The 140,268-nt window shown below is 46.2% G+C and overlaps 7 protein-coding genes and 1 long non-coding RNA gene across 15 annotated transcripts; 4 read left to right on the forward strand and 4 right to left on the reverse strand.

The window, feature by feature from the left end:
• Positions 1–14,464: 14,464 nt before the first annotated feature.
• CDC42 (cell division cycle 42) lies at positions 14,465–43,166 on the reverse strand. 2 transcript variants are annotated; one of them, XM_021533754.3, is made up of 6 exons: positions 43,074–43,166; positions 28,429–28,570; positions 24,044–24,116; positions 20,709–20,818; positions 20,415–20,612; positions 14,465–14,776 (listed from the first exon to the last, which is right to left on the reverse strand). In XM_021533754.3, the coding sequence occupies exons 2-6, from the start codon at positions 28,531–28,533 to the stop codon at positions 14,687–14,689; spliced, it is 576 nt and encodes a 191-aa protein (XP_021389429.1). In that variant the 5' UTR covers positions 28,534–28,570; positions 43,074–43,166; the 3' UTR covers positions 14,465–14,686. The 2 variants fall into 2 exon arrangements, with proteins under 2 accessions (XP_021389429.1, XP_021389430.1); XM_021533755.3 differs by lacking the exon at positions 14,465–14,776 and adding an exon at positions 16,055–16,248.
• A 2,922-nt stretch (positions 43,167–46,088) lies between these two features.
• On the reverse strand, positions 46,089–50,891 carry C24H1orf50 (chromosome 24 C1orf50 homolog). The gene is made up of 4 exons (XM_031506638.2): positions 50,712–50,891; positions 49,729–49,815; positions 47,313–47,444; positions 46,089–46,665 (listed from the first exon to the last, which is right to left on the reverse strand). Exons 1-4 carry the CDS (start codon positions 50,856–50,858, stop codon positions 46,483–46,485), a joined length of 549 nt encoding a protein of 182 aa, XP_031362498.2. The 5' UTR covers positions 50,859–50,891; the 3' UTR covers positions 46,089–46,482.
• A 153-nt stretch (positions 50,892–51,044) lies between these two features.
• P3H1 (prolyl 3-hydroxylase 1) lies at positions 51,045–58,904 on the forward strand. Of its 2 annotated transcripts, XM_021533751.3 has the most exons (15): positions 51,045–51,536; positions 51,926–52,078; positions 52,241–52,430; positions 52,906–53,037; positions 54,849–54,988; positions 55,688–55,777; positions 55,888–55,940; positions 56,304–56,425; positions 56,602–56,729; positions 56,835–56,930; positions 57,045–57,195; positions 57,664–57,781; positions 57,970–58,045; positions 58,211–58,351; positions 58,429–58,904. In XM_021533751.3, the coding sequence occupies exons 1-15, from the start codon at positions 51,048–51,050 to the stop codon at positions 58,546–58,548; spliced, it is 2,199 nt and encodes a 732-aa protein (XP_021389426.1). In that variant the 5' UTR covers positions 51,045–51,047; the 3' UTR covers positions 58,549–58,904. The 2 variants fall into 2 exon arrangements, with proteins under 2 accessions (XP_021389426.1, XP_077644342.1); XM_077788216.1 differs by lacking the exon at positions 55,688–55,777.
• A 1,305-nt stretch (positions 58,905–60,209) lies between these two features.
• On the forward strand, positions 60,210–63,941 carry CLDN19 (claudin 19). Its single transcript, XM_021533806.2, has 4 exons — positions 60,210–60,429; positions 61,336–61,500; positions 61,733–61,820; positions 62,260–63,941. The coding sequence occupies exons 1-4, from the start codon at positions 60,210–60,212 to the stop codon at positions 62,414–62,416; spliced, it is 630 nt and encodes a 209-aa protein (XP_021389481.1). The 3' UTR covers positions 62,417–63,941.
• Positions 63,942–67,810: 3,869 nt separating this feature from the next.
• On the forward strand, positions 67,811–71,436 carry LOC144247448 (claudin-16-like). The gene is made up of 5 exons (XM_077788236.1): positions 67,811–67,844; positions 69,353–69,474; positions 69,843–69,945; positions 70,881–71,045; positions 71,185–71,436. The coding sequence occupies exons 1-5, from the start codon at positions 67,832–67,834 to the stop codon at positions 71,409–71,411; spliced, it is 630 nt and encodes a 209-aa protein (XP_077644362.1). The 5' UTR covers positions 67,811–67,831; the 3' UTR covers positions 71,412–71,436.
• A 2,775-nt stretch (positions 71,437–74,211) lies between these two features.
• YBX1 (Y-box binding protein 1) lies at positions 74,212–83,568 on the reverse strand. Of its 3 annotated transcripts, none has more exons than XM_021533748.3 (8): positions 83,249–83,568; positions 82,863–82,926; positions 79,487–79,520; positions 77,354–77,443; positions 76,840–77,142; positions 76,407–76,486; positions 76,039–76,316; positions 74,212–74,583 (listed from the first exon to the last, which is right to left on the reverse strand). In XM_021533748.3, the coding sequence occupies exons 1-7, from the start codon at positions 83,403–83,405 to the stop codon at positions 76,070–76,072; spliced, it is 975 nt and encodes a 324-aa protein (XP_021389423.1). In that variant the 5' UTR covers positions 83,406–83,568; the 3' UTR covers positions 74,212–74,583; positions 76,039–76,069. The 3 variants fall into 3 exon arrangements, with proteins under 3 accessions (XP_021389423.1, XP_021389422.1, XP_021389424.1); XM_021533747.3 differs by having other exon boundaries at positions 74,212–74,588; XM_021533749.3 differs by having other exon boundaries at positions 74,212–74,588; positions 76,039–76,304; positions 83,249–83,567.
• Positions 83,569–86,975: 3,407 nt separating this feature from the next.
• Positions 86,976–96,320, reverse strand: PPIH (peptidylprolyl isomerase H). 4 transcript variants are annotated; one of them, XM_021533743.3, is made up of 10 exons: positions 96,096–96,314; positions 95,690–95,754; positions 95,062–95,085; positions 94,527–94,571; positions 94,074–94,116; positions 92,532–92,624; positions 90,929–91,016; positions 90,031–90,071; positions 88,758–88,846; positions 86,976–87,132 (listed from the first exon to the last, which is right to left on the reverse strand). In XM_021533743.3, the coding sequence occupies exons 1-9, from the start codon at positions 96,159–96,161 to the stop codon at positions 88,778–88,780; spliced, it is 534 nt and encodes a 177-aa protein (XP_021389418.2). In that variant the 5' UTR covers positions 96,162–96,314; the 3' UTR covers positions 86,976–87,132; positions 88,758–88,777. The 4 variants fall into 4 exon arrangements, with proteins under 4 accessions (XP_021389418.2, XP_021389420.2, XP_021389419.2 ...); XM_021533744.3 differs by lacking the exon at positions 86,976–87,132 and adding an exon at positions 87,139–87,496 and having other exon boundaries at positions 96,096–96,320; XM_021533745.3 differs by lacking the exon at positions 94,527–94,571 and having other exon boundaries at positions 96,096–96,315.
• On the forward strand, positions 96,213–97,918 carry LOC110472237 (uncharacterized). Its single transcript, XR_002465705.2, has 3 exons — positions 96,213–96,241; positions 97,051–97,156; positions 97,647–97,918. It is a non-coding gene; the product is annotated as an uncharacterized LOC110472237 (long non-coding RNA).
• The last annotated feature ends 42,350 nt before the right edge of the window (positions 97,919–140,268 follow it).

The following is a 140,268-nucleotide window of genomic DNA, read 5'->3' on the forward strand; positions in this document are numbered from 1 at the left end:
AGGGTCTAGAGCACATGTCCTGTGAGGAGCAGCTGAGGGATCTGGCAGGGCTCGAGAGGCTCTTCTTGCTCTCTACAACTCCCTGACAGGAAGGTGTAGCCAGATGGAGGGTCAGGCTTTGCTCCCAGCAACCAGCCCAGGGAGGTGGTGGAGTCACTGTCCCTGGAGGTGTTTAAGGCACTCACTGCCATGGTCCAGTTGACATGATGGTGTTCATAGGTTGGACTCAATGATCTTGGAGGTCTAACTGATTCTGTGGTTCAGTGTCTTTTCAGTGTATTCCAGTGTGCCCAATGGCTGCTGCCATATCCCCAAGGTCTTATTCTCAGCAGGGTGGACAGGAGAATGAAGGAAGCCATAAGTACAAAACATGGTTGGAGATTGTCTATACAAATGACACAGCAATGGCAGCTTCTTTTGGGAATGTTGTGCAGGCAGCTGAACTCCTAGGACATCTACCCTTCAGATTCCCACCCTTCCCATGCAAGGTCTTCAAAGACAAGGAAAAACCCAGGGACACAGAGGAATAAATCTCTAACAGAGTCTGCTCCAAACTCCAGGCCAGCTGGGACTGACCCAGCACACCATGGTAGTAGTGGTGCAACAGAGCAGACTAACCCAGCATTGCCACAGTTGCAGACAGAATGATTCCCTTGGAATTAGGGCCCTGCTGCAACCACTGCTAGGGCTCATGAAAGCTTAGAAAAAACAATGTTTCCATTTTGTCTTGGTTCCTCAGATGCCAGCTCTCCCCAAAATAGAGGAGAACCTCCCAGCCAGAGATACCAATATGCAGCCAACCAGCCAGCTGGGTGTCAACCTCTGGTGTTGGCTGTGTTGGGAGTGTCTAGTCCTTCAAGCTATGACAGCCCCTCCAATGACTAAAATGATCCTTGTTGTCAATGCAGTGACATCAGGACAGATTCCTTCTGCCCATACCCATGCCTTACAACCAGTCCTCAGGAGGGAAATACACAAGTAGCCAGAGCTGGCAAGCTCAGCAAGCAGGTTCAGGGGCTTTTTGGATGGGACAGTGTCAAAAGACTGACAGACCCAGCTGCATACTAGAGCTGTTTCCCTGAGCTGTTCCCAGGAATGGAAATACAACACAGACCTTCCTAAATCAGCACCCTGGTCCCAAGACATGCCTATGGGTCACTGGAGTCAGCAGTAGCTCCTCCAGTGTCACTTGCTTTCATGCTCCCCCCTTATTCACCCTCATTTTCCAAGATTCCAGGACCCAGTGTTGGTCTTTGACCAATCCTGCAGCTTTGCATCAGTGATGCATATATCCAGGCTCCCACAAGGGAGCCTAGGTCTCCCCAGCTTTCTGGGTGTGCCTTGGGGACTGGTGCTGAGACACAAGGGGGTCCTGCAATGAACATACAGCACATGGAGTCTCCCCTACAGCTCCAGCTGTGGCAGGACCTGCAGGGTGCACCATGCTTTCCAGCACTTCCTAGATTGCTTTTCCAGCAGTTCCTAACTCCACCCAAGACAGTAATAAAAGGCATCTGGCACATTGTCCTGGTTTAACCCCAGCCTGCAGCCAAACCCCTCGCAGCCACTCGCTCACTCCCCCACCAGTGGTATTGGGGAGAGAATTTGAAGGGTAAAAGCTGGAGTACTCATGGGTTGAGATAAAGACAGTTCAACAGGGAAACTGAAAGTTACACACACAAGCAAAGAAAAACAGAATTAATTTCCTTATCTCCACCTCCAACACAACCACCACCTTGGCATTACTGCATTAGCAATGAACCTCTAAGTACACGAACAAGTACTTCCACAGATTTAAAGATGGGAAAGGGCACTGGACATCATCCTTGGCTATAATGGCATTGTAGGTGGCTCAAAATGTTTTCAGCAGCAGCCATCACCCTGGAACTTCCATCACCAGAGATGGTCAGTGCTCCATCCTCTTCTGACCCTAAAACTCTGCCTTAGAGGCAGTGTCCTGAGTCTCTGTGCTTTGGGAAGGGAGGCCACAGCCTCTGCTAACCCTCAGTAACACAGCAGGGGTGTCTGCCATTTCCTGCTCTCTTCATCATGTTGGCCCCTCACAGGACAGGAGCAGCAGGCTGACAGTGTGTTGTGAGAAGTTTTAAATATCACAACAGTAAATTGCACCTTTTGCAGATCTGGAGCCCCCTATGCAAACTTGGTTATCTTTACAACCAAAGCTGCAATCTTCTTGAGAATGAGATCGGGTCTGTTAGACCAGGATAATTGTTTTCTAACCTAAACTGTTGTAGGAGGGAAGAAAAGGCAGAGATCCATGATTATCCATTGTCTGGGTGGGTTTGTTAGAAACAGTTTGACAGATTAACCCATGTTTGAGCTAGGCTGAAGCCAAGGCAAGATGAAACTAGAGGAGAGCAGAGTAAGGGGAAGACAGTTGAATGAGGGTAAGTTGAGCCAGGAATCAAACTGCAGAGGCAAAGCCTGCACCATGCAGTGGGCAGGAACCCCAGGAAGGACCAGGGCAAAATGGCTTTAAACAGAAAGACAGTAGGTTTAGGTAAGGCATTAGCAAGAAATTCTTCCCCATGAGGGGGGTGAGGCCCTGGCACAGGCTGCCCAGAGAAGCTGTGGCTGGTCCTATCCCTGGAAATGCTCAAGGCTGGGTTGGACAGGGACTAGAACAACCTGGCCTAGTGGAAGGTGTCCCTGCCCATGGCAGGGGAATGGAACAAGATGAGCTTTAAGGCCCCTTCCAGGCCAAATTAGTCTGGATTACTGTGAAAAAGTAGATGCCCATAACATATCTGAACATACACCTCAGTCAGACCAGGTCAGCCAGGCAAACCATGCCCTATTCTGTCTCTGTACAGGGCTGAGGGACAGGACAGGCTTGATCACAACACAAGGTCAAAGCTCATACTTCTAAAGGCCTATCAAGCAACCTAATCTCATCTTCAAAATAAAACTGCTCTCTAATCATGGCAGCTGAGATCCAGCCAGATACCACAGCCAGGTTTTCAAAGGTATTTCAGTTCCTCATCGTACAGATTAAAGTCTGGAGGGATTTTCAGAGGCACCTTAGTACATGCATCCATCAAGTTCCTGAATTATTAAGGCATCTCAAAAGCCTCCTGCTCTGCTGCAGCAACAGCCATGTCCCCACACATTCCCTGGCCAGGATCTGTAACTGGTAGCAGCTCTTACATTTCCCTTAAAACCTTGGCAGACTCCAGCTTCATCACTCTCGGCAAACAGAAGATGCTCCCATTCTTTTGCTGAATAACAAAGGAAAAGTCCCAGCCTGGAAACTCAAGTGGCACCTTCTGTTCACACAAGAAACATAAAAGGCCCAGGAGCCAAAGCTGGAGAGAGGAACTGGTCTGCTGGCAGTGTACTCCCTCAGACAGGTTGTCCCGTCCAACTTACAGCACTTTCTTTGACCAAAGAGGCCAAACCAACCCACATTCACCAGGGCTAAACAGGGGACAGACTGAAGATAGAGATAGCACTGAAGAGATATCTACAGAGATAGACATGGTGTCTGGGAAGTATTCTACCCACCCTGGACCATGGAACACCCTAAGCAGGAAGGCATCCAAAAGGTTCAGCCCCTGCAAAGGACATCTCCAACAATCCCACCCTGTGCCTGAAAGCATTGTTCAAACACTCCTGGAGCTCTGGCGGCCTTGGGGCCATGACCATTCCCTGGCAAGCCTCTTCAATGCCCCACGACCCTCTGGGGAAAGAATCTTTTCCTAACATCCAGCCTTAACCTCCCCTGACAGAGCTTCATGCCATTCCTTCAGGACTTATTACTGGTCACCAGAAAGCAGAAATGCTCCTCCACTGCCCCTTGTGAGGAAGCTGCAGACTGCAAAAAGGTCTTGGATTGGGGTACCCAAGGGGGACTGTGCCCATAAGCACTCAAAGGGTCCACAGTGTCAGGGCAGTCACTGAGGATATGCTTGCTTAGCAGCCAGGGAGATTCAGGGAAACCTCAACTGCTCAGTATAGTCAATGGAACAAACTATCCCACTAAACCCCCAAGCCTCTGTCCTCTTCCTCCTGGTCCTCTGTTAACCAGGGCTGGGTTCATCCGGAGAAAGCCAAAACCAACACCAGCAGCAATGGGAGTACAGCTGGATGCGGCTTGCTCGGCCAATGCTGCAGCTCTGGAACAGCTGTAAACAGCTCAGCAGTTAGTGCACACTCCAGTATTGATGTTACACAAAGGAGCTGGAAATGTAAATGATTGCACTGGACTCACAGCTGGCGGCTGCTGGTGCAGACGGCACCAGCGAAAAGAAATCCAACTCCTCCTCTTGGCACTGGAGCCAAGGACCGGGCTGGCCAGGAACAAGCAAAGCCTTTACATGTTTGCCATCTAGTGGGCTGGGAACAACCTGACGTGGGCTGTCCTGAGACAGCCAGAACTCACCTCTGCCTGGGGCATGGCGATGTCCCCGTTCAACCCCCTGATGCTCTGTGGTACAGACAAAACAGTGCAGTGGACCAGCACCTTGCCAAACATCCTGCCAATGAAAGCCCAACTCTGGGAGAACATGGCTGGGGACAGCACCCATCAGAGCAAGGTGGCTGTGCTTATGTGGTGAGAGTCCAAAAATCCACCGCAGGCAGCCAACACCACAAGCAGAGTGGGAGTGTGGATCTGCTGAAGGACAGGAAGGCTCTGCAAAGGTATCAGGACAGGCTGGACTGATGAGCTGAGGTCAACAGCACAAGGCCAAGTGCCAGGTTCTGAACTCGGGTCACACCAAACCCAGGCAGTGCTCCAGGCATGCGGAAAAGTCTGGAAAGCTGCTGGGCAGAAAAGGACCTTGGGGTGCTGAACGCGAGCCAGTGTGTGCTCAGGTGGGCAAGAGGTCAATGGCAAAGCAGGACCAGGGTAGTGATTGTTCCTCTGTGCTGGGCACTGGTGAGGGCCCGCCTCAGATCCTGGGGTCAGTCTGGGCTCCTCATGATAGGAAAAACATTGAGAGGCTGGAGCATTTCCAGAGAAGGGAATGGAGCTGGGAAAGGGTGTGGGACACCAGGAGCAGCTGAGGGAGCTGGAGGGCCTCAGCCTGGAGGAAAGGAGCTCAGGGGTGGCACATGACAGGAAAATGGAAAACTACCAACCCAAATGCTGGATTTGATCACAGGTAAAGCCCCATGACCAGAGGAGGGGACCCCATGATGAGGTTGTCTGCACAGGCCCCAGCGATGTACATGCCGAGCAGCAGTGAGAAATTCCAGATTACTTCCTGCAGCCAACTCCATCTCCACCTGTTCGCCCACTGCACAAGTGACAAATTCTCATGTTATCCAAACACATCCCAAATCAGTGATCAGTAAATCAAACAAGGAAAGAAGAAAATGCTGTGCAGAACATTTTCAGGTTTATTTTAAACAGGCTTTAGCTATCAGCTAGCACCTTTTTGTTTGCCATAGGAGACTTATGTTTCTTCAGTTTTCCCTTTTTCTTTTCATCAAGAGAAGTAAAAAATGGTCTGCACCTCACAGCATCCCTAGAGCTTGAGTACCACCACCAGAATCTGTGCAGAAGCCCAGATTTATCTGCCCAAGGTAAAACATACAGCCAGCCAGCCTCACTAGGGCTCATTTATTTGTCCTGAAATCCAAAAACAAACCCCAGCCCTGAAAATACCATGCCTATACCACTACCTACCTGGTTTACTGCTGCAGCTCTGCTCCTGGTGTGGAAGATGAGCTGGGAAATGCAGCTTCATGGAAAAGGCTTTTTCCTTGTGCTTCAGAGGCAGATCCCTGGAAAGCTGCAAGTTACTGGTGCACACTTCTGTGAGCTGAGCTGAACGGACGCAACATAGGACAAGACTGTCCCATCTACAGTAAACCCCAACTGCTAGTAAAGGGTCCCATGTCACACCAGTTGTGCTCACAAATCTCTCATTCGCTCTACAGGAGCCACTGAGCTCCAGTTCCTGTCACATAGCAATACTGGAAAACTGAGCAGACCTTATCTTCCACCAGGATCCAAACCCAGTCAGTCATGGCTGAATCAACATTCATTACCGCACCCTTTGCTGGCTCAAGAGACTCCAGCTCTGAAGTAAGGGCTAAATGCCTCCAGGGATCTGGACAGGCTGCCCCATTCCTGGAAGTGTTCAAGGCCAGGTTGGACAAGAGAAACCTGGTCTAGTGGAAGGTATTCCTGTCCATGCCAGAGGACTGGAACTAAATTATCTTTAATGTTTCTTCAAACTTAATTTTAGTATTCTATGATCTGCCGTAACAACCCCCTCAGTTCCTGAGTATCCCCTGCCATGAACAGTGACTTCACCAGCCACCTACATATCCCAGCACTGTCACCACTAGGAATGAAGCCAGAGATACTGTGCTCCAGAGTGGGCTGTCAACATCTCTTTAAGCCACATGTTGGATAAAAGCAGAGAACAATCACACAGCCCCGTCACAGCCACCCCAGCCTGTCACTCTGTTCTCCTGCCTCTGTCTGCTCTGCTTTCCAGAAAACAAAGTGGCTTCTCCTCTGCAGCAGAACTGCTCAGACATGGCCAGATCTCAGAGCTCACCAGGCTCACAGGAACCAAGCCTCTTGGCTGCCAGAATGATGCCTCAGCAGTTTCTGAAAGTTACGCCCAGTTCAGATTCTCCACAAGAGAAGAAGCTAGAGCAGGTTTCCAGTACAAGCCTTTTTCATGTTGTAAGTTCCCACATATATCCAAGCATCTTCCATGGACTCAGCACAGTCCTGCACCTCCACAGCACACACACTGGAAGGAAGGAGTTGGTTGCATTGCCAGGCCATGGCCGAGGAGGCTGGAACATTCCTTGAGGTCCAAAGCAGTCACTTACCTTGCCTGGAAGACATCAGGTCTCAACTCTTGCAAGCTTCCAATCATTTGAGTTTTGCCCCCACTAGCCTCAGCTGCATTTAAAGGAAATTGCTTCTCACCTATGCTGACCCTGGGATATAAGGAAGGTACACAGCCCAGAATGGCACAGGCAGGTGACAGACAGCCAACAACTCAGAAACCATCAAGGTTTCAAGCCCACATCGCTACAAGCTCTGGGAAGTGTTGCAGCATTGTGCTGGCATCTCCAGTTCCCCTTGGATAGCCAACAGTGAAAGGTAGGAGGGAAGAGATTTGAGAAGCACAAGATCCAAGCCAGGACTAGCTATAGGTAAGGAGCACAGGGCTTTTCGAAGGTTCCCATCTGATGGGAAGAAGAATACCACCAAACCAGCAGAGAACTATGAAGGAGGGGGCAAGAGACCCATGGGCTTCACTACTGCCACAGCATCTAGCAAGAGAACCTCTGCTCCAATCTGATCCTCCCAAAACACTCAGGAAGGGCCAAGAGGTGTGTTTCTCCTGGGGTAAGCTCCCTCCAGCTCTAACTATGTAGTTGGGAGCAAAGGGAGGTTGTCACAGCTATGCATGGGACAGCAGCCTAGACCTAGGTCCTATACTAAATTCAAGGAAGATGTATGCAGCACTGCTTCTGACACCCCCATCCTTCCAGAGCTGGGTGTTGGATTAAGTAACCAACCTTTCCACTCTGTGGAAAGAAATCCTCTCTCCTCCCCATGCAATTACAGCTAGACTTTGGCGAGCACCATCACGCCAAAATAAGTGACGTTAACCTATACCGTATATGTCCAACTCGGGATAAGATTTCCAGGGACTGTACAGACAGGACCAGTACATCACTTGTACTATGGGTTTTAGGCTTCTCCCTCACACACTGAAAACACCATCCACACAACCACTTCAGGCTGAGAGTTGCAGCACAAAGAGGCACAGGGGGGTGAGCAGATGCACATACACTTCCCATGTGTGCAGGCAGTCACCCCAGGCTGCCCTACACAACCCTCAGCAGGATTCTGATTTCTTCAAAACCAAGGAAGAGCTGGAAATTCAAAACCAACAGAAGTATTTTCACATATACATGAAGACTAAAGGCCAGGAACTCAGTATATATCTACTTTCGTTTTATGTAGTTTATTCCAGCATGAATACTGAGGGCAAGAGATTAAAGGTGATGGCAAATCTGTGCTTCAGAGCTCAAGCCCATTACTCACCAGAGTCCATGAAGATGGCTCCCGTAGAGACTTTAGTCTTCATTTTCCTGCTTCATTTCCCCACCTTGGAACATGACGCCAACTCCCATGCAGGAACCAACTTGTATGATCCTTACAGTCGATTGGTTTAGCACCTCATCAGGCTTTATTAGCATCACTGCAGGTCCCAGGAGGCCCGGAGGGCTGCTTGAGTGGAGCCTACCACGTCCCACATCCCACCCTGCGGGCTCCGCTCCAAGGATCACTCAACTCCGGAAGGTCCCATTGGCTGCGGAGGCTCTCATGAGCATGTGACGTCAGGAACACGGGCCAAATTCCAGTATCAGCCCTTCTGTCGCAAACCACCAGAGGGCAACTGGAAACGCACCACAGGCACACAAGGTGAAATGTTCCACTGCTGAGCGCTCCCCTCACCCAGCTACTGCACCACAGGAACTGAAAAGAGCCCAGCACACACACTGCCCTCCAGGGGCCAGGAGCTGCCCCTCCACCCATGCCTCAGGGAAGCCCTCTGCCAAGTGCCAGGCACCTGACAGAACACAAGGCCTGTGTCTAGCTTGGGTCCATGTTCAGCTGGTCCTTAACTCATATGGCTCACCCTGACAATTCAAGCCAAAACCTCCATGGCATAAGTTAGTAAATTTACTAACTTCCAGGGACTACTGCATTAGGGGGTGATCAAATAAATATACCCCCTTGCTTACTCTGACCCTCTTCCAAAGCTGAGCAGTAGGCAGAGGGTAGCAGCATCAGGATGGGTCTAACAAAATAGAGACAGAAATCTAGATGCAGATCAGGATTTCCCCTGTCCCTCATCCAAGTTCCTCCACCTCTTCTACAGTCAATTTATTTTGCATTCAGGCTTTTTTCCTAAGCCCATGATAAACTGTAATTTCATCTCACCTCACTGTAGTGAGGAATTGGTCAATCAGCATCAGCTTCCAGAGGAACAAGAGGGAGGAGCCCTGGACTTGCCAGTGTATTTGTGGCAGAACAGCAGGATCTCTAGCTATGATAACCTTGTTGTTGAGCTCCAGCCTGCACCAATGCTGCCAGGTTCTTGTGCAATCCTGGACAAGTCATTTAGGGCAGAAGTTCACAGAGAGCTCCAGCCAATTCCCAGATCATAGTTGCTTTTTTCCCAGGCTCGATTTCAGGAATTGATTCAGCCCATGAAAGGGACAGATCACCAATGGGACCAAGGTAACAAAACTAGTAGAAATCCATGAGTGCATTTCAGTAGCTAGAACTTGTTTATTTATAGTTTAATCAGTTCAGGATTATTCTTTGCAATTTTTGAAGCAGTAATTTCCTCTGTCATGCTCAATCTTTTTAAAGAGCAACAAAACTGATGAATGTTGTTCAGAGGATGCAGAGTGTGGGCAGCCAGGGGAAGCAAAGTAAGACACCTTCCAAGCACAGCACCCCAGAACTACCCCATGGAAAAGAGTTGGACAGGGAGAGAGAGAAGAGGCTGGTTAACACAAGATAAGGCAGCAGGAAGGCTAGGTCAGGTCAGTGCTGACAATGCTCTTGCAAGTACCACACAGAGTCTGGTTTTAAAAAGAAGCAGTTTCTGCCATCTACAAATCAAGACCTAGATGGTGGCCAAGTACCAGAGGACACTGCTATCTCTTGGGAACATGACAAAATCATTGGTCTGTTTTTAGCTGTGTGCAGCAGCAAGCAGCAGAGGCAGCAGGAGCAGATCCACCAAGCAAAACCAACCCAACAGCAACACAAAGAATTTGGGAGCCATTCAAACTCCCTCCCTGATGACCCAAATTCCATTCTCTACTAAAGGGAAATATCCACTTACATTTCACCTAGTGCCAATCTCACTAGAACACTCCAAACACACTCTAGGATATGAAATGGAGCACATAAAGGACAGAAAATTCAGGAGATTTGTATATCAATCCAATGTAACACTAAAGCAGCTCCATAGCTGCATTCTGTCAAATCTCCTTTTTGAGAACCTCTTGGGACAGGAAGGGCAGACACACATAATCAAGGCAGTGACAGTGAAACACAACAGGAACCATCTTAGGTCAGAGGAAGTAACACAATCCTCAGAAAGCCCTTCAAGGCCACAGTCAACAGCTAACTGGGGGTGTATGACAGGTTTGTGTAATGCCATGAAACCAATTGCTCAGAAGCCTGGGTGACTCAGTTGTGTTAAGGAAGATGTCATTGCTCCTGAAAGTTCTTCTCTCAGAGGTCCTATCAAATGTGCCCATCTCTCCTTACTTGATACTTTCCCCATACTTAATCCCCACACTGTGTATAATGCCCAGCAGATTACTGGGAAGGAGAGAGAGGAGATGAGTGAAGAACACAGCTGACCAAAGAAGCTGCCTTCTGGGAAAGTTGCAGAGCTCAGCCTGCCTCACTGATCTCCCAAACACTTCAGTAAAGATGACCCTCACTGCATCTGATGTTCAACACTGCCATTTATTCCATGGCGTAACAGTTTTCCATTGTCCCACAGGGAAACAAGCAAGAGAGAGCAAGAATCCAACATGACAGTAGAGCACAGGAAAGCTTGGAGAGAAAAAACAGCCACCAGTTTAATACAAACTTAGCACCAGTCAGCATTATAGCAGCCATGCAGAGCCTATGTCTGCACCAGGAGGCACAGAAACAGCAGGATTAGCTGAATCATCTTATGTACAGTGGAAAATTTCCACATACCATCTAAATCTGCAAGGGAGGGACTAAGCTTAGGGTATACTTAAAATTATCTTCTGCTCAGGAAAGCAAATGCTGCCCTGGAGCACTCTTCCCACCAGTAATCAACCTTGGAGTCCAGTGTCTTGGTTTGGATTTCAGGTACAAGTATGTCCCCTACAAGAGGCAAGGTTTTTCTCCGCATTAACTACTTCTGTATTTAGTGCTCGATTTCCTTATGTAAATTCCATTGACAACAGCACAGTGGGAAAACAAACTGATTCATGCTGTTTGTCACCACAGCACACAGGAGTTTACCTGATATAGCTGTAGTGGTCACACTGCGGGCATGCTCCCACCTACTCCCTAAACCTCTACAGCAGATGTGCTCTCCTACCTCCTACCTTGCACTCTTTTTGGTATCAACTTGACCCTGAAAAACAGGTTCCACTAGTTCATCAGGAAAATATTGTGTAAGATGTCACATTGCCATGCAGTCAATGTAACTGTCTCCCTGTACAGGAGCTGATGGAACTGATGTGAAGGATGTGTGAGAACATAGAGCCCAGACAGGGAAAAGAGATGATTCCTGCTTGAGAGACAACAACCAGCTAATCAAGTACCACTTGCTTTGAGTGGATAACAGAAGGAAGAAGCTGATTAATATTAGGAACTAGTGGTTCACAGTAAGAGCCAACCAAAACCCTCAAATCACAAATTTAATCCTTGTGCAGGAAGAAGTGGCTGTTTAGTAAAAGACTTGCATGAATAACCCAAAAAATTTAATAAGAAATTGCAGTGTCCCAGCTAATAAAACACAAAGCTGCTCTTCAGCCTCCATGCAGCCCTCAGCCCAAGCTTAATAAAATTCTCAGGCATCTTCCCTCCAGAGATGTTTGGCCCTTTACACAGGACTGCATTAGCACATGTAAGGCCAAGCTGTACAGGGCTTGGAGCTACCAAGTCAAGTGGAAAGTGTACCTGCCCACGGCAGAGGTGGAATGAGATGGGCTTTCAGGTCCCTTCCAACCCAAATCAGTCTGGGATTCTGGGATTTTATGTAGCAGCTGGTTAAGCAGCCAGTCGAAACCTCATGTCCTATTTGTATACATGAGCTGCTGCAGGTACCTCAGTAGCCCTCACAGGTGAGAGCACAACAGCCATTAGCCACAAGTACATCTGCAGTAGTAAATCCTCTGTCAGTAACATGAGGAAATCCCAGCTCACACTACAGACTGGTTTGCCATACTAGGATGAAAAAAGTGCCACATATTCCTACCTGCCTCCAAGCCCTGTGCTCTCAAACCCACTAGCTGAAAGTGGCAGTTACAGAAGGGGAAGCAAGTGGTGGATTTGCCTGCTTTTGACAGTTTTTCATGCTTTCATACAGGTAGGCAGTCACCACAGAGCTCATTTGAGAACCTGGCAAGAGAGAGCACATCCCACACACCTAGCCTCAGATAAACCTCTCCACCACACTCCAGAAAAAAACAGACATAGTGTGAAACAGCATGAGAGCTGTTTGAGCTTGTCTAACCAGTCACAAGCCTGGGACAACTATATCCTAGCAGATGCAGGGAGCTATCAGAATTCTGCAAAGCTAGTGCAATACTAGGAAGAAGGAAACAGCACCACTCCTTGAAAAGTATGATTTCCATCATCTAGCATCTCCTGGATTCCCTCCAGAGCCAAGTTTAACCTTGTGGCCTTGATTCGACAGAACAGACTTTATTGCTTGGCCAAAAGGACTGGCATAGATCATTGCCATGAAGACATATGCAGAGGGACTACTTAAGGACATATCCAAGACAGAAAAGGCTAGACAGGGTAACCCAGAAGAAGTCATAGGGCTTCTCCCTCCACTCCAAAGGCAGTTTCCTGCAGGCAATCCCTTGGTCTTGCTGGCTTTAGACATAGGAATTAGGATTAGCTGTAACAAGGTGAAGAAGCTGTAAGAACAGCCACCAATACATACCAGCATAACCTTCTCCAAGAAGCCCAGGGTTCCAGCCAAACCTCCCCATAGAAGGCAGCAATTAAAACTGAATTGCAAAGTTGAACAGCACCACTAATCACTATGAAAAGTGAAAAAAACACACATTTTACATAAGATTTGGGATTAAAATCAGCTTCTTAAAAGAAAAGTGAGGTTCTTTCTAATGTGTTTTAATAATAAATACAAGTTATTATCAACAGTGTAAGACTTCACTATTCTTCTCGAGCATGAACAAAAAGGTGCGATGAAGTGTGTGCAGTTTTGGGATAGGTATGACATTGTTTGTCCCTTTAGGCTTTCTGCCATCTGCCCATGAGCACGGAACAACAGGAAATTTCTTGACAGAAGAGGTTCAGGAACCCAATAAGCCCCAAAAGCCAGCTTTTACTATTTGGGAGTACACTGAATATTTATTTGTTTAAGAACTACCAAACCCTCTTCTTCATATGGGTCTGACAGCAAAGATGCTGCATCAAAGACTAGAGCGATTTCGACAGGACTGAGGCCAGAAGCCAACTGACAAGGATTAAACATTAAGGAAAGATTTGAGTTAGCTCACAAGGAAGAGAAGGGTCTCACAAGGGATAAAAGCCATATTTACAAGTCCTTCACACTCAGGAGAAAAGCAAAGAAAATAACTACCCTCAGGCAGGCTTGTGAAGATACTTTTAATACATCTGAAAAGAATGCATATACAAAGAACTTAGACATGAAAAAGCATTGGTTCAACACTAATGAGTCTACAAGAAATTGAAATTGTGGAAGATGGAGAAGATTCCCTAAATCTTAAATTTTTTTGAATTTGCAAACCAAAATACATTTTTTGTAAAATCCTTATGATACTGCAGATGGTCTGTGTAGAGACACTGCACATGATCCTCAGGGGTGGAGCCACTCTTACTGGTTCAAGGTTACTCATAAGCATAATGCACAAAAAGGGGTTCCCTCAACTGGTCCCCATATGGTGTCACACCAAACACCAGAAGCCCCTCCCTAAACTTCTTTTCAACTGACACGGGTCTATCTTTCCACCTCTCCCCAAAGGATGCCAAGCCATTCAGCAAGAGATGCACCATCAGAGCCAGCTCCCAAACCCATTGTAGCATATCCCAGGTCCCTTCAGGGTGTCCAAGCAGCAGTGTATGTGCTGGTCATTGTGAGCATTTCTCTAATAATTAAGGATTGGCAGAAGATAGATTCATTAAAAGCCAACTGACCCAGCTAGGCGTGTTTCCAAAGGCGTGGTTATTTCTTCAACACGAGCCAAAGGATTATGATGGCAAAGATTAAGGAAGAGACCGGCAAGTTAGTCTCAAGTCTGATGGTGCATCCAGAGAAATCATCCTTCTGTTCCTAAGGCTTTGTGACTTAGAGGATGGGGTATAAATTTATTACCTGCACAGTTAAAAAGCCAGGGGAAAAAGATACAAGGCAACTTCAGAGAAGGTGTATTTTCTACAATCCTTCTTAGAGGAGCACTAGGTTGGGATATTTTGCTTTCCCGACTAAAGTCTGCTCATACCCAGACTGCTGGCTGGCTGCAGAACAACCCTACAAGGTCTAAAAACGAGAACCAAGTCTTACCACACCAGCGTAAGGGGCAAGACTTCAGTTAAACAGCCTAAAATTAGTCTGTTACAGAAAAAGTCATTGAGCATGCCTTGATGTTAAACAAAAAAAAATTAGGAACAAAAAAAAAAAAATTAAAAAAAAACTAGTAATGATCAGTGTCTCCTGATAATACATAATTACTCAAAATGAACTAGTTTAAGTGAATTGAGGGGACACTGGGGAATAAACACTAACATTCTCATCTCACACAGGGATCATGTGGGGGGAGATGGGAGTGCAGGGCATTCGTCATTATTGCAAAAACAAATTTTAAAAATTTCTATCTTTAGTTTGATTTTAACATTGCTTTTAGTATGACATCAAACACCAGCTTTGCAGAAGGGGCTGTGGAGGGACGTTCATAGCAGCACACACCTGCGAGTCTTCTTCGGCTCCGGGGGCTCCAGGGCAGCCAATATCGCTTCGTCAAATACATTCTTTAGGCCTTTCTGAAAAGGGGCAAAGAGAGAAAGGGGCAGTCTCATTTTTGAGTTTTCACACAAACAAAACCCCAGAAAACCAAGTGGTAGCCACATCCCTCTAAGAACACATGGAGATTTGCCATCCCCAAAGCCTGCCTGCCTGCCCAGTGAGGCTCTGTACCACTGCTCTCAGCAGCTTCTGAGCAGAGCATCTCATTTTCAGAACAAGAAGCCTAATCCTCAGAGAGCAGACCAGTGTGCTTCACGAGTAGAAAAATGTCCATCAAAATAATTTCCTTAAGGCAACTTTTATGAGTAACCAGCTACTCATACTTCACATGCTAATGACAAAGTAGAAGGTGCTGCATTCAGATGAAAGAATACAACCTGGACCATGCCTGCGACAACACACACCACTGTGTCAGTGGAGGAGAGACAAGGTAACTATGCAATTATAATCTTGCCCAGTACATGCTCTGGCTGGGCATCCAGCCCTAAACACCCCAGTGTTAGAAGCAGCCAGGCAGAGCCCAGAATCTACCATAGTAGCAGAGAAGTCAAGCTGGGAGTACAGAGGGGTACCATACACTCTGTTAAGGATTAAACTGGAGCCAGGAAATGCAACTTGAATAAAGTTTCATCAGTCATTTATACAAACAACTGCAATTTTTAATTTCAAAATTTAAAGACAAGCTACAATTGATGTTTTTTTCCTTAAAACAATTAAAATCAGAAGCATGAAAGTAAGCAGCAGCTTTACATCTTACAGTAACAGGCTTTAAGGATCTATTATTGAAATGAAGAGCTCTATCATGTTAGTGAAAGCAAAAATTTTAACAGTTCATAAAGCAGTAGCAAGTACATCAATATTTCCTTCCCCCCAGGGACTGACAGATACTCCACTATAGCACAGACAGTCAAAGCAACAGCAAATATCTCACTGCACACAGGAGAACCAGAAAACCCTTCACTTTACAGCATAATTTCCAGATCACCAGTTCAGGTACTTTTGTCATGCAAATACAGTTAAGAGTCACAAGTAGAAATGGAAAACACATATATTGTTTCTTCCAGTTGGATTCAGGAAGATCAAACATCATCTCTTATTTTTGGTCGTTCTTTAAATAACAATGTAACCAGATCTTTTCCCCAACAGCCTGAATTATAAAGCTAGCCACACCTGGCAACCCAAGCAGCAGGGAGTTAAGCGAGTCCAGTTCATGTTCCACAGTCACAAAGTTTTACTAAAGATCTCAAGTACTGTTTTCAGTCCAAGATCTAATACAGAGGTTGCTCTAAGATGGTAAGCAGGCACCACAGCTTTCAATCAAGGTGATTTGATTCATTTTTAACCGGGTTTCTACAGTAGTGGGACAGAGGAAGCAGCAGCAATAGGGGAAGAAGAAAGTTTAGAATATACAGCACTTCCTTTTGGGCTGAGTTTCCGGAGGCTCGAGGGCAGCTAGGATAGCCTCATCAAACACATTCTTCAGACCTCTCTACAAGACAGAGGGGAGGAGAAAAAACAGCAGCCAGGTTAGAGGATTAGAGAAAAACAAGCAGATACAAAGAGCATTCAGGAGCAGGCTGAATTCACAGAGGCAGTAAACAGATTTACTTTGCAAAAAAACAAAGTAGATCCCAGGAGAAAATCTCATTAAATAACCCAAAAGTCAGTGACAGAGACAGACAGAACATGTGACAGGCCAAGTTAGACAAAATTAACATTCAGAAGGGCAGAAGCACAAACACGGCAAGAATATAGGGGAGGGGGCCACACAAATGGTGATGGTTTTCACTCCACTGCTGCACTACACTGAGGGAGTTTACAGGGGAACAAATCAAGCACACAACAGCTTGTCCCAGCAGGGGGACCTAAAAGGTCAGTTAAACCTTTTGTCATCACCTACTGTAGATAAGGGAACACCTCAGCTGCATAGACAATTGCTCCCAACTCCCCAGATCCAGAGCAAAGGGCTCCAAACAACTCCTCTGCTTTGTGAATTCAGCCCCTGAATAACTGAAGGTCTCCAAATGGCTGGGACATACATTCTGGGATGGAATCAGGACCACTCTGGTAAGCCATCATCACTGGCAGTCATTCTCAGTCTTTAGAAGTGATGCAATACCTCACCAGCGCTACTCTGACACTGGGAGCCAGCATGGAAATGGTGCATTTCAGTTATTCAGTTTAGTTGCCAAAGCAAGTGTAACCACAGAAAGACAGGAACAGCGTTATGAATGCAACAACTGGGATCCATCACCAGAAAAGCAGTCACAGAGCTGCAGGACCCTGCAGGGGTTACATCAAAGCATGGAGTATGCACTGTATTTACTGTAAGCATAACAGGAATAGTGCAGGGCGTTACCACTCCCACCCAACTCTGCTAAGTTACACACCACATCAGAAGTGAAACCTGGCTCAGTTTAGGCTAACTGGACTCGCCTAAATCTACTGTCATGAGTGCACCTTTCAAAAATTCAAGAGAACTGCTATATGACAGCTGAAGGCAACCAGAAAAGCTTCAATTACATCCTGTAAACTGCAATCTGTGCAAAACTTAAGACTTCTTTTAAGATCACTCAAATGCAACTGGTTTCTCCCTTACAGGTTATACTGGTATATCCCTTTTACAAGAACTTTAATTTTGTTTTACAGAAGCACATACATGGGAGACCTCTAAGGCAGTGCCATCTGGAAGCATTTAAGACCATCACATAGCATGCAATATTATACTTGAAAGAATAATCATGTAAGGAAACTACCATGTACATTCTGTACATCCTCCCCAGCAATTTTTCTTTAAGTAAGTTGCAACTCAGGCTCACAAAAGAGCTAAAGAATTCAGACAAATAACGCCTCTGAAGTCTAAATAGTAATTAGATTTAATTTCTCTGTGAGAATAAAGCTGTAGCATAAAATCAATTATGTACTGTTAGACAGATGAAGAACACAGGCAGGGCAAGAGTTAATAAAACAATTTTACTTAAATTCTCCTATTCAGGGACTACTCTTATTTTTGTATTGCCTGCAACAAATTTGTTCAGCAGTGCAGAATTTGGAATTTTTTTTGAAGGACCTAGCAAAAAAGGGAAAAGGATTTAAAAAAAGGACTGGGACAAAACTGTTGTGAAAATGGACCGGGGTTAAAAACCTGAATGACCAAGAGTAACAACATGAAGGGAAGAAACTGTGTTCAATACCACAGGCACACAGGCCTGTTAAAATCATGACTTTTGTGTTACACTAGAAACAGGCTGAGATTGGGTTTCCTCTGTTTATGGACAGCTTAAGGCACTTTATATATCTGTGCCAAAACTGGTTAACCCACCACCAGGAGGAAAAAGAATTCAAATTCAGCATTCTCTCTGGTGTTAAGTACTAGGATTGGGCTTCAGAAAGTCCAGACACATGTACCCAAGAGTAACAGAACTAACAATCGCTGTTGTTGCAATCTGTCAGTCACCCTCTCCTAAACAGCCTTACCTACTTGTCACTGTGACACTGGGCCATTTTGTAAAGAAAAACTGGAGACAGACACTGAAAATGCCTTCATCACAAAAAGGGATTCCACAATCTGAGGAAAGGGGGATAGAACTTGCTCTCCAATGGAGCAGTTATCCAAACTTGGGGAGAAGATTATCTTTACAGAAGAAACTCAAAAACTCAGCCTCTCATGACTCATACAGTACAAAAACAAATAATGCCAGCTCCATGAGTCTATGAGTATTTTCTATAGTGGTGTCAAACTAATTTATAGATTAGTTGGGAAGAAAAAAAAAACACCCTGGACTGCTGACGTGAACTGCACAGACAGCACCCAAGGCAAAGAGAGACTAAATACCTAATTGAGTCTCACTTCAGCTGAAATCAGCTACTATAGCATTGCCTTGCAGGTAGGAAAATAACCCTCCAGGCCAGTGAAGCAGCTGCCTTCTGTGTTCAGCAAGCCGCCAGTGAGATCACTGCAGGAGCTCCACACAGCCCTCTGCAGATCAGTTACACTGCTGTTCACCAGCTACTGATGACAGACCCAGGAAAAAAGTGTTTTGTGAGTCAACAACAAATGAAGGGAGAAGAATGGAGCAGATGCAAACCGACTAGTTGTCCACGTGAGAAGGCTTCTGAATCCCAGGTCACTCCTGACTCCTAAAACCATCACTTGGTACACAAGCACTAACGCTCTGCAAGAAAACTCAGGCTGAGCTTCCAAGTGCACAAAGTTGTTCACTACAACAGAATATAGCTTAGTCTCTCTGGAAATAGAAAGACTGGATAAACACTGACATTTTTTGTCATATCAACTCTTGCTCTGGTAATTCCAAGTGATTCCATGCAATTTGAGCAGACACAAGCTCAAGTCCAAAGCTACAGAGGAAAGGGTCTCAGAAGGCAATACAGGACAAAGGCCCTGGCAGGTATTTACCAACTAGCAGGCTCTACAAACTAGCTAGCGGCAGCATTCAGGCTGTGACAGACACTATCTAAAACAGTACTCTGGTGTTGAACAGATCCAAGAAAAACTACAGCTCAAGCATAAACAGCTCTCAGCTTGCCTGTGGGCAGTTAGGAAGCATGGCCAAGACCACCTTTTGATCAGGGATTCCCAGAATGAACAGCAGCATGCCTCACCACACCACCTCCAGTGCCAGTGTCCTAAACAACTCCAGCAAAGCCACTTCCTTCAGAGACACCCAGGCAAATCTTTGTTACAAAAAAGCCTGAGGATTTTAAATGGAAGAGTAAACATGCAATCTGGAAAAAAGGGGCAAGATAAGTAGAACTTCAGGATTTGTGCAGTTTGGTAATCGTTTTGTGCTCAAGGAGATGAATGCACAACCTAACTGGAAAGAGTGAGGGGCTTGATACTGTGCACCCCTGGTTCCATGCACATCACAGAAGAACAAATTCTTTACAGACCAGTATTAAGGAAGTTGTTCAAAGTGTTATAGTCAATTCTGCAAGAGTAAGAACCTAGGATTAAGCTCCCAGAACATCCAAGGTCAAGGCAATAGGTCAGCTAGCCAGAAAATGGCTCCCACTCTAGTGTTCCTAACTGAAAAGGAAAAAACAGTTGAGTTTCTTGCTCTTAAATCAGCTACTTTAGTTGGCTTTCGACTCACATTCATAAGTTATAAACATCATGTAAGAACTATTTGACTGTTACTTTCTGTTTTAATAGAACTTCTATCTGAAGCAAGGACACAGGAAACAGCTCACCACCAGCTGCACAAGAAGAGAAGGCAGCTCTCAACTATGAAGGTTTCCAGTCTTCAAAGTACCAGCATTAACTTTAATGAGAGGCATTTTTTTTCCTTTGCCTGCTTGTTTCAGCAGTGAGGTGCACTCTGTGTCCCAACCCAATTAATGTCCATAATGTACCTTCTAAGTTTTCAACAGTTATTTTTCTCCAGCACAGAAGCAAACACACTAAAGCACATCCTCCTCCATCACCCACATTAGGCCTAAACCACACAGGCTGATTTTCCTTGTACCACTGCCAACTCTCTGTGCCTTAGAACAGCATGACAAAGAGAAAGCTACACTGTAAATAGCAGAAACAGATCTTACACCCCTTCACATCCACACTGAGTTGTTTCTCCCGGAACTGAAAAAAAAGTATGGAATAAAAGCAAGCAAAAATGGTCAAAGACCAACCCTTACCTGCGTAAGTGCAGAGCATTCCACGTATTTTACAGCCTTCAGGTCCCGGGCCAGCTTTTCAGCAGTCTCTGGAGTTATGGGCTTCTGCTTGTTCTTGGCAAGTTTCTCAATTGTTGAAGGATCATCTCTTAAATCAATCTGGGTCCCAACAAGCAGAAAAGGAGTCTTTGGACAGTGGTGAGTAATTTCAGGTACCCACTAAAGACAGAAGAGACACAGCATTTGTTACTTAACCACCTAAGATAACTCCTGACATACTTCAGCAGCTCTGTTTTCATGCAGAGTTCAACCAACCTTTTCTTTCACATTTTCAAATGAAGAAGGAGAGACCACTGAAAAACAGACCAGAAATACATCTGTCTGTGGATAGCTGAGGGGCCGTAATCTATCATAGTCTTCCTGACCTAGAGAGGAGGAAATTAACACTGTATTAGACCCAGACAACAAAATCCTGCCCTTTACAGGAAGTCAGAATGCACATTTCATCACAATAACATGGCTGTGATCAATCCTAACTCTTAAGCAAAGAGCCAAGCATACCGTGAACTCAAACATTTGTAAAAATCTACGTTTCAAATCCAGAATTCATTCAGTTGCTACGTAACAGTGAGCTGCTCAAAGTTACAGGAAAGCTGCGAAGCCTCCAATACATTTTGAAATAAAACACCCTTGGACTGCATAACCTTCTGTTCAGTTATAAAGGAAAGTTGTACAACGTCGATCCTGTTATAGATTAGGTCCTCTAGTCCATCCATTGTAACTATTATGCCATCAAATTTCATTACCCTACAAAAAAACCCCACCTCTTTGGAGGGGAGAAAAAAAATAGTTTTGATCATAAGAATGTTCTGACTTATGCTGGCAGCACTCAGTGAAGTGTCTCCAGGCATAAGGAGGAGAATGTTGTTGGTACGCGTGACTGTGACCAGGCCACCCAGCAGTATTACCCTAAAACCTCACCAAAGTCCCAGCATGGGCTGTGCTTTGGAAGAAGCCAACCTCCTCCTTTTGAGTCCCTTTGGGCACACAGTCCCCACAAGGCACCATTAGCACTGATCCATCAGCCTGACTGTCCAATTTCATTCTTAAACTTCCTCCTGCCCGATTCAGCAGCACTGCTTTTAGAAACTCTATTTGGCACTGAAGCTGCTGCACTTACCAGCAATGAAATTTGAAACTCTTATTTAAAATGTCTCAGATTCCAACTAATGCTGTCTCACTCATCATACAGGACAAAGACCTACAAGATCTTGAAGGAACTGACACAAAAGCTGGGACACCTCAATGGAGAAGACCTACAGTTTGAAGATGGAAATCTAGACAGCCCATCCTGTCTACTGTGCTTGGCTGGACACAGAAGAGTGAGCACTGACCAGAATCATAGTCTCAGAATAGTGTAGGGTTGAAAGAACCTTGAAGATCACCTCATTCCAACCCCCTGCTATGGGCAGGGACACGTTCCACTAGATCAGGTTTCTCCAAGCCCCAGCCAACATGACCTTGGACACTTCTAGGGATGCAAGGACAGCCACAGCTACTCTGGGCAACCTGTGCCATGGCCTGCCCATCCTCACAGGAAAGAATTTCTTCCTAGCATCTAATCTGAATCTAAAATATCTTGTTGCAATTAACAGACTACTCCAAAAGTCTGTCTTTCAAGAACACGCTTAAAACAAAGACTTGGGTTTTAATCTGAGAACTAGCAATAGGGGTTTCATACATCGCTAAATTTTTTCACTTGTGCTGGCTGCTATTTAGAAAAAGCATGCAATCATTAAGAACTAATACTTTCCCCTCAGCAGTCCAGCTCTGGAAAGAAAGCCTTTACATTTACAAGTGCACAGCATCACCCATATGCATTAAAGTAATTTGGTAACGTCTCAAAATTACTAGCTGGATCACTGCTCATGTTGATAACAGAAAATGTGCGTAACTACACACACAACACTTCTCAGAAGTCTGAACCCTCAGCTGGAAAACAGGCAGAGAAAGACCCAACACATCCCACACAGGGACGTTGCAAATGCTACAACTGCCACAGGACCACCAAGATCCCTACAGCACACCACACAATGTGTGGTCAGGAAGGAGTCTCTCTTTTCCACCTAACTCTTCATCCATGAACTAGGGAGCTTACAATAACAGGAACACAAATCACACTTGGGAGGAGAACATGGAGAGCTAAGCAAAGCCATTCTGAAGAATACATTCAGTACAGACAGCTCAAGGTACAGATGCAGTGCCAGCTGCAGGCTGAGCTCTGGGTGTCTGGGAGCCCCAGAAGAGCTGGCACTGACCCTCTGCTCAACGAAGGGCCCAGGGACCCATGGCACAGAAATACAATAGGAGCCAAGGACTCAGCTGTATGGATATGACAGCCTGGTTAGAGAGCGAAAAAACTAGGTAAGTTCTCCCAGAATCAGCTTGTGAGACTTTATAGAGTTAAACAATGATAGCTTATTATTATAAACCACCTGCAGGTGTTTTCCTACTCTCCGTTTTCCTCAAAGATTGTTTATAAGAAAGGCATTTTGTTAATTAGCCAATCATGTGAAAGCAATCTATCTAGACTGATCTGGTCGGTCTGTATTGGAACAATGAATAAGAAGAGAAAATTCGAAGTAAAGCAGCTATGCTGTGCAAACCAGCCTTCTGGTGAGTCTGTGTCATTTCTTACTCAACAGCATCACAGCTGGAAGCCCCCAGACTTTCAAACACATGCTGTGAGGGATATAAAAACCCACAATTTGCTTTGTTCAGGATCTCTTCCCAGAGGCACTAGCTCAGGCTGTTATTTTGGTTTTTCGCCACAAATAAATTTTAAGGCTCTGGATGCCTGAGACATCTATGGGAAACCTGGGGCCAAGGCAGTAAGGAGACCTTATCTGACTGTGAAGTGTGGTGCATATTGAGAATCAAGCGAGGCACCACCACTACTGGGTCACTGAAGTTGCCACTATGAACAGGCTTCAGTCCCAGCTCAAGTGGTGAAGTGTGACCAGATGGCTAAAAAGGAAAGTTTCTTTAACAGCTATAGGGTTTAACTGGGAACCTAAGATTGTTTCATTGATCAAATTAGATCCTAATTATGCATGTAAGAATATGCTAGAAACAGATGAAATTATATCAAGACAATTTTAGATGAAAGCTTATGAACTAAGCTCTTTAGAAGAGCTCTTTTGAAGAAGAGTTGCTGCCACACCACTTCAGTATTATTAGGCAGTAGGAACCGAGTATCCAGCAGCTGAACCAGTTTCTACCATTTCTTGGTAACTTTTCACACATGAAAAGCAATGTTTAACTGTTTCATCACCACACATTTCTCCACCCTAAAACTGAGATGCAGCTTAAACAAGAGGCCAGCAGATTTTTTAATTTTTAAAAGCAAGCAGTGAGAGGGCTTATCAAATCCACTCCATTACTTCATCCACATTAAGGATGCAGAGACTTACACACATTTAAAAGGTTCTAATATTAGTCATTCTGTCTTGACAGAATCAAGAGAGATTTTCCTTTTCTATTAAAAAAAAAATCTCAACAAAAAAACCCCAACTGTATGTCTTCATGTTCAACATCACCTCAGGTAAGTCTTGGTCAAATACAAATGACACAAACACTTGGTTTCTCACCTGCAGTATCAAAGAGGCCAAGGGTGTAAGGCTCTCCTCCAATCATCACTGTTACAGCATAGTTATCAAAAACCTGGCAAGAAAAGAAACACATGTTTAAAGGAGACATGACTAAGCCATATCTCAAATCATCATCCTACCCACCTTGCCAGAGTACCTCTGATTTGAACAAGAGACACCTCTACAGGAAAACAAAACCATCAGGCTTACAGTGCTATTAGCACTAATACCATTAACATATGGAATAGGGATACTCCAGCTGTTTCCATGACATACTCAAGCAGAGGCATATAATGTACACCACTGAATAACACATGGTAAAAACCACTGAGCAAAACACCTACAACAGTGTTTGCTTGTTACTGCAACAAGGTTTCCCGCACTGCCACGGAAATTTCAAACTTCAACCTTAGTCTGACACAGTAAACACATCCTCAGAAGGATAGAACAAGTAAAGTCAGCCCTGCCCTTCAAGGGCACACAGTGATGGAGCTGCATCTCACAGTACTTAAATCCTCTGAAGTCCATATTGTTGAATATCTAGGGAACTCTATTATAGGGTCCATCCTTTCAAGAGGGATTTATCCTCCATCTTCAAAGGAAGCAGTATCTGGTAAAAAAATCAGTCTGTGTCAAATTCAATCTAAAAGGAGAGTCTGGCTCCAGATACCAAATTCTACTGCCTCTGCAACAGCGCCTGGCACAACAGTACTGCCTTCCAGGACGTCACACAGATTAAAACCAGCACTACCCAGTGTTGCACACACTAAGTGGTTTACAGTACAACTGAGCACAAGCACCTACCCAAAAGCTCAACTCCAGCACCCACCCAGTCAGGAGAGCACTGTTTGAGGTCAGCATCCTTCATTCCAATAATGATGTTATCTTCAGAACCACAACAAACAGTATTGCAGAAACTACCTTTTGCAAAAGATCCTCCCTGCTACAAAAAACAAACCAACAAAACAAAACAAAACAAAAAAAAAAAAAAAAAAAAAAACAAAAACACCTGGCCCCACAAGTTGCTGCATGGTCACTTGGGGCCAGTCAGGATCTCCAAAGAATGATGGGGAAATTCTGCTTCCTCACAGAACTGCAGCCTGAGCAGCCCTCAAAGCTGAAGTAAACCCCAACAGGAAAGAGGTCAGCAGCCACCTCAAAGACTTTTCATGGAAGTGAGCAGGGAGGGATGTGGAAAACCATGCATCAGGTGTTAATATAGTACGACTTAGGTCCTTGAAAAAAAAAAAAAAGCAACAAAATTTGAGGTAAGAGCAGTGAGACTGTACTTCAAAGCTATACTCCCCAGAGTTCAGATGTCTCCTTCCCACGTGACTGCCCTGGTTAAAGACAGACCTAACAATACTCTAATTTTTCAGCTTTTCACAACTTACAATGACTGAGAAAGCAACTACAGCTACTGCACACTGCATATCCCCAGACCATTATCCAGAAGCAGAAATCCACTTCCCACACTATTTTGAATTAGCACATTCAAGATTTTAAAGCACTGCAAGAAACATTACCACTCCTCCCCACTACCTGCAACCCAATCCATCACACACTGCATTGGGTTTGCCTTACTGAGCATTTGTCTAGCTCCAAATGGAAAGTATTCACAGGGCACATTCACTATCCCATGACTGTACTGCTTCAAGACCTCAAAAGACAGATCAGGATGAGGACTCCTCTATTCCTAGGAGCATAACAAGGAACCAGAATGATGAAGGTTAGAGCATTTCCTCTTCCACATGTCAGAAGATGGTCAGCAGCTCAATCACCCAGCAATATTCCCCCCATTTTTGCTCAGCTACCACCTGTAGCTGCCCTTTCAGGGCAATTAGCATGTCTCCTTTCATATCTTTTTGTTGTTGTTGATGTTTTTAAAGCTCCCTATCTTTAAAATTGGATTTTTTTTATTTCAATATTTTTGTCAAGGTACAGCTTCTATTGAAATGTTTGGGGTAGAGCCCTAAGAAGGACAGGGTTATGATGCTGGTCTTCATAGAAACCAGGCAACTATAGTTCCACAGTACAATTCATAGACAACTTCATCCTCAGTTGTGCCAAAATGGCTAAAAACCAGAGCCCAAAGCAGTTCTTGCCAATGCCAGACAGCCCATTGCAGCAACTGGCATAAGCTCTCATGGGACAGGACTCACACTTGAGCTGTCACAATCCAAACGTTGCTAGTGCCTTTCCAAAGACATGCCCCTCACTGCCTTGATTTCTGAGAATAGCAACAACATCAAAAACAGACAAGTAACAAACTATGTGCAGTACCACCATGAAACCCATCTTCCACTGGGAAATATCCTCCATGAAGAGAAAGGACTGCAAAACACAGAGTCAACTAAACAGAACTATCTGTCAGTCTGAAATGCTGTGCTTTCCATCCATAGTGTGGCCAGGACACTGCAGAAGAACAAAAGTATCCGTTCTCTCTGTCTATTTATTACTAGAAACATTAGCTGGAATATCAGAGGTTACATACCAGTTTCCAGAGTCTGAAGTATGCCTCTAGGCTGTTCACAGAATTAGGAACGGGCCTCTGATATCTCCAGAACAGTGAGTTCCTCAAGCAATGAAGTTCAGAGGTAAATAACATTTTGGAAACATGAGGCAGATTTAAAATAGATTTAAAATATACAAAAGCCTTAGCACACTTTGAACACACTTCATTGGCAATTAACTTTTTATCAAGTTTTTCACATTCCTTGCTAGCAGAGATTTACAGCTAGTACTACTGTGTGCAGAACAGAAGATCAACTTGAAGGCTTTCAAAACATACATTTTAAGATTATAAAATTTTTCAGCTTAATCACTTCCCTTAAGGGATAAGTATAGAAACACCCACTGCTGAACTCACTGATCAATTACATTTTGCCTTGGTTATATAGAACAGCTTAAATAGGACAAGCAGCCTTTCACAGGTTCAGCACAGAATATGGCTGTCCTACAAGCATCACATCAGTATACCTGACACCACTGAAAAACTTAAGGACGGCAAAACTGTTTCAAATGCCACTTCTCTACCAATCCATAACAGAGCCTGGAGAGAGAGAGCCTGAGAGAGGTTGATCCTGGGTCTCCATGCTTACCGCACAATCCACAAGGTCCCAGTAGTGGCCACTGCCTCTACCATGAACAGTACAAGGTTTGGGAGTCCTTCCACCTTTAGCTCCTGATCTACAGCTAAAGACAAACATTTTTATTTTGTGGAAGTTTGTCCTACCCAGGACAAACCTTGTATTTGGCAAGTTGAAAAATTCTGGATAGCATACAAAGCCGATATCTCAAAAAGACATGATGATGTTCACTGCAACTTCTTCCCCACAAAGAGAAGACATTTTTGTAAAGTTCTAATCCAAAAGAACTATCAGGCAGAGCTACCTGGCATCTCAGAGGAGCTACCTGGTCTTCTGAGTTACTTTGTAACACAGAGAATATTACCAATCCCTTCACTGGCAGATGCATTTCCACATCCAAATTTGTTTGAGATACATAGATAAACTCTACAACTTGCATTTTAATAGAAGATGGCCTTTTCGGTCAATAACAGAGAAAATTAGTAAAAAGAGCATCTAGCTCTCAGTCTCTTGCAGCAACTTCACTGAAAACCGACCCACCTCAGTGGCAGTACACTGATCTTGCATATGCAATATTAAGTAGAAAAGCACTTTTCTAACAGGAAGACCATGCACATGCCTCACAGGCAGTCATACTGCTCTCAACTTGAACTTTGAATAAGTTAAGGGTTTCAGTATTTCAAAAAACTGAGCCTGTGAAACTCAAAACAGTTACTTCAACGTAGTTAAAGACTATGCATACATTTGGAAATACAAAAGAATGTGACTGCATCCAAACACACTCCTCATACTTAGCTGAAGTTAATCAATCACCCTCCATAGTGAGGATGAGAAAAATGAGTGAGAAAAATGAGCCTCAGAAAATGTTAACTTAGTCACGGACTATTCTAGCAACACAAAACACTCCCTTCCCTAAAAACAAAGATGCAGCAGGAAGTGAGAGCACAATTGGAAGAGCAGGTGTTCCTAATGCCTGCTCTCCACTGGTCTGCAGTTATTCGCACTGCTTCTCTCACTCACAGAATCCATCCACAAAGAAAACGCAGATTCTGCACAGCAGTCAAGTAGCAAGAACTGACCATAAACAGGTGAACTGACTAGCACTACCAGGTGACATGGAAGGCAACAGCAGAGAATCAGACTGACTCTCACTTTTCCATGAGTATTGGTCAGTCTCCAAGAGGCTGTAAGAACAAACATTAGGGCATGCATGCCATAAAGGTTAGTTCAGAAGGGAACTCATGCTACCCCACTCCATCATGCCCAAAGAACAACTTGATCCATTCTCACACTTACCGTTGGTACGTATTCCGACGGGAATTTATTTGTTGTATAAGAAATTAAGAGACAGGTTTTACCAACAGCACCATCACCCACTACTACACACTTGATCGTCTGCATTGCTGTAATCTATTAGAATATCAACTCCAAAGAGAACCTAGAAGAAAAAAAAAAGATACATATATTTAGATATTTCCCACATGCACTAGGTAGCAATTCGCATCACCTTTGACAGTAGCCCAAACTACTAACAGCACATTTGAGATATGAAACATGACATTCCTAAATGAGCTGGTAGATCCTTTGCCTCCACCACATACACAAAGCTACTCACATTCATAAGCGGAAAAAATTTTGCCTAGTTACCTAAAGGTGGGCAAAAACACCCATTGGTTTTTCCAGACTCAATTTTTTATGCATGGAAGCATCTAGCCTCAGATGCACTGGAAGCTGAAGTGTAAGCTCTGGTCTTGAGAGCTGCTCAGGAACACACCTGCCTTCTATAGAGTTCTCTCTGGAGAGCAGCTCAGCGTGAAACACACCAGAAGTGCTTATGGAATAAAAATCAACATTTACAGACAGAAATAAACATGACTATTTTTTTCTTTCCCTGCCTTTTTTAAGACCTAAGCACTGTTTTACATTTTTCCGGTTAAGAGTTGCTAGTTAACACACACCTTTATGCGCACTGTGAAGTGTTAAAAGCACTGAGGGCTCAGCACGGCATTCAGATCCCAAGGGGATGGGATTACTCTTCAGACATCACAAAATCCAAACACACCCAGCTACTCCAACACTGTTTCAGCAAAAACTAACGTGAACTAAACCAGTTTGCATCACCAATATCGCCTCCAAACAGCTAGCTATCTCCAGTGTTGCTCAGCTGTCTTTCATTAGAGGTGTACCAGGCATCTGGTCATGCTTTCACATAAACGTGTGAAATCCTGACCCCAGGAAATCAGTAGCAAAGCTCTCACTGACTGACAGCATAATATCATCCAAAACACTTATTTACAGCAAAAAAGACTTGCTGCAAAGTATTTGTAAAGTCCTGATGGGGGGCAGGAGGTATTGCAAGCAGCAAATTTGCCATCACAGGAACAGCAAAGCTTTAGCAAGCAAGGATGCTGCCGTGGCTCTCAGGTCTGGGTAACTGCAAGTCAGAGTAACTGTATTCAAAAATCCAATCAATTCCTCCTTAACTATGCATTTGGTCACTTCCTGGGGATTTCACTTCTTACAGTAATGTAAATAAAGTACAGTGCAAATCCAGATTTTTGAGGCTTTAGTCACAGCCAGCAATATGATCTGATACTGTATCACACCATCATGCCTGCAAGGAAAGGAAATTGCTAGGAACTCATGAGAAACATACAATCCCCCACTCTTCAGATGTCACAAGGTTGTTCTAGGATTTCAAGAAAGACAGCTACCTTCATAATAATCCTCAAAAGTTCCTAAGAACAGTACCTGTAGGGGAATACTAGCCTACTAGCCACAGACATTCCCACAAGACCTGGACAAAACCACAAGCAGTTTTAGGAAATGGCAGCAAAGATTCTCAGGGCAGGCCATCAGCCGAACCTGATACACCAGGCACTCACATTGCCATCCTCATCTATAATTCTTCTTTCAGCAAGCACAGAGATAATAAATTATGTGCGTAAGCATCAGGTGTTGCCACCAGTCCTCTATTTGGTGATCCATTTCAATATCAACAGAATCTATTCATTTATGCAGATCTCAGTTTCCCAGCTGACATCCAGAAGGATGCACTGTGCAGATGTATCAACAAGGCCCTTCATTAATAAAACAAAAACCTCTGCAATTTGGCCCTGAAGCAAACACATATTTACTCAGAAGGAAAAAGTAACTATTTACATTTCAAAAGACATCTTCTGTGTTCAGGCCAGTTCAACTGTTTACATCCAAGTACTATTATTCAATATTGCCTCAGTTGTGAAGGGCTCCCACAGCTCTGCCTTGCCATGCCGTCGGCACTGACTGATCTCAGAGAAAGCCCCACTTCACAACAAAAAAATAAAAAAGGCAACCAGGCAGAAAGCAGGCAGTGGAACAGCACAGCTCAGGCCCATATTAAGAAAGTGTTCATGCTCAGAACAAAGGTGAAAAGGGGTGAGCCACTCATTAAGGTGATTTCAAAAGGAAAACATGCTAAAAGTCAGAATGAATCCAAGTTCATTCCAGCTAATCCCAGCCACAGCCACTAGTATGCCCCACTCACATAGGCAACACAATTCTACCATCTTTCTTTTTACCATCCACCTTTCAGTTTAGGCAAAGCCCAAAGCATTCAGCTCTAGCACTGCTCAGTGTAGGTAAGATGCTGCCTCCAAGAATTCGTCTCAGAGTTACTAAATGAAGTACAAAGCAAATCTCCAAACTGGGTTTCCCAGCCACTTCTCATGTTTTTCCAATTTCCACTCAAGTTTGTTACACAGCCCAGTCAGTCCCTGGAACCTGTGCTCCAGCTGTCCTTGCTCACCTCGGGGCTGGCACAAGTGGAGGAACATCCCTCCCATGTAACAGCACTTACAGTCAAACCTTTAGAGAAGCACTCTTTCCACACAGCTCTTCCCTTGGCAGACCAGAACACCTCCATGCTGTAATCCTCCCTTCCTGTTCTACCTGTAATTAGCAGGTTACACATCTGCTTCAGATCACCTTCTTTCCACAGCCCAGAAAGCACACCAGAGATAAAATCCTGGCTCTGAAGCATTCCCTGTGCTCACTACAACAGACCAATCCATTATTCTCCATAAACCCAGATTTTGTATATTACCAAAAAAACTCACACCTTTGTAAAAAGAAAAAACATAGGTCTAGTATTACTCTTTAAAGCTTATTACTCCAGAGAGCACCAAGGAGGCCACAGTACTAGAAAGCATCTAAGGTCACAGAGTGTGCCGCAAGCCTTCACTTCTTCCCTGTCCTTGGACACAGCCAAGTCCCCATGCTGACACTGGGCAAGAAGCTGTTGTTCTCTGGCAAGGGCTCAGGTCAGAGACTGGGGCTTACACAGCACCAGCTGCACACATCTCATTATGCCTGCCACAGCTCCGACTCCAGCAGTGAGCTATCAGCCCTATGCACACAGTTTTCTCTTGCAGAGAACACCAAATCAAGAGCATCTACAGGAGTACTGCTCATTCATTCTCTCTGCACCTCCAATTCCATCCTGAAGTGAAGCATTGGTGTGGTGCAGATCAACAACTCAAACAGCACACCACTGCACTCTGGGTGAGACAGCACACACTATCTTTTTCTACCAGTGACCTCATCCTTTCAGTTTTCCGGCAGTGGGAACAAAACAAAGAGCAAATAACCCAAGGCCTTGCACTGGAGCCTAAATCAGAATTTGAATGGCACAACAGGGTTCTGGAAAAGCCCAGGCAGGGTTGTTTTCTTTCTTTTTTTTTTTTTTTTACTCTTTTCTAAAACATAAAACTACCATGAAAACAATTGAACTGGATCACTGGAAATTCTCTATGAAACAAGCAAGTACCACTGCTCTCACACAAGTTGTTCAATTCTGGTTGCCCCCCACCACAATTAGACACTTCAAAATTACACATTAAAAGAAACAAAAATTGGAGCACATATCTTAGGTAAAGAGATCCCCCCATTTTTTTTTTAAATGGATGCATAACTTTACGTTTAAATACTGAAGATGGTGTAAGTTTTAAATAGAGTGTTCAGCACAGGCCTCCAAAGTCTTAGCAGCAGCAAAGTGGAGTTGTTGAATAAATTATTTTCCTTGGATTAGTAGACCTTCTAGATTAGCCGGATGAGCTAATTTTTGCACTTGTAAGAAGTCTACAGATCACAGCTGAAAACAAGCTAATTTCTAAGGAGCTTAGATTCACTATTCTGCGACCTCCTCTTCCATAGGAATAGCTTTAAGGATACCTACATCCTTGACTTGTGGTTTAAAAGTAATTTAATCCAATTTGAGATTAACCACAGAATAACTCATCCTCAGAGTGCAACGACAAGGGAAATAGAAACAAAGAAGTTACAGAGGCTTTGGTCTTGCTTCCCCTCAGAAGTCACCACCTAATAAAAGGGAGTCTGTGTGTACAACACCCAGCAGAGAGACCACTCCAAGCAGTTTTAAATATCTGTAGGAATTGAAAGAGACTGGAAACCACTGAAGTCATCCCAGCCTGAGGGCAATGAGTAGATTTTGAGCCATGTAACTGTGCCATCTGGCCAAGCCCAGACAGGAGAGCTGGGACTGGGACTGCAATGCAGGTCAATATGACTTAGTTCTGTTCAAGGAGTTCTGAAGACTTCTTAAAAACATAAATAAAAATCACAAAAACAAAAAAAAAAAAAAACAGAGCATTGCACTGATTTGATCCCTCAAGCCTCTCTGCAGTGTAACCAAAACCTAGAGCAATTCAATAAAGTACATGTTAACTAATGATATTTGCAGTATTCACTGGATTTTAACCTGCTCAGCATGTGATCACAACAGCAGGATTTCAGAGAACTCAATGCTCTCCTAGAGAACTGGGATCTCGCATCTGGAAACTGTGGATTACACAGCCATGCAAACTGTCAAATTCAGAGGCCCATTTTAGGAAAATTTTGCTTAAAAGCTCAATTTCACTTTTGTGGAAGACAGCTGATCTGCATTTAGGATTAATTCCATAAGTGTTAACAGAGATGCGAGTAATACGACAAACAAGGAACTGAAGTCTCCAGCAGGACATTCCAGAGCTTTGTAAACCTTCCTGGTGCAAAGGAAATTCAAGAGTGATGCAATTTGGTCACACAGGCCTGTTCAAGCACCAAGACACTGACCAATCACAAGAGGCTGAAGAAATCCACAGTACCTCTGGCAGGTTCCCACTGACTAAGCACAAGCCATACCATCCCAAACACACTTGCACTTCCTGTGCAACGTCTGACTTTCCCATCCTAAAGGCAAGGCAAGCATATGAAATATGGTGGTACTACAGGAGCAATTGGCTTTCACAAACTTTCTGTAACTTAAGAGTAGCTCCAATCTGTTCCAGTACCCATGTGCACTATTAACTGGAGAATTAAAGTGAAATTTTGCGGGGTTTTCTACACAATCAGTGTTCCCTACCACACCCAGAGTTAAGAATCTGCACAATCTCACCTCCACTATTGCTTCATATGTATTCTGAAGGAGAAATCACAAGCCTTCAAGTTTGTTAAAATTTCCCTAACTTTTAAGCTACTGAAGTTTTTTTTCAGGTTAAAATGTGCACATTCTCTCAGCCAAACGAAACTGTGGCCTCAGATCTGTATGCATGTCCTGAACTCGCTTCCTGCCTCAGCAGCACCACCACTTCCCTCTATCAGGCAGACTGAAACTGCTGCCATTTCATCACTAGGATTGGCTCACTGGAAGGTACTGCCAACCAAGAACCAATTTGTTGGCTCTATGGGATACACCATTAGAATAAGAGTAGAACCTTAACCAGTCCATCACAGCTTCCAGATCCTGTTTGAGCACCTGCTCCTCATTCCAAGAAAACAAGCAGCCATTTCTGAAAACTAACTTTTTTTTTTTTCCCATCCAATAGTATTTTACAGTTAACAGTTTATTCATCCAACTCAAAGCACTCAGGAGTCCACGCTGACAGGAACAATATTCACAGGATTTTATTCATGAGCTCTTGTAACTACTTTTGCTCTTCCATGGTAGTTTTATTTCATATCCTATAAAACCACACAGTTCTAAATAAAGTCCTGCTTTGTACTTGATAATTGCTTCCCAAATTAATCCAATCCATTTCAAGGTCCTTACCCGCAGCCACCTCTTCTAGCCCTACTACAAACTAACATTTTTGCTTTTCCAAGTGACAAATATCTCCAGTCACAGGGGCATCAAGGAGAGGTACTTGGCTGCTACAACCCCAGCAACCTGATTTGCCTCACCAGATACCTACCAGCATAACATGGAGGAGGTATTCTATGCCTGTATTACAAACACTACATGACAAAGCTCAACACATACAACACACTGTTTCTCTGCAGAGATCCCAAGCCACTAACGAAGGGACCACATGAGCTCAGCTGCCAACCACAAAGGGAGAAGACCTTGGACCTCTTGGTACAGTCACAAACCTGTGATGCAAAACACAAACAGAAGCCACTCTCTGATTAAGAGTTAACTACAGAAGGATGAACTGGCACAGAAAGCAAAACAGTATCACCATGGCCAGAATTCTCCTCTGCACATCTGCAGCAACAATCTACAGACACAATGAAAATCCTCCAGCCCAAAGCCCACCTTCCAGCTTGCTAGGAATCATCTTCTTCATGAAGATCTCACCCCAGAACTAAACACATCTGCCACTTCTACACTAGTAAGGTGATAAATGACACATAAAATAATATATTAGGTTGTAAACTACCTGGTACCCAAGCTCAACTGCCCATCCTGGCCAGAGCTTAGGCTGCTGCAGACACTTAATCTCTATACACAAACACACTTGTTCCCAGAGGTTCCAAGCCAAGCTTATTGCCTGGGTCTTTAGTTTCTTAGGTGAGGCTTAAACTGGCTGTTGCACTACAACCAGCACAGTATTGGAGTTCCACTCCTCTAGAGCAAGGCAAATCATGAAATTCAAGCTAAAACCTGCAAAAGCACAAGGGATGGACTTGAGACACAATATTGTACTCCATCAGTTCAGGATCTTGAAAAGGCTATCCTGCTTTAAGCATTGTTTTGGGGTTAACTGTCACTAACAGATCAGACACGATCCTTTCAATAGTACCAGGTCTCCTTGCAGAGTACAAATTCTGTCTCCAAAAACCAGTGTTGCTGTTTTACTTTATAAGTGTGTCTAATTATGAGACAGAGCCACAAAAGTTCAGTTGCACTAGAAGCTTTGTCAAGATAAACACAAGAATTCAGGTAAAGACCTGGATCTGCAGTGGGTGGGTTTTTATCTGAGGTTGAAGAGACTGACAGTAGCAGAGCATAATGCTAGGTTCTATCCCACATGCCTGCTCACATCAACAGTCTCAAGCTAGTGTTGGATGTCACCATGAGAAATTTGTGGGTAGGTACACAAAAACAAGCAGTGGGAAGAACCACAAGATCACCATCACCAATAGAGCTGGATCAATATCATGACAGCCCTGATTTATCTCACAGGTTCCTGTTGTTCTTGAAACCCACAAAGTTTGCTATCATCATGGGAATCCTTGCTGGGAGGTAAAGCATGTGTCTGAGGTCCTCAAGCATCCCTTAATTTGCCACTCAACAGAACCTGTATACCCCAGCACCTCTGCAGGTTTGAAGTCCCATTTCTGGACAAATAACTATGAATTGCCAAAGAAGCAGTAAGAGATCTCTTCTCAAAATGCAACTATCATAGAGCTATCACAGAACAGAACAGAATATGCTGAGCTGGAATGGACCCCACTGTTTGAGGTCAACTGATATTTTCAATACTTAATGCAATTTTCTTTTCCTAATTCTGTAAGATTTGAGAGCTACTTTGCACACCTTCCTAAAGACTCCTCACAATCACCTGGTACATACATGCACAGGACAGGAAGTGAAGACAGTTGGGCAGGAGAATTTGAATAACCTGAGCCCAAACTACCAGCAGCACCGTAACACACATTCCAAGTTTTGCAACTTCAAAAAAAGAAGAGGAAAAACATGTCATTTTAGCCCTAAATTCAAAACCAGAAAACTGACTCAGCAGGGTCTGTTGCCACACCAGTTACACTGCAGTACAGCTGTGCCTGCACCTCCTTTACCACAGGTACTGCCCACTATCCCACTTCAAGGCTCCAACCAACCACCTTTACCTGAACACAAACTCCACACAAAAATGTGACAACTCTCCCATTATCACTCTGGTTAAGGTTACACTGTCAAAAGTAGCATCATGTAGGAAAAAAATTAGGCCAAACTCAGTTTGAATTTAACTTGGCAACTTCTGTTAAAAATAATTTTCAAAAGTTTTTACAAATATATTAATGGTAAAAGGAAGCGTATAACCAACCTTGGTTCCTTATTGGATGAGGCAGGCGACCTAGTAACTAAAGATGAGGAAAAGGCAGAAATGCTTAATGCCTTCTTTGCCTCAGTCTTTAGTGCTAAGGCAGCTTGTCCTCAAGACAACTGTCCTCAGGGGTTGATAGGTGGTGCCAGGGAGCAGAATGGTCCCCTTGTTATCCAAGAGGAGGCAGTCAAGAGAACTGCTGGGACACTTGGATATTTATAAATCAATGGGACCAGATGGGATCCACCCTAGGGTGATGAGGGAGCTGGCAGATGTGCTTGCAAAGCCGCTCTCCATCATTTATCAGGAGTTGTGGCTCATTGGTGAGGTCCCAGACGATTGGAAACTGGCCAAAACTACCAAAAGGTAGGAAGGAGGATCCTGGTAATTACAGGCCAGTTAGCCTGACCTCAGTACCAGGTAAGATAATGGGACAGTTCATACTTAATGCTATCACACAGCACTTACAAGATGGCCAGGGTATCAGACCCAGTCAGCATGGGTTTACAAAGGGTAGGTCATGTCTGACCAACCTGGTTTCCTTCTATAACCAGGTGATGACTCGTCTGGTAGATGCAGGAAAGGCTGTGGATGTTGTCTATTTAGACTTCAGCAAGGCCTTTGATACTGTTTCCCATAGCATACTCCTGGAAAAGCTGGCAGCCATGGCTTGGATGGGAGCACCCTTCGCTGGGTTAGGAACTGGCTGCATGGCCAGGCCCAGAGAGTGGTGGTGAACAGTGCTGCATCTAGCTGGGGACAGTCACCAGTGGTGTCCCTCAGGGGTCTGTGCTGGGACCAGTTCTATTTAATATTTTTATAGATGACATGGATGAGGACATTGAATCCTTCATTAGTAAATGTGCAGACGACACTAAGCTGGGAGCTTGTTGATCTGTTGGAAGGAGGGCTCTGCAGAGAGATTTGGATCGATTGGACGGATGGGCAGAGTCCAACAGCATGAAGTCTAAGTGCCGAGTTCTACATTTTGGACACAAAAATGCCCTACAGTGTTACAGGTTGGGGACAGTATGTCTGGACAGTGTCCAGGCAGAAAGGGACCTGGAGGTGCTGGTTGAGAGCCAGTTGGATATGAGCCAGCAATGTGCCTCGGTGGCCAAGAAGGCCAAGGGCATCCTGGCCTGCATTAGGACTTGTGTGACCAGCAGGAGTAGGGAGGTTATTCTTCCCCTATACTCAGCGCTGGTGAGACCACATCTTGAGTACTGTGTCCAGTTCTGGGCCCCTCAGTTCAGGAAGGACATTGAGATGCTTGAGCGCATCCAGAGGAGGGCAATGAGGCTGGTGAGGGGCTTGGAACACAAGCACTGTGAGGAATGTTTGAGCGAGTTGGGGTTGTTTAGCCTGGAGAAGAGGAGGCTTAGAAGGTGACCTTATTGCTCTCTACAGCTTCCTGAAGGGAGGTTGTAGACAGGTGAGGATCGATCTCTTCCACCAGGCAGCAACTGGCAGAACAAGAGGACACAGTCTCAAGCTACGTCAGGGAAGGTTTAGGTTGGATATTAGGAAAAAAATTTTCACTGAAAGAATAATAAAATACTGGAATTGTCTTCCTAGGGAGGTGGTGGAATCACCATCTCTGGATATGTTTAAAAAAAGACTGGACTTGGCACCTGATGCTATAGTCTAGTTGTGGTGTTAGGGCATAGGTTGGACCTGATTATCTTAGAGGCCTCTTCCAACCTCATTATTCTGTGATTACCACTGGAAAAACCTGCCCCAGATTAAGCACTGGGACCTGTGTGGGGTTACATTAAGTCCTTTTCTGCCAAAGCCATTTTAATCTTATCTTACTACTCTTCACTTTCATACTCTACAGGAGGCTGTATTCCTCAACCATGCAACAAAATCCTGTTCAGTATTTTACTACCACTTAAAAACCCCTATTTTCACTAACTTAGTTGCATACTGATAATATTTACAAATACAACCTGCACCTACACTCTTATTTGAACACAGCATCCAACCAAGGCCCATGTGGCCCTGATGGTTCTCCCCATTTTCCTGTGGCCAGTTATATTCAACAGAGGTAGAAAAGACATTGACAGAAGTTCCTCTATTTTGAGGCATGTTTTTCCTTCATGAGAAGCACCCTGTCTTGCACACTGCAGCAGATCCTACTTACTCCTGTTATGCTCAGGGAACAGGACAGCTGCAGGTCCTCCATCCACACAAACAGAAAGTTTCTAGGAAGGTGCACTGTGTTCAGGGAGAATAGTTCAGGCTGTGTACCAAGATGCTGTTTGAAGACTCCAAAGATAAAGCATGGTTACAAAACACTGCAAAAGCAACTTTTTTCAGATACTGAGCTATCCTGGATCACTGTTAAAAGAAAGTAGCTGGAAGGCTCACCAACACCATGAGAGCAGCAGGGGAGCTGCCCTTCATTCACCTAACCAACAGAAGCAAACAGAGCAGCTGGAACCATCCCACTTTGCCCAGCCCAAGATGAGCCTTAGCATCCCCCTTCTCAAGACCAAGAGCCTGCTGGGAAACTGGCAGTTACTCAGCCATGGCCAGATGCACAAGAGGCTCACAAAAAAGTAACAGCACTCCAGGACATGGAAGACTCACCAACACTTCATATGCACTAAACCCTGAAGCACCACTGAACTCAAGGCAACTGCTCAAACATACTGATGCAGTCAGACCCAAGCTCCTCTGCATTCAGCTGTTCCCCAGCCACTCTTTGGCATGCACAGTCATCCAGCTCATCAAGTGGCAGAGGCTTTCCTGACTTGCATACAAAGCTGCAGGAGCACTTTTGTCATTATTTCCCCTAACAGAATACTCATTGGCCAGAAAAACAGCACAGCATCCTTCAACTTGAGAAGAGCTGAGCAATTCAAACCAGCTTGTTCCAAAGCAAGACAATTCTGGCAGCCTCAGCTACTGCTGTGACTCTAACAATGCATGCCACAGCAATCCTCCGCAATTCCCCCAGGGTCTCTACTGGTCCCAATCCACAGCAGCCTAAGGCTTGCTCTAACACCACCTCAGCCTAGTGAAAACCTTCACCCGCCAGTGTTTGGTCTATGATGGAAAACACATGCTGATCCCACACAATCTGATCATAGGCATGGACAACTTGGCAAAAATGTAGCTGGAAGTACCTACACACCCTCTCCAGACAAAGGCCCCAAGGAAGACCTCATGTTACTTAATTTAAAAAGCTTCTGTATTGGTTTTTCATGAGACAATAAAATGGTGCATGGACCAAATCTCCTGGTAGGAATTATGCCACAACACTCTAAAGTAATGGAGTGAACTGGCAGTACAAGAGCTTAAAACAGAATAACAGCTTTTAAAAGCTTTTGAAAACAAATTTTTTGTGTTCTCTTTATAAAATATCACTTGTTTAGAAGAAAAATCAACACTCTCAACATCACTCTACTGAAAACAGGCCAATTAGTATTATGAAGGTTTACAACTCTTTAGGTCAGAGTCATTCTTTGGAACTCCAAGGGGAGATTACAAAGATTAATTCCACAAACTCTGCTTCTTGCTCTGTTTGCAGTTTTCTGCACACCCAGGGCCAGGTAATCAAATTCAGTTCATCCACTCAAAAGCAACCTAAAGGATCCCCCACCAGAAGCTGGGAATTACCTGCCTTAATGCCATTCCTGTCACTCACCTCAGGTATTAACATACACACCATGGGCTGCAAGGGGCAGCTGACCACTATGTTGGGGTGGCCAAACAACCTCAGAGAGGGAGAACTTTTGTGCCAAGCTTCAGCCCTTGCAAAAACTCTGGGGAAAGGGATTTTTTTTACCTACCACTCCTAATGGCAGTCCTTCCTGAGGGATATACACTTAGCTTGTATCGTGTCAAACCGTAATAAAGTGTAGGGTCTGGGAGAAGCCAGATAATTAAATGGTGACAGGCTGCAGAAATGTAAAGGTACTTTAAATTTCTCTTAAAACTTTGCATAAAAGCTTATCTGGTCAATAAATTGTTTTATTTGTCATATATTAACTATTGAATATAGGGTGCTTTCACCTACATTTAATGTAAGGGAGTGAAAGGAACCAAGGAAGAAGACTAAGTGGTTAGAGAGCTTCTTGCTACCTGAAGCACCAGAAACCAATTCCACTTCCATTTGATTTGACAGAACTTTCATCTTCTAAAATGAGAAATATGTCATTCTTTCCTCAGCAAAGAATCTTTTCCTAAAGAGCAATGATAACTAAACCCTCTACAATTCCTCCTAACTGTCTCTTGCTCCAGAAACTCGTATCATAAATTCATGATGGAGCCAAATGACAGCAGGAGAGCTCAGCTCTCCTGACCACAAAGGGCAGGCAGAGGAATGAGCAGGATCAAAAACACAAGCCCACAGACAACTTTTAAAAGCTGTGAGCACTCACATGGGCATCAAGCAGATTATACACATCTCACCTGCAACATCTTACACAAACCTCAGCTGTAGTGCAGCATGTTCATTTATTGTCCGAGTCTTCCGGAGCTAACAGCAGAGCTGGAACCCAGGTACACCAACCAACCCCCATGGTAACAAGAGAGCTGCTGAAAAGGTTTTAATTGTAAGGTCCAGCTATCTATGCTCATAAAACTTGGAAAATTACTTTAGTACTACATCTACATTTTAATGAAAAAGAAGCTTTACATCAAGATTAGTGGCTAGCTTCATGCTGCACTTTCCATCAGCCTCACACAGGGTTTACAGCAAGGAAAGCCCACAGAACACTTATAAGAGAAATCCCTGGGAGCTTCACAGGGGCTCCATTTATGTTTACCGTTGCCTTTTAGCAGAATGACAGTTTCAGTTTTAGGTACTTCACACTCTAGAGCTTCCAGAGCTTTTCTATTTAAACAGTAAAAACATCATGAACTTCCCAGTCATCAGTTTTAGGCAAACAACCCTAAAGCAGAGCACTTAATGATTCAGAACATCAGTTGCAGGTCATGAATAACCAAGTTCAAAGTATGCAAATTTAGTGATTAAAATTTCTGCCTCGGATATGTTACCAAAGTGAAAACATGTTTTATCTTGCACCACAGTAATTTTTTATTCCTTGCCAAGACTTAGTTTTTTTGTTGTTGTTGTTACTGAAGCATAAATGAGAACAGTTTAAACACCAAACCATTTTTACAGTCGGCAATATACTTATTCAAACCATACATGCCTAAGACCTGACTCAAATATAGTTGCCTATATTATCTTCCTCAGAACCTTACACTAACAAGAGTACAAAGCAGAAGTTTACAACAGAAGGGAAATTTAGAACAGCTTCTTCACATACAACTTCCTCACATTCAGCCAGCTGAATATAATTTGCTTACAGAAAAACAGAAGCTGTAATGCTTTACTGAGTTATCCCAATCAGCAATACAATGAGCTTGATGCAGTTTTTAAATGCCCCTTCCGGAAAAAAAAATAAAGCTTTTGGGCGCTGCAACTCAATATTTTGAACAGCCCACACCTCCTTTCCTGGGAGAGAAGCACAAAGACAATCATAGATGGCCAGACCAAGCAGCCAGTTCTGATCATCCAGTTACCATGTCTGATCACTCAGTTGCCATCTAACACGGCCTCTTTGCCAGGGCTTGTCTTCCTCATGCTGCTGTCAAGACAGGATCTCTGGCTGCCCTGGCCACAGCATCCACACAGAAAGGACAACAGGAATCCCGACCATTCTTTGTTAAGCATAGGTTTCCAATGCTAGGTCTTCACAGCTACCTGGCTCTGCAACTGTCTCCTACTGCTGTCACCAGCTGCAAGTTCTATCTACTTACAGATACGGAACTGAAATCTAGATCACTAAACCAGACCTTTAAAACAGAGACAGGAGTTATGATTCTGCAGTATGTACATTTTTATGAGATTTCCAAGGAGAATGAAAAACATATGTCAACACCAACCTTTGAAGCAGTGCTAGCTCCTGGCCCAGCTACAGCCAGAGGCATCACGATGTAACGAAAGCTGTGGGACAGCTTTGGATAACCCACAGCACTGCAGCTCGTGAGGCAGATACCCAGAAGAGTCTGCGACTTCTCGACTGAGCGCTGTCTGTGCAGGGCACATAGCTAGAGCTCAACTCCTCGCCATGCCCACACCCCGCTGCGGTTCAGGGCTGCTGTGCCCGCAGCCCCTCGAGGCTTCTCCCACAGCCCCGAGCGCAGCCGGACTGCACCGAGTGCGGAGGGCCGCGGCTGAGGCCGGGACGGGCAGGGCGGGGCTGGGACGGGCAGGGGCAAGGGAGTGCGGGCGGGCCCCGCCATGGCTGCGAGAACGCTTCCTGCGCCGTTCCGAGGGTCCAGTCCGACGGCCGCCCGGAAGCGGGGGAAGGGTGGGCAGGAGAAGCGGCGGCCATGCCGACCACCTCAACAGACCAGGCCCACAAAGGCAAGCGTCCGCCAGCAGCCACCGGGACCCGCCGGGAGGAGGCCGCCCTTCCCCCCGGCAGGCGGCTGCCGGGGAGGCCCCGCACGCACAGCGGGCGCCCCGGCCGAGGTGAAGGCCAGGGCTCTATTGGTGGGTGCGCGCGGAGAGCAGAACCGGCCGGAGGTCCCGGAGCTCGGCCGGAGGTCCCGGAGCTCGGCCGGGGGTCCCAGTCCCGTCTCCGCCCCCCTCCCCCGCCCCCCCACTCTCACCTCGGACGCTCCGCCGGGCGTTGGCAGCTCAGTGCGGGGTCTCCTCGGCGCAGGCACAGGGGCAGTCGATTGACGTCACCGCGCAGCGCGCTGGTGAGGGGCGTGCCAGCTAGGACGCCCCCTGCCGGCCATGCGCCGCGGCTCGCAGCGCGCTGCGCGCAGCGTCAGGGGGCGCGCGCGGGCACGGCCTGCCGGATGTGAGGTTCGCCGGCACAGCGCCCAGGCTCCCTCTAGGTTTGGTTTGGTGTGGTTTGCTTTTTGTTTTTTTTTGTTTTCTTGTTTTTTTCGTGGTTTTTTTTGGTTTTTTGTCTTTTCTCCCTGGACCTGAAGCCGACATAAGAAGGGCCAAAGATCCACAGTTCATCCTGTTGGGGCACTCCTCATGGCTGGGAGATGACACCCCAGAGCAGAGGGTACTTATGGCAAGTTAAATCCCCCTAACCACCCCCATCATTCAGGAACAAGAGGCCGGAAAGAAAATCTCCAGGCACAACTACTTTGAGAAGCAAAGCAAAAATCTGGCCTGAAACAGTAAACTACAGAGCAATTCAAATATTAAAAGTTGGAAAAAGCTGCAAGTACCTATGCCAGCAGCTTCAAGTCACCAAACACTGTCTCTGGAGAGCACATGGAATAGGTCAAACCCTCAAACCATCTTTGCATTGGACTTCTTAAATGAGCCCTGGTCCATCTGCATGGCCAAAGACAGGACACAATCCACTCTGCCCAATGTAATGGTGTCAGAAGCATATCTGTGCCTTCTGCAAATATTCCACATCCCTGGGGATTCTGGAAAGAGCCACTGCCTTCCAAATATGCTCACTGCTGCCCGGAGCACTCACAAAAGAGCAAAGGAAGAGGAACATTTTCAAAAGAATTTTCAAGATGAAATCATGAGTGGATATCAGTGTCTCACTGTCTCTTCCAGATGATTTTCGATGAAATCCCTGCCCTGTCAAGCACAAATGTTCCAGCTGGGTAGAGGCTGAGCCGAGTGGATGAGAACAAGAACCTGGAGAGACCCTGGAGTCTCCCACAAGGCACCATCTCATCATTCCTCCAGAAACTCATTCTTGATGCAAGCATCACATGAGGCTCCACCTCAACCAGCTTCATCCTTGTCTGTGTTCCAGATTATGTTTTGCTTTGGCTCTAGAGCACCTTCCAGTATTTCTGATGATGCCTCACAGTTCTTTGACTTTAATTACACTTCAACAGTGCATAAGCAATATTGAGGGAATGGTTCCCCCTTTCCATCAACTGCTCCCTGCACCAGCCTCATTCCCCACTTCCCACAGTGCAAAGGAATGAGGATGCCAAGGATGAGGATGACTATGAGCTCATTACCTCCATGTCCCGTCTCTTGAGGCCTCCTTTGTCTTTTCACAAGAGAAAGACTTGACAGTGCCTAGAAGAACTGCAGAATACTAGTGACTTGTGGGCTATGGAGGGCCAGGGGTGTCTGCTAGACACACATGACATCCCACCATAAGCTACAGAGGTCCACAACCACCACTCCTCAAGCCTCTTGTGCATGCCATGGTACAGATATTAATGATGGAAACAGATAAAACCAGGGCAAGAATCCTCACTTCCCAGAGGAGCATAAATCAACACACGTGAACCACACAAAGTCCATGCAGTAATTAACTTTATCCCTTCCAAGTTAAGATATAATACCATGCAGTAAAATCAGACTCAAGGCAGTGAAACAAGCAGAGAAAAACCCTGTCAAATTCAGCACCTGTAACTTGTTACGGAATTAATTATAGCCTGGTCTAATACTACTACTACTAATAACAAATTCCTGTTAATATGTCCTTGTGCTCCAAGTGAGGAAAGATATGGAAAAAAAAGCCTCATATTGAATCCAAGGAACAGGTTTCTGCCAAACAGAGGCTCAGCCATGCGGGGATGTAGGTGAGCTACTGCACCGGACAGAGCTAGGAGAAGAAAATCTGGGACAAAAAATCCTGGGCTAGGGAGCTGCTCCAAACCTTCCAATCCTCTGTAACACCAGTAGGAAACAGCTCTTCCCATGAGGAACTGTCACCGCCAGCAGCCTTGAGCATCTCCCAAGGCAAACTCCCAGTGCATGGGGATGAGGACAGAGGAATGCTAGAGACTTGAGGTAAGGCTGTGTCCTGCAAAAGGGGAATAAATTCCAGCAATGGCAAAACACAGTGACAGTGCTGGTCCCCAAGGATCTTGTTTTTGTAGATGCGCTCACAATCAGGCTCCACCAAGAAGCATGAAATCCATCCATAGCTGGCCCAGATCCCAAGGTCAGAATTCAGCTCCTACAAGTGGTCCCCAACTCTCCCATGTTGCCCATGGAGGTGGCAAGGTGATTGTGTACATGCAATGCCTGGAGTAGCATACAAGATCATCTTGTCATGTTAGAAAAGTGAGCAAGTCATGGGAGAATCCAACCAGATCTAATGTTACATACCAGGATCCAACCTGGACATCCTCTCTGTCAATAAATTCCAACTTTGGCTCCTCACAGAAAAGCAGGCAAGTTCCTGAAGAAGCCCTGTGTGGCTTGGCAGAGGGAGGATATCTCCTCAGCAGCTCTGATCTTTACTTCTCCCTAGTTTTTCTAGATGGAAAAATTACGCTGGGGGTATCCTACTAGCTCCACATGCCACTAAGTCTTCCTGGCAAAGCTAAAGGTATTTTTGCCACGCAGGAAGAACACAGGGCCTGTCTTGGTGGTACCTGTGAGATCATGGTTTATTTTACTCTCCCCACTGCTCTGGCATAAAGTCATCCAGTATCCTGCCTCTACCTAGCAGCTCATGCACTCAAATCCAAGGGGGAATGCATGAGGATGTGAAACACATCATCTGAAGAACACCTGAAGCCTGCATGGCACTTTTGGGGATGCTCTTTCCAGAGAAAAGCTTCATGTTCCCAGCTCAGGGATTCAGACCAGCTAGGACAGAGACCAGAAGACTCATCACAGCAGACCCTTTGCATAAGCTTTTGACCACTCTTTCCAGACCACAGAGCTCTCTAAACATGTACATTTTAATAAGGGGGAAAATCCAGCCCTGAGATCATTACCTGATACATTCACAGCGAGGTACACCAGAGCCAGGCAGACAGGAGATATTATTTTACAACATTAGCACATCTGCCCCAAGCATTTCTGCTTTTTGCTCCAAGCACTCTTGGAAGTCACACCTCCTGGTATCATCTGCCTCTTACTACAGCTTGCCATAGGTCAATGAAGTAAATTATTCAATTACTAGAAAGTCCAGTATGACTGAATGCAGAATTAAACTTCTTAAAGCACAAAAGCAATCAGCATTTTTGTTTCTTGGTCTATTTCCACCCTGCCTTTGGCAGCGTACAGGTACTCTGTCCCCTCACTCAGGGACTCTGCTCAGGGGGTCCTGTGTGGTCACTTGGTCACACCCTGGAAGTTGAGCTCCATGCACAGGGGCAATGCTGCCGGCTGGCTCAGCAGCTTCTCCAGGACAGTTATTTCAGCATCTCGTCTCTCTATGTTCTCAAACGGAGTCCAGGACATGTCATGCTGGAGCTTATAGGCACCAAGAAATTCATGGGGAGTAGTACCCCATTCCTGGTGGAGAAAAGAGAGATTCCATCAGTGTTCAGGTTTCCTTGGAGCTTGGCTGTGCTGTCTCTCAGCCCTACTACCTTCAAAGCAGTCCCAGCTACATGACCATACCATTTCCTAACCTAAATACAGGGTCAGATACCCAAGTCCAAGATCAGGTCGAGCTCTAGCACTGCTGACAGAGGAAGGCATGTGGACACAAGATCTCCCTGACCTGCCCTGAAACTTCCACCTTGCATGTAAGAAAACAGGTAGTCTGGAAGGAGGAGATTTCCAAGATCATCTCTTCAGCTGCCTGGGCTGAAGTACCTGAAGAGACCCTCCTGCCAGGCAGCCACACCAGCAAGGGAAGGTTCAGAGCCCACTGTCAGTTCTTTACTTTCAGGCAAAGAACCGCAGTACCAAAAGACAAAATCCAGGTCCACGCCCCAGAGGGCTTCTTGCCATTCTCCATCAAAAGCCAGAGAACACCATAAAATAGCTCTGGCCCCAGCAGACTAACCAAGAGCAAGGGCAAGCACCAAACCTGAGTAGGGACAAACAAATGTCCCCATCAAGCTGGTGCTTTTGTCTGAGCTCCATATGTTCCCAAGCACCAAAAACATTACTTTTTTCCTCTCTCTGCTTCTTCATGGCCTGTAACCACCCACCTTAGGAGACAGGATGGAGAAATACCGCTGCCCACTCTCCCGCCTGTACATGTAGTAAACATTTCCTGGCTTCTTCACAAGGTTGCAGGCCACATGGTTCAGATCAGCATCCCTGTTAGCTTCATCCAAGACCTGGAATACACAAAACATCTTTACATCTTAACATCTTTACACTTGAAATAAAATGGCAACATGCTATTGCCTCTCAGCCATAGTCCAAGGCACATCACTTGACCTATAGGTCACGTGGCCTTGATCTCCCTGGCACACAGGAAGGAGACGCTTTCCAAAGAGATGAAGTTTTTTCCAATTCTTTCCTGTCTGTAGGACTTCAGAGAACCTCTCCACAGAGGTGGAGATACCTCTGCATCTCACCCCAGATTCACCTCTACTCTTGACACCACCACATGCTGGGCTTATTCCTCATCTCCACACACAGCTGCTGGACTGGGGCCTTGTCTTAGTTTGAAAAGACAGAAATCTGCTAAGGAAGGTAGGAGCCTCTCTTGAAATGGAAAATGTAAACCTCCTCCCTCCAAATTATTATGATTTTGAAATTAAGAGGGCTCTCAGGCAAATATATGGGAGTAGGAATAACAATTCTTTATTAGAAAAAAAAATGCAGTAATACAAAACAACACTGACAGAATCAGAAATATGATCTGACACCCTGTTGGTCAGGCTGTTGGTAGCAGTCTGATTAAATAATGGCTGCAGTCCTCCTGGAGTGACAAATGTGGTTCTGGTGGAGCAGGGATCCTGTAGAAGGATGTAGTTTTCCTCTGAAGGTCCAATGGCAGTGCAGATGGGCCTGGTCTTCCATTGGGAATCCAGTGGAAAACAAAGCTGCTTCTCTGGGAATTGAGTGGGAAAAGGCTGGCTGTGGTCTTCCAAATGCCAGAGTATATCCAGGTAGGAATGCTTGGCTCCTCCCCCTGGGCAGAGCATCTCCCAATGGGATGATGTAATTTTATCACTCATGCAGTGACACTCAATAGCCCATTGACAGAAGAGATCTCCCCAGAGGAAGGATGGGTCATAGAAGAGATAAAGAAAACTGCCCCACCTGGTTTTAACAGGTGACCCATTAATAGGAGATAACTGTCCCACCTCTAACAGATGGCAATAGAATACACACCTCCAGCCACAACTTGAATTTGCAACCTAACACAAGCCTTCCTGCTGTACCCTGCAAGGGAAGGGGCAGCAAACAAAGAAGAATTCATCTACCCTGTTCCACCACCTGACTGCCCCAGCTCCACCAGTTAATGATTACATGATATAATGGCCTCAATGGCAGGATCAGTTGCAATGACTGGCAGATCCTTCCCCACTCTGGCTCCTGATTTTACTCCTAAGAGTGGAAGGCTGGACTGATGAACACAGCCAAGCCCTGCTGTATACTCCTGGGACCACCCACTCCAGCAAATGAATCAGAATAAACATGAAAACCAAGCTTCTCATTAGGTAGAGAACTCATCTTTCCCAGTATGGAGGCCTGAAAGCCTCCCTTTAAGCTTGGGGATGCAAAAGCAGGCAAGGAGAAATACCCCTCTTAGATTAGGGTGAGAAGTGCCTCACTCCCATAGGCCTTTGCAGGCACATATTAACGTCTGAAGTCCATTGGTTCGTACAGTTGCTCCACCCCAGTTCAGATACCTGTTCACCATATTTCCTAGAATGTTTTCCTCTCTCCTGATCCCCATTGGTCCCAGTCTAAGGCCGTGTTTCACCTCTGTTACCCTATTGGTTCCCCTGGTTAGCTGCCCCTCCTCTGCACCATTTTCATCTGTTCCCATTGGACCTTGACCCTTAGAGTCACCCCTTTTTCACCATATAAAACCCTTTGCCCTCAGTCCAAGTTTGTCTTTGTCCCTCGATTGCTTTTGAGGCTTAATAAACCATCCCTGGATGTCCATACAAAGACCCATCCTTTGCCTCTGTTGTCAGCTATCATAGCGAGCGTGCTCCAGGCCCCAAAAGTGCTAGTTGCTCACAGTGGAACCCACTGAAGCACACCACTTTATCCCAGGGCCTCAGATCCAGCTAGGGCCGCATCATCATCAGATCCTTCTAAGAGCACAGTGCACACACAAATTACCAGTCCCAAAAACAGAGTCATCTCTCTCTGTCCTGATGCCTGCAAGCTGCTTTGAACCAGCCACCCTTGCTCCCCTACTTTATTCACAAAGTCCTTCCTGGTTTGCTGAGGATGCAGGGAAAGCACAAAAATCAACCCTCCCCCATCTCCCTTGACACTGGACAATAAACCTCCTTATTTTTCCATTAAATCGTCTCTGCTCAGCTCCTGGCCCCAACTCGCACATAGGCCACAGCTCTCCCCAAATGCTCAGCAACAGCAGCAGATGCTCATTTCTCAAGTCAAGACAATAGCCTTCTGCCCATCCTTACTCACCTTCCGCGCCTGCTCCTGCAGGTGCCGGATCTGCTCAGCGATGACTGTCAGTTTGCTGCAGGCATTTGCTCGAATAAAGTCATTGGCCTGGGAGAGAAAAGCAGGGCTGGTCAGAACAGGAAGAACCACAGCCCTATGGACTGTGCTGAGCCAGCTATACGGTCAAGCTCAAGGCATCAACAGTTGGGGGCCACAGGAGCTGTCCTGGCACCCCCAGGCAGGAGCAAGAACTAGGAGCTGTCTGGATAGGCTAAGGGGCAGTGAGAAGGAGTAGCATGACATACTGGGAGGCAATGGATTGGACTGGAAGGTAGTGCGATACACAGGGAGGAGCAAGTAGGACATACACTGAGCATCTAGATGAACTGAGCAGCTCTGGGGTACATCACTGGAGATCAGTAGGATGCATTCTGAGGCACTGGGAGGATAGTATAACATACTGGAGCGCACTGGGAGGACCAGTAGAACATATCAGGAAAAACTGGGGTGGACTGAGAGTCAGGATGGACTGGGAATCACTGAAGCAGTCATAGGACATATCAGGGGTGCTAGGATGGACTAGGAGGATGGTAGTGGGAGGCATCTGTACATGCTGCTGTGAACTATATATAGTGGGACATACTGGGAGGCAGCAGGGCATGCTGGGATTGGACTTCAGTGAGATGCTCTAAGAGTCACTGTGGGGCAGCAAGGCAAAGTGGGAAGTACTGAAGTGCAATGGGAGGTTCTGGAGAGACCAACAACGTGGGAACTCGGGAAGATACAGGCAGGACACTGCAACATACTGGGAGAGGACAGTGGGAAATGGTGGGAAACAGCACAGGTCACACCAGGAGGCCGCCAGGGCCACTGAAGAGCAGTGGGACACGCTGGGAGGCACCAAGGCCACCGCCGCCTCAGAAGGCCCCGGAGACGTTCGGGAGGCAGCGGACAGCGAGCCCAGTCCTGCCCCCGCAGCCCCGCCGCTGGGACCCTGCCCTCACCTGCTGCACCTGCTGGGCCAGGGCCACTAGGTCCCCGGGCTCCCCGACGCGGCCGGCGCGGCCGGCGCTACCCTCGACCAGGGCCAACCCGGGGCCGGGGCCGGGGCCGGGGCCCTCGTCGCCAGGCTCCGCGCCGCCCTCTGCCATCGGCAGCCACGACCAACCAGTTCCGCCCGGCGGAGAGGCTTCCGCTGCGGCGACAGCGCGCACAGTGAGGGGTGCGGCCATGGCGGGGCTCTGCTGTCCCTGATTGGCCGCCGGGCGGGGCGGAGGGGCGCAGTCAGTACCGCGCCGGTGCCGGGGTGGGCGGTGCCGCTCCTCGGCCAGTGTTCGGACATGGCGCTGTCGCCGCTGCTCCTTCTGCTGTTGCTGCTGCCGACGCTGCTGATGGTGCTGCTGGCGCGGGCGGCCACGCCACCGGAACCGGTCCCGGTACCGACCCTAGCACCGGACGACCCGCCGTTGCCCGCCCAGTCCCCGGACGCGCTGTTCGCCGCCGGTGCTGAGGCGTACGCGCGGGGAGACTGGCCCACCGTAGTGCTGCAGATGGAGAGGGCGCTGCGGGCGCGGGCCGCCGTGCGCTCCCGCCTGGTGCAGTGCCGCCTGCGATGCGCCAACGCCACAGCGGGGCCGGCGGAGGGAACCGAGTCCCAAACCGACCCGGTGTTCCGGGACTTGTGGTTCTTTCGAGCGCTGCTTCGCCGCGCCGCTTGCCTCCGGGGCTGCGGACCCGCTGCGCCTTCTCGGTACCGCCTGGGCGAGGAGCTGGACCGGGAGTTCGGCCGGCGCAGCCCCTACAACTACCTCCAGGTCGCCTATTTCAAGGTGCGGCACCAGCGGCGGGGAAGGAAAGGGGAAAGGGAAGGGAAAGGGTGTCCCGCTACGACGGGTTTTGGGACGGGCGAGATGCGCGGAGGATCCCGGAATCAGGCGAGAGGATGGATGGGTGGGACCGAGTGAACCGGCCGGCGGCGATCCCGGTCCCGGGACTCCGGGAGGGTTCGGTGTCTGCCCCGGCGGAATGGGGGTTGCCGGCCATCAGTCCCGGCCTTGTCCCCCCCGCCTTCGCGCTCCCCCCCCCACCAGTGCCACGTCGGAGCTCGCCGGAGCCGCCCCTGTCACCGCCCTCCGCCCCGGCTGCCGGGATGCCCTGGGGGTGGGTGTCCCCTCCGCGCCGCGTGGGATCTGCGCCGTCTCACCCCCGTCCCACCCAGATGAACCGGCCGGCGCAGGCAGCGGCGGCTGCTCACACTTTCTTCGTGGCCAACCCTGGGCACCAGGAGATGAGGCAGAACCTGGAGTACTACCAGGCCATGGTGGGAGTCCACGAGGATGACTTCACTGACCTGGAGGCCAAACCCCACCTGGTAAGACCCTGTCCTCCCAAAGTCCCTCTCCACTGTGCAACCCAGGGCAATCACACCACAGCTGCTAGCTCAGAGAGCTCATGAGATGCCGTTATGGCATTGTGATCCATCATGAGGAGTGAAGCACTGAGATTCCCCTCATAATTTCTCATCCTTCCACAGAGCGAGTTTCAGCTGGGCATCCGGTTTTACATGGAGGAGCAGCCAGCTGCTGCCATCCTGCACCTGGAGAAGGCACTGGAGGAATATTTTGTGGCAGACACTGAGTGCCGCGCTCTCTGCGAGGGACCATATGACTACGAGGGCTACAACTACCTTGAGTACAATGCAGACCTTTTCCAGGCCATTACAGGTGGGAGCCATGCCTTCTGTGTCCTGTCACAAGAGTTGAGTACAATTCTCCAGGGGTTGGTCCACAAAGACCTGGGGTGGGGGTAGGGGGTCCCTGTAGAGTGGAAACCCCATCCTAGCTTTCACTAGTGTGAAGGTGTGGCCAGTAAGTGGCAGGAAGTGGTTACCTAATTTAGCACTAGGGCTGATGCCCAGGAATTCTCCAAATTCCAGAGGAACATGGAAAGACAGAAGAGAGACCAAGAGAGGGTCACCAGGATGTCATGGGAGGCTGAGGATGGCTAGTGTGTCCTGAGAGAGCACCACAACCCCATACTGATCATCTCAGAGGTGGACAACCCCCATCCCTGAGGGTTTTCCACTACCAAAAAGGTTGCAACAACCTGAATATGAGCAGGAGATTGGATACCCCTCAGTGTCCTGCCCATCAGCCCATGGGTGACTGTGAGCAGTGACATGGTGTTTTTCTCTGCCAGATCACTCCATGCAAGTGCTAAGCTGCAAGCAGGGCTGCGTCACAGAGCTGGCCTCACAGCCCGGCCAGGAGAAGCCTCTAGAGAATTTCCTGCCCTCGCACTTCAACTACCTGCAGTTTGCCTACTACAACAGTAAGCAGCTCCTCACCTCATCCTCTGTGGTTGTCAGCACTGGGCACTCTGCCTGATATCATGGATGCTCAGAGTGGTTTGGGTGGGGAAAGGACCTTCAAAAAATAATCTCATCAGTCCAACCGAAGATGAAGGGACCTCTAGCACTGGTCACTCAGATCTCCCAGAGCCCCATCCAACCTGGTCTTTAATACTGTGGGCAATCTGTGCCAGGACCTCACCACTCTCATCAGAGAAAATTCCTTCCTTATGGCCAACCTAATGCTGCCCTTCTTCAGTTTAAGACAATTCCACTTGTCCTGTCACTATAAACCTTACAAACTATAAAAAGTTGCCTTCATCTCTCTTGTGGCCCCTCTTGTTATGGGAAGGCCATCAAGATCTCTCAGGAGCCTTCTCATGTCCAGGTTCAACAAGCCAAATTCTCTCAGTCTTTCTTCACAGAGGGACTCCAGTCCTCTGACCATTTTGTGGCCTCCTCTAGACCCACTCTAATGAGTCTATATCATTATGCGGGGGAACCCAGAGCTGGAGGCAGCACTGCAAGTGTCATGTCACCAGAGTGGAGCAGAGGGGCAGAATCCCTCCCTCACCTGTTGCCCATGCTGCCAGGGATCAGCCTGGGTGAGGGGGTGTTTCTGAGCTGCTAGTGTACAGATGGGTCCTGTGCTATTTTTTATCTACTGTTATGTCCATATCCTTCTCCCCGGTGTGCTCTATTCCCATCCACCTGCCCCCATCTTCACTGATGCTGATGGAGAGCCTTCCAATAGGCCTTGTACTGAATGAGGTTGATACAGGCATGTTCCTCCTGCCTGAAACATTCTCCAGGAGCTTGAATCTCTCCGTGCTTGGCTGCAGTTATTCTCCATGTTGCTTTATTACTGGGCAGCTTCACTTTTCAAGTGAAACAACAGCCGAGAGGAGCTGGGTTTTTTTTCCTCCTTGCCAGCTGCCCACCTCTTGCCTCAAATCACAGCAGCACACTCCCACCACAGAAGAGTTACAACCCAGGAAGATACACCTGATTTGATTTCATTTTTTATTTACTTGTTTAGAAAAGTATAAAATGTTTCTGTGTGAATTTCTTCAAAAGGAGGAGAAAAAATATGAAGTCCAAGAGGATGGAAATCTTCAAGAAGAGACAGCTGTGAGGGGACCTCTTCAATGTTTGTCAGTATTTGCAGGGTAGTGCTGGAGGATGGAGTCAGGCTCTGCTCTGTGGTGCTGAGCAATAGGACAAGAGGCAGAAACATGGCTAGGAAGTTCCACCTGGATATGAGGATGTATGCAGCGACTGAGCACTGAAAAGGTTGTCCAGAGAGGTTATCTCACAATCTCTCTCACTGGGGATATTCCAGGCAATCTGGAGACAGGCCTGTGCTGTATGCTCTCGGAGGATCCTGCTCAAGCAGAGAGGTGGACCAGACAACCCATTGTAGTCCCTTCCAATCTGACTGATTCTGTGAAAGACCACATGAAAGTGGGGTAGGATGCTTCAGTGGCTGGATACTGCAGGTTTGCCAGTAAATGGTTGGGTCTGGCTACCTCTAAATTGGCTTTGTAACATTTTCCAAGTGAGAAAAGTACCCAAGCTGTACAGGTACCCCTGGTTTCTGTTGTGATGGTTTCTGGAGACAGGAGAGCACCACAGAGTCTGATTTTTGCCTTTGTGGCAGCAGTTATCCTTGCTCCAGGGCATCTGCCCTACTTGTGACACTGCTTGGAACTTCATCTTTCCTCCATATCTGTCTTTTTTCTGCCTCCAGTGTCCTTGGACATGCCATTAACAGTCCCATTTCTCATTGCAGATGGGAATTATGAAAAAGCCATTGAATGTGCCAAAACCTATTTGCTCTTCTTCCCACATGACGAGGTGATGAACCAAAATTTGGCCTATTACACCACTGTCCTGGGGGAAAACCTAGCCAGACCCATCCAACCGCGAGAGGTGAGCAATAAGATAGGACGATTGCTAAGTGAGGGAAATCTCTCCTCACTGGGGACCTTTGCAGAAGCTGTAGGGTCTCCTCTGTGCCAGCTACCAAAGGTGGACAGGAATGGGTGGATTTAAGGTCAGACAAGCTGGAGAGTAGTTGAAAAGCTGAAAAACATCACTGGCAAAATGTCTTAGGGCAAGTGAAGCTGATTGATTGGCACACATGGACCCATTCCTGAGAGAAGGGGCTGTGAGAGGCAGGTGGACAATCTTTTTAGGAGGATCTGAGGCCACCTCTGTTGCATTTTTCCACAACTGAAGTGAAATTGCTTAAAAAGCAGGGGATTTGTCTTCAAAATAGCCAAATTTGGATGGCCAGGTCCTGCCTGGGATGTGATAGGCATAATGGGAGTCTCTGCCCCACACCAGTTGGAGTAGGGGAAGGGAAACTAGTACTAAAGAGCTTCCTGTAGAAGAGACACACACGTGCCTCTGCTCAACTTCACCTCCCCAGGGCTTGTCCACAGGGAAGCTCAGACAGGATGGAGAATGCCACTTGCTTCCCTGTTGCCCGATGGAGCAGGAAAACAGGCTGCGGGTCTGGAGCAAGGATCACAGGAATGATGTAAACCTGCATCTTCCTGCTCACACTCAGGGTTTTTCAGAATCCTCCTGCTGTACCTCACCCCATCCCTCTGCCCCTTGCCACAGGAGATCCAGGTATATTACCAGCAGAGTCTGATGGAGAAGGAGATGCTCTTCTTCAGCTATGATGTCTTTGGCATCCCTTTTGTGGACCCGGTGGGTGATGTGAGACCAGGGTGATGCAGTGGCCAGATGGAATGCAGATGAGGGGTCTGTGTCCTGGCCAGATCTTTGTCCAGCTCCTGATGTTGTTCTTCTGGTGGCAGGACACATGGACACCTGAAGAGGTGATGCCAAAAAGACTGCGAGAGAAACAGAAGTGAGTGTTGTCCCCTGCCAAACTCACCCAATGGGGGTCCGACAGGACAAACCCTTCTTCTTCCATGGGTTTTGGGCTAAAGGACATGGCATAGAGCTTCTGCCAGGGGAAGTTTTAATGTTGGGACTGGAAGAGGCTGCTGGAGGGCAGAACTCTACTTCCCATCAGCTCATGGGATGATGGGCATGTGTAGGTCACCCCAAGCACCTCAGAGTGAAGGATGCATTGAGGTGACTCCCTCCAGTCTAGGTGCCAGCTTCGTTACCAGCACCTGAGACAACTTGTCCTGCCCTTGTCTTAGTGGCCCTGATTTCTGATGTGGGGACAGTGGGGTGGTGGTCCTGATGGCTGCCGCATGCTCAGGGTGGAGCGGGAGACAGCAGCACGCATCTCTGAGGAAATCGGCAACCTCATGAAGGAGATTGAGACACTGGTGGAGGAGAAGGCCAAAGAGTCTGCCGACATGAGCAAGTTCATCCGAGAAGGTGGAGAAGGCCAGGAGGGGAGGTGGGATGGAGACCTTTGTGACCCCTGCTGCCAGCTCACAGTCCCTTCACAGATGGGTGGCAGGAGGAACAGGTGGAGGGACTGCAGCTTCCCCCAACCACAGCAGAGTTGGTGGCATCTCTCCCCACATCCACCAATCCCATTTGTGCGACAGGTGGCCCTTTGGTGTACAAAGGAGCCAGTGTCACCATGAACTCCAGGGCCCTGAATGGCTCCCAGCGTGTCGTGGTGGATGGAGTCCTTTCTGCTGAGGAGTGCCGAGAGCTGCAGAGACTCACTAATGTGAGTGCAAGAACAGGTGGAGCTGGCAGAGATGGGCAGAGGATGCCAAGGGGTCCCATCCTGCAGCTCACACATCAGACCAGTAACACCAGTTGGGTTTTACAGGCGGCTGCCTTGGCTGGAGATGGCTATCGGGGGAAGACCTCTCCTCACACTCCCAGCGAGACCTTCTATGGCGTCACTGTCCTCAAGGCCCTCAAGGTTGGGGTGGTTGTGTGGAGAAACAGGCTGTGGGGACAAGGGAATGTAGTTTTGGGGGAGATGGTTGCCCATGCCCATCTGGGGCTGAGTCCCTGTCCTGTCTGTCCTCCACAGCTCGGCCAGGAGGGCAAGGTGCCCCTGCACAGTGCCTACTTGTACTACAACGTGACAGAGAAGGTGCGGCACATGATTGAGTCCTACTTCCGCTTGGAGGTTCCACTCCACTTCTCCTACTCCCATCTAGTGTGTCGCACAGCTATTGATGGTAATTGTGGCCCAGAGGAACAAGTCTTGTCTTGTCTGAATCTCCTCTAATACTAGAGTGGTGTAGTCTTGGACCTTTCTTTGGAGACCTCCTTGCTGGTCCCTAACCCACTCCTCTTCCCAGGAGGGTGTAGGAAGCTTGTCCCTAAGCCCAGTTGGGGAAGATGAGAAGCAGCCCTGCTGGTTACCTCTAACAGGGCAGATGGCTTCATGCCATACAGGATTTCATCACTCTGAGGCATTTTGGGATGGGTGCTGAGAGAGGTTGTGCCTGGAAGGCTATGGAAATGCCATGGGACAAGTCAACAGTGTTTCATGCCCACCCAAATGGTCTTGCATGATCCACACTCCAAGCATGTGGAAGCGCTTTAGGCTAACATTACTCTTTTTTCATCTGCAAGCACAAGATACTTGGGGATGGACCCTGTTCTTGCACAGAGGGGTCCTGACATGTCCTGTTCTACCCTAGAGAAGCAAGAAGGCCGGAGTGACAATAGCCACGAGGTGCATGTGGACAACTGCATTCTCAATGCAGAGGCACTGTTGTGCGTGAAGGAACCCCCAGCCTACACTTTCCGGGATTACAGGTACTGGTGGTGGCTGTCAGCTGCAGCTTCCCCACCTAAGGCTACCATGATTTGGTTGCACCTGAATTGGGAGGAGCAAGGTCAGAGGACACTAAACCTGGGTTTTCTTGCTTCTGCCTCTTGCCATGGTGTTGGGGAGCTCTGGTGATGGTTACTTGTCACCTCCGCTTCTTCCCTGCTCCCTTTAGTGCAATCCTCTACCTCAATGGGGACTTTGAAGGAGGTGCTTTCTACTTCACCGAGCTAGATGCCAAGACTGAGACCGTGAGTAGCTCAGCTCCAAGGATCCATGCACAGCACCAAATCCAGCTCCTGCCTGTTGGCCCTGTCCCCTGGGAACATCCCCTGAGCCTCTGCAAAAGATGAACTTGGGTTGAGGGGAACCAACTCAGCCCTGACTGGGGTCTCCTGGTCTCCCACCCTTGACAGGCAGAGGTCCAGCCGCAGTGTGGCCGTGCTGTGGGCTTCTCCTCTGGCTCAGAGAACCCCCATGGGGTGAAAGCTGTGACCAAGGGTCAGCGCTGCGCTATTGCCCTCTGGTTCACCCTGGACCCTCGGCACAGTGAGCGGGTAAGCTCCCTCCCGGCAGCGCATAGGGTTTTTGGGTGGGACAGTGGCTATGCTTACCACCATGGGTCTGCCCACAGGAACGTGTGCAGGCAGATGACTTGGTGAAAATGCTTTTCGGCATCAAAGAGGGAGTTTTGGAGCCAGAACCAGAGAAGGAATCACCAGCTGCCATTGTGGTGGGGAAGGATGAGCTGTGACATCCTACGGGGACCAGGACATCTCTGCTGGGACTAGTCAAGTCAGCATTGTGGCTTTGGGTTCACAGTCATAAGGGTAACATATGGGACCTCCTCTGCCCCCAGCCCAGTTGGAATGGGGCTTTGGGGAATGCCAGGTACTACCCCTGCAGCGTCCAGTATCCCTCTGCGGAGCTGACGTGGGGTGTGTGATGGAGGCTCAGGGATGGGTGACATGGGGACGAGGGAGGGATGCTGTGTTAGGGGTGGGGCCATGGTGCCAACAGGTGCAGCTGTGTGCTTTTCCTGAACTTGCACCTATTTAAGTGCCTTCTGCAGAAAATGGGTGAATAAATGTATTTTTTTTTCTAAGCTGTTACTTTCCGAGTGGGGACTGAAGGTTGGTGCCACCCTTTGGCTGTCATCGGTATTGGGGTTCAACCTTCCCTCCTGGCAAGCATCTGCCCAGGAGTATTGTAGCCCTGTAGCCTCACAGAGGTGTTCGTGGGAGACAAGGTGCCTCAGGGGCAGTAGGTGCAATGCAATCTCCAGCTGAGCATCCCCTGGACCCTGCTTCCATAAAGTGGGACATTCCAGCGAGGAGGGAACTGTCCTTGAATAAGGACATTGAGCACCCTGGCACCCCCGCCCCCCCCACCCCGCCCAGGACATTGAATTCTTCCCACAGATGTCCGGCCATTACTATAACCGTCCCAGGAATGTGGGCAAATAAATCCTGCCCCGTGTGCAGCCACCCAGCACCCCAGTCTCACTTGGAGGGCCATTCAGCATTGGGGTGGGCAAGGGGGGATCTGAAGGATGTTGTCTCCAGGGTGAACATACAGTCCCAGTGCAGGCTGCCCACCATCCCAGCGTCCACCCCCAGCTGCCTGAGCGCGTGAGCAGACTGCTGATGAGGCCATGGCAGTTAACGATTGCCAGGTCCTGGGGCTGCAATGGGCCTGGTGTCACCAGGGTGGTGACACGTGTTCCCCACACCCCCTGTCCCTCTCCTACACTGACAATGGCTTCTCTTGTTGGTGGCATGGTGTGCCTGAATTCCCTCACTGAATGAACCGTTTCCCTGCTTCCTGTTGAATTCCTGGAGTGACCTCTGGGGTCTGCCAGCCCACAGCAGGGGGTCAAGGATGGTAACTTCCCATTAACCCACTTCCTCCTCCTGTCGGGGAGCCCCATTTTCCCATATCCCTCCACTGTCACTTGAGGGTTTCTGTCTCTCTCAAAACTTAGATCTCTCCTGTAGGACCCAAATACCCTCCATGCCCCAAATCTTTCCCCTAAGACCACATTCTTCCCTCTAGGATTCAAATCCCTTGCCTCCAACTCCATATCACTCTCCTCAGATTCAAATCTTTCCTCCTCAGACCTAATGCTCTTCCCTGGGCCCCAGTGCTCCCCTTCCAGGCCTCTAATTCCCGCCTCCCGGTACCCAATTCCCTCTAAACTCCAAGTAACCCACCCCCTTGGCCCCAGCTCTCCTACTCGACGAATCAAAAAATCCCCCCCGGGGCCTAAATCTCACCGCGCAAGACCCATATCTCTCCCTTCACCTTAAATCCTCCCCCGACACTGCCGCACTCCCCACCCGCCTTCCCCCGCTCCGGCCCTTTCCCTCCTCCCACGGCCCGTCCGGCGGGGCGGGCCGGGCGGGCGCGGCGGCGATGGGCGGCGGGCGGCAGCTGGCCGGGTACCTGGCGGCGCTGGTCGGCTGGGGGGCGGCTCTGGCGGCCGCCGTGCTGCCGCACTGGCGGCAGAGCTCGTACGCCGGGGACGCCATCATCACGGCCGTGGGGCTCCACGAGGGGCTGTGGATGAGTTGCGCCGCGCAGAGCACCGGGCAGGTGCAGTGTCGCCTGCACGACTCGCTGCTCTCCCTCGAAGGTGGGTACAGGGGCCCGGGACCCCGTAGGATGAGCCCCGCTTTCTTTCCTGCGTGCACTCCCCCCAGCCTGTCTCCGCCTTCGGTCTGGGCTCCCCTGGGATCCTGAGCTGCCCTTGCCCCTTTTTGTAAGTCTGTGCCCCGCTGTGGGTTTGACCCTTCCCCATATGGCTCTGAGCCCTTCTCTGTGTTTGAACCCACCTGTATAAGTTTGAACACAGATTCCCAACAGGTCTGTACCCTCTTCATATCTGGATGCATTTGAGCTCCCCTGGCTCTTTCTGGAGCCTGAGTCACCTTCGGGTCCAAGTCCTTCTTGCCCCCACCCCTATTGTAGGTCTGACTCTCCTCAGAAGGGTCTGAGTCCACTCATCCACTGAGCTGAGCCTCGATGCGGGTCCAGGCTTCCCTCTCCATCTGTGAATCTTGGGCCGCAACCTCCCCATCCCCAGACTGAGCCTCTCTTGGCCCCATGAATTTGAGCCCCTTTGTGTGGCTGGGACGCTCCTGGCCCCAGCAGGTTTGAACTCCAGTATGGGCATCACATATAGATACCAAGAGTGCCCCATGGGGACATCAAAACCCTCCCACTCCATGGATGTTCATCACCCTTTTGGCATTTGGTGACTGTGGTTCTGGTCCTGGCAAGGTGTTTCCTAGCCCAGCCTGGTCATGACCAGGATGAGGGTGGCAGGGAAGAAGGTCAGGGAAGGCATTGGGAGCAGTATCTTGAGCTGAGCTGAGGTGCCCGTATCTGTCAAGTAGGGAGGATATGACACAGGAGCTACACAGCAAGGACAGGGTTAAGGACAGATCCATCACCAGTATGGAATACAGTGACCTTGCTTCCAGTGCCCGGCTGTGGCCAAAGGCACCTGCTGGGAGCAGTTTTTCTTCTCCCCTTGCAGTTCACTTCCAGACATCCCGGGCTCTCATGGTCATTTCTCTCCTCCTGGGCTTCTTTGGCATCATCGTGAGTGTGATGGGCATGAAATGCACTAAAGTCGGGGAGGAGGATCCTATCACCAAAAGCCGCATAGCTGTTGCTGGAGGTGTTCTCTTCGTTCTCTCTGGTAAGGTAGCTCTAGCCTTCATACATCAGTGGTACAGGAATCCTCAAACTCCTTTCAACACTGATAGAGGAAGGGGAGAGGTTTGGTGAGGGCTGGATGTCACTGACAATCAATGTTTGATGTCTAGTGGAAAAGCTAGACAACTCTCTCACAGCACGGGCTTTGGACTAGGTGATCTTTAATGGTCCCTTCCAACCCAAAACATTCTGTGATTCCATGATTCTGTGCCCAGGTCTGTGCACATTGGCTGCCGTGTCATTGTATGCAACACAGGTGACCTATGAGTTCTTCAGAGAGAGCACCATCCCCATCAACGCTAGGTAAGAGCCTGCCTCAGGGGGTGCCCTTCTGAATCCTGTCTTGTCCCTGCACTTCCCATTGGACCTTCCCTTGCTGGTTTTGATGAGGCACAGCATTGTGGGCCAGTGTGTCCCACGGGTGGGACCTCTGCAAGCCCTCGCTGCCACCTTGCAGAAGATGTCCCTGGTGCTAAAGCTTTAGCTGTTACCAGCTGGGAAAGGGTAATAAGTGTAATGGTGTACATATGGAATTTCAGCCCAGGGGAGGATTAAAACATGGGGACACATGGGAGCTGGATACAGCCAACAGGAAAGATGAGGATGGAGAGGGAAGAACCAAAATCTGCCTTGACATAACCTTGATCACCTCATCAGGGTTTTGAGTATCCTGTTGCCCATCTTAGTTTGCACCTGTGCCTCTCTGCCCCTCCCTCATGCTCCCTCGCCCCTTTCATCACAGGTACGAATTTGGCTCTGCTCTCTTCGTGGGCTGGGGGGCCGCCAGCCTCTCCATGTTGGGGGGGTCCCTCCTGTGCTGCTCCTGCCCTGCCAAGGAGCGCCGAGGACAGCAGTACCATCTGCAGTCACAGCCCTCTGCAGCCCGGGAGTATGTCTGAGCCCTAACCCTGCGCTCCTGCTGCCCAGTGCCTCCCTTCCCCCCCAAAACCAGGCAAGACCCTGGTACTCCCACCCTGCCTAGACCCTGAATTCCCTGTGAGACCTTTCTCCTTACCTTCCAGATTTCAGTACCATTTTCAGTGCCAGCCTCTAAAGTAGAGGTTTTAAGTATCACACCTCCCATATCCATCATTGCTGTGTTCTCAGCTGGGTGGGGTGACACCCCCCAGTCCCACATTGTGGTCAGGCCATGTCTGTCTATCACAGGGGTGATGCAGAGAGGCTGATGCCAGTGACACAGAGGCACAGAGCCAATTTGCCAATCCCATGAGGGTGTGCTGCACAGAAGCACTTTGTACTATGGCTACCCTTCTCCCACATCCTGTTTTCAGGAACAAGCAGGGAGGAAAGCCAGTGCTTGGTTTTCCTTGGATGAGGTTTTCACTTCTAACAGCACCAGCCGAATTCAGGGTTCAAGCATCCCCACATCCCACTATTGGCAGAGGCATGCTTTCAGGGTGCAGCATTCCCCTGCCTCATTGCTACTGAAAAGCAACACTTAAATATTACTATTAATTATTATTGATTCCTGCCTGGAGGCCAGTTGCTCCAACTGAGCTCTGCCAGCCCAAACTACCTTGGACTTGTTCCTGTCCAGGACCAGGCTGTGCCTTGTTAAACAAGAAAAAATTAGTTTGGGCAAATTAAAGCAGCAAAAAGGGGCTCTGACCACAAATTATTTGTTTTTAGTTTTGGTGCCTAACACAACTATTTTGAGTGGCAGATGGACTCAACCCTGAGTTTTGGTGCCTCCCTGCTGCGTCCAAATCCCTCTTCCCCGCCAGGATCCCCTAGAGCAGACAGTGAAGGTTCCAAACACAACGTGCTAATTACCTCCACCACTTTGTACCTCTATTCTACTGCTACTAATTGTTTTGCAACTGCCAAAGCTCCAATTTAATCTGTAAATCCTCCAAACTCTCTGTACTCCATCCCTCCAGCCCTGCTGCAGGTGTTGGGCCAACCAACCCACAGGGAAGGACACTGGAAATTATCCAAACAGCTTCATTATCTATTATTTTATTTTATTTTATTTTAAAACCCAAATATGAAGAGAAAGCTGATTTTTTAAAATTTTGGGTTGCTCTATTTTATTTTGCTTTATTATTTTATTTTACTTGATTTTATTTTCTAGTTCTCTGTTTTATTTTGCTCTATTTTATTTTACTCTACTTTTCTCTGTTTTATTTTCTTTCATTCTGTTTTATTTCCTTTCCCTCTATTTGATGATATGTCCATGCGCAGGTCTGGGTCCCTGGCTGTGCTGGAGGAGAAACAATGTTTTCCCACCCGGGTGGGTGATTTCTCTCTTTCTCCCTGGCATTAACTGCCTTTATCTCTTTTAGGTTGCAGTCCCCCTGTAAAACTGGGACCTGCATCCCTCAGGGGAGAGCAGTGCTTGTAGGCTGGCATCACTCATCAGGTGCTGAACGCAGATTTGGGGGTTTGAAAAACACCAAACAAAGCCACTGCAGTAAGGATTGAAAAGGAACTTTGTGCTTCAAAACAAAGTTTTAAAGAGACAAAGGCAACCCCCCCCCAAAAAAAAACAAACACACTAAAAAGGCCTTTTTATATTTCAGTGTAAAGAATGTTTTTATTCTATTAATATAAATTCCATTAACTTTTCCATAGGATGCATGACCTTGGAAATGGGATGGGTCAGGATTTTTGAATGCTTTTTTTTTTCTTTCTTCTTTGCTTTTTGTACTTAAAATTGTGACTTGGTGGTATTAAAATATTTTCAATCATGGGTATCTTTCTGGAACTGTCTCTTTGATCTCCTCTCACTCCCCATCTGGACGAGTCCCCTCCAGTGACTCCAGTACTGGTTCAGAGCCACTTCTGCAGTGTGGCAGGAGCCTCTCCCCAATCCTGAACACTTCTTGCCCTCCTGGCTAAATATACTGCGTCTTTTGCCACATGTTGCTCTCAAAGCTGGGGATGTGGTCTTACAAATTTCTTAACTTCTGGTTAAATCCTTGGGAATCCAGCTTGGCCCCTCCACAAGTCTCTTCCAAAGGCTGAAATGCAACCAGGATCTTCCAGTTATGGGCCTTCTTATGAGCCCTCATGAGCCCTCATAGCTGAAGTCTCCCTGTTTTCTCCCATTTTCCATGAATTCAGAGCTGACTTGTGCCTAATTGGGTATTTACTAATTTAAGCTGATTTCTACTCCCCTATGCAGGGACATGACCCCTGCTATGAATGTTTTTCTTCAGAGATCATGTTTTCCATCCAGGTTTTTGCATGGCTGCTGTGTCGTCTTAGGATCCTTGTCTTGCCCCTGCACCTGGTCCAGAAATACATCCCGTCCCACCTCAAACCCAGGGATTTGCTGTCCTGGGTGGTTGCTGTGACCTAAGTCACAATAGTCACCTGAACACTCCCTGGGGATGGACATGTAGGCTGGAAGCACATCCAAGAGGGAGATCTACCTTTGTTCACAGCACAGGCAGGTTGAAACAGTTTCCCCCCTCCGACGAACATCTTTTGGTCATTAAACCAGTTGTTGGGTATTGGGTTTCTTACAGAATTTTTTTCCCCATACGATGCTAGGAAATTTACTACTGGATACTTATGGGTACTTAAGAAAGACAAAAGACTGTGTCTGAAGACGGGAGAAGAATGGACCATCTGGCTATACCTTTTTTTTCTCGGAGAGTTTCTCTCCGAGGGACAGAGATACCGCGGGAATGGGCGGGGCGGGGGGGGTGTCAGGTAAAAAGACAGGGTTGGAGGCAGCTGGGCGCTCTTGCTCTTCGGCATCGGAAGAGGACGGCCAGGCTGTCGCATACTGCAAGGAGAATTCACCGGCACCGCCAGAGTTCAGCTCTGAGGGATGGACCCCCAGCTGGTCGTGTGCCCTGAGAATGCTGAACTTCGCCTCTCCCTGCAAAGCTCGGAGCCGGGCCGTCCCTGCCCCATCCCCGCTGTTTTCACTACGGCTCTGGGTTTCTCCGTGCTGTAGCTGGCACCATCCCTGAGTTTCAGCTACCGCTGTGGAACTTCTAATACATCTAGTCCACCACCCCGGGTTTTTTTTTTTCTCATTTGCTACCAGCTGTGACGATAACTGCACCAAAGGGGAAAGTGCCAGCAGCCAAAAAAGGCTTTTACTGGGTCCCTGGTTCTGTTGTTAATGTCATAGTTATTGTTTCTTTGCCTTGTTATACATTCTAGTAAAGAACTCTTATCTGCATCTTCATATCTTTGCCTGAGAGCCCCTTAAGTTCAAAATCATAATAATTCGGGAGGAGGGGGTTTACATTCTCCATTCCAAGGTAGGCTCCTGCCTTCCCTAGTAAACTCCAGTCCTTCAAACAAAGACACCAGTTTCATGAGCACTATTGAGATTTTGGGTCATACCTCTTGCTTTCAGCCAAAACACTGTGAAACAACATTCATTTTTTAAATAGGCAGAAATAAGGGAAAAGGGAAAATGACTCCCACACATAGGCATGCAGAAGGCTCTTCTCACACATCTGAGCCATGGCTGTTTGAATTTAGTGGTGGTTTTAATAATTCTTATTCAGTGTTCTGTCCCTACAGCATCTCCTGAGTCCTCTCTAGTTCTGTGAGATGATCCCATCTCAGAAAACATTTTTCTTTTTTTCCCTTCCAGCCACAGCAGGTTCTTTTTAATAAAATATTTGCTGAAGTTCAAGGTTTGGGTCTTGTCAGAACTTTTTTAACACATGGTTTTGACAAACCTCACAGAATCCAAGATCTGATTTTCACTGTCATTAACCTGGGAAAGGAGCTTAATCATTTGACTACTGTTGTGTGGAGTTGTGGGCTGGAGAGAGACACAGGACACAAAACGGAGAGTCATCAGCAAAGAGCGTTGAGCTTAATATGGCTGCCCATTATATATATATATATATATATAATGTTATAATTAACATTATAAGGTGTTGTAATCTTCCAGCTTAGCTGATGATGGGACCTCTCTCCTCCCAGCTCTCTGGCCAGTGGTATATCTGCATCTATGCTTGAACAGGGTTGGCTGAGGTCTTTGTTACCTTTTTTCTAGAATGAGCCAGGTCAGTTGAATTGGATTTGTTATGGCCAGATTTACCTTGTTTAGCTACAGACTACCTGTGCTGTGACAGACTACTCCTAGTTCTGCTCCTCTACCTGCCTCTTTTTACCCCCAAAAAAGTTTCAGATGGGGATTAACAAGGCAGATTTGTTTGATATATCATAAATTTAGTGTTTAGACAGAACAGAAAATATAAATACACCTATTTTATAGGTGTTGCCAAGACCATGGAGATATAGTTTTGTATCACTTTGGGTCACACAGTATTTCATGTGTCACAGATGTCCAAGAACCATAAATTCTTGAACTGTAAAGGCTGGAAAATGAAGGTTCACAAACCCTTCTGAACATTCTGAGCCTTGATTCATTGCTACATTCCAAAGCATTAGATTTGCCATGTGCCAGAATTCTGGGAAAATAGAATAACTCAAAGCCCCAGGAACGTCTCACATCAGACACCTGGGCATCTCTACAGGGTTGAAGGATTTGCCAAGATTGGTGTTTTGCCAAAATGCCTATTGCGAAATGCTGCAGAGGATTATCTACAGGAAAAAAAAAAAAAAAAAAACAAAACAAAAAAAAAAAAAAAAAAAACAAACAAAAACCAAACCCACCCTAAAAAACACAAGTGCACCTCAACTATGACCTACAAATGGAAATGAGAGATAAGGATGAGCAGTGGCAGAGCCATGAGGTGCAGATGCTCAGAGGATGCTGTAACACAGATCCTGTGTAATCCCCAAACAGTAGGGGATTAGAGAACAAACCTGAAGCTTTTAGGGCAGCTCCAAGTGCCAGACAGCTGGGGTGCTGCTACCCAGGTTCACGGGCACCACCTTGGGGGCTGACCAGACATGTTACCTGAGCCATCACCACTGCAGTAGTTTTCACTTGTTTTCTGCTTAATGAGAAAAAAAGAAAGGAATTAATTGCCAGCCAAAGAGGCTCATTATCACCCTGGCATTCCAGCTCCTTTCTTTGGCCCCTTCCAACCCTCTGAACTCTGGTACCACTCCTGGATCTTAGGCCGTTCCAGTGTCTTAGGCCACTCATTCTTAGGCAGTAATTGAAAGGTCTAATTAAAAAACGGGTTATTTGTCCAGGACACATAGTTCCCCCACCTGGGGAGAGTTCCCAGCAGGTTTCCAATGGTTTCCTCATGTGACATTTTTGGGGAGGCTCTGTTCCTAGCCTATGACTGCTCTAACTGCAGGGATGTCCATCATGTTTCAGAGCACAAAATCCAGCTGACCTGCCTTGGACAAACCTTAAATAGCCCAGCACAAGCTCCAGCTGGTACTGTGTATCCATGACTCCATTAGGTAAGTCAGGATCCAACTCCATCTGCACTTAAAAGCCTTCCAGATCTACATCCCTTATCCCAAATCATCAGCAACAAAGACATTCTCTCATCACCCCTCTGCAACAAGGATCAGCCTGCAGTAAAGGTAATGCTCCCCATGAACATCTTTGATTATCAACAAGTTTTAGAGCTGATTTTTCCCAGCATTAAGAATTTGTTTCTATTCCTTTTTTTTTCTTGCTTATATAGCTGAAGTGTCTGAACAGATTTTCTTCAAAGGCTCCAAAACAGCTAGGGTCTAGCAGAAACAAATAAGGCTCCGGGGAATTAGCTCAGAAGGGAGCCTGGGGAATTTTAAAAAACTTATTGTAAATTGGGGTCTAAGAGATTGCTCACTTGGAGTGAAGCTGATAGAAGTGCTCAGAGATGATGGGAGAGTAATGTCTCTACTACCAGTAACATCCCAAGAGGGGATGTGGGGGTAGATGTGGGGGCACATTGGGTATGGGGACCACAACCCTTCTTCCCACCTTTGCCCCACAGGGAGCCTATGCCATGCCAGGGTGGGCAGCCTGTGGCTGGAGGTATTAAACCTGGTGATGATGAGTTATCATCTCATGGTAATTAACTCGTGTAGTATAGAAACTTATCTGGTCTTGCTAATTAACACATTTGCATGAACCCCTGTCCAAAGGGCTATTGCAGTGGTTGCAACTTCAGACAGTAAAATATTTGTCATTTTGGGTTGCAAAACATGACAAAGTAGGATTCCTGCCCAGGGTTTGCAGACACAATGTCCCCTGCTCAAACCTTGGGCACAACTCCCCTCTCTGCAGAGTCCCTTTATCTAGGAATGGGAAAAATCCATCTAGAATGGAAAACAAGTAGTGCTATCCCTTCTCCTGTGTGGAAAGCCTTGGCAGCTCCTCAGGGCACCAACATCATGCCCCAAGCATCCTTTGTCCCCCTTGGAATGGGAGCTATGTCTTTGGGCTTGTGCTTAAGATTAGGATACCTCCATGGGACACTTGCTTGTGCTCCAACCTGGATGTTCAACACCTCATAGTTTTTCTTGGAGTGAAAAACAAAAGCAAGAAAAGGGAGAGGATGTACCCACCAAGTCATATGGCAGGGATGGAGATCTTTAGAGGTTCTCTGGAGACATGCTTAGGTCACAGGTTTTCGTAGTAGCAGTTAATTGACAGTGGTTTCCAACAGCTCTTGATTGCCAAAGGGCAAGTACTGATGGTTGGCATCTTCTATTTAGAAGAGAGGGAACCAATGTGGGAATGTATCCACCACAAAATTACTGTGTGTCTAAAAGCTCTCTCTAAATGTAAACCTGATGACCTAACCTTGGTTGAGGATATTAGAGCATTTTGGCAGCAAGTGAGCACTGTGAGACAGGACCAAGATGACTCCTAGGTATCCAGAGAATGCCTGGCCTTGGTGGCACTTTGTCCTTGTAAGACTGGGTGTCTGGAAGTAGCCAGAGCAGAGTTGGTGAACATCTCTCTGCCCTTGCAGGTCACCCCATGAGTGCAGCCCTGCAGGTGACAGCATTTGGTCTCGCTCTTCTCTCAACACTCTTCTTACTCCTGGCTACATGCACGGACTGCTGGATGGTCAATGCTGATGACAGCTTGGAGGTGAGCAGAGGAATCACCTGGAAGGTGAGCAAAGTGCACCTTTAAGGTGCACAAAGCAACCATCATCCTCAAGGTGAGCAGCTGAGAGCAAGGTGAGTGCCCTGCCATCCATGAGGTTGCACCATGTCTCCGCTGGCTTGGAAAAGGGACATGGTGGGACAAACCCACTGCTTCTTGTGTTGAAGGATTAGAAAATTATAGAGGGATGGAGCAGGAGAAAACAGAGAGCAGGTATGTGCAGGGAGTCACCAGGACATGTCCAGGTGTAGTGGTGGGAAATTGAAATCTGCCCTGCTGAGCTGGGAGATCCATGAGAAGCTGGGAAAACCCTAGTGCTTTTTCCATTAGTGCCTTTCTCCTGCTTCCAGGTAAGTCACAAATGCCGGGGCCTTTGGAGAGAGTGTGTCACCAACATGCAGGATGGGGTCAGGACCTGCGACCAATATGACTCAATTCTGGCTGACCACCCAGGTGAGCTGACCTGGCCTGGAGGCATTTATTAAATTCACAGCTCAGTCTTCTTGAAAGGGAAGAGGGAAAGTGATTGTCATTGCACCAAGCTGCCCTTTGTCAGTCAGCCACACCCATGCTCTTGTTCTCCTGCCCCAATAGCCTGGTCTTGGCAGAAACTTGGCAGCCAGACCTGCCATGGGGACATCAGGCAGAATAGAGGCTATGAAGCTGTGCCACCTCACAACAAGCATGTTCCAGCATACAGAGCCTAGGATTTACTACCCACTATGCTGCAGGCAGAGCAAAGACCATTCCCACTGGCCAAGGACTCATGCCAAAGCTCAGGGAGAGTCACATCAGGGTAGGGACATTTCTTCTGGCCTGCACAGGGCACATCAGGCCCTGTAGGGAGAACTTTTCTGTTGGGTCATGACATGGAAAAACACAGATTCAGGCAATGGAGAAGGAAAGTAGTTGGTATGGACTAAGGGGGGCTGCCACCTTGCTCTGTGGAGAAGGAAGCTTTGCAGGGTACAGTCCCATCACAGTTGGTGATATGATCCATGCCAGCTCTAGTTTTTCACTGGTATATTGATATTTGCTATTCAAAACACCTGCTACACAACTTGGAGGAAAAACCAGTGTGGACAGCAGTGTCTTCTGCTCAAGAATGGCTTGAGCAGGTGACCACATACTAGGCGCTGATGGGTATACCTTGAGTTGTTTGGTTTCTTGAGCTGGTCTAATCATGGGTCCTTATTAAGTTTCTGATAAGCTTGTTGAGCACCTTCCTTTGGCTCATGGCAGGGATGGGGATTGGTGGGTTCCAATGTGATGGCCACTGGTGAGCTGGGTGACTCAAAAAGGACATGGGCAGAAATCTGGAGTGGAGACACCTGTTCCTCTGATAATTCCTCATTCCTGTTTCTGATTGTTTTAACTTCCCTGCCCAGTGAAGATTGTGGTGACACGGACCCTGATGATCATGGCAGACCTCCTGGCTGGCCTGGCTTTGGCTACATTGGTCCTTGGGCTCGACTGCATCACGTTCCTCAAGGAAGATCCTTGTGTTAAACTGAAGATGTGCTATGGAGCTGGAGTCATACTCTGCGCTGGGAGTGCGTGGCTGGGAGAGCTTTGGAGCAGACAGACCTCATGTCCCACAGGGAGCTGGGGAGCATGCCAGGAGCTAGCGGCACCTCCTCAGTGGGGCTTGGGTGTTGTATGTTTTTTTTTAACAAGCCCCATTCCTCCTAGGCATCCTGGGGCTCGTAGGCTCCGTGTGGTATGCAGTGGATGTCTACATGGAGAGGGTCATGCTGGTGTCACACAATATATTCCTGGGAGTCCACTATGACTTTGGGTGGTCATGCTGGCTGGGAATGGCTGGCTCCATGGGATGCTTTGTGGCATCTGTCCTGCTGACCTGCTGTCTCTATGCCTGCACAGGTCAGTCCGTCTCATTCCACCCCATCCTATCTTAAGTAGCTTTTTGACCTGCAGGGATAAGGGGTGAAGGACCAGCTCAGGGGGCACAGAAGTTTCTTGCTGGGTCCAGCCTAACCAAGGGGGACCCCTCTGTGCCCAGCTTGTGCCCCTTGTCTGGGAAGGCTACACAAGGCAGAACATGGCTGAGGGGCTCCATAAACCCTGTAAGGGCATGAAGAGGGTGCAGGGATCCATCCACATCAGTGGGCCTCCAGGTCCTGGTGGAGGTGTGCTAATGTTTACTCAGAGCAGTGGCTGTGCTGGACTTGAATCCCTGTCATCAGCCAAAGCCTGAGACTGTGGGTGCAGGGATGTGCTGGTTGAAATACAGCCCCCCCAGTCAGTGACATTGGGCAGGTGATGCCTCCCCAGACGTCATCTCCAATCCTTATGCCTGGTCCTATGGGATAGAAGTTAACCCTGCTGGCTGCCCAAGTTATTTTCTCCTGCCGTGCCCCCATGGTGTGGCAGTCCCAAGTCACCCTGCAACTGCTGGCCGTGACCACAACTCCCAACTCTTTCCTGGTAGCCCCCAGCAGCTGCTGTCAGCCCCAGAGGCATCCCCACCCCTGGGGCCAAACAGCCACCCGGACAGCCACCAGCAAGATGTATGCCATGGATTCCTGTGTGTGATGGCCAGCAGCATCTCCTGCACACAGCCCTGATAAGGGATACTCCCTTGCCTATCCGACCCCATTAAAGCACAAGCACCTGTACTGAGACATTTCTGTGGCTGCTTCCAGGCCAGCTGACTGCTAAATGCAAAGGTACTGCAGCAGTCAGCCAGGGAAGGGTTTTTTTCCCTACTTCCAGCCAGGTTTCATGAAAATAAATCCCAGAAAGGTATTGCTTTAAGGAAAGATACCCCTCTGTTCCCTGGGAAAGCTGTCAGAACAGAGGGCAGATTAGCTCCTCTGACATTGCTCAGCCCATGCTTTGCGAGAATTCAGTGGGAAGTCTTCCAAATGGAGCAGCACTGACTCCATGTGGCTGGTAGCTCTCCCACACCAGGCCCACCGGAAACCTTCCCTGGGCTCAGACTCAGGGCAGCACAAGATGCGTGCTCACAAACTAGGAGTCTGGAACACTTAGTTATCCATGTTTTCATGGGGGATCATGAAGGAACACCGAAGCCATACACACCAGACACAAGGAGGTGAATCAGTCTGAAGCCTGATCGAGATGCTCTACCAGCAGAGTGCAGTTTTTACGTTCACACAAAATTTGAGTTCTGTTTTCCAAATGAATTATTTTCAGCATTTATAAACCATTATGAAAACAAGCTAGAACCTGAAACTACCACCAACACAATCCCCACCACCCTCAATTACTGAATGTTGGTAGTGGCCTCATCCCTTACTTCTCACCCCAAGCTAAGCACACAGACACCATTGCAGCACAGGGAAACCAAGCAGAAGCTCCTTAGTACTGTCACCCTGAGAAGAGGAAGGTCGAGTTCCGGGTCTGAGCAGGTGGTGCTGCAGGGGCACAGTCAGTCCCCAAAACAGATAGATGTGAAGACTTGCAGTCCCACTCCAGCAACCCAGCCAGGCTGCAAAGCACCTGCATCCAGAACCCAGAGGTGCTATAAGGGTCCTCTTGAGCCATCTGCCCCCTCACATGAAGCCAAAAAACAGCAAAGATGTTGTTTATTGCAGCTTCTCACACTTCTGCAAGAGGAATGTCCAGGGCAATTCTGTCCCTGCTTCCCAGGACCCCAGGGACCTGGAAAGGAGAAAATTCAAACACGGAGTGACAGGAAGGAGCAAAGACAAGATTGCGTCAAACAGCAGCATCTGTAGGGCAGGATGCTCATGGGTGGCACAACCAGGGAATGGGCAGGTGGGAGCATTAGCAGGTGCTTGGAGAAAGCAAAGCCTGGAGCATTAGGATTGTTGGGACACCAGGGGTGATTGGGACACTGGAGCTCACAGGAAATCTACTAAGAGTACAGAGCTCACTAGTATGTACAAAGGTCCCAAAAGCTGCCATTGGACAGCCAACCCCTCCTGCAAGTGCTCTGCAGTGGTTCCAATGGTGCTGTCAGACCATGGCACAGCTGTGAGGTCCATGCTGAGGGAGCAATCCCCACACACCAGGTTCTCACCATGGCAGTGGGGCGCAGCCAAAGCCAGTTTTGTCATAAGGCTCAGCTCCATCTCTGTGCTTCTGCACCCAGCTGGCTCTGGAGTGCACTCATGGAGCAATTGTGCTAAAGCACAGCCCCAGTGACAAGTCTGGGATTTTTTGGAATCTAGAATCTGGCACAGGCTGCCCAGAGAAGCTGTGGATGTCCCACCCCTGGAAGTGTCCAAGGCCAACCTGGACAGGGATTGGAGCAAACTGGTCAAGTGGAAGGTGTCCCTGCCCCACTGACAGGGTATGGGATGAGGTGAACTTTAACACTCCTCATTCCTTCAATCCAAACCAATGTGTGATTTTACCATTTTTGGGGGAAGGTCCCGCCCCTACCCCCCCTTTTTTTTTTAAGCACCCTCACACCACCTCAGGTCTCCAAGTGCTGCATTCCAGCAAGCACACAGCCAGGCTGTACCAGCAAACAGCTCCTGGAAATACACTGGGCTAGCACAAGAAACTCCCACCCTTCTGTGCTTGCCCATTATTCTCCAATGTGACTCAATTGCACCTTCACTGTTTTTTTTACTTCAGCTTTTCTGCTTTAACCCACCAGCCTGTATGCCCAAAGAGTAAAGCAGCCATTTTTCCCCCCAAACCTTCTATGAATAGTTAAAACCATTTTACTTAAAACCTTTAAAATACCTAAGGACACATGGCAACTCTTTAAGACCTTTATTAACTGATGCTTGCAGTTTGACTTGAAAAAATCAGGCGTATATTTCATACAAATTAAAAATGAGGTTCTTAAAAATCTCAACGTGACCAGATATGAAACAATTTACAAACTTTTTTAAAGGTATATTGAGAAAAAACAGGCATTTAAAAAACGCGTTTATCATTTCCAAAAAGAGAATTCTTTAGGTAAAAATAATAAAAACCCCATGCTGCATAGATAATGCAGATAGTTCTAGTAATCTGGTCAACAGCAAAAAGCAAGCACTTAAGGTCTTCAGTTCCAATTCATTTGTTCATTTCTTATTGCTGGAATTTCATTTTCTTCTTCATTTCTTGAAGTCTTTTCTTTGATGACTAAACTGAAAAAGAGGGGAAAAAAAAAAAAGGCTGATCAGACAGGTGTCAAAGGGTTACTGGGGTACTTTGTGTACCAAGGCTCACCTGCAACTCAAAAATTCATCCTGTCACAAGCTCACAGCCCAACCCTCACCAGCTACTTCTCTTTGTCAGCCTCACTCCACCCCCACCACCACACCAGTCACCTATGCACAGGAACAATGCCAAGGACTTCAAAGAGAGCAGTTAACTTAAACCCTAAGAGATCCCTCCACTCATAGGGAGGGCTGCTCCCACCAGGGTCTGCCAAAATTCAGCCATTGCTCAAAGCACAGAAACTAAACCCAGTATTCTCCAATGCTACCAGAGAGCAAGAGGAGCCAAGGTGTCACTGTGATATCCTTCTGAAGCCCATGTTCTAATTCACCCAAGATGTGTTGACCACAAAGATGAATACCAGGATACAAATGCTCACCAAAAGTACACAGAGATCACTGCAGCACAGCCTGGACAGTGAGTGAATTATCCATCTGCAAGTGGAACATGAAGCAGTAGAGTCCATGCAGATCAAGTCCCCAAGCTCCCACAGCTGGAGAGGCTGCAGCTGCTGCCAACATTGAGCCTTCTCCCAGCCCAAGTCCTCTAGCTCCTGTCCTTCCTATCAATGTGACCACTCAGACTGCTCCCACTACAGCCTAAATGCTTCTTCCACGTTCCTGCTCCCCAATAAGCAAGGAGCGAGGAACAAAAGGAACAGGATACACACATGAGTGACAAGAAATGCCAAACAAGTAGAGTCCTGGCAATGAAAATATTCCAAACTAGCAGAACCGTCTCTCAAGTCAGCACGAAACAAGCCCCAGCCACAGATAGGTTCCCTTGCAACTAACCCAGTCTTTGGCCCCTGCCCTGCACACAACCCTCCCAAGTCCACATCTTGGCACTGCGACACAGCTTCCACACGTTATGATGAAACAGCCATTCCTACCAGTTTTTCCAGTGCTTTGATTAGACAAAAAGCTGCTCCTGAGACACTCCTGCTAATTCTACATCACCTCTGTAGAAATCGATGCCAAAGTCACAATGCCATCCACCTCCCTGCAAGGACTCAGCTTAGGCACTGATGGAGCTAGGTAAATCTCAGCATATGCTTCTCCTGACTATTTTCAAGTCTTTACACTTGCACTGCTTTGATTTCTGCATGAGCAGAGACTGCTGTATACCTGAACTACTGCACACAGCCAAAATTTTAATTGTAACAGTATTACATCAATGACACTTAAAGCTTGTAACTAAGTCCTCCCAATTAGTCACCACTGATGGAACAAAGCCTCACAGTTCAGTGCTGCAGAGACACTTGCAGATCAGTTACAGCATGCGTGAGCAAGAAGAGTCCAAACATTGTAAGGCACAAATGAAAAGCAACAAAAGAAAAAGCCAGCAAAGAGCATCCCCAGGCCCCTGGTCACGCACCCGGATGATGGTAGAGATGTTAAGCCGGTATTTACTCAGCCCCGCCCTGCTCAGCCTCGGGAGCGGACGTGTTCTCAGCTGGTGGTTCGGCTGTCTTAGTCTCTTTGCCATCTTGTGGTTTAGGGTTCTCTGGGCGTCTGCGTCGGTAGTTGAAATTACGGCGATACCGACGTTGAGGTGGCTGCTGACTTTGGGTTTCATCCCCTTGGTTCTCTTTATCTTCTTCATTTCCATCCTCCCTAGGCTGTCTTTGACGAGGAGGACCCCTGAAAGTCAAGCTAGGCTTTAACTATGCAGCACCTGAGCATCACCATGTCCTGGTTCTGTTGCTGAACAAGGCTAAAACCAGCAGCTGATCTGTAGCATACCTGCGAAATCTTGGTCTGTAACCCCGGTACATGTTTTGCCTGACCGGTCTGCCATCTCCTGCACCCTGGTTGTCAGCACCCTGCAAGACATCAAGCCACAGACTGTCTCAGCCCCAACCAGAAATGCACTAACTCCACAGCTCGTCACACTGTGAGAAAGGAGCTGGAAGGTCACCAGTCCAGTCAAGGTGGACAGCAGTTCTAGGTAACAGGTGTGCACATGATGGAGAATTCTTCACTTAATCATACAAATTGAAACACTCTGGTTTTTAGAAGCTGTAACATGAAGACCTTCAGCTACTTAATTTCACACTACTGCCAAACCTTACCAAAATCATCAGGAGTACCTACAATGAGTGTCAAAAGGTGCATCCCATCACCCTGCTCCAAAGCAACCAAGCCCATTTAGCATCATATGTCAGGCAAATGTTACCTCCACTATCTCTCCCTGTACGGGAGGGTTGGTATATTGTGGACGACGCCCATAGGGCCTACGCATATAGTAAGGTGGGTACCGCCGCCTGCGATAGGGACGGCGTTGCTGGGCTTGACCTTCTGGTATGTTCTCTGCTCCTTCGTTCTTTTCCCCACTCTCACTGTTCTGGTAGTTCTGCTGATAGTTGCGTGGAGGACCCCTGCGACGTGGATATCGTCTGTAATGGTTACGATCTGCTGCGTATTTACTGCCCTGCACTGGAACTCCACCAGGTCCTGTGACATTGGCTGCCTCCGCGCCCTAAAGAGTGGAAACAGCATTAGGGAAACAGTCACCATCCCACCAGCTACAGCGTAACAGTCTAATACTGAGCAATTCCATATTGTGAAGAAATGAAAAACCATTCACCTCCTTGGATGTCATCAGGCGTCAACTCAGACCACAGGCACCACACCAAAGCCTGCAATCTGAGTTTTCCATGTGTGCTCTGACACCCGAGAGTTGTGTTTACCTTTTCTCCCTCAACCACATCGAACTCCACGGTCTCTCCATCTCCTACGCTGCGGAGGTACTTCCTGGGGTTATTCTTCTTTATGGCAGTCTAACGACACAACAGTGCAGGCACAGCATAAGAATACAAAGGAAGATTTTTTTTTTTAAGATTACTAAATACTTAGTTTCTTTATCTTAGGAGAAAGACCTGTACTCCTGAAAAAGCAATTGAATCATTGGGAAAATCCCAGAAGTCCTAAAATGTACCTCTATTATGCTCCAGACTATTTGAAATGTGCAACAGGTTTACCATTAACTGGAAGCACCTATCAACATGCTGTCTGCTGGCTAAAAAGGCAGTTTCAAAACAAAGAGGAAAACTCTCACACCATGCACTAGCTAAAGCATTCCTAATCAGTTTAAAATTCAACATCATTATGATAGCTATACATTCCTCTGATGCCTATACACCAAAATATCACAGCCTTTCCAATCACCCTCTTGGATTTCCAGCCCTCCATTATTTCCCACACACCACAGGATACAGCAGCTTCTGTGTTCCATACTCTGTAAACATAAAAATGGCCAGGTATCAAGAGATCTCCTCCTCCAAGGCTTCCAACACCAGAGTTTCTACTAGAGGACTAACCAATCTAAATCTACTCCAGCTGTGCACAACAAGGATTGGTCTTTTCCAGGTGTCAGCACCAGACAATCCTCTGTATTAGCAGCCACCTGTCAAACAACATTACTTAGAACAGACTCAGTTTTCAGTGCTCTGCAGTACTGGATGACATCTTGAACAGCCAAGTTAATACTCAATACACACTGTGCTCAGGCATGTCCTGTTTATCAAACATTGTAACTGAAGGGCAATAAAAGTGTAACGACTTTAATATAAATACTTGCCACACAATTTGGATTAGATTTCTTCCACCTAAATTGCAGAGAATCAACGGAAAAACATGCCCACAAGTCTCAGTAACTTTAAGGAAAGCCTTATTACAACAAGCAGCCAATCCAACAGCTTTTTGTGACACCTGAGCTATGTAATGGAGAAAAGCATACACAACTAGATTTCTCAAACAACCAGATTTCTTTCCGATTAGAGCCCTATAACTGTTTAATTGTAAAAATATTACACTAAAACAAATCATTACCAAACTGTTATTTCAGAAACATAGATAGCAGCTACATGACAAGTCCTGTAACACAACCGGTAAGTCAAGGTCACTTACAGGAGGCCCTGTTTGCGCATCAGGTCTGAAAGCCTACCCACAGGGTATGTATAACCTCTCAAAAACCAGTGCCTCTAAAAGCTGGTAATTCAGATAAAGAACAAACATGAAGCTGAGAGATAATAAAAACAAAACACTTTCCAGGCATTGTTTTCCCCTTCCTTTGTGTTAACATCAGCAGCATATCCCTAACTTGAGACAAAAGAATGACCCATGGACTCCTTAATGCCAGAGACATGCAGGCTCCATTAAGAATTCTTTGTGGGCTGCTTACTAAGGAGACCCTAAGCCAGAAAGGGTAAAAAGCAAACTGCTGATCACAGCCTCTCAATTCAGACAAAGAACTAAATCAAGGCAAATCTGCTCCATAAAGTAAGACACAGGTGTGGTGTGCAGTCTTGGTCCATTTTCCAGAGGCTTACCTATTTGCCATACATTTTATCTAAGGATATGTATCAGTTAAATTGAAAAGCCACTACTAAAGTATTTGTAGACTTTAATTGGAAGCCTAGAGCAATCAAAACTGTAATTCTGCCTAAGAAAAAAGTTTCATTGGCACTTTATCCCTAAGTTCAATTAATTTCTCTCCCTGCTGCAAGCTTTTCATTTAACTTTACTTCCAGATGCTTACTTAACCACTGTATGAATCCACAGGATCACTGGACTCCAAGCAGTTATCCGCAAGTCCATGCTAGCATCCAGTGAAATTCTCATCACTGTACACCATCAGCCCACTTGGCCAATATGCAAAACCCCAAAATGCAAGCAGGCTCTACTTGCAATGCAACCAAGAAGCAGTTGTTTGTGTTCAAGTAACAATGAAAAGGCAAGGCTTTTCCACAACTTCAGTCCTACTTAAATGGGTCAGGAACAGGCTATTTCTGAGAAAGAGTATAGTTTCACGGAAATCTTACCTGATGGACAAACACATCTTCCTTGGTGTCATTCCTGCAAGACAACAGGAAATTGAACTTCATGAATAAAATGCACAGTAAATTAAAAATTCAGCTGTTTGGTACAGAGGGAAAATGCAGATATATCATAATAGGCTTTGAGCATTACTCTTCAACCTGCCCTCAACTACTTCCTATTAGCTTACTGTGTGTAGGAAAGATCAGCTTACACAAAGTGCAAAGCACATGCTGAACGTTCAGTAAGGCACATTTCTCCTCCTCACTGCTGCACACCCCTCTATCCTTCACATCCCATCACCAGAGATGTTTGAACACCTGACAGTGAGCACTAACTTCTTCCCAGCATTGCTCTGTGGTAGACTGGCTACTGCAGCTTTTGGAAGCAGCCCTGCCCTTGCCACTGCAGCCTCACTTGCATCCCCTCAGCCTCAATGTTTCACTCACCTGAGGCACAGCAACACCAGCTACCCGGGTAGGCAGCACAGTTGGTAAAGCCTTGGTCTCCCCTCTCACTAAACAGAAAACAGCTCAGGTCTGTAAATATAAGGACCCAAGAGCACCCACCCTTGAGCATGACCCTGGCAGAGTTTCTGCATCTGCCATGAGCCCGAACAACCACAGCTCAGTACCAGCTTCAGTCAGAAATTTCTATCCTGTTCTGAAAAGGCACAAGAGAGACAACCTTGCGCTGGTTAGGGTTGCACAAGCCATCTCCCCCACTCCAGAAGCATGGACATCCCAGATCCCACCACATCAACCCACCCTCACTGCGGTGTTAAGTTTCATTACTGCATGGAACAGTCTGAATCAACAGCCAAGTGGCTTTTATTTCCTAGGTAAAGACATAAGTAAGCTTGTGTGAAAACTTGCTCCAAACTGAAGTGCTCATAGCTAGGGACAATAGAATACTTGGGCTGGTTTTTAGTAAGATAAAGCCAGGTGCTCCTTGCCCCCAGCTTTAAAAAGTGAGAATTGACAATTTAACTTCTTCCATAAACTCCATACAAGCTACAGCTATTCCATCAGACATCACCAGTAAAAATAAGTCCCCTTGTTTCCTCTTGAAATTGATGCCTACAGACCTCAAAGGTTACTGGGAAAAGGCAGCCGAGCAGAGCCATTCTGATATCATCTCCAAAGCCCCAAGAATGCAGCACTCAGAAGCCCTTGCAAAGCCAAAGCTGAAAGACTCTTCTTCAAAACACAATGTCCAAAATGCTGAAAACCTTCGCAAGAGAATAGTAGCATGTTTCTAGTAAAAATGCTGAGCACCTTCCTTCATCATCAGCTAAAAAAACAGTGGTAGGAAGTGCTCATCCACAAATGTGGATACCTTGTACTTTTGCCCAGGTTGAATTTTGGACAACCAGACTGGATACTTATTTTTAAAATCCATTTGCAAAGCAGTTTCCATTCAAGAGGACATCAGAGTTTTGGCTCGACAACTGACGAGATCACACAGGGCTCACTGAATCAAGCCATTTTACAGCCCCACGCCATTGGCCACATCACTCCCAATGCTGTTTTCCAGCAAGCACATCTGGAAGCAGCAAGCATGCTGCCGTGTGGATGATGGAACAACAGGACCATCACTTTTTCAAAGAAAATTTGGAAGGGTACAAGAGGAACACCCATTCTAAAGGCCAAACAATTTAACTGATCTTTGCACTATGCCACTCTTCCACTCACATCTTTTATCCACTAAAATATATTAGAGAAAGGGAAATAGATAAGCAGACAAAGAAGATGCCAAGTCCAGCAGGGCACCAAATACCATGCCAGACAGTGCAACTCCAGTTATGGTACAGACCAAGCCAGCGGATTTGGCACATCAACTTGTTATTTTGGCAAACATGAGAAACAACCATCAAAGACCCAGAATTCAAACTCCTTCCTATTTTGTAACAGAATCACACTTCTAACATTAAAAAGACTCAGAAAATACCTGAAGTGAGCATGCACATACCTCAAAGCTCATTTCAGTTCCATAGTCTCATTTTATTTGAAAGCAGACCTGGCTAAAGCAAAGCCATGCAAGGGCAGGAGCTCCTGCACAGCTTCCCTGCAGCCAGGTAAAGATTTCAGAGCTGAGGAAATGTCCTCCCCTTCAGTTACCAGCCTCTAATCTCTTGATAATATGAGATCATGCTGGGTTTCTCATTACAAATGGCAACCTCAGGGATTAAACAGCTGCCAAATTAATGACTGGGGAAGCTACTTGGATGTCTCAACTAGCTGCTGCTGCTGCTTCCTTGCTTGACTGACACCACAGAACATTTTCACTGCTGAGGGAACAGGAAAAGCCTTCCCTCGAGGTGGGGTTTGTGGCTGGGACTTGGGAGGCATTTCCAAGGCCAGAGACAACAGCTCTCAGCACTGGTGACTCCACAACACTGGGAACTGAAGCATGGCATGATGAACAATGCAAACTGGACAGAATGGGAGGCAGGTTTGTAAAGCTGCAGACACAGAACTAATTCAGGAGTTTAACAATTTAGACTAGTTCATAAAGTAACAGGCAGTTCCAAAAGGCAGTGTTTAAACCAAACATAAACAAAAGTTCCAATAATAACACTATACTTGCTGGCCTAAAGGGGATTTCCCAGTACACAGCCTCATTCTGAGACTGGGGAGTTTAAGTACCACAAAATAAGGGAAACAGCTCTAGCAACAGTCCAGGGAGCCCCCCTCCAGCCAATGGAGCCAAGAATTGCCCATTTTCTAAAAACTTGTTTGCAGAGCACTTCCTCTCCTTGACAGACCTACTTCAGGTACCTACATACTTCTCAAAGCGTTCAAATTAGTCTTTCACATCAACTACTGTCACAAAAAGAATCTTCTAGGCACTTGTTTCATGAGACCAGTCTGTGCACTTGAGTGTGGCACTAGAATGTGTGAACTATGCTCCTTTTGCTCATTTTGCCATATGCTGACAGTGTCCTCATTAGAGTGTGTTTAAACTACCAAGTGCTAAAAGCAATTTTTACTTGCATTGACTGAACTTTACGCAGGAGTTTAAATGTGTGCTGACAGCCAGTGCACTTTTATATCTTTAAGGGGGGAAAAAAACCCCAAAACACCATAAAGGGATAGACCATAATGTAAGACACATCGCCATGGAAACAGACTCGCTTCGAGAGCGCAGCTCTTGCCCAGGGTTAAAGGACTCAAAAGCCAACCCCAAGGAAGCCCCAAGCAGGACAGAAACCCCGGGGTGGAGAAAGGGCGAATCGTACCAGCTCCTTCTACCAAGAAGGGCGAGAGGCGGCAAAGGCACCACCACTCCCCGCCCCCGCCTGTCACCCGCGGGACACAAGTGCCGCGCCCCCCTCCCCGGGGCTCCCCGTGACAAGGCCCGCCGCGTCTGGGCACTCACCTGTTGATGAAGCCGTAACCGTTCCTCACGTTGAACCATTTCACTGTTCCCAAAACCTTCGTTGCTGCGGGAAGGGGCAGAGTGAAGAGGGGAAGGAGGGGAGGGAGCGGCACGTCAGGGGCACGTGGCAGGGCGCGCGCACAAAGGCCCCGCGTGGCGGACATCTTGCGCTGCCCCGCCCCCACCCGGCACGCGGGGCCGGCGGCGCGCGGGGCGGGGAGGGAGAGGGGGGCGACTAACGGCCGCCGCGCGAGCGAGGACACGAGCCGGGGGCGCGCACAGCCCCTCCGGGCGGAAGGGAGCGCGCGCCAACCTCAGCCATGGAGGGAGAGAGGCAGTGGGATCGGAGCTTCCCACCCCACCCCGGGACCCCAAGCTGCCCTCACCGATGACCTTCTTGTCCCCGCCAGCGGGAGGTGCCGCCGAGGCCAGGCCGCTGCCCCCGTTCCCGGTCCCACCGTTTGGCTTGGAGTCGGCGGGGGCGGCGGGGGCCGCCGGGGGGACGGGGGCGGCGGGCGGCTGGGTCTCGGCCTCGCTGCTCATGGCGGCGGCTGTTCGGTGCGGACGGTGGTGGTGACTGCTGTTTGCGCCGCCTCCCGCGGTGTGATGGTGACTGAGGCCGGCCGTGGGGGCGGGGGGGGGGCTGCTCCCTGCTCCGGGCTCGCTGAGCTCCGCTCTCCGCTCCCGATACCGATCGAACTGGCCACAATGGCGGCGCGCACCGGTTAGTCACCCCGCGCGCCCCGCCCGCACGCGCCGCGATTCGCCATCCGGCCCGCCCGTTAAACGGAGAGCGACCCCATTGGCCTTTCCCCAACCCGCCACCGCCCCCCACCGAAAACCTATTGGCGACGACACCTGCCTTTCCCCAAGAGCGCGCGCCATTGGTTGCTTCGCCCGTGGGTGCCAAGCCAGCTTTTCTCACCGGGCGACCCGGAGTCCCCGCCCCCGCCCCTGATTGGCCCTTCCGGCCGCCGCTCCCGCCCCCACCGGGCACGATCGGGGAAGTGCGCGCGACCATGCGCCGGTGGCTTCTGTCCGGCGCTGTCCCCGACCCCGCTTCCGCTCGCTGGAAGACCCAGGGCAGAGCGATCTTGCGGGCGGCTCCCGGCCTAGCGCGCCGGGGGCGCCCTCTCCCGTTAATGATTGCCAGAAGGGCCCGGGAGCGTTAAATACCAGTGGGAAACGACGGATTTGGAGCTGTCAGAGCTCCCCAGTCCATGTCCGGATGTGCAGTAACAGCACTGACCTGACCCGCGGGGAATCAGCTTTTCCCTAGACATCGCATCCTTCCCTCCCTGGAAGGGCGGGAGCAGCTTCTCACCCTGAGCCCTTCTACCCACTCAGGCTGTCGGAAAAGCATTAGTGCTGGGTCCTTTACCCTGCTAGAGTCTTTCTCCAGCCACCATCTCTCAGCACCTCCTTACCTCTATGGATTCACCTTACAGCGGCCTGGAGGTACCCGACATCTCTTGCAGGGTTCCCCAAAGGGAAGGTCCCGAGGAAACCCCTGTCCTTGTCCAACAAGTTAATTTTCCTTAGTTGAAGAATGTGGTTGGTGGCCACATTTCTTGCTTTGGTCATGTCATTCGTCTGACATGGGAGGAGAGAAAGGTCATCAGCAACCACTCAGAAGGTCTCTGGGAGATGACCCACCACTCCACCATTTTTGCAAGCAACACGTATCCCCTTGGGATCAGCCCTTTCAGCACTGCACACAAATCACCATCCAGTTCACTATCCCAGTTCCCTACATTCCACCCTGGCCAGGTGAAGGACTCGAATGAGGCCAAGCTCAACCCACCACATCAACCCACTAGGAACATTGGTCTCATCCTGCTCCCTTGGGAACTCTTCCACCTGATCTTCAACTCAGTTAATGAAGGGAAGGGCTTGAAAACAATAACACAGTCCCACAGGATCAGCACCAGGATGATGACCTGGATAAAAAAGCTAGAATGATGTCAAAATTGGATGCTGCTTAGTGACTGCCATAGTTTTGTATGAGAAAAAAAAAAAAACTATTTAAAAAGGATTAAATGAACTAAAAATTTTAAATTTCATTTCTTTACATAATCAGTTTAAAAAAAGTTATAAAATAAAGAAAAAATATTCTAAAGATTTTAATTCTTACTATCTTTTTCTTTTAATTAGTGTTAATAAAATTTTCTTTATACCTTTTAAAATTTTAAGCCTACTTTACCATTCTCCTAATCCTATCTTCCTATCTCACAAGAAGAAATAAATACATAAGTGATTAGCCAACACTAAAACTCATCACACTCTTCAACACATTAATTAAAAAATCTCAAAATTAAAGAAATCTTAAATTAACAAACCAAAACCACTTCAGTGAGTCACCTGAAAAATAATCTTACTATAGAATGCAAATTAGGGAATACACCAGGCAGCCACCCATGAGGAAGAAAACTCCAGGGAGGAAATGTGTGGGAATGTCAGAGCCATGCACCTACAGCCAAAACTGTGGACCCCAATGATGTCTTTGTGGAGTAACACTGTGAAATCCAAAGGCAACTCAGACCCTCAAGGAAATGCACAGGCCACCAGAAATACCATCTCCAGCTGCAGCATCCACAGTTGAAGGAAGCTGACAGGAGTTCCATCATCTCCTCTACAGGACATTCCAGGATTTGCTACATACAACACAAGGGTGACACCATCATGGAGGAATTAAAACAAAAAATGTGGTTTTTGAGAAGACTTTCAGCCAGCAGGTAACATTCCACGTTTAAGGGAAATATAATGGGATGTAATTAGCCATTGTAATAACAAAGAGGTAGTAATGGATTTGCCACTCTTAATTAATCTGGGGAAGCTCTGTGACCCCTTTATGCAGGAAGTGAGGCCAGGTGGTGGCAGTGGTATAAATACATCAGGCTGAAAAAGTGCTGCTAATCCTGGACCAGAAATAAACTTGTTTCCCTGGTGAAAAAATGGTGAATTTTTTGAATGGTGAATACCAGCAGCCAGAAGTGCAAACCTCAGCACAGCACTGCCAGGCATAGCTCCTTGAGGCACCTGAGCCAGCCTGTTGAGAATCTTCAACCCTCCTCTCACAGGAGAGCCCTCTGCAAAGCATGTGTGGGGCTGAGGAAGAAAGGACTGGGGTGCTTGTGCTTCTTTTATCACCTGATGTTCTGCAGGTACAAAGTGACATGCCTCAGGCTGGAGAGAAGTGAGTGTTCTCAGCTGCTGTGCAATTCTAGGAATGAGGACGTAGGAATCCTGACAGCCAGAGCCTTCTCCTAGGATTTCAAAGAGCCATGAGAGAAAAGAGCACAGCTAAGCCTGTGGGAACTTCCTCCAGCCTATCAGTGCTGGGCAAGGCTCAGGTCAGGCAGAGAGTGCACCCTATACCCACTGCCCAGGCACAGTTGGGATCTTTCCACATGGGATGAATCACCTGCATGTGACAGAACAGACTCTGTCCTAACTTTCATCAGGTCCTTTACCTTTAAACAGCTGGATGAGAAGTTCCTGCTGGAACCCAGCACTGTGTAGGGTGCTGGCTTGTCCCCTGCCAGGAGGGTGAGCTCCCAGCCCTGTTCTGGAAGAAAGGCAGCCTCAGCTGCACTCTCCTCACTAAACAGGACAAGCAGCCCCAATTTCATTCCTATAGCATCACCATTCTGTTTTTCCCAAGCCTGCTCCAACACCCTTGTAAGTACTCAGGTGAACCCCTCCTCCAACATATGTGGCACATAACAGCTCGATGACTGAAAGACCTGTTTACATCAGAACTCTCCTCAGAGTGTAGCACTCACGGTGATGGAATCTGTGCTATACCAATTCCTCAGTTCTGGAGATTCCCAAGATGTGCCAACAACCTTTCTGCCAGCCAGGCAGTTGTAGTTACCTGCCGAGTGAAAGAGCTGGTGCAGCACAGCTCTACCAAGCTCCTTTCACCCCTTCTTTCAATACCAATCAGTAAATGTTCCTGACTAACTGGCCAGGGACAATGCATGTTGCTGAAGATGTTACAGCCCTTTTCACCTAGAGAAGAATCCATTCCCACTAATGCTAATTGATGTGCACTGCACATGTTTAAAAATTTTTTAATTACATTTCAAAATGTAAAAAAAAAAAAAAAAAAAAAAAAAAAAAAAAAAAAAAAAGCCCATTATTAAATAATTTCAGGAGAACATCAAGAGGATGGATCTGGCCTGTGGAGAAGTCTGGGCAGTGGGTGAGCTGGCTGGAACTGGAATTGCTTGGAGCCAGCACAGGTCTAATCACCAGTAAAGGAACACTGAAAGGAAGAAGAAACATGTAAGTCTAAATGCTGGACAACCATTCCCAACAGATCCTACAACAGCCAGGCTGTGCAGTAATACTGGGGGCCACACAGCAATTTTAAATGCATGCCAGTTGCTACACACACAAGCTTCACCAGCTTTCATCATCCAGAGAACTCAGGAATCCTCCTGGATCTGCCTGTCAGGCAACTGCATCTACTTCTGAAGTTAAAAGCAAGAGTGCCTGTTTCTCCCAGCTGATTTTCAAGGATCTTGACAAGTAGCTGATATAGCTTTCTGACGTCAGGCAATGCAAAAGCTGTTCTTGTTCCCAGTCAGATGAGAGACATGAGAGTGCAGCAAGGCTGTTCCTAAGACCTGTTAGGGAAATAAGTAAGCTGGCACCAGCATTGCACCTATGAATGTGAAGCTTCCAGGCTCAAGCTGGGGATTGCCAGGGACACAGTACTCCAAACTAAAATGGTAAGAAAGTCTGGGATGGAGTACAAATCTAAAGGAGACCTGACCCTTCAACACAGCTCTGCAAGAAAAGAGACAGCCTTACTAGCAGACTTTTTTCAAAAGCCTGTAAATGCCACCAGAAGAACCAGGGGAATGGAAGAATGATTACATTCCCTGTTGAAACTTCATCAAATAGCAAGAGCTCCCAAGAGTTTGAAGTGCTGCAGGTCTCTAAGACTTTATTACAAAAGAGGGAACATTTTTGCAATTCCAGTTGCCTTTGGATATAATTTAATGGAAGGTCAAAAATTGTGAGTATTGTGAGTATAAAATTGTGAGTCCAAACTGCCTCCTGAAATTTGGAAAAAATCAGCAACCAAAAGGCTAATACAGCAGATTTTTGACAAGCTGCAGCCCAACACACTGAAATCTAGACAGATTTAAATACCTGTAGATTTTACAGTAAATTGAGCTAACAAATGGAGACAGAACACTTACTGTATGTTAGCCTGAGACTATTGGTTTAACCAATATGAAACCTAAGTAACAGTAAATAGTGAAAACATCTCTTTTCAGATAGAGGGAGTGGTACTTTTTTCAAGTCAAGGTAAGACTATGCAAAATGGTAACTCCTTGGTCCTTCAGTAGTGTCAGTCCTACAGCGGTACTGAGCAAGGAGGCTCAAAAGTCCTCCCTTTCTCTTCTCCTTTTATTGATCCCTGCCTGTCCCACCCATGGATAGTCTGATTTTTGTAGTTTTTTGGAAGTTCTCCAATCTGCAGGTCAAAGTGAGGCTTCCCACCAACCAGACTGCCTGGGTAATGCTAGAGGGATTACTGCTGCAACTCCCTTTCATCCAGTTTCTACAATCTAGGCTTCAAGGCAGCCTAACCCAATCCAAGAAAAAGCTCCCACAAACCCATTTTCCCCTTGACTACACCTGCAAAATCTTATTCCTGCTGTGCTGCCTCTGGTGTTTGTGCAGCTTGGAAGGAAGCCAGTTCTGGGACTTCAGCTGGCAAAAAACAAATGCTGTTAGAGAAGCACTTTCTGGTGTTTCAATGACCTGACACAGCTCTTTGCAGGTTCAAAGAAATGTGAAAATAAGTCAAGAGAAAAGTAAGAAGCAGAGCAGCCTAGAGTTCATAGCACTGTGCCTGTGAAGACTGAGACTTACCACATTGCTTTTTCATCACTTCACATTTCCCCACACTGAGAGATCACAACTGGCAACTTGGGTTTGTTATTGGGACCTGTAGGCACATTCTGGGGGCAAACAAATAAAGAACATTAAAACTTACAAAAGCACAGCAAACCCAGGCAGTGACAGGTGCTGGAAGATTGGCTAAGAGATATCTCTGTAATACGAGGAATAGGGAATTCCAGACACAGCTCTGAGGAGTAGAAAAGCACCATTACACATTTGGCAACAGGCCCAATCATAAGCTGGTGAATTCCCTCTGTAAGCAGAGGTTTGGGATACAGACCAGAGGCTGGTCCTTTGAATTGGAGGAAAGGAACAGTGTAAAAACTGGAGAGCTCATCATGGAGATACTTGAGGCTGCTCTGGCTTTGATACTAAAAGCAGCTGCCACAAGCAAAACAAACCTGTGCTCACAGAGAAAGGAAAGAGACAGTGGCAAAAAACCCGCATTCTGAAACTCCTGATGCACTGGACTCATCTGTTCTCTGAATCTCTAATTTTCTTTACTTTGGTCTCACTGTACTGATACGCAAAGCAGGCTCACCACAATGCTCCAGCAGACTATACCACGCTGTACTACTCCTTCCATGTGACTTTTTCTCAAAGCTCAACAGCTCTGTGTTTTGCCCCGCTTTCTAGATTAGAGACCCTTGTGCACATTATCCCACATATGTCATGGAGTCAACACTGGCTGTCTCAGAGAACTTGCTACTATTTGATAAATCTATTCATTATGCTGCCATGACACCCAGGCCTGATGTTGGCAGAAATCATCACCTGGACTATATTTATCTTCAGCCTCTGGAAGCCCATGAGGAGATTAGCTTAATTTTTTCTTATTAAACATGTTGATCATGGATCAGCAGAACTGATGATTTTGCATCCACTGAATAATCCCAGGCAATGGCAAAGAAGTGAGATGCTTTACGCTCTTGTCTGAGCTGCTGATGGAACAACTTTTTAATTCAGCCTCTGAACAAATGCAAAGCTAATAAAGCCAAGAGTGCAATCCCCACTCAAAGACTATCACAGTCACAAGATCCTAGCATTTCCAAAGCCAACTCATATGACAGCCTTGCTTCAATAGATTTCCTGCTACATTATAATGATGACAACCAATAATGCCAGTTATCAACTCTGGTGTTCCCTGGTATCCTGTAAACAGACAGCATGACAACTCTACTTAATCACGTACATAACTTTCCAATGCAGGCATTCACAAGGAAGTAGCCATATTCAAACTTACTTCAATTTTTCTCATGACCAACAGCCCATCGACAATTTTACCTAGAATGAAAAAGTTTATCCACTTCAATATGGCTGTTTTTCACCTTTGTTCCCCCCCCACTCATCACAGGTACATGCATTTCTGTCCTTCCTGAAAAGCCCTGGGCAGTGTGTAGCTATTGGGCACTTCAGGGTTTGTTACTGATCTCTAAACTCATAAAGGAAACAATCCCTCTTCAAACATTCATCACATTCAGCACAGATTAAGTGCCTTTTCCCATCACAGGGGTGATGTGTAGAAATTTGGGTGTTGAGACCACCAGCTAATACTGGCCTGGAACTCCTACAATTCAACCAGCAGTAAATGCAAGTTAGCAGATATGGTTTCACAGAATTACTGTCCAAAACTCTGGTGAGAGCTCAGCCCTCTGTGATAGTGGAGAAGAAAGGAATCCTTTCACTCATCTGTGCCCTCTGCACTGGTACAAGGATTTGTGTACAAATACAGTACACTGTACACTGATCTGGATTAAAGCTAACCTGTGCAAAAATGATTCATTTCAACAGTGATCCAACAGTAATCCATCACAGTATCAGGTTGCACAGATCCCTCAGATAGCACAAGTGAGGAGGGAAGAATGAGCAGTCCATACCCAGAGGTGGTTGGGCACTGAACAGGCACCCCAGGGAATGACCACAGCCCCAAGGCTGCCAGAGGTACTGGAGAATTTTGACAGTGTTCTCAGGCACAGAGTGGGATTTTTGGGGTGACCTGTGCAGGGTCAGGAGTTGGTCTTGATTATCCCTCTGGGTTCTTCCCAGTTGAGAAGATTCTGATTCTCATTATTTATTTTAACAGCTGCCCTGCAGAGATGTATGTGAGCTGGTACTCCAGGACTTTTACTGCAGGTACTCACCAAACACAACATGTTTCCCATCCAACCAGTCACACTTGGAGCAAGTGATGAAGAACTGGCAGCCGTTGGTACTCGGACCACTGTTTGCCTGGGGGTTGAGAATGGCAAATTACAACAAGTATACCATTTCAGACTGACCAAAACTGAAGGCAGACACATAAAGAAGAGGTGTTGCTCAAGTAGGTATTATTTTTAGCTTATTGCTAGACAAACCAAAGGAAACAAAATGTGTATCTGCAGGAGAGCACCCTGTGCTGGGATGTAGCATGTCACCACCTCTGGTCACACCAGAACACATAAGAGCCACGTCACCAATTATTTATTATACATCTACAAAGACATGTTCAATACAAGACTGTGTCAAAGTCCAGGCTTTAGAGCACACTCCTGAAAAAAGGCTGAATGTTTTGATGACAATTATTTATTTGCTGCAGTATTACCCTGAGGAAAACTGAACACCAGAAACCAGGGCAAGAAAAATACCCAGCTGATTTCTGGTTTTTGGGAGGTTTCCTCAGAATAAAAATAAAAAATTTTTAATGACCATGACAAGAAAAGTACCAACTATATTGGCACAGGAATCACAGGAACTGTGGGATGCACATGTGAAATTTTATTCACACCCAAGTACAAAACCTAGAGCATTTGCACTCTGTTAAGGAAACATGTCTGCAATACTGAAGGCCACTTGCAATATTGACAACCATGAGTACTAACGCAAGTTTCTCTCCTGACGAGTGAACTGGTCAAGTTTTGCAGCTGCAGGACTGCAAAGGACAGGATCATTTTGGCTTTCTAGTTAATGCTAGCCAGCTTCAAAAGAATCCAGCTGGGATCCATGGTTCCTGGGATTCAAGGTTTGACACAGTATAATGACTTCAGAGCCATGCCACTTTTAACACAAAGCTGGCAAAACTGGAGTGAATCCCTTCTCTCACACCACAGTATACTAGCTGCTTAGCTGTGCCATGACACCTCTTTTTGGGCCATGTTTTCAACATGGATGAATAACTAATCCAAATTATTAAATGTCCTAAGCAATTGGTTTTAAGGGCAGTGCATCTGAAAGAGCTGGGGAAGAAGCAGTTGTGGATAGGAATACTGAAATACTATCTGCATTTGCTTTCTATTCCAAAACTTAGAGTACTGCTCCTACCAGACAATGTGCAATGGTTGCAGTTTCTCCTACTATGTTGAATAGGAAGGTCTGTTTTAAAAGATAGCATGGTAACACTGCTGTGGCTTTGGAACTCCCAAATCTCTCTGTTTCATCCTTGCCAAGGTTTGAGAACAGGAAAGAAGAAAACACCACCAACTCACCACTGTATGAAAACTGTAAGAATTAAGCTCTTCTGAAAGCAATCAAGCCAAGCCTGTCCCAGCGCTCCAACAGGAAGCAAAGAAAGGATGCTACAGAATCAGGACTTTTGTGTTACTCAACATATTAACCCAGAAGTATCTGCTCGACAAGTAGCTACAAAACAGAACTTGTACCAAATGGCAGAGATGTTGTGGTCCAGCAAATATTATATACACTTAAGAAAAGAGCACAGAGAAAATTCCCAAAGCTTTTTAGTCTGTGATGCCATTATTTTACACTCACCATAGAAAGCAGGCCAGGAGCAGAGTGTTTCAGCTTGAAGTTTTCATCTGCAAAAGGACCCCTATATATGCTGGCTACTCCAGTGCCGTCTCCCTGCATGACAGAGGCACCTAGTCAGCTACAGCATTTGTTCTGTAGCACCTGCTACAGAACAATTCAATTTAAAAAATAATTTAATATTTCCAAGCAAGAGGAAAGGGCAAAATGGATTTTGTACTGCCATTTACATACACTAGCAGTGAACACATTCAGTGTTTCATTTCTGAACAAGAACAGCAAATGGTTTCTAACTACAAAGATCATTGTTCACAATTCATATGTTGGCAGAAGTCCATGCAGATGGTAAGTTTAAGTCCAAGCCTCCCAGAGCAAAATGGAGGCTACAGATTGCTTGGTACAGACCCATCAGAACTTGGAAAGGAAAAGGGAGGAGACCCAGAAGTATGGGATGGTGTGACAAAGAAAGCAGAAGTGGTTACATGGCAAAAGTTTGCTTACAGGGCTTTTATGTATTTCACCTTATTTTCTGTGACTTTACAGGAAATAGGAAAGCAATCTCTCTGTTCTGCAAGGGTAGTTTCTAAAATAAGGATTTTTTGTTTATGTTTGTACTTTCTACTACGTCCTTTTGCTCTACTTGCCCAGCCCTTGTTTGTTTCCCTCCTGCTCTCTGTAGTTTACTTAAACTTTTGGCTCTGAGACAGAAATTTGCACCCTGTCTCAGGGGTCAGTGTGACTGTGGCTTTGTAATAAATACAATATATCAATTCCAAATACTGGAGCAATCTGTAAAGTCTGTTGAGATACAGTGCAAGTAATACAGTGCACTGGTTCATCTGAGCAGTGTCACAACTAGCAACTACAACAGAGTCTGGTGTTGCTGAACCGCCTGCTGTGTGGTCATTTCTCTCAGAGACTTTCATACAACCAAGCTGTTTATTAAAAAAGCTTTATAATTTCCCTCATATTTTTAAATGCTTCCAAAATTAAAATAATTTTACTGGATCCTAGAACAATGAAGATACCGTGACCCTTCAGCCTTACTCATATATTCTTATCCCTGTGTCAGAGCACAACCACCATTGTGGGTGCAAAGACTTTTCTATTTTGAGACAATTTAGTAACAAAAGGTTAGTTTTGATTTAAATGACCTCTTACATTACGCACTGGGTTCTGTATTTAGGGTCTATCTACAATATGAATTGAAATTCACAGAGGTTTTTGTCTGGAGGAGGACATCAGAAGGGGGAAGGAAAACAGGGCAAACAAAATTTTTCAAGTTTTGAAAGCTTCCAGGGTTTTGATAGGCTACTGCAGAGAGAAAATATTTTGGGAAGAATGCCTGTTCACAAGGCTCCAGATTCCTTTTCAAGAGGTTTAGTGTCTGTTGCAGTAGGATGGCAGCAATGCTATGAGCATACCTCCAGCTACTACTGGATACCTCAGAAAAGAAGGAGATCCCACAAATCAGCAAAGACCCTTGGAAACTGTAGCATGTTATACCATAGAGGAAAAGGACAAAAAGAGTACCAGAGTACATACATTTACGAAGTCACCTCCTTGGATCATGAAATCCTTTATTACCCTAAAGAAGTAAAACAACACTTAGTTCCCAGTGGCCAAAAGCCTCAAGAAGCTCAGTGTAACATGAAAAGAGGTTCTGCCTTGCTGTGCAACAGAAGTTAACACAGTTTGTGAATGCTGCAGCCTAAAATCTACAATAAATATTAACTGTTGATATGAGGTCATTTAGGACTCATTGCTTTTGTACAGAGATAGTGATTGTGTGATAGATGCCTTATCTGACATAGCACACCAGAAACAGGGGATTCCTCCCAGTGGGGAGGACAGCATCCCCAGGTCCCCCAAAGCCATAGAATTACATTAGCCATGATCCGCAAATGTCTCCAATACCACTAATAGCTTAAGGCAGCTCACAAAACTCTGTATGGCTCAGGCTGCTATTTAGTGTGCAAACAACGGTCTACGATTTACCTGTGGAAAGTGCTTCCTTTATAACCTATAGGGACACCATCTTTCCTGTAGGGCAGTGAAAAGGAGAATTATTGCAACCTACCGGATATCCCAACACAAAATAGTCCCAACAATTCAGAGTCCCAAAGGGTTGCTGTGTACATTAGCAGCTGCCTTGAAATACAAACAAGTGCCGCAGCCTCTCAGCTGCTGCTGTTGAAGGCAAAAAAAAGCCTCAAGTGGGCTCTGCACATGAATGACTCTGTTCCCTATAACACCCACATCATCACCTTCACAGGATCCCACTGCAATGTGCAGCATAAGCAGGTGGGCTTTGCAGATAGAGCTTATAGAGCCATGTGGGCACAAAAAAAGTAATATCAGAAAGCGAAACCTGCCATCTCTGTGAGTCTCCAAGCCCCTCACAACTTCCTCAGAGCAGGTTTCTCTTCCATTTTGTACTAGTACAACATAAAAAAGTTCAAGACAAACCCTTTCTACCTCACCCAGCCCTGTTTCTCAGTGGGACACTTAAAGGACATTATAATCCACTTACCTGAATTCACCTGTACAAAACTGCCTGGCAAACAAAAAGAGAGCAGAGTGTTAGGTGCATGTGAACTCTGAGGGCTACACAAACTGGTGCACAGGATTTTCCTTATTGTGTCAGAGATGTTCCCAGAGAAACAGGATTTGGCAATTCCTTCCCCCTGCCATTTCAAAACATATTCTGTGCTTTTTGTCGTGAGGAGGTCAGAGAGTTAACACCAAGGTTGTAAGACACTGTGAATATGGGGCAGACAGTGTGTTTGATAGAGAGCAGGGTATGTCCATCCTTCCAATGGAAGTGGGATTTCACATGGTGCATTCCTCATTTGATGGCAGGAAAACAGGATGACCAGGAGACCTCCACCATGACACAAGGCACTGTCTGCTCTAAATGCATGGAGCAAATCAGAAGGCTTCAGAGAGGAGGGCAGAGGAGGACCCCTTCCAGCCAGACAGGGTCCCCTGAGAGCCCAGGATGCCACACAGCATCTCTGAGAACAGAGAGACACAAAGCAGGTGAAGCAGTTTGGGGTGGGAGTTAGCTAATCAGTTTGCTACCAAAAGCCATTCCTGCACCAGAAAGCCTTTGCAGTTCCAGTCCCGGCTGAGCTGCAGGAACAGTAGCTGCTCATTACCTGAAGTTCTCTGCTGTTTTGGGTACGACATCTGCGAACAGCTCGATCTTCATGCGGCCAACATCCTAAGCAGACGGGGGCTAGGTGAGTCTTCCAGGTCCCTTCACAAAAAGACGCCTGCCGCCCGACCCCGAATACTCCCACAGATCCGGTCACCTTATTCACCCCCATTCATGCCCGTCCCTCCTAACGTAGTGCTTCTCCTCTCCCCTGTGAGCCCTTCCCCACAGGCCCGCTATCCGTCTCCTGGCACCGCCCCTCCCAGAGCTTCCAGCTGCGGCCCCGCAAGCCCCACATTGAGCCCCCGCACCTCCTGCGCTCTCTCATCCCCACAAGACTCCGACATCCCTAGTTATCCCCGCAGTCCCTCCGCGGGCGCCGCCACTCCGTCCTGGAGCATCCCCACCTGCCCGCCGATGGTTACATCGAAGAAAACCACGGGGTTGTTTGGATTCGCCGCCAGAGCCGACATCGCAGTACCACTGCCGGAAGCGGAAACGGCGGCGGAAGTGGAAACGGGGACGGAAGGAGAGACAGGGCGGGGCTGTGGGGGTGAGGTTCTCCGGGATGTCTGGGATGTGTTCGGTGTGTCCAGACTGTGTCTGCGGTATCGGGGTGGCGTCCGGAGCTCCATCCTGCTGGGACAGCTCGGACTCCCCAGAGTAGACCACTGCTCGGCTGGGAAGGCCTGCTGTTCAACTCCCTGTCCCCCTGGGCACACGCCGGCTGAACATGAGCCCAGTTGTGCCCAGGTGGGCAAGGAGGCCAATGGCACGTGGGCTGTACCAGCCACAGTGTGGCCAGTGGAACCAGGGCAGTGACCACCCACCTGTAGTGATGTGCCTCTAGTCCTGGGGTCAGTTCTTGGAGCTTCACTACAAGAAAAACATTGCAGGGCAGGAGTATGTCCAGAGAAGAGAATGGAACTGGGGAAGGGTCTGAAGTACAAGGAGCAGCTGAGAGAGCTGGGAGTACTCAGCCTGGAGAAAAGGAGGCTTGAGGGGACTTTTTCGCTATCCACAACTCCCTGGCACAAGGATGTAGTCATGTGAGGGTCAGGCTCTGCTCCTAGGCAACAAAGGACAGGACAAGAGGGACTGGCCTCAAGTTGTTGCAGAGGAAGTTCAGGTTGCACATCCGTAAGAATTTCTGGAAAGGCTCGTCCAGCCCTGGCACAGACTGTCCAGAATAGTGCTGGAGTCCCCATCCCTGAAAGGGTTTAAAAGCTGTGTAGATGTGGCACTTGGGGACATGGTTTAGTGGTGACCTTGGCAGTGGTGGGGGAGAAATTGGTCTCAATCTTCAGGATCTTTGCCACTAATTCTATGATTGCAACAGTTAGGTCTGTGCTTGTTTTCAAGGTTTGATCATCTGAACACTGCCTTTGAGAAGTTTACAGGACATCCTTCAATGTCCTGAGTGTGCTTGAGCAGAAGTCATGCTTTCTGTGGCAGAAAGATGAGCAAGGTATGTAAACAAGTGCACTGCAACTTTTCTGCTTGGAAAGAGACCTCTCCTGGATGAGAATCCTGATTTGGGAATAGTCATGTATACACTCAATGGCTGAGTGCAGCTGTCACAACCAGTGCTGTAGCTGGGCCTTGCCCTTTCCTTGTGGCAAGAGAAGGCTCCAGGGTGAAGATCAGCCCTGACTTGGCATGTACAGAAATGGGTTGGTGCAGAGCACTTTTCTGCCACTGAAATGCCAAAATGGCAATGCCTGCTTTTGGTGAACAAAGGTGATCTATTTCTATACCTTCAGCCTGTGATTGGTGACACAGTTTCCTCAGGGCATTTCCTAATGACTCTAAAGATTATTTTTGAGTCTGTTACTGTTTCCTGAGGGTGAAAATCTACTCAGTGATTTGCATTGGTGGATTGTGTCCTTCAGTGCGTCCTAGCTGTGGTTTTGCTTTAAAAACCACTGCAGTTCATCTGAAAATACCTTTTTTTGCAGGCCAGGGATGGGCAGTGGTACAAGATGAATGATGCCTCAAGACTTCTCTCTGCCAAAATACATACTTAGTTTTCTATGCCAGGTAGGAGCAAGTGTGAAAGGATATTCAGAATATACTCTCTCTTGTGTTACTGATCCTGTTGCTGTCTTCTCTGATGGGTTTTGCTTTTTGTCATAGGAGAGAATGGCTGTTTGTCCAGGTAAGTTCTTTCTGTCTTGCAGTTGACAGGCCATTTCTTCTCCCTTGCTGTCTGGCACTGAACTGGGCTTGTGTAAATTGCCAGATGCATGCTCTCTGAGAAGGGCCAGCTGTGAAAAGAGGCAAAATGGACATCTGAGAGTGTAAAGATGAGTCACTGCCTGAAAGGGCCAGACATGTCTGGAAAAATGTGGTCTATTTTCCAAAGCCTTGTGCTGTTTCAGTCTTCTGCATGTCATGTCAAATGTGCCAGAAAACAACAGGGCTGAAGCCTCAAGGAGTCTGCAAGAAATCAAGGAGGTGTAAAAAGCCCACACACACTGAGAAGGGGGAGAACTTGAATAGAAGTCAGCCAGACATTCTATCCCCCAGGAAAAGCAGGGCACCCTCACCACCAGCTGGGAAATGACCATGAGAACCTGCTCAGCTGTTCCCACAGGGACAGAAAGAGCTTCCTGATGGCAGAAGTTCAGGGAAGGATGGTGCAAGAATGAAGAAAGGGAACTTTTCTTCATTCATCATCAAGAGAGGAGAACTAAAAAGTGGCAACATAGCAACAGTTGCCTCACTCCTTGACAATCATTTCAAGTGCATATGGCTTCTGTATGGATCTGTTCAGTACTGGTCACTAAGCTTCCCAGCATAACCTGCCAGTGACCATTAAAGGCTGCAGATATCTCAGAAGAATGTTGACCATTAAACCTGACATTTATGATTGAAACAATAAAACCATCAAACCAAACCCAGTCCCATCTGGTGTTTCTGATTGTCCTATAGAGAGTTTGGGTCTGTTACTGTTTCCTGAAGGTGAAAAACTACTCAGAAAGAGACATGCAAGAAACAACAGACAGGGTTTTTAAAAATTTGTTTAACTCAAGGCTTCCTATATGAACACTCGCCTGTGATGCAGGAAGGTGGGAGCTTTTACACCTGTATTGCATGCAGCGATCTCAAGGAAAAAGTATTCTCAGGAACAGTGTCTCCAGGGCTCCTGGATCAGAGGCTCAGCTCCCCTGTGTGTGAGTCCTGTTCTCCCAAATGCAACATCCAGGGAGAGATGTCTCTGCAAGAGAGACAGGGAAACCAAGTGACTGCAAACATGGACACTAACAGTCCCCATTAACATGGGTGTTTGGTTAAGCAGGTGGGTTTCCACTCTTGCTACTCCTTTTGGTGAAGAAATTGGTTTCCTGGCAGAATTGGGCAGTGGAGTTTGATTAAAAAAGACAACACTTCACCTTGAAGATGATTCTGCAGTGTCTCACACAAGCTGCAGTTCATATACCTTCTGCCCTATTTCTCAGGTATCCCAGAAATCAGTTTCTTAGGCAAAACCAAGACAAACATTTAGGCATTTTTTATCACAGAAAGTATAAAGCACCAGCTCCTAAGCTTGCTTAGAAGCTCACTCCAAAATGAGAAAAGCTTCAAGCTCCACTGCCAGTGCTTGGGACTGCTGTGCCCTCTAGCAACCTAGTCCAGTGAGAAAGGTGTTGGGAGTAGGGGATGTGAGCTGGAGCACGGTCCAGATGAGCATCCAAGTGCAGAGATCTTCCTTGGCACCAGTCATGCTCTGGTGACCTGTGTAAAAGTCACTTCTTCAGCAGCCTCTGAGAAAGGGAAAGATACTTTACTACAGAAATACCAAGATAAATTATTATTTAGCTACATGTATTGCATCTGCATAAACAAATTCTTTGTGTCTTGTCCTCTTACCTTCTCAGGTACACATGACATCAAAAAACACCTTTGCAAATCATGTAAAACTTGCAATACAAGCCAGGTTACTACTCTTCCTCATAATCTGCTCAACCAACAGTGTCTTTCTCCAGGGCCTGCACACTATGAGTGGCCTCAGTTTCCACTTTCCATCTTTTTAATCTCCTCTGTCTTCTCCTGTCTTCTTGGGCTCTCTGCTGGGCACTGAACTCAGCCACTCCCTGACCTCCCAATGCTTTTCACTGCAATTGTGCTGGCAGATGTTACGTAAAAGCACTATCTTGGCTTGATAATCTGCACATTTTTCTCTTCACTTGCTGCTTTTTGATGCATTTTTTGATTTTATGAGCCCTTGTGCCCTGGCTCCCTCCTGCTGTTAAACCCAGTTCCTGCAAGAGAAGTGACAGGCAGTGTGTCCTCCATGGTGCTGTCTCCTCTGTGGTGCCTTACCTGCATGTCTCTGACCTGGACAGCTAGTGGGAATCATCACAGCACTCCTGGTACAGGCTTGTCTCCGGGTGTGGAACATGGTTCCTGAAAAAGAAAAGCGAAACGCACAGTAATACCTTGGCAATGTCCTGCTGGTAGAGCTGATTGGAAGGCAGCTCTCTAGACTGCCAGTGAGGCAAGTTGGCATCAAGTTCCAAGGCTGGTTCAGGGATGCTCTTGAGTAAAAGTGACACATTCTCAGCTCCACAGCTTCTATAGGCAAGCCATGTCAGTGCTTCACCACCTCCACAGGGAAGAATTTCTTCCCAGTGTCCCATCTAACCCTGATAGATATCAGTATGATGCTATTCTCCCTTTTCCTGTCACACCAGCTTGTCCCAAGTCCCTCTCCTGCTCTTCTGGAGCCCCTTTAGGCACTGGAACGGGCTCTAAGATCTCCCTAGAGCCTTCTCTGGGCTGAACATCCCTGGCTCTTTGTCTGTCACCAGAGCAGAGCTTCTCAGAGCAGTTCCATGGCCTTTGGACTGCAGGTCCACATCCTTGCTATGCTGGAGAACCCAGAGCTGGAGGCTGCACTGCAGGTGGGGTCCTGTCTGAGCAAAGAAGAGGGGTAGAACCCCCTCTCACCTGCTGCCCATGCTATGGGGATCAGCCCAGGACACAGTTAGTTTTTGGGCTGCCAGTGCACATGGACAGCTTATGTCTAGCCTCTCACCAGCATCCCACATCCTTTTTGGCAGGGCTACTCTCAATCTCTTTATCCCACAGCCTGTATTGATACTGAGTGTTACAATGGCCCATGTGCAGCACCTGCACTTGGTCTTGTTGAACCTCATAAAGTTCCTGTCAGCCCACTGATTGAGCCTGTTCAAGTCCCTCTGGATGGATCTGTTCTCTAGGCGTGTCACCCACACTGCTCAGGTTGGTGTCCTCTGCCAGTGTGCTGAGGGTGCACTTGATCCCATTGTCTGTTTCATTGATGAAGCCTTGAATAGCACTGGTGCCAGTACAGGCCCCTGAGGGACACCCATTGTCACAGATGTCCATCAGTACTCAGCCATCTGTCCATCCATTCATCTGTCCTTTTGTCCTTCTCTCTGTCCATCCATCCAGGCAACTTAGCATCTGTCCACTCTCCCACCTATCCTATGTCAATCCATCTCACCATCCTTCCCTTTGGCCTGGCTGTCCCTGCTCTCTCCATCTGTCCAGCCATCTACCTGTGAGACTAGAATGGTTATGGTTAAAGACTCAAAACAGTTGTGTCACATCTGAAGTGTTACATCATAGAGTGTAGAACTCCTGCTCCAAGGGAGGTACCTGGGTGTTCCCACCAAGCCTGGGCATATATTAACCTATTGATCGTTGCATTTTGCAGACTTCCTCCACCCCTGCTATATTGAGACTGTGAACATGATTTTGACCAACTTACATGAAAATTGCAACAACCAGGTTTTGTTGCTGGACCTGCTTGTGGATGATAACTATATAACCATTCTGTTCTTATTCTTTCTTGTTCCTTATAAATTTTCTTTAATGTTATTTATATGCTTTTATATTATTGATAGGAAAGGTGAATGCTAATGTCTTTACAAACAATTCCATGGGTGTGGGTATGGGTATTAATATCTTTGAAATGAGTCTTAATGTCTCTACTAACTTTCAGCCACAGGTTTGTTACAGAACCCAGACTGTTTGACTCCTGAAATGGCAAATGGGTCTGCAAAAGTCTGAGTTTCTGAACTTGGGCCAAAATTATATGTTAAAGGGGGGAATAAGTGGTAGGTGGTTCGGGAAGGCTGTACATTCCTAGTACCTCAGCCAATGGGGAAAGGAAGAGCAACATACCACCGGGAGTTTAGGATAGAAGGAGGCTGCGCCCTCTGAAACTTTGAGAGACAAAACCCAGCAGGCATGTGCCCCAGTGGACTCTCTCCCTTTATTCACATAAAGTTGCAGGACTCCTCTGTTTTCTTTATGGACACTAGCTTTTCATTGTGTGGTTTTCTGCCCGTTACTATAGATAATAACCAAAACAGCTACATTTTAAAACTTGCTAAAAACCTTATTCTATCTTAATATTCTAAAGTTTGCAAGCAAAAGTTTGTTCTTGAACTTCCTGAGTATTTTGTTGTTTCTCCCACACACTGCCCAAAGTAAATCAAAGAACCTTCCCCTAAACCCTCCAAGCACACCAGGGCATGACACCACTCCAATGAGTCATCCATCCCTCATCCTGGCTATCCCTGCTGTCCATCTCTGTAGCCATCCATCCCAAACATTATTTAATCTGGCCATTCATTCATCCATCCATCTGTCCAGACAATCCTGGCCATCTGTCTCCGTGGCCTGGCCATCTCTGCTGTCTGTCTATCCATATGGCCTATGGCTGGCCAATCCTGCTGTCCGTCTGTTCATCCATCCATCCATCCATCCATCCATCCATCCATCCATCCATCCACCCATCCCCTCAATGGAGAGGGAGGTGTTTGTCCTTCCATCTATCCATGGCCCCCACCTCATCAAAAAGTCTTCTCCACCCAGTTTCCCCCATGACCCTGAAGGGGACGAGCTGGACGATGACTATCTCTGCTGCAAGAGCAAGAGCAAAGTGACACCTTGCAGGGAAGCAGAGAGGGACAGGTGGGAATCCCCACCTCCCCCAGACATAGGATGGGGATGAAGAAGATGATGGATACCATTCTGGAGGAGCAGGACAACCCCTACATGTGTGACAGGAGTTTGTGGGGAGATGAACCCCCAGAATTGACCCCCACCAGCACAAGTACGATGGCATGACTGGGAGCTGAGGAGCTGGGATAAAAGTGTGGATGGGGACTCAGAACTGAGCTTGGGAGGGTTCCAGACCCCATTTGGAGATCCCAGGAGTGCTGGGAGGAGATCACTGTCCTATTTGAGGTCTTGGCCTCTTTTAGGGGGCGTCATGTGTCATAGAGGGGTTCCCTGTCCTCGTTTTGGGGGTCCCATGGGTGGTGGGGGGACGCTTGCCCCTTGCTGCATTTGAGGATGCTATGTGGGGATATTGGTGGAGGGTGTCCTGAATGCCTGTGAAGCTTCCACTCTGGATTTTGGTTTGGGTCAGCACTTCTGGGTGAGTCACCAGCAGCTGCTGCTGACAGTGGCTTTGGGGCGGTTCTTGGATTGTTTTGTCCTTCCCCAAAAATCTTGCAGGGATATACGACTGGTCTTGGGACTGCTTTGTGCAGCCAGCAAGCTCAGTGCTGGTGGTGAAGCTCAGGGGGAGTGGAGATGGTGCTGGCCACGCCATGCCACCAGCACCGCACAAGAGCAGCCACAGGCAGTTTGTAAGCAGGCAATGCCAAGTGCTGGGAGAGCCTCTGCGGCTCCATTCAAGGCCAAGGAATAGACCACTGAGGAACCACTGGGTCTGGCTGTGCTGAATCTGGCTTCCACCTCCAGTTTGGGAAATGCCACAGGGTGAGTAAAAGCTTTAGACTAGCCTTGTCAGTTTAAATTTAAGAAATTATCCTGGCCCAGAAGTTCTAAGGATAGCACGTTAGGTCTATTTATGCATTATTTATTAAACAGATGGGGGATAATATGAAAGATTTTAATCAGAGTTACTTACTACTCAGTATAAAATTAAAGGAACTACTATTAGATCATAAAGAACAGTGCACAATATCAAGGTACCTATATTAAACCTAGTAAAAGAAATAGTACTGATTAGGAGTCAAATGTAACTTACTACCAAGATGATGATAATGTACACAGAGTTCTTTTACTCAGCCTCCAGAGGAGTAATTGGAAAGCAGGCATCCCTGTTATGGGGAGAAACTACAGACATTTCTAGAAAAATGTGCAGATTTTTGCTTTGTGAAAGTAGCTTTTATAATTTGTGAATTGAGGTGTCTGTCAGTCAGAAATCCAGCTTATCTTGCCAAATTTCACTTCAACAGTAAGGTGTTTATTGGCAACTGGGAGATGCCAGACTAATATTAACCCCATGGCATCAAAATAATTCATACAAGACAACTTGCCCTGTTTGAGTTACCTGACCAGTTAACAAGCTACAGATAAGTTTTGTGGGGTGTGAGATGCCCTGCTACAGGAGAAAAAAACAGAAAATGCAAGTTTTCTGGAGTTCATGTTGTTGTTGAGCCTGGGGATGAGGGTCCTCCATGCTGCAATGGTGAAAAGTGACAGGCCTTTGCCAAGAACTCTGCCGGCCCTGGGTGAGAACCTGGGACATCCCTCAAGTCTTGCAGTACCAAACTCCCCTGGCAAATATTCAGTTGAAATGCTCAGTTTTTGGCAAAAATATTTATTGAGAGATCAATGTGAGAAACATAGTTAGTAGCATCTGGCACAGTATGTTCTGTTGCAGCCCTGACTGTGGTCTCCAACAGCAAGGCGCTGGGTTTTGGTGGTTGGGGTGCTTGAGGGTGAGGAAGAAGAAGGTCTCTTGCAGGCTTTGGACTGCTGGAGTGTATGCAAGGGTTGCTGTGGGGTCTCAGTTGTGCTGGGACTGCCACTGTCTCTGTGGTAGGAGGAGTGTGCTGAGTACTGCAGGGGCGCCCCAGCCCAGCCTCTGGAGCCCATTCTCCAAATCCCTGGAGGACTGGGGTTGCGCCACATCACCAGAACTCTCTGTGGTGGGAAAGCATGGGGGAAAGCATGGGGAGGGGGTGAGTGTTACCTCTTTTTTTGTGGGAACCTCAGGCACCTGGGGACATGTGGCAGCAGGAAACCCAAGTACATAAGGGACCCCAAGCACCTTTTGTCCCAGAGTGCCTATGCCCAGGAGCCCCCTCCCTGTACCTTGGCACATGATGAGCTGTAGCATGTCCCAGGCAGGTTCTGTTCCATGATGCCACTGACCGGGTTGTCATACCAGTGGCTGTACCATTTCATTTTGATGGGAGACCGCAGCACAGCCAAGTGACCCTCAGTGGGCTCCATCTGAGGACAACAGTGATGCTGACAGTACTGGCTTCCACAGTGGGCGAGACTGGGGGCTTTACAGACATCCTGCTGATGCTTGTCACCAGTGTCCCCAGCTGGCTCAGCCAGGCTGAGCCCATCCATCTGGGCAGTGGCCTTTTGGATGCCTCCCTGGCTGGCAGGGATGAAGGCACCTTTCTCTGTACCTGGGAAGATCTTGGTTATGCTGGAATCATTACAGGATGCCCTCAGGTCTTCCTGACTGAGCTGGTAGTACTAGGTGGCCTCAAAGCTGGCCTTCACCTCCTGCATGGGGATGAAGGGATGATGAAGAGCAGCACTGGGTGTGATTCACTCATGCGAGTCCCAAGTGAGCATCCTCTTGACCAGCTCCACCATGCTGTACAGATCACAGTGCTTGGCTAGCTCCTCCTGATCAGGATCATTGGGCAGATATTCACCACTGACAACTGATCCAGTGAGGAAAATATATGCTCCTTCCTCTCCATTGGCTTTGACTGGTGGTTTGAGCTGCCAGGTACCAGTGGAACATGGCACACGTTGGAAGAAGGACTGTGTCTTCTGGGCAGCACAGAGCAGCTCACCCCGGGGTAGCCCCAGGGTGGAGCAGATGTAGCATACCTGGTCATATTCGTCATTGCCAGGGTAGAGTGGCCAACCCAAGTGAAGCTCGGCCGTCACACAGCCCAAAGACCAGATGTCCACTTTTTCACAGAAGGGCAACCCCAGCAAGATCTCTGGTGCCTGGTAGAAGCGTGTTTGGATGTAGGGCTCCTGGACATGGCAGACCTCAGGGAGGAGGATAGCCGAGCCAAAGTCAACAAGCTTGATGCGGAATGGATAGCGTTCATGGTCCACGAGCATTATGTTCTCCAGCTTAAGGTCGGCATGGATGATGGAGAGCTCCTTCAGCTTGACCAGTGGCACCAGCACCTTTGCTGTGATGGTACAGATGTGTCGGACTGGCAGCGGTGAGAAGTTTGGCAGTCAAAGAGGTTTTGCTGCAGCAGCTCAAAGACCAGGTAGGTCCAGACCATGTCACTGAAGGACTCAAGGAAATGGATGATGTGAGAGTCCTTTGTGTCCCCCTCCCGCAAAGCCTGCAGCAGCCTTAGTTCATTCTTCACTATTTGGCCATCATGATCACAGTTCTTCAGGATCTTGATGGCCACCATCTCCCCAGTGTTCCTGCACTGCCCCTGGATCACCTGTCCAAAAGTCCCCTTCCCCACCATGGCCATTATGTCATAGCACTCGGCACCTACCGCTAGTGTCACCATGGTGGGTTGGCTCTTCACCAGGGGCTCAGGATCCTCCAGTTCAGCACCTAGTGGGGACTGGAGACACCTAACTGTCCCAACCCAGCCTCACAGCACTGTAGGTTCCAACATCACTATGACAACACATGATGTCACAACAGAAGCATCCTGGGTGGAGGAACCCTCTGAAACCAACACTGCCCCCCCCCCCCCCCCCCCCCCCAAATCCATCCCTGCTGTTCCCAAATCCATCTACAAACCAAATAACACATCCATGGTCCCCCCAGAATGGATCCCACCCTCCTGAAAACTCATTTTCAACCCCCTAGCCCCTTTCCCTGGTCCATCAAAACCCATCCAAGTCCTCCATGACCCATACACAGCCACCCAAAACCAATTTCTAGTCCTCTAAATGCAGTCCCTTGTTCCCCAAATCCATCCAAGACTCCCAAAACCTCTCCCTAGTCTCCCAAACCCATCTAAGCACCCCATGATATATCCTGAACCCCCAAATCTCCAGCCCAACATAACCCACCCCAGGCCCCCCAAACCAAGCCCTAGCCCCTTGAAATCCACTTCTGTCCCTAAAATACAGCCCAACTCCCCCCGCCCCTGCCTTTACTGCCAGCCCCAGAAAACCTGTCTTTGACCCCCCTGAAACCTCATGCCCAGACTGCACAGACATTCTCAAGACTTTTTGGGGGCTAACATTTATTTCAGCCAAGTCAAGTACAAGGAGCTATTAAACACCCCCCCTGCTTGAAAGTATGCATAAAATTTTTGAACACCCTCCAAAAAAGATGGATTTGGGGAAGTGAGTTAAAGAGGGTTTGGGGCAGTGATGCTCCACCACTCCATCACCATTTTAAGGGATCACCAAAGATTCCCATGTTTAGCGAGGGTTCATTGCTCACCACAGAGCTGGGGGCTCAGTGCTACCTTATGCAACTGAAATCTAAGGGTACCCTCATCCCTGAGTCACCCCAGATTAAAACATGGGGTGATTCCATCATCACTGGCTGGTGGTTGAAATGGGGGCCCCTGAGGAAGAGCTCAACCTTGGGTAACAGCCTCTTTGTCCCCTTGTGCTGGGTGATGGAGGGCTCTGGTGGGGACCCCCCAGAGGAGAAACCCATGCTGGGCACCCAATACCAACACTAGACTTTGCGCTCTTCAGCCCTGTTGACATGGGGCTGTAAGTTCTCCACCTGTTTGTTTTCTCCTTTCTCCTTCAGTTTTACCACTACTGCTGTCTTCACACTGCCCATCCTCATTCTCCCATCACCTTCCAACCCACTCCCAACCAAAACTATACTAAATTTTTGCAATTTGATTCTAGACCAGCATCCCAGAATAGTATCCTTCCTGGTGGTCTCCTTCTTTGTTCCATCCATCCCCAGTGGTGCAAATTCAATACTGGCACCTTCAACACCTGCATGCTGGTGGGTTTTGGTATCCTCTGCCTGACTGGATCCTCTGGTTGTTGCATTGAGACAGTGAAACCCACTAGTGGAGACAGTAAACCACTCAGTAAATGGCTGCACTCACTCATCTCCCACTGGTTCCCCTGGTTTTCAGTTTGAACTGGATTGTGTCAGGAGACTATGACTTCTTCCTTCCTGCTGTGACAATGATTAAGCTCCCAGGTCTTTCCCCATGTCCCATTATTTTGGGGTCCTGTTACAATCCGGTTTAAACCCAGAAGTGCAAAGAAAACTAAGTGTCTGTGTATAAAATGGAAAGAATTTGAAGGTTTGAAATATATCCAAAAATGTGATTAAAACGAAACAGGGTTAGATGTTGGTGCCAAAAAATGGTTATATTTTATTTAATAGTAGAAGAGGGAAAGAAGAAAGAAAGAAAGAAAGAAAGAAAGAAAGAAAGAAAGAAAGAAAGAAAGAAAGAAAGAAAGAAAGAAAGAAAGAGAAAGAAATTGCCAAATGTCAGAAATCTTAAAAATTATAAAACATTTGTGTGTATGATACTGAAGTTCCAGGGCTGTTACTAGATATAGCAATGCTAAATTGAACATATATGTGAGACCAAACCAATTAAACTCATTGGATGACGGTTTCTCAGAATCAAGAGTCTGTTATTTGAATCTTAAATGACTTACTGCTACTGTACAGTATGAATAATATCATAGAATAATAGAGTGGTTTGGGTTGGAAGGGACCTTAAAGTTCACCAAAATTCACCCCCCATGTCATTGCCAGGGACAGCTTCCACTAGACTCTGCGTTAAGCTCAAAGAGCCATTTAAGCTGGCCTTGAACACTTCCAGGAATGGGTCACCCACAACATCTTCTAATGACTCACAAGCCTTATGGCAAGGAATTTCTTCTCAATATCCAAACCAAACATATATTCTTAAGGTTTTAAGGCCATCAACACTTGTCCTATCACCATGTGTCCTTGTGTAGTTCATCTCCCTCCTGCTGCTAAGCTGCCTTCAGATACTGGAGGGCTGCTATAATATTTCCCCAGAGTCAGCTCTTCTTCAGGTTGAGAAGATGCCTGGAGGACTCAGGCTTCATTACGCACCCCCTGTGTTACACTGGGGGCTCAGACCATTCTTCTTATTAGACTTGTTGTGTGATGCTCAGCCGCTGTTTATTGTTCTTCATTGTGGTACAGATCATAAATAGTTGATTGCTTTAATAAAGACACACTTGAAATGAGAAGAGCTAAATTTTAAAGCCAAATGAATTGGAGAAAGATTCCTAAACCTGTGGCCAGTTACCCCAGCCCATCTATTGATTGTAAATGACATTCCTTTTAGATGTTATGATTCATGAATCAAAGCCAAGTGATGTATACTACTATGTTCTACCTGCTTCCTGGAATATGTCCTTATGGTTATAAAACAATAGCCTGAACATTAAGAACAATGGATTACATCACGAAGTAACAAAATGCTTTGGTTGAAAGTAAAATGCATTTTAAGGAAATGAGTTTGGGGGCTAGCACAGCAAGATCTCAGAAACTGAGGGCCAGCTTAGTTATCTGGTTCAGAGACAAGTGAAGCAATTCAGGCATGTCCTCCTGTGAAAATAGGTTACAGATCCTTCTGCACAACAGTTAAGAAGCAGCATCAGAAATGTGTGCAAATAAAATACTAGCCACTACAAGTTTGCCATCCGTGAGTGCTAGGGCAACTCAGACTGATAGCAGTGCTTTAGCTGTTGTGCCTGTTAGAACAGACAGAAAAGAATGAGGAAAACTATTTTTTTTCCAACTAGTTTGTTTCAGTATTGGTACAAAGACTATTTTCCTGCCCTCAGGAGACAGCAAGAACTGTCAACAACTGAACTGCTTCAGCACTGTAAATTATATGAATCACAAATCTTTCTTTTCAAATCAAATTTAAAATGAAATTCATAACTATAACCAGATAGTGCTATTTAAAGATTAATGTACTGTACATTCTAAAATATTCCCAGAGATAGCTATTGTGTCCAAAGTCTGTCTAAAAGTCTAAAGGTCCTGGTAAAAAAACATGTACACAACTTAAGTGCCTAAATGATAGTCTCTTTTCAGATTAATGATATTCATCAAGCTCATCATTTCTTCCAATAGATTTCCTTAGAAAACAGGAATTTAACTTTTTTTAGTTCTATTTTAAAAACAATGACAGTGACAAGAGTTATTTGTCCTCCCTATTTTCTGAAAAGCCTGAACATCAAGCCTTAAGGACTTTCTCTTGGATTTTATTTCTTAGAAAACAAAATTTTAAAGGAGTGGCAGAGAGAATGGGAGCCTCAAGCAAAAGAATTTAGGTTCTAATTCTTAAATTGTCTTCTTACTTACCTATGACAATAAGTGGAAAGAGAATAGATTCGAGTTAGCAGCTGTTGGACATTTGCACATACTCTTCCACTAAAGAAGAGCTCAAGGATGCCCTTCTGCTCCACAAGGTGCAGCTTCCTTCAAGGCACATCCACCTGCTGTGGCATGGAGCTCTCCATGGGCTATGTGTAGGTATGTGTTCCTCCATGGTTCTGCAGGGACTGCTGGGACACAACCTGCTTCACTATGACGTCCTCCAGGGACTGTGGGGGATTCTCAGCTCTGTCAACTGGAACACCTCCTCCTCCTTCTTGTCTCACCTGAGTATCACAGAGCTGCTTCTCATACTCTTTTTTTTTTCCTCACTTGTCACTGTGTAGTCATATGTTTTTCTCTTCTTACAATATCTTTTCACAGAGACGGATGGGCTCAGTTGCTCATGCTCTAGCAATGTCTCTTGCTAGAAAATTACATGCTACACAAAACCATGCTTTTATAGAAAAGCATAGCGGAAGTAGAAATCTACTGCTAAAGAACCAGAAAATTGGCAATGCTTCATTGGAATATGTCCCCTCATTTTGTCTTCTTTCTCCTTAAGATCTGGAAATAATACTGGGCATAAGACAGTGTTGTTTCAAGGAAAAGTTTTTTTAGGATTATAGGGTGTGTGTTCAAATTTCTGTTGAGAAAAAGCACTTTGTCTTTTGTGATAAATATCATGACACAGTAGATGCTACAGAATCTCACTAGTGACAAATTCTGAGCAACAATAGCAGATCAAAATCTGGTGAGAGCAAGCAATAGACCTTGAGTGGCCAGGGCAGAACTACAGAGTCATAGAATCTGCTGAATTGGATCAGGATCTTCGAGTCCAGCTCCTAGCCCTGCATGGGACCATCCTTGAGAATCATACCATATGCTTGAGAGCAATGTCCAAAAGCTTCTTGAACTCAGACAGGCGTGATGCTGTGACCACTCCCTGGAGAGGCTCTTCCAGTGCCCAGCTGTCCTCTGGTTCAAAAACCTTTTCCTGCTATTCCACCTAAACCTCCCCTGACTCAGCTGCATGCCATTTCCTCGAGTCCTGTACTTGTAGACCTCATTTGAAAACTTTCTAACACCTTCATGTCTTCTTTCATTGTGGCACCCAAAACTGCCCCAGCACTCAAGGTAAGGCTGCCCCAGAGGAGAGCAGAGCAGAGAAGAGCAGAGCAGAACAAAGCAGAACAATTGCCTCCCTTGCTCAGCTGGCGATGCTGTGCCTGATGCAGCCCAGGACAGGATTGGCCCTCCTGGCTGCCAGGGCACTGCTGACTCACATTCAGCTGGCCATTGGCCAGAAGCCTGGGTCTCTTTCTGCACTGCTGCTTTCCAGCCTCTTGCTCCCTAGTCTATACTCACCCCAGGACTGGCCTGTCCCAGGTGCTGAATCCAGCACTTGCCCTTGTTCAGCTTCATCTGGTTGGTGATTGCACATCTTTCTTCTTTGTCAGATCTCTCTGCAGGGCCTCTGCCCTCAAGGCACTTTGTTCACAGCTCCTCGCAGTTTAATGTCTTTGGCAAACTTACATAATATTCCTTCAAGTCCCAGGTGCAGGTTGTTAGAAAGATGTTGAAGAGAACTGGCCCAAGGATGATACTATCTAGCTGTGGTCACATAGCAGATGTCACCGGGGTGGCCACCTTCCAAGAGCGTCTCCCTTGGCCAAGGTGGATAGCCCAAACAAGCAGCAGATGCTCACGTAGGCAGATGGTGCCTAGCAGGCCGACCAGAGAAGACAGGAGAGGCTCTCTGTGTAGGCTTCCAACCATTGTTCATTAACAGAAGGGCTGAAGGGACAGTAAGGAGCAGGGCTCAGAGCCCAGAACTCAGAGCTTCCAGCAGGGGAGGGTCCAAGGTATTTAACTGACCAGGGCTAGGCAGGGTGAAACAACTTGAGGGCCAATGGGAGGAGGGATCAGGGCAGGCACAAAGGTGGGCTGAAGGAACAGTAACCACTGGGTAGAGAGAGGGGGAGTAACATATAACAAAGACCTATGGGAAAGTAGGAAACAGTGGGCATTCTGGAACTGGGGAAGGGACGTCCCAATAGTTATTAAATCAAGAACACAGAACCATGGGAAAAAAAACCCTAGTTATCACTCTAAACTAAACTGTTGTAGCCTCCCAAGGTATTCCTGTCCCTCCTTCCTCCATATGAGATACTACATCTAGCAACTGAAATGAGGCCTCCATACTTCTTCTTGTTCCTTAGGGCAGAAATCACAACAAAAGTCTTTTTATTTGTTTCTTTTATAGCCATGCAGATATCTTTGCTTATGGTCATGCTTTTTAATCCAAACAGCAGCTGACATGACATTTACACACACACCAACAGCACACTTTCCCTGCTGTTACTAGCCTTAACAATTTTGTAGCCTGTGAATCAGTGACCTTTGCAACTAAATTCAGACCTCCAACATTTCTCATCAAAAGAGGAAAATGTCCGCAGAAGAAGAGAAAACTCTGCTGCATACTCTGTAAGACTACAGAATAGATGATCATGAATTAGCATTACAATCATTGAAGAACAGACGCTATACTTCAGCAGGGAAAAAATTCAAAGAAGAGCTCTTTTATGCAGCAACATAACATCTGAGGAAAAAAACAACTAGGCTCTTCCAAACTGTTCCCTGCAGTATACAGGTGTCACTACCGAGTGAGAAAGTAGCACAGACTCCAAGAAGGCTGCTTTGCACCACCACAACTTCAATGCAAAAAACTCTTTTCTTTATAGACTGTTCCCACACATTCTACCTGATTGGCTAATTAGCAAAAACACTTTTCTCACAAACAATCCTTGAGAAGAACAGAAAAACAAAGAGTAGAAAAACACCACCTGCAGGTTGTTTACAATAACAAGCTATCATCATTTCTCTACAACTCCATAAAAGTCTCACAAGTCCCCCATGAGAAAACTTACCTCCTTTTCTCACTCTCTGACCAGGCTATCACATCCACATAAATGTACTTGTAGGAAGAGAGAAGATAACAGATGTGGTTTTGAAAGGCTATATCCTTGTTAGGCTAATTTGGATCTCATCCTGTCGATGAAAGATCAAGGAGCTCACAGTGGAGATAGGGAGACATGTCCAGATAACGAGATACAGCAAAGCATTTTTAAAGATATTGAAGGATTCTGGTGGGCTGGGCAGATAGGTTAAATCTGCCGCTCATTCACTTTCAGGGACTGAATTGTGGAGTGCTAAACCATATCTGCAGCTGTATAAAGTGAAACAGATCCATCCAAATTGTATGGTTAGTGTGGACACTCTCATTCTCTCTTGTAAAACACTTCAGATATTACATAGTCTTAGTAACAAAATGAAATAAAGTCATTGTACCATCTTGGAATGTGAAAATATGTTCAAAATGTTTTTTTCCTCAGATTTCTTCTTTTTTTTTTTTTTCTCCCACAACATGTGAATCGTCATTTTGACCATTCTGGAATGCTTTCAATAGATGAACCCAGCACAGTCTTTTTATTACAGGCTTCATTACAGTTTTGTAATATACACCACAGTCATTACAGGTTTTTTATCTCTTTCCCAGAGACAATTTTAAAGGACTACTTAACCCCTAAAAATCATCATTTCTCTGGTTTCTCAAAGCTTTTTGAGAAAGTTGTTTTGGTTGGTCTGTTTGTTTGTTTGGGTTTTTTGTTTGCTTTTAATATTGCAGCCTTCCTAATGGCTTCAGACCCCCGGCAAGTAGAAGTTCCAAATCAATCTTATTGTAAAGAGATCAAGCTAATGATCAAGCTAATGAACTGCCAGTCTTGGTATTTGTATGTTTTGAAATCCTTTTAAAGTCAAGATTGCCTTCCTGAATCCTCAGCTGAGTTAAAACAGACCCAGTTCAACTGCTTCTGCAAATTCACCTTTCTTCTATAGGATTGAACTTCAAGAAATCTTGTTTCATTCAAACATTAGATGCATTGATTTGACATCATATGTGACCCTTTCATCTGTCTGACCTTGTGTGAGTTTCTCAGTTGCTTCAAATAAGGACAGATTCTTTTCAATTCACATAGCATGTTATCTGAAGATCTCCTGCCTGCTTTCTTCACTTGCTTGCATGGGAAGACATGAATGTTCTCTTTTCTAGTCTATTTTTACCTACCAGTGTGCTTCTATCTACTAGAATCAATTTCAGCTTGAAAGAACATATCAAAAAATCTCATTATTAAAATGGCCAAAAAGAATGCATAACATTTAGAATTTTAAAAAGCCAAAACAAAACATTGGAGCAATATTATTCTAGAGAATGCCATGTATCTACGAAAAGTAGAAAAAATTTTTATTTTCAAATGCACTTATAGATCACCATTTTGCATCTGGGTTTTTTTGGTGGTGTTTTTTGGTTTGTTTTTTTTTTTAAAGCTCTGGCACTTACCTGATTCCTTTGTGAGGTAGTTCAACTCATTAATCTGGTAAGAAAGCAGTTCAAAAGAAACAGAAAACCAGAAAAAAGTGGCAACAGGATGCCACTTCACCCATATTTAGTAAAGCATTAGGTTATCCTTCTGTCTTGTAGAAATATGTCTGTCATAGATGAAAATCAATGCATAGTACTATCCTCTTGGAAACTTCCTCATTGCTACTGAATACCTGAATCATCAGGATGGTTTAATGGTTTAAACCCAGCCCTCTAAGATACTCCCCAAACTGTTGCAATGGAATAACTTTACCAGGTGAAGAGCTTGCTGTGCAGCACCTGAACGTGATGCCAAGAATGCTTTGTTGTGGATTACCATTGTTTGGGATCATTTATCCCTTCCCCTACCATGTAGGTCTAGGAAAAATTTAAGTAGCCACAAGGTGTTTCCAGCTGTTCTTGTCTTTTGGGATAGCAAGGATTTAGGGGAGTAAACAAAACTGTGGTGAGTTTTACAATTGACTTTATTGCTTTTTCACTTTGAATTAGCTGCTTTGCATTTCAGCTTACCCATCAGTATCATGAGAAGAATAATATCTTCCTTCCTGCTCAAAAGATGTTTAGTTATGCCTGTGATTTCATGGGTTTGAAACTGAAAAACATTGGGATTGAAAGGAAGTACTGGCATGCCACAAGGTAACTGTCCTAGTTTAGGGCAAATTTGGGGAAAACCCTCTGGAAGGAGCCCCCAGAAAACAGACCCCCACAGCCCCTCCCCACCCACCTGGTTCGGGAAAAACAAATTTCTCTGAGAGAAGTGGAAAATAACCTGTTTATTTAACAAACAAAGCACTCCCCAGCACCAAAGAAAATAACATCACCAGATGACAGCAAATTCTTTCACCACTCTAAAGAGATGAACAAATCTAGAAAGTCTCTCCTGGGAGTGGTCGCCCGGGTCTGGATGCTGGGGATTGCTCTCCTTCACTGGGGATGGCTGCTGCAGATCACAAAATGCAGGCTCTGGGTGTTCTTCGGTGTTTCCAGGTCCTAGTCCGGAGCAGGTTGGATGGTATTCAGGAGAAGGGAAGGGAAGGGAAGGGAAGGGAAGGGAAGGGAAGGGAAGGGAAGGGAAGGGAAGGGAAGGGAAGGGAAGGGAAGGGAAGGGAAGGGAAAAGAATTGGACTGCTTAGCTAAACTAACTAGGAAGCAAAGGCAAAAGCAGAAGCAAGCAAAGCAAGCAAGCAAGCAAGCCAAGCAAGCAAGCAAGCAAGCAAGCACCAGCCTTTTCTAGACAGCAGACCATGGGGGGAGGTGAACCGACTGATAACAAGGCAAAACAAACCTTCACTTTCAGAGTCAGTTCTGAAAGCACAGAACATAATATCAAACATAAACAGAACACACGATTGGAGATACAAACACCATAATGTCACCCTAGGACAGCAACTGAAGTGAACGATGTTTCCTCCTCAGCTTTCCACGTGATTGTAGAATTTGAATTAGCAATTCCAAAAATTGGTCTTAGCATAGTCTGGTGACATATCTCAATAGAGCAGTGTCCTAGTGTAACTTTCTGATGCTTGTATCCCCAGTTGTCTGTTCTGTTGATGCTGGATATTATATTCTGTGCCTTCAAGATTGGTTCTGAGAGTGAAGGCAAGGAGAAGACAAAGCACAAAGTTGGTTATGAGAGACTGCACTCACTCCTCTAAAAGCAACACTCCACATTCTGCACTGGACAGTGCTGTCTGGGCACGGACGGAGCAGAAGAGAGCGCTTCTTTGCTTTTTAGTTAGTTTAGCCACTGAGACAGAGAAGTTTTCCCTGGACTGTTGCTTTTTTTTCCCCTTTTCTTGGACCTGTTTGAACCTGCTCCGGACCAGGAACCAGGGAGCAATGAGAGAGTTCACTTTGTGATCTGCTCGGGGCAGCAGCCTTTCCCAGCACCAGAGGGACTGATAACAGAGCGACCATCCACAGGAGAGACTTTCTGAAGTTGTCATCTCTTCAGAGCAGCAAATGAGCTTTGTCATCTGCTAGTGTTCATTTTTTGTGCTGGGGAGTGCTTTGCCTGTTAAATCAACAGGTTTCTTCCACTTCTCTCCCAGGAAATTTTTCCCAAACTTGTTGGGGGGAGGAGCCATGTGGGTTGGCTTTCTGGTGGTATCTCCTTTCGGAGGTCTTCTCCCAGATTTGCCCTAAAGCAGGACAGGTAGGATGTGCGACTTTGAGAATGATGGAATCCCTTGGGCTGGAAAACACCATTAAGTCTAAATGTAATTAGCAAATCCAAGGAGAAAGAAATGTTTTGCTGCTTGAAGAGAACATGTGGTTTATCTGGTAAGCTTTGCAAGAATTTGTCTCATCACAAGTAAACATGTCCAATGCATTAGATGGGAATATAAAAAGAGCTGTGCAAATAAACAGAATAATTCTCAGGGGAGGATATTTGCATGATTAGTCCTTCTTCCTGACGTCTTCAAGCGAATTCTTTTAATAAAGTGATGATTGGATTTGTTCCTCTTTTGACAGTTCTTAGGGTATTACTCACATTTTTGGCATATGAATACCAAATGGGTTAATTCACATAATTTCTCAGATAAAGACCAAGATTTAGTGTTGCTTAAGCTGGAGGCAGAAATATTGAAAGCCTCCAGCATCCTTCTTAGTACCTCATTTGTATTCCAAAATCAGTGCACATTCTTTCCCCTTAAGATCCATCTGTCAACCAGCTGAGCTAGCTGAGTTGATAGCAACAGGGTGCCATTAGGACGGCTCACATGATGCTGCACACAGAAGCCCTCAGTGCGCGCGACTGTATCATACAGTAATTCCTTGCAGTTGGACAATGCCAGTGTTGATTTTGGGTCACCAGAAGAGTAGAACTAGAGAGATTTAATGGAGAGGTCTCTGGAGGAAGTGGCCTGAAGAAGACAGCAGAAATCCCATCTGTATGTTTGCACAGAAAACTGAAATGCCATTCCCAGAAAAAGATCTTCAAATGTATCTAGCTTTTACTGCAGATGATTTCTAAACGATATGCATCCCATGGACAGTTTCACTGAGCACCTAGAATACAGCTGCATTTAAGTGGATTGAATCAAGACTGGGCAGCAGTGAAATCAAGGTTTTCAGGAACACCTGACATCCAAGTCCTGCCAAAATTTATATCTTTTGGCATATCCAGATACTTTTTAAAAGAATGTGTGACCATTTAGCTTCCTAATATTTTTCATATGAAATACAAAGAAAATATTGAACTGTGAGAGAAAATTCACATCTTTTAAAGATTGAATATTTTTCTTGGTTTATTTCCTGTTTTCCAATTCATTTCTACAAATAATTTTATTAGGTAATGAGAAGTCATGATGTATAAAAATATTGAATGCTATACTTCCACGTTAAGACTATTTTTTTTCCCCGCAACTGTTTAAAAAAAAAAACACCTGTCTGGATTCTCTTTTCCCCATTCCCCACACTCATTCTTGTATGAAAAGAATCAAAATATTCTGTTTTGACCTTACGTGGTGCAATTCTATTCAGAAATTCAAGGCTCTATTATTAGATTGTTTCCATGGTTTTCTGGCTATTCTAACTTCCTGGAACTACTCTTAGCAACTCCATATTTTTACAGTAAGGCATCAGAGGGGTCTGTGAGAAATTTGAATGTGAAGGAGAACTAACATGCAAAATACACCTGACATACTTGACATAATTTCACTTAAGAAAGTTACAGTATGCTTAGATGGGACAAAATATGAAATAAATCAACATAACACAAGATTTCTAAATCTTGGAAATCTATGACCTGAACTTTGAGTCCGTTTGCAGGACTCTGTGGAAACGCAAACATGAAGTCCAAGGAATAGAGCTGAAGGTGTATTGGGCAGGAACACAGAAGATTACCCTGAAGGGTGCTGTAAGCAAGCTTTGCATCCTAGAAAGATAGCAGCTGCTTCTGCTGGCACCAACATAGAAAATTTGTGCCATAGCCTAGTTTTATGGAGACATTTGACCTGTACCTTCTTGAGGGATTACAGGTGTAAATGACTCTGTCCTTTGATCTTTTATTTCTTTTGAATGGGCATGACCTGGTCTGCTATTGTGTACTGTACCATATCCTTTTCTAAACAGACATGTTTCAACCCTTTGAAAGCAGTAGTTGGAAGTTAGGTTGCAATCACGAGTTGGCTGTCAAAAAAATTAATTTTCTGTTTGAAACAAAATAGCAAGAGACAAATTCAATCCATTCCTATGATACAGATTCATTTGGAATGGACAGGGTCATTTGCATTAGTGGTTGTACTGCATGTGCAAGAAGCATGACTTGCTTGGTTTCTAATGATGACAATAGTCCTCTTTGTATTAGTTTGACAATAGTCCTCTTTGTATTAGTTCAAGAATTGAACTGATCATCATTATTTTCCAATTATTATTGTGCTGTAAAGGAAAAAACTTTTTAAACATCATTCTTGCAGGTAGTCCTCAATTCTGAAAATACCTCTCAGAAGCTGCATCAAACGGGGAAGCTAGACAGATGGCAGAATGCAGAACCTGCGTTGTATTTAGGATCAAGTACAAAATAAAAGCCAATAAATTCTTCATGGATGCTTCCTAAGTACAAAGGCACCATGAATTCAAGTTGAAAAATAGTCAGTGGGAAATTTCTTTGATGAATCAAAAAATTATGCTAATCTAGAGATGTTCTGGTTTGAAAGCAAAACCAGTGAGAGACTCCACATCAGAAATACAATTTATTGGTAAAGGGGTAAAGAGACAAAATACATGCAATAATACAAAAGGAAGACCACCAACAGTCAGAATACAACCTGACACCCCTTTGGCCAGCGTGTTGGTAGCATTCCAAATTGGAGTGGCTGCAGTCCTCTTGGAGTGGCAGATGTGGTTTCTGTTTGTGCAGTGGTCCTGTGGAAAAGGTGTAGTTGGTCTAGTGGAAAACCCCAACTGTGACCTCTTGGAAACCTATGAGAAGGTTGCCTCTCTGTCTAAAAAATCCCAGGATATATCCAGGTGGGAATGCTTAGCTCCTTCCCCCTGGGCAGAGCATCTCACCACGGGCTGATGTCATTCTGAGTCACGAGGTGGGTCCTTGATCGTCTGTTAAACAGAAAATGGCTTCTGGAGGGAGTTATCTCTGAGCCATGTGGCAAGCCATTGTGGGGCCCATTAACAAGAGTTAGGGAAAACTGCCCAGAGGCAACTGCTACACAGATGGCAATAGAAAGCATCTTGCCTCTCAATCTCGGACAAGAGGCTACAGTGCCAAGTGTGATACAAGGCATTTTTGTAGTTAACATCATTTCCAGCTTGAAAAAATACTCTTTTTCTTGTCAAGAGAGTGCACAACAGTTTGAAAAAAAGTGCTGTTCTTTTTCTCTTGATAAGAACTGTATATCATTAGAAGAGAGGTTTTTGAAAACAATGTTATTTTCAAGGTTAACTCCATTCATAAACACTTCACATGAAAAAATGGATCTACTGTTAATCCTGAAGACTCTGTAAGGAAAATGTCTTTGTTGTATTCTCTTCTCACTAGTATAGGAGTTCAGTCTTAACTGCATTCAAATGCTTTTTAATGTTCCTGATGCATGGCCTAGACATCCTTGTCTCCATGACCATCACAATTTCCATGTCAAGTGATGAGAATTTCTCTTCATGATTGGTGAAATTAAGTACCATAACATTGATGTAAAGCCAATTAGAAGTTTTTTTCTCTAAAGGAATCTCTTATTTCCTAACGAAAACCACTGGCAATAGCAAACATACTCAGTTTTTCAGGAAGTAAAATAATACAACTGAACTGTACAATTTGTCTTTTTTTGTTTTCACCAGAAGAAGAAAACTACTATTGTGCATTTTCTGGAGCCTCACCCTTTTCTAGTGCAGTCTGGATCAGTCCATGGCAGATGGTAGGACTGTGCTTTCACCCCTGGGACAGTTGGTTCTAGGTATACTGCACTCCCCTCCATGTAAAGGCAAACTGAGGCCTGCATTCTACTGCCAGAGGAATGGAGAAAAATGCATTGGCAATATCAATCGTGGCGTACCATTTCACTGCCTTGGACTTCAACTCATACTGGAGTTCCAGCATGTCTGGCACAGCATCACTCAATGGTGGAGTCACTTCATTCAATGCACGGTAGTCCACTGTCAATCTCCATTCTCCTTCAGATTTACACACAGGCCAGATGGGGTTGTTGAAGGGTGAGTGGGTTTTGATGACCACCCCTTGCCTCTCTAACTCTTAGATCATCTTGTGGTTGGGAATCACAGCACCTTCAGTTGTTCTATACTGTCGATGATGCTCTGTTGAAGTGACAGTTGGTACCTGTTGCTCTTCTCCCTTCAGAAGCCCTACTCTAGATGGATTCTCGGACACTCCAGTCAAGGTGTTCAATTGTTGGATGCCCTCTGTCACTACAGCTGCTATCCCAAATGCCCACCTGAGTGTCTTTTTGGGTCTTTCAAATACCCCCTTTGGAGGTCATCTAGGCCCAAAATGCATGGGGTCTCTGGGCAAGTCACAATAGGCTGTTTCTTCCACTCATTTCCTGTCAGACTTACATCAGATTCCATTAAGGGAAAGTCCTGTCATCCACCTGTCACACCAGTGATAGAGACAGATTCTGCCCCTATTTGTCTCAATGGAATTAATGTGCATTGTGCACCAGTATCAACCAAAGCCTTATATCTTTGTGGTTCTGATGTGCCAGGCCAACAAATCCACACAGTCCAGAAAACACGGTTTTCCCTCGTCTCTACTTGGCTAGAGGCAGGGCCCCTCTAAACCTGTTTATCCTTCTTTTCTACATGTCTTAGAGGTTCCTTCAAGGGGATTGGACATATCATCATCATCATACCTGGCAGTTTAGCTACGGGCAACTGGACCTGCTCTCCTTTTGGTGGAACTTCCTCTCTGAGTCTTGCCTTCCTTCAATTCATGCACCCGTTGTGCTAGAGCAGCAGTAGATTTTCCGTCCCATCTCCTCATGTTTTCTCCATAATCGTGCAGGAAGAACCACAGCTCAGCTCGTGGGATGTAGCTTCTCTCCCCATCTGAGGAACGTCTGCATTGGATACCAGAACCTGTGATCTGTACTGCTGAGATTTGGAGAAGGTCCTCTTTAATCTCCTCCCTGAGTGTCTTATGATTCTCCTCTATCTTGTCTTCTAATTTCTGTAGATGTGTTTTCTCTGCTGCAATTCTGGCATGTGTTGTGCCATGTACAGCATCTGCATATGCTCGGAGCTTCTTCGCCATATTGAGCATGGTCTCTTCCTTCTCATCGCGCTTCATTATTGCTAAAGCAGAAGCGTATTCATGTGGCCCAAGCCATACAAGTTTTTGCCACATCACTGATGTACATGGTACCAAGTCTGGATTCCTAGTTGTTATTTCATCTGAGAAGATAATCTCTGCCACTGTCATTTCTCTCAGGCATTGGATCTCTTGTTCTGTAGTCTTCCACTGAGTCTGCTGCATATAAAGATCATCTGCACACTGGTATCTTTGTGCTACACTTTGCAGAACCCGTGCCCTGGAGGCTGTGAGAGTTAGCCCCCCTCATTATTCCTTGGTCAATGACAGGATCATGTGACAGGGATCCCAAATGTCTTGCTTCAGTGCCATCCAGAATTGTAGCTTCGCCTGCAGCATCCCAAAGATGGACCAATCAACAAATTACAGATTCATCAGGTCGTTGAGTGTAATCCTTTCTTAGGCCACAAAAGTCCCTTAGGGAAAAGGACTCAGTATTGGCCTCTGATCTTGTACCAGTTGCTTTGACTCCTGATTTTATGTCAGCAGGTGTTGAGAGTCCTTCTCCTGCATTATTATCATCGTCATCCACTGGTCAACCAGTCTTTTCTGTGCACTTTCCACTTCTTGTGCTAGTAGCAACAGCCATTGGTTGAGGCTCACAGTCTGGTTTAGCTGCTAGCTTAGGCTCACTGTCTGGTTTAGCTGATAGCTTTGAGCCTGGGGTGTTAGCTGCAGCCTGAGTGACTGGGATAGCTGCTGATTTATCTCCCTGCCTCCCTTTCTCTGTCTGCTGCCCTACAGTATCTAGCAGGGTGCAATAAGCATATGCCTGGGCCCAGCTCACTGCAATGATCTTTTCCTCCTTAGATTTGTCATGGCACTTCTCTTTCAGGTACTTTGCCACCTCAGCTGGATTCTGAATTTGTTCACATGGGAAGTCCCAGGTTATAGGGTCAGAAAATTCCTTTAAGATTTGGCCCATATCCTCCCATTTCCCAGACCGCTCAGGATTTCTCACACCTGGGTCTACTTCTGAGTCAGGGGTCTCATTATCCCCTCCAGAAATCTCAGCCCTCATTCTAGAGAGACTGCGGACTGTACAGAGAAAGCATACCAGATTAAACACCAGAAAGATGGTTGCTTTAACCATCAGGGGAAACAGAACATTCTCTAATAGGGAGGTAAGAGATTCAGAGGAGAAGGAAAGCAAAGGCTGAAAAGCCTCATCCTCTGCTTACCCTCTAACAAACTGGCTGCACAACCATGACCATGATCCATGCATTCCTGGAACAGACTTCAGCACCTTTATAAACCCCCTCCAAGCCATTACACCCAAGCCCAGCCTGATGGATACCCTGCTCAGTGCCCCTAAACTGCAAAAACTACCTATTAGGGACAATACCAGAGCTATTCCTGAATAAGAAAAAAAACCTAGGGACCATAGAGAGAGGACAGCTCATCAGGGTAAGGGGGTGGAGAGAGGGCTCAGGTGGGGATTGGTTCAGGAGGTGAGAGGGAAGGTTCCAGAACTAGTGGTAGGGTTACCTTGACAGGCAGGGCAGAAGGGAAAGGGTTGCCTTGATAGGCAGGAAAGAGTCTGGAACAAGGGGAGGGATATCTGGAGGGACAGCTGGAAGGGAGGGCACAACTTTGGCAAGTACCAAGTGGAAAACATGAGGGTTAACAAAATCTACCCTTGAACAACTAACTTCATGAAATCGACACAGACCGCAATAGCCATTCCTGAAATAAGACCTGCTGTCTGATTCTCAGGGGTACCATGCCTCCACAGGACTTGCTTTTCCATGCCCAGGATGGTGCTCTGGCCAGTGGTGTGAGGCATGGCATAGGTCTTCAAGCATCCAGCGGTGACTTCTACTATTGTGAACATGTAGCGCTTGCCTTGGCGTGTCTGGGGCAGTGTGATGTAGTCAACCTGCCAGGCCTCCCCAGACTTCTATTTGGACCACCACTCACCATACCAGAGGGGCTTCACCCACTTGGCCTCCTTGATTACAGCACACACCTCAAAGTCAAGAATAACCTGATCTGAGAAACAGCCCTCGCTTTTTAAAATTTTAAAAGGGTTTATTAAACTTTGACAAAAATGATAACAAAGGACTGAATAAGGAAAAACCACAGCTCTGGGAGCCCCCTCCATCACTACTAGACATGTGGCTCCTCTACAAAATGGATTATCTGCCTTTTCTATCTTTAGCTCTTCTGAAAGTTTTGTCAGTCAACTCTGTCTCTGACGTTTCCCCCTCTCTCTCAGCCCCTAAATTATCAGGCTAGCCCAGAGATATGAGGCCTTGAGGGGAGATGGGCAAAGATTTCCAAAAGAGGCTCTCACCCAGATGTAGTTGTCCAGCTCTTTATTCTATGATCCAGGGGGAAGAGTGGGGGAAAGAGAGCGAACAGGAAGGATCAGGGGCTTATCTAGGCTCTGGACAGGGAGGGCTCTTTTGGGTCTCTGCCAACCCCATAAGGACAGGAAGGAGGGGACCAGGCTTATCTGATCAGAGTCACCGGGGTCCCGGTAAATGGGGAAAAGCATAGCCCGAGCGCACTGTAACACCTCCCCCTTATTTGTTTAACAAGGTTACAGGAATTCACTGGGCTCAATTTAACCCTGAGCAAGGGTTTCCCACCACCTACAGTTGGTGATGTAGGCAGATCTCCTTAGGTTTGCCAACTCTATGTGGTTGACTTCTGAGGTAGAAAGCATGAGACCCTTGATAGCTTTGAAAATCAAGTGACGCAGGAGCCCAAATGCCAAAGTTACGAGGAACAGAATAACAAGAAGTAACAAAATTGATCTAACAATAGATGTCCACCACCCTGTGAATCCCCAGCCCTTGAACAGTTCTTTGAACCAATCCTTGGAGTCTTGCTTCACTTGTCCAATCAGGCTGTTCATGCTTTGGAGGGCAGCATGGATGTTTGGAGCTTTTGCAGTCAGGTCCATGCAACAAATCCTTCAAATTTCTTGCATTCATGTCCATTCAGTAACAAAAGGAAAACTATAGCAGCACGATTTTGAAGCGTGGCCTGTCTGGTAATTTCCTCATTTTCTAGGAGGGAGCTGATGGCGGCAGACGTTAGGTTTGCCTGTTTGACTACCCAGCACCCCAGGTGGCCCAATTCACCTAAAGTCTTGGCTGCTATGACCCATGGAATGAAAAGGGACACAGCAACTCTTTTTGACTTGGCCCAATGAAAAATTTCGGAGTTTCAATTTGGGTCCAGATTGTTTGCACTCCTCTTTTGAATTTTGTTCACCAATTTGTTTTTATGAGTCCATTCGCCAATTAGAGTTTGGTTGGGTGTCAATACGGACAGCCTCCCGATTGTACATGGCCCTCCTAAAAGCCGAGACAGAATTCCTGCCTGTCCAAGATTGGAGCACCAAGAAGTTTCCTATTACCATCCGAGTAGCAGTTGTCTCTGGGCAATTTTCCTTATCTCCTGTTAATAGACCCATCAATGTCTTGCCACATGACTCAGAGATAACACTCTCCAGGAACCAGTTCTGTTTAACAGGTGATTAAGGACATACCTCGTGACTCAGAATAATATCAGCCCATTGTGAGATGCTCCGCCCAGGGGGGAGGAACTAGGCATTCCCACCTGGATAAAACAGGGGATTTCTAGACAGAGAGGCAGCCTTTCCACAGGTTTCTGAGAAGACACAGCAACCACATCTGCCATCCCAAGAGGACAGCAGCCACTCCAATTTGGACTGCTACCAGCACGTTGGCCAGAGGGGTGACAAGTTGTATTCTGACTTTGTCAGTGGTCTTCCTTTTGTATCATTGCATGTATTTTTGTCTTTTTCCCTTTTCCCAATAAATTGTATTTCTGATGTGGAGTCTCTCACTGGTTTTGCTTTCAAACCAGAACACTGCCCATGCCCAATCCCCACAAATCAAGAACAATCCCTTAGGGAGACCTTTGGGATTTGAGTGAAATGGGTTGTCTGCCCTGATATGGCTTGTGTTCTGACACCACCTCCTTGCAGTGAACTCCCCACAGTGTTGTTTTATAATGTGGTACTCATCAGTGTTGGAAGGTTTTGGGAGCACAGAAAAATGTACGCAGTAAGCTGCAGGAGAAGAACCCAATAGCTCTAACTCTCAGGGTTCCTGAGCCACCCTGGGCAAACCTCGCAACCACTCCTCTAAGGATTTCAGGATCACCCCAACTTGCCTCTGATCTTTGGGTGGTCGGGGGTGTGTGATTCTGGGATTTTGTTGGACCTATGTTTGTTCAGGCCTGCTAGAAATTCTCCAGCCTGCCATGGAATTCCTACCAGACAGGTGGACAAAGGATCCTTTGCTGCTGCAGTGGACAAGCAAATGTTTTCCTGCTGAAGTGTCTGTGCCAGGGTCACCCAGACAGTTTGATGTGGCTGAGGGACGATCCGTGCAGCTGCCTGACTGTTCAGCATTAGCAGGATGACAACTTGGATGGGGTTCATCACAGGGTTGAGTGGGAGGTAGGTTTTCTCTAAAAGGGAAAAACAAACATTTTAAAACCATGTTAAAGTTTCTGTTTCTGCCAGAAGGAATTCACACTTAGGAAAATTCTTCTTCCATTTGGCGGCGTCTTCTCTTTGAAGCATCAGCTGCTTGCTTCTCATCCCCTTCTGTCTGACCTGGATTCTTGGGGACAAAAGGTTTCACCCACTTCTGGGGAATCCACTGAGGGCCTGAGGGAGTAGCTACACATGCATAGCCACAACCCCAGGTCATGAGTTCATAGAGACCCTTTGTTTCCCAAGTTTCTGGATCTCTAATCAAGACAGTGGACGCTAAGACAATTTGAATTGATTGCCACTGTTAAAGTGACGTACAACTGGTGGACACATGTTTTCAAATGAACAGTTCAGAAAATTGACAGTAAACATGGCTTTACAGAGCTTCTCCCGTGGAGACATCCACGGAGCTGAACTGTTCTGTTTTTTCAGTACCTGTTTGAGCGTCTGGTGTGCACGCTCGACTACAGCTTGACCTGTGGGGGAGTGGGTGATGCCAGTTTTATGTTCCACTCCCCACTGCTGGTGAAATTCCAGAAACTCCTTGGATATATACGCTGGGCTATTATCTGTTTTGATCATTTTTGGAACCCCCAATACTCAAAATGCTTGCACTAGGTGCTGTTTGGCATGGGCAGCCTTTTGTCCTATATGAGCAGTGGCATGCACTGCACCTGAGAATGTGTCCACGCTTACATGAATGCATTCAAGGCGACCAAAACTCTGAATGTGTGTGATGTCTGTCTGCCATATCTCACAGCTGCCAAGGCCCCTGGGGTTTAACCCCATGCCCAACGATGGCACGGCCTGGAGCTGGCAATTGGGACAGTTGGTCACAATGGCTCGAGCCTGACTCCATGTTATCTGGAACTGTCAGATCAGACCTGGCACATTCTGATGGTAATGCTGGTGACTCAGCTTTGCTTGTTGGAAGACATCAGGGCGACGTGGTTTTTCGATTGGTGGAGCAAGGGAGTTTGCTTGGTGATTCCCCTCTGCAATCTCACCTGGCAAATCAGTGTGTGACCTCACATGCATCACAAAGAATAGATGCTCTCGGTGAGAGATTAAATAAATCAGCCTTGAGAGCAATCTGAAGAGATGTTCATTTTCTATTTCTTTGAGCACAGCCTGCTCCTGCCTGGACACTGCTCCTGCTATGTAGGCAGAGTCTGTCACCAAGTTGATTGGCTCAGAAAACTTCTCAAAAGCTATTACCACTGCAGCCATTTCAGCCACCTGGGGGGATCCCTCCACAAGCTTGACATCAGCTTCCCAATTCTGAGTCTGTGGATTTCTCCAAGTCATCACGGACTTATGGGAAGTCCCAGATGCATCCATGAACACTGTGAGAGCCTTGAGTGGTCTCTGACTCCTTCTCTCTTGAGGAAAAAGGTGAAATTCCTCATTGAACAACTTGTGAGATGGGGCATGGGCTGATATTGGTCCCCTGTATCTGTCCAGAGATAACTGGAGACTGGCGCTGCTCTGGAGCAAATGCTCAAACATCCCTTTGGTCAGTCTCCCAGAAGAGTTCCTTTCCTCCTCAGAAACCCTGACTGGGAGGTGAATACATGCAAAGTCACACCCTGCTAATTTGTACAGTCTCACCCTGGCCTTCCAAATCAGCTTTGCTATCAGCTCTTGTGGCTTAGTGATAGTCTCGGATCTTTGGTGCAAGAGGAAAACCCATTTTATGATCAAGATTGAATCCTTCTGCCCCTCAATCTATTAGAAAATCAACCCATGCAAGTGTGGCAGCTTTCCCAGAACAATGAACTGGAAATGGGGGGGGGGGGGGGGGGCGGCATGGAAAGGCACGTTTGGGTCACACCGAGGTGCCTGTCTCTTTGACAAAGCCTTCTGTACATTTCTGATAGCTGTCTTTGACTCTGGGGTCAGTTCCTGGGGCAGCTGGGGTCTGGGACATATCCTTCAATGTTCGTATCATATCTTCTGCAGTCAGCCAACTGCTTATGGCAACAGGGTCCTGAGCAAAAACTTAAGCCCTTTAACGTGAGAAAGAAAACTCCCCACTCCAGGTCCCTGATGTCAGTTTGAAGGGCGCCCTTGAGACTGTCAGGGCAGCACAAGTTTGAGGTGAGGACAGCTGGGGTCTGGGAAACATGCTTTGATGTTTTACTTTTGAAATCAGCCATCCGCTCAATGCCACAAGGCCTTGGGCACATACTCTGGTGCTTTTCGTAGGAAAGAAAACTCGCCAGTCCAGGTTCCTGATGTCTGTTTGTAGGGATCCCATGGGACACTCAGGGCAGCACAAGTTTGAGGTGGGGGCAGCTGGGGTCTGCAAAACACCCTTCGATGTTCTGATTATTTGCAATCAGCCAAATGCTCCGGGCCACAGGGCCCTGGGCATATACTCCAGACCTTTTCCTGGAAAATAAAACACACCAGTCCAGGTTCCTGATGTCAGTTTGTAGGGCTCCCTTGGGATTATCAGGGCAGCACAAGTTTGAGGCAAGGGCAGATGGGGTCTGGGACATATACTCCAATGTTCGCATTTTTTGCAGTCAGCCACTCGCTCAAGGACAGGGAGCCCTGGGCATAAGCTCCAGCCCTTTTTCCCAGGGAAAGAAAACTTTCCAGTCCAGGTTCCTGACGTCAGTTTGTAGGGTTCCCATGGTATTATCAGCAAAGCACAAGTTTGAGGTGGGGGAAGCTGGGGTCTGGGACATATCCTTTGATTTTCGTATCTTCTGCAGTCAACTTCCTGCTCATGGCCACTGGCTCCTGAGCAAGAACTCCAGCACTTTTCCCTGGCAAAGAAAACTCAGTAGTCCAGGTTCCTAATGTAAGTTTGTAGGGTTCCCTTGGGACTGTCAGGGCAGCACAAGTTTGAGGTGGGGACAACTGGGATCTGGGACATATCTGTTGCAGATGATAGATAGATAGATAGATTGTTCCCTCAGCTAGCCGGATGTCACTTCTGCCCTTGGATGAGTCCTGGAGTGAAATGGACTGCTCCATCCCACCCCCCAAAAGATTGTATGTCTCATCCCACACCTCTGTACCTGCCCCTAAAACATCAATGACTGTAACCCCATTGGCCCATGCCTTGTCCCGGCCCATCTAGGAGCCCCTGAAAAGGGAGCTCCGAGGGGCCATGCGGTCTCTTGGACTTCCTCCCTGCCTTGGAACCTCTTCCCCCTCTTGGACCTCTCCCCCTCTCTTGGACTTCTTCCCCTCTTGGCCCTCTCCTCCCTTCTTGGGACTTCCTCCCCTCTTCCCCTCCTGGGGCTTTCCCCTCTCCTACTGTTTGTCTCTCCCCTCCCCCGTCCTCTTAAGCCTGGCCTCGTGCTACAATAGCACGAGGCTCAGCCCTTCCTACACCCCCAATAAACGTCTTTCCCCAAGAGCAAGCTTCAGAGATCTCTGCCTCCCTCCAACCCCACCGTGCAGGAGCATAATCTTCCCACACATATCCTTTGATGTAAAGATTTTTTGGACTCAGATATCCACTCAGGGCTACAGTGCCATGGGCACAAACACTGGCTCTTATCCCTGGGAAAGAAAACTCACCCGTCCAGGTTCCTGAAGTCAGTTTGTAGAGCTCCCTTGGGACACTCAGAGCAGCAGAAGTTTGAGGTGGGAGAAGCTGGGGTCTGAGACATATCATTTGATATAAGGATTTTATGAAGTCAGGACCCAGCTCAGGGCCAAAAGGCCCTGGGCACATACTCTGGCCCTTTTGCCTAGGAAAGAAAACTCACCAGTCCAGGTTCCCAATGTCAGTTTGTAGGGCTCCCTTGGGACTGTCAGGGCAGGACAAGTTTGACTTGGGGGCAGCTGGGGTCTGGGACACATCCTTTGATGTTCTTAATTTTTGAAGTCAGCGGCCCTCTTAGGGCCACGGGCCTTGAGCAGATACACCTGCCATTTTCCCTGGGAAAGAAAATTCACCAGTCCAGGTTGCTAATGTCAGTTTGTAGGGCTCCCTTGGGTCTATCAGGGCAGCACAACTTTGAGGAGGGGACAACTTCGGTCTGGGGTCCATCCTTTGATATAAGGATTTTTTGCAGTCAGGCCCGAGCCCAGGGCCAGGGGCCCCTGGGCACATACTTTGGCCGTTTCCCCTGGGAAAGAAAACTCACCAGTCCAGGTTCCTGATGTCAGTTTGTAGGGCTCCCTTGGGTCTATCAGGGCAGCACAAGTTTGAAGTAGGGGCAGCTGAGATCTGGAACACATCCTTCGATGTTTGGATTTTTTGAAGTCAGGTGCCAGCTCAGGCCCAGGGACCCCAGGGCACATCCTTTGGCCATTTCCTTGGGAAAGAAAACTCACCAGTCCAGGTTGCTGATGTCAGTTTGTAGGGCATCCTTGGGTCTATCAGGGCAGCACAAGTTTGAGGTGGGGACAGCTAAGTTCTGGGACTCATCCTTCGATATTTGGATTTTTTAAGTCGCGCCCCTGCTCAGGGCACGGGGAAAATGGGGGGAAATGGCATTTTTTGGAAAAAACATGGTGGAGAATTGGGATTTTTGCAGGAAAAACATGGTGGGAAATGGGATTTTTGGGGAAAACGTGGAGGAAAGATTGGATTTTTGGGGGAAAATAGTGGTAAAAATGGGATTTTTACAAAAATTGGGGGGAAATGGTATTTTGGAAAAAACTTGTGTTGAATATTGGATTTTTCTGGATAAATTGAATTTTTGGGTGAAAATGGAAGGAAATGGCAATTTTGGGAAAAAAATGGGGAGGGAAATGGGAACTTGGGGAAAAATGGGGGGAAAATGGAATTTTTGGAAAATACATTGGGAAAAAATGGTGGGGGGAAATGGCAATTTTAGGGAAAAAATGGGGGGGGAATGGGAACTTTTGGGGAAAAAGTGGGGGGAAATTGGAGCAAAATAGGATTTTTGGGAAAAAACTTTGCGAAAAATCAGATTTTTGGGGAAAACTTGGGGGAAATGGCAATTTTAGGGAAAAAATGGGGGGGGAATGGGAACTTTTGGGGAAAAAGTGGGGGGAAATGGGATTTTGGAGAAAAAATCGGGGAACAATGTGATTTTTGAGGAAAAAATGGGGGAAATGGGATTTTTGGGAAAAAATGGGGGGAAATGGGTTTTTTGGAAGTAACATCGGGGGAAAATGGGATTTTTGGAAAATAAATGGGGGAAAATGGGATTTTTGGAACACACATGGCGGAAAATGGGATTTTTCATGAAAAATCGGGGGAAATGGCAATTTTTGGGGAAAATGGTGGGAAAATGTGATTTTTTGGGATAAAAATAGGGGGAAATGGGATTTTTGGGAAAAACATGGGAGAAAAATGGGATTTTTTGACAAAACATGGTGGGAAAATGGGGATTTTGGGAAAAAAACTGGGGAAAATTGGATTTTTGTGGAAAACTTGGTGGAAATGGCAATTTTGGGGGAAAAATGGGGTGGGGGAAGGGATTTTTTTAGGGAAAAAATGGGGGGGAATGGGATTTTGGGGGAAAATGGGAGAAAAAGGGTATTTTTTAAAAAACATGGGGGAAAATTGGATTTTTGTGGAAAACTTGGAGGAAATGGCAATTTTCGGGGAAAAATGGGGGGGGAAGGGATTTTTTAGGGAAAAAAATGGGGGGGAATGGGATTTTGGGGGAAAATGGGGGAAAATGGGATTTTTGGATAAAACATGGGGGAAAATGGGATTTTTGGGGAAAACAAGGGGGAAAGGAGACATTTGGGAAGAATGGGCGGAAAACGGGTTTTTTTGAAAAAACATGGGGGAAAGGAGACATTTGGGAAGAATGGGCGGAAAACGGGTTTTTTTGAAAAAACATGGGGGAAATGTTATTTTGGGGTAAAAATGGGGGAAATGGCAATTTTTGTGAAAAAATGGGGGAAATGGGAGAAAAATGGTATTTTTAGGAACAAAACTGGGGAAAATTGGGATTTTTGTGGAAAATTTGGGGAAAATGGCAATTTTGGAGAAAAAATGGGGGGGAAATGGGATTTTTTAGGGAAACATGGGGGAAATGGGGGAAATGGTAGAAAAATCAGATTTTTGGAAAAATCATGGGGGAAAATCGGATTTTTGTGGAAAACCTGGAGGAAATTACAATTTGGGAGAAAAAATGTGGTGGGGAAAGGGATTTTTTGGGGAAAAAATGGGGGTAAATGGGATTTTGGGGAATAATGGGATTTTTGAGAAAAAAGTGGGGGAAATGGCAATTTTTGGGTAAAAAATGGTGGGGAATTGTGATTTTTTGGGGAAAAAAATGGGGGGCAATGGGATTTTTGGAAAAAACATGGGAGAAAAATGGGATTTTTGAAAAAAATGGGGGGAAAATGGGATTTTTGGGGAAAACTTGGGGGTAAAAATGACATTTTTTGAAAAAGCAAGGGGAAATGGTATTGTGGGGGAATAATGGGGGAAATGGCAATTTTTGGGGAAAAATGGGGGGAAATGGGATTTTTCAGGAAAAAATGGGGGGAAGTGGGATTTTTGGAAAAAAAATGGGGGAAATGGTACTTTCTGGGAAAAATGTGGGAAATGTCCATTTTGGGGAAAACATGGGGGAAATGGAAGAAAAATTGTATTTTTAGGAAAAAAACTGGGCGAAATTGGGATTTTTGTGGAAAACTTGGGGAAAATGGCAATTTTGGAGAAAAAACGGGGGGGAAATGGGATTTTTTAGGGGAAAATGGGGGGAAATGGGTATATGGGGATAAAATGGGGGAAATGAGATTTTTGGAAAAAACATCCGGGAAAAATGGGATTCTTGGGCAAAAAATGAGGGAACAATGTGATTTTTGGGGAAAACATGGGGGAAATGGGATTTTTGGGAAAAAAAGGGCAGAAAATGGGTTTTTTGGAAAAAACATTGGGGAAAAATGCGATTTTGGGGGGGAAATGGGAGAAATGGCAATTTTGGGGGGAAATTGGGGGGAAATGGCATTTTTTGGAAAAAACATGGTGGAAAATTTGGATTTTTTGGGAAAAAAATGGGGGAAAATGTGATTTTTGGGAAAAACATGGAGGAAAGATGGGAGTTTTGGGGAAAAATTAGGGGTAAAAATGGGATTTTTGGGAAAAAAATGGGGGGAAATGATATTTTGGAAAAAAAAATGTGGGGGAATATGGGATTTTGGGGAAAAACAGGATTTTTGGAGAAAAATGGAAGGAAATGGCAATTTTGGGGAAAAAATGGAGGAAAATGGGATTTCTGTGGAAAACATGGGGGGAAAATGGGATTTTTGGAAAAAACCTGGGTGGGAAATGGGATTTTTTGGGAAAAAGAATAGGGGAAATGGCAATTTTTGGAGAAAAATCAGGGGAAATGGAATTTTGGGGGGGAAAATGCGATTTTTTGGGGGGGAATGGGGCAAAAATGGGCTTTTTGGAAAAAACATGATGGAAAAATGGGATTTTTAGGGAAAAAATGGGGACAATGAGAATTTATAGGGAAAAAATGGGGGAAATGGCAATTTTGGGGGAAAAATGGGGGGAAATGGGATTTTTGGGAAAAAATAATTGAAGAAATGGCAATTTTGGAATAAAAATGGCGGAAAATGGGATTTTGGGGAAAACAAATAGAGGTAAATGGGATTTTTGGAAAATAAATGGAGGGGAAATGGGATTTTTGGAAAAAATGGGGAGAAATTGGATTTTTGAGGAAAAAGTGGGGGAACTGTCAATTTTTGGGTAAAAAATGTTGGGAAAATGTGATGTTTGGGAAAAAATGGGGGAAAATGGGATTTTTGGGAAAAACATGGGGGGGAAATGGGATTTTTTGGGGAAAATGTGGGGTAAAAATGAGATTTTTTGGAAAAACATGGGGGAAAATAGTACCTGGGGGGGGAAATGGAGGAAATGGAATTTTGGGGGAAAAATGGGTGGAAAATGGGTTTTTTGGAAAAAACATTGGGGGAATATGGGATTTTGGGTAAAAATGGGATTTTTGGGGGAAAATTGAAGGAAATGGCAATTTTGGGGAAAAAATGAGTGGAAATGGGAATTTAAGGAAAACATGGAGGAAAATGAGATTTTGGGGGAAAACATAGAGGAAAAATGGGAATTTGGGGAAAAAACATGGGGGGAAATAGGATTTTTTTAGGGAAAAGTTGGGGGGAAAACTGGGATTTTTTTAGGGGAAAAATGGGGGTAAAAACGGGATTTTTGGAAAAAAATGGGGGGTAAAGGCAATTTTTGGGAAAAATGGGGGAAATGGCAATTTCAGGGTAAAAATGGGGGGGAAATGGTATTTTTGGGAAAAAGCCTGGGGAAAATTGGCATTTTTTGTGGAAAAAAATGGGGGAACGACAGTTTTGGGGAAAAAATGGGGGGAAATGGGATTTTTTAGGGAAAAACATGGGGAATATGGTATTTTTGGGGGAAAATGGGGGTAAAAATGGGATTTTTGGAAAATACATTGGGGGAAATTGGATTTTTGGGGGAAAAAATGAAGAAATGGCAATTTTGAGGTAAAAATGGGGGAAAATGGGATTTTTAGGAAAAAATGGGGGGAAATGGGATTTTTGGAAAAAATATCGGGGAAAATTGGGGTTTTGGGGAAAAAGTGGGGGTAAAAATGGGAGTTTTGGAAAAAACATGGGGGGAAATGAAGCATATGAATAGCATTTCAGTTCTAAATAGCCATCTTGGTTTTTATTAGGAAGTAAAAACCACTTTTTTACTATTTCAGAAGTATTTTCTGAAGCATTACTGATGGATGTACAATAAAACTCTTGACATACTCTGAGTAGGCTCTATATCTAGAAAAAATGCAGTGTTTTTGATTGTAAATTAATCCAGGAGCAAGGTAAAATTGTCTCTTTTCTGCCAATGAGCAAGTGTGTGAGTATGGACACATTGCATTCATCCCTAGATTATATCCATTACACTCTTTTTTACTAAGAATGAAAACTGTCATTATAAAGCTTGGAAAATATTTTTATTCATAGGCCTCAGTGTGCTTTAGAAAAGGAGATAAAATTCAGTAATTTCCATACAAGATGAAATGGATTCAGAAAAAGTTGCACTTAACACTAAACTATTCTAATTTAAATTCAAATGCATGAAGCATTATCCACCAAGCATGCAAAATATCTGAACCCTAGATAGCACACAGGATTTTTATTCTTGACAAGAGTTCTGAAGGGATATTAATATAATTAAGAATAGAAAACCAAAACTTATAAATTAAGCAGTTGAAAATCAAGCTGGCGGTAGTTTCTCACCATATGCTCTGCTCAGAACTTGATGTTTAAACACAAAAGACATCAGGACATAACCTGAAAATAAGAACCTGGGCCTCGGTTAGTTGACCAACTGCGTTGCCAGCATGTATAAATGATTTACGCTACTGGAAATGCAGAGGGCTCTGCAGAGTAACAGTATGTGACATTCTATTACACAGCTAATGTTGAATTGGCTGCCTGGAACTTGGCTGATGAATGAAATATGCTTATACATTTAGCATTAATCCAATATAAAAATCTTCTAGAATTTTAGTCAAGAAGATGATATTGTTTTTACAAAACTGTTTTGCTTTATAACCAAGTTCAGCCGTGGAAGGTAATCTTAATGTCAAGCATTTTTACAATGCTTTAAACTAGTCTTGACTGTACACAGTATGCATACACCAGAAATGCATTTTTAAAATAATTTTAAATTTTTATTTAATTTAATTCCTGTGTGAGGAATTTGAATGGATTACAGATGTGATACAAAACTGCAGAATTAATTTTTCTGTATTCTAAAATAAAATTTGTTTTTCTGAATTGCAAAATAAATCTTAAAATACAGAATCTCATTCTTGTCATTACTTGCTTTTATTTATTTCTTAATTTCTCCTAATTGGTGTTTATCTTTTTTTGGGAGGGGAAGGAGATGGTTTCCCACCAAGCATTATAGGTTACCTTGAGCATTCCCTTAGTTGCAAAGATATACCCATACATTATTTTTCAGTCCCAAGAGATATGCAATTAACTTGTTCTAGAAGACTTGTACATTAACTCAATTGAAAATTAAGTCAGGGATACTTAAAATTTTAAATTCAATGGATAGTTATGTATTTTCACTGACCTTAAAAATCAAAAACAAACACCGGGAAAAAAAAATTAAAAAAAATAAAAACAAACCCCAAAACAAACTAACTAACAAACCACCAGAAAAATCAAAATAAAAAAATACTTTCAATAATTTTTCTAATGTTTTGCAGAGACGGCGAATTAAATTGTTAAATTAAGTAAGAATGTATTTACAGCATTACTTTATCTGACATGTTGGGGGTTCAGCAGCCACTAAAATATGACCCACTTGGAAAAAGTCCTTAGGCTATCAAATCTCCAAATATATCTCTACACTATGAAAAGATTCCAAACCCTCAGGTATGATCCTGGCTGGAGGATTAAAATTTAATCAGGATGTTAGCTATTATGAGCCATACTGTGTACCTGGTTCAGAGCCATAAAAGAAGCCTTGCATTGCAGAATCAGACCTTGCTCCTCATGTTGGACTACAGCTCCTGTTACTGCAAAACTTTGAGAAAAAAGTGAATTACAGAATAGATAAATCAACAGAAATTTGACCGATATGAAATGCTTAATTGGGAACAGCTGGCATTTTTATCATCCTTTCCATCTGGCTTTAAATCTCTGTTAAAAGTTTGCAGTGGTTTAACTCCAATAAGTCATTAATCTCAATGCAGCTGTTTGTTCCACCATTCCCAGGAGAGCAGGGAATGAAGTAATCCCTGGAGAAAAATCTGAAGTAAATTTCCCTCTAGCAAACAACTTTTAGTGTTAATTTTCCTGGATATATAACCTGGCTTGACTCCCAATATTTTTTAGCTGAGGTGCTAGAAAAGAATAGAATTTTTAAATAAAAAGAAAAAAAATTGTTTTCAATATAGTAAAATTAGTAGGTGGTCACCTGAAGAGAAGGACTAACTGATTGTTTAACATATATTACTATAAATTAAAAATCTCACATGCAAATTATATGATGGGTCATGTCTTATAGAACATCTGACTGTTATTTTGATTTTATTACTAGGTTACTAGGATCTCAAAGGAAGACTTTCATTTTCTATCTCTACTCACTATCACCAGATAACCTTGTACATTTTCACATGGATTTTCTTACTCTTGGTTCTTTTCAGAGGGTGATCCATTTTCCATATTACTGCATGATATGATGAGCTGCTTATGGTGGTAAATTGCATTGTTACTTATACCTCAACAGTTTTTGGAAAACATGGAGTCTTTAGGTAATGTCAGCCCTTAATCTTTTTATTATTTATTTTTAGTGTTTATTATTTTTATTTAATTAATATTGCTTTATTTCTAAGTATAATAATCAGACCTTTTTCTGTGCCTAATTGATCCTGTTCACAAAGAATACCCTTTTTAACAACCTCCTTTTTTATTGTTCAAAGTGCATGGAGTAATCATCTAGATAACAGAAAATTCTCCATGGCTGGATGGTTGTCTTTTCTGAAATGGTGAAAAATACTAATGTGATTTCAGAAAATTAGGAGATATCTCTTTGTGCAAAATCACTTTACAAACAAACAAATGAACTAACCAAACACCACAATCCTAAAATTCTAAGCATTATTGTGTAGTGTTCTGAAAATTATAAGTAAACATTTTTTAATACATAAAACATGTCTTTTATTAAACCAATTCTTTTATGCTCATTTTTAAAAAATCTTTTCAGTCCTTACAGAATCTTACTAGATATGACTAATAAAGAGAATGCCAAATTTAAATGCATACAGTTTATGATGCAGATGGCAAACTTTCATCAGTTTGCTGAAAGCCAGGACGGCACGTGCACGCTAAAACAACGAGCTGGGCAAGAGCAGCCAGAAGAGCACGGCCATCAGAGAGAAGGTTGCATCTTGTTCTGGAAAGGGCAGTCTGTTGGAGTGTGCAGCAACTCCGTGTTTCTGGGCAAGGGCCGGATAAGTGCGCTGCGCTGCTAAGCTTTCTCCCTGCGAGACACACTGCCAAAGCTTTTCGCTATCATGCAGTCTAGTGCAGACGCACACTCCGGCTCTCCGGAGCTGTCCGAAGCGAAGCGCCGGTCGCCGGCGTCTTTCGGCTGCCGCTCCGCTGTTGTATGCGCGAAGCAGCCGCTTCTCCTGCTCCGGGAGCCGGACTGAGAGGTAGCTTGTACGAGGGCGAAGAACGAAGCTGCAGGGAGACGACATTGTGTACACAGCCTTGGGACTGCTAGAGGACGGTGGCTAAAGCTCCCTGCCTTTTCAATGCACTGCTGGCATGCTTTATTGAAGGTGTTCCAAGACATCATTCCTGGGTTTTGACTCCGTCCTGATGCAGGAGGTGGTGGCAGCAGTGTTTGGGATACTTCCCTCGATGTCTGGATTTTTTATGCTCAGCTACCAGCTGAGGGCCAGGGGCCGCTGGGCACATACTTTGGCCATTTTCCCTAGGATAGAAAACTCAACAATCCAGGTTCCTGATGTCAGTTTGTAGGGCTCCCTTGGCTCTATCAGGGCAGCACAGATTTCAGGTGGGGACAGCAGGGGTCTGCGACACATCCCTCCATGTATTGATTTTTCAAGTCAGGTGAAAATTCAGGGCCAGGGACGGCTAAGAACAAACTATGGCCCTTTTCTGTGGGAAAGAAAACTCACCAGTCCAGGTTCCTGATGTCAGTTTGTAGGCTTCCTTTAAGTCTATTAGGGTAGCAGAAGTAAGAGGTGGGGGCAGCTGGGGTGTGAGACACATACTTTGATGTTTGGATAATGTTAACTCAGGCGCCAGATCAGGGCCAGGGGAACGTGAGTATATTATCAGGCCGTTTAAATGGGAAAGAAAACTCGCAAATCCAGGTTCCTTATGTCAGATTCTAGGGCTCTCTTGGGTCTATCAGGGCAGCACAAGTTTGAGGTGGGGACAACTTCGGTCTGGGGTCCATCCTTCGATGTATGGATTTTTCGTACTGAGGTCCCTGCCCGGGACCTGGGGCCACTGGGCACATACTCTGGACCTTTACCCTGGGACAGAAAACTCACCAGTCCACGTTCCTGATGTAAGTTTATAGGGCCCCCTTGGGTCTATAAGAGCAGAAAAAGTTTGAGGTGGGGACAGTATTGGTCTGGAGGACATCCTTTGATATATGGACTTTTTGCAGTCAGGTCCCAGCTCATTGTCAGGGGCCCCTGGGCACACACTTTGGCCATTTTCCCTGGGAAAGAAAACTCACCAGTCCAGGTTGCTGATGTCAGTTTGTAGGGCTCCCTTGGGTCTATTAGGGCAGCACAAGTTTCAGGTGGGGACAACTTTGGTCTGGAGGACATCCTTTGATAAAAGGAATTTTGGCAGTCAGGTCCCAGCTCATTGTCAGGGGCCCCTGGGCACATACTTTGGCCATTTTCCCTGGGAAAGAAAACTCACCAGTCCAGGTTCCTGATGTCAGTTTGTAGAGCTCCCTTGGGTCTATCAGGGCAACACAAGTTTGAGGTGGGGACAACGTTGGTCTTCGGTCCATCCTTCGATAAAAGGAATATTTGCAGTCAGGTTGCAGCCCAGGGCCAGGGGTCCCTCTGCAAATACTTAGGCCATTTACCCTGGTAAAGAAAACTCACCAGTCCAGGTTCCTGATGTAAATTTGTAGGGCTCCCTTGGGTCTATCAGGGCACCACAAGTTTGATGTGGGGAATTCTTCGGTATGGGCTCCATCCTTCGATGTATGGACATTTTGCAGTCAGGTCCCAGCCCAGCGCCAGGGGCCCCTGGGCATAACCTTTGGCCATTTTCCCTGGGAAAGAAAACTCACCAGTCCAGGTTGCTGATGTCAGTTTGTAGGGCTCCCTTGGGTCTATCAGGAAAGCACAAGATTGAGGTGGGGACAATTTTGGTCTGGGGTACATCCTTTGACAAAAGGAATTTTTGATGTCACGTTGCAGCCCAGGGCCAGGGGTCCCTCTGCACATCTTTGGCCATTTTCCCTGGGAAAGAAAACTCACCAGTCCAGGTTCCTGATGTCAATTTGCAGGGCTCCCTTGGGTCTATCAGGGCAGAACAAGTTTAAGGTG

Source organism: Lonchura striata, chromosome 24 (genome assembly GCF_046129695.1).
Source record: "Lonchura striata isolate bLonStr1 chromosome 24, bLonStr1.mat, whole genome shotgun sequence".
Classification (NCBI taxonomy): domain Eukaryota; kingdom Metazoa; phylum Chordata; class Aves; order Passeriformes; family Estrildidae; genus Lonchura; species Lonchura striata.

What these genes read in the sequence shown, in the direction of transcription:
- YBX1 (XM_021533748.3), bottom strand. Translation starts at nt 83,405, where the DNA reads ATGAGCAGCGAGGCCGAGACCCAGCCGCCCGCCGCCCCCGTCCCCCCG. An exon ending in AAGATGTGTTTGTCCATCAG is followed by an intron (nt 77,444 to 79,486) that starts GTAAGATTTCCG and finishes TTGTGTCGTTAG; the next exon opens with ACTGCCATAAAGAAGAATAA. An exon ending in TACAGACCAAGATTTCGCAG is followed by an intron (nt 76,317 to 76,406) that starts GTATGCTACAGA and finishes GTTAAAGCCTAG; the next exon opens with CTTGACTTTCAGGGGTCCTC.
- C24H1orf50 (XM_031506638.2), bottom strand. Translation starts at nt 50,858, where the DNA reads ATGGCAGAGGGCGGCGCGGAGCCTGGCGACGAGGGCCCCGGCCCCGGC. An exon ending in TGGCCCAGCAGGTGCAGCAG is followed by an intron (nt 49,816 to 50,711) that starts GTGAGGGCAGGG and finishes TTTCTCTCCCAG; the next exon opens with GCCAATGACTTTATTCGAGC. An exon ending in TCTCCATCCTGTCTCCTAAG is followed by an intron (nt 46,666 to 47,312) that starts GTGGGTGGTTAC and finishes TTTCTCCACCAG; the next exon opens with GAATGGGGTACTACTCCCCA.
- PPIH (XM_021533743.3), bottom strand. Translation starts at nt 96,161, where the DNA reads ATGTCGGCTCTGGCGGCGAATCCAAACAACCCCGTGGTTTTCTTCGAT. An exon ending in AAAGGAAGCACTTTCCACAG is followed by an intron (nt 94,117 to 94,526) that starts GTAAATCGTAGA and finishes TTACTTCTTTAG; the next exon opens with GGTAATAAAGGATTTCATGA. An exon ending in CTCCTGGCCTGCTTTCTATG is followed by an intron (nt 91,017 to 92,531) that starts GTGAGTGTAAAA and finishes CTCAACCCCCAG; the next exon opens with GCAAACAGTGGTCCGAGTAC.
- P3H1 (XM_021533751.3), top strand. Translation starts at nt 51,048, where the DNA reads ATGGCGCTGTCGCCGCTGCTCCTTCTGCTGTTGCTGCTGCCGACGCTG. An exon ending in TCCAGGTCGCCTATTTCAAG is followed by an intron (nt 51,537 to 51,925) that starts GTGCGGCACCAG and finishes CGTCCCACCCAG; the next exon opens with ATGAACCGGCCGGCGCAGGC. An exon ending in CCTTTTCCAGGCCATTACAG is followed by an intron (nt 52,431 to 52,905) that starts GTGGGAGCCATG and finishes TTTCTCTGCCAG; the next exon opens with ATCACTCCATGCAAGTGCTA.
- CLDN19 (XM_021533806.2), top strand. Translation starts at nt 60,210, where the DNA reads ATGGGCGGCGGGCGGCAGCTGGCCGGGTACCTGGCGGCGCTGGTCGGC. An exon ending in CTCGCTGCTCTCCCTCGAAG is followed by an intron (nt 60,430 to 61,335) that starts GTGGGTACAGGG and finishes CTCCCCTTGCAG; the next exon opens with TTCACTTCCAGACATCCCGG. An exon ending in ACCATCCCCATCAACGCTAG is followed by an intron (nt 61,821 to 62,259) that starts GTAAGAGCCTGC and finishes CTTTCATCACAG; the next exon opens with GTACGAATTTGGCTCTGCTC.
- LOC144247448 (XM_077788236.1), top strand. An exon ending in AATTCTGGCTGACCACCCAG is followed by an intron (nt 69,946 to 70,880) that starts GTGAGCTGACCT and finishes TTCCCTGCCCAG; the next exon opens with TGAAGATTGTGGTGACACGG. An exon ending in AGTCATACTCTGCGCTGGGA is followed by an intron (nt 71,046 to 71,184) that starts GTGCGTGGCTGG and finishes CATTCCTCCTAG; the next exon opens with GCATCCTGGGGCTCGTAGGC.
- CDC42 (XM_021533754.3), bottom strand. Translation starts at nt 28,533, where the DNA reads ATGCAGACGATCAAGTGTGTAGTAGTGGGTGATGGTGCTGTTGGTAAA. An exon ending in TGGCCTCTTTGATACTGCAG is followed by an intron (nt 20,819 to 24,043) that starts GTGAGAAACCAA and finishes CCTCCTCTCTAG; the next exon opens with GTCAGGAAGACTATGATAGA. An exon ending in TTGAAAATGTGAAAGAAAAG is followed by an intron (nt 20,613 to 20,708) that starts GTTGGTTGAACT and finishes TTCTGTCTTTAG; the next exon opens with TGGGTACCTGAAATTACTCA.